Source organism: Bos indicus, chromosome 2, assembly GCF_029378745.1.
Source record: "Bos indicus isolate NIAB-ARS_2022 breed Sahiwal x Tharparkar chromosome 2, NIAB-ARS_B.indTharparkar_mat_pri_1.0, whole genome shotgun sequence".
NCBI classification, from domain to species: domain Eukaryota; kingdom Metazoa; phylum Chordata; class Mammalia; order Artiodactyla; family Bovidae; genus Bos; species Bos indicus.
In genome coordinates, this window is record NC_091761.1 from 98,101,636 (window position 1) to 98,245,814 (window position 144,179).

The 144,179-nt window shown below is 40.0% G+C and overlaps 1 protein-coding gene across 2 annotated transcripts; it reads right to left on the reverse strand.

Moving 5' to 3' along the window:
* Nucleotides 1-44,244: 44,244 nt before the first annotated feature.
* LANCL1 (LanC like glutathione S-transferase 1) lies at nucleotides 44,245-93,656 on the reverse strand. 2 transcript variants are annotated; one of them, XM_019976297.2, is made up of 10 exons: nucleotides 93,598-93,656; nucleotides 93,189-93,285; nucleotides 89,693-89,810; nucleotides 71,700-71,907; nucleotides 59,410-59,545; nucleotides 58,852-58,998; nucleotides 55,581-55,763; nucleotides 48,410-48,586; nucleotides 47,884-47,956; nucleotides 44,245-47,290 (listed from the first exon to the last, which is right to left on the reverse strand). In XM_019976297.2, the coding sequence occupies exons 2-10, from the start codon at nucleotides 93,267-93,269 to the stop codon at nucleotides 47,214-47,216; spliced, it is 1,200 nt and encodes a 399-aa protein (XP_019831856.1). In that variant the 5' UTR covers nucleotides 93,270-93,285; nucleotides 93,598-93,656; the 3' UTR covers nucleotides 44,245-47,213. The 2 variants fall into 2 exon arrangements, with proteins under 2 accessions (XP_019831856.1, XP_019831846.1); XM_019976287.2 differs by having other exon boundaries at nucleotides 93,494-93,613.
* Nucleotides 93,657-144,179: the final 50,523 nt, after the last annotated feature.

Genomic DNA, 144,179 nt, shown 5'->3' on the forward strand with positions numbered 1-144,179 from the left:
ATGACATCTCAACATGGGCTGAAATTTCTAGCATTCTAGCTGTCAACAATATGGTAAACAAACAGACAAAACAAAAACCAAACCCTGCAAATGAAAAAAAGGAAAAATAAATCCCAGATGCAAAGATATAGTTGTCCCAAGTTTCATTAAACCATTGGTTCTCAACCTTGACTGCACATTGGAATTACTTGGGGAGTTGTAAAAATACACTGATGCTTGGTCTCATTCCCAGAGATTCTGATTACAGCCTGGGTATCAGAATTTTTTTAAATTATTTATTTTTAATCAAAGGATAATTGCTTTACAATGTTGTGTTGGTTTCTGCCATGTATAAACATGAATCAGCCATAGGTATACATATGTTCCCTCCCTCTTGAACCTTCCTCCCACTTGTTCCCACCCCTCTAGATGGTTACAGAGTCCCAATTCATTTCTCTGAGTCATACAGCAAATTATCATTGGCTATCTATTTTACGTATGGCAGTTGTATATGTTTCCATGCTACCCACTACTCTCTCCATACCCTCCACCCCCATGTCCATAAATTTGTTCTCTCTGTCTGCTTTCCATTGCTTCTGGACATCAGAATTTTAAAGAATCATTCCAGGTGATTCTAATGTAAAGTTTATGAACTATTTACTGCATTAAATTAAAAAATTTTTTTTCTGTGTGAGAGAGCCTGAAAGTGCAATTGAAAACTTTCTGACTCTCAGCTCACGTATATTCCTACTCACCATTGAATCAGTTTATACAGATTAAAGGTAACTAATTAAATCAGTGCTATTGCTAGCCAGACCCATGCACACAGAAATGAGAGCTGGCAGCCAGGATGCAAGGGAGAAGAGTCAGACATGACTTAGTGACTAAATAGTAACAAATGAGTAAAAGCAAAAACTTATAATTGGTGTCAGTGGGTTAAAAGCATCTGTGAAATGGTATCATGAGTACTTAGCAGTGCTTTGGACATAGTGAGCACTGAATATATATTCACTGAATAAAGGGATGAATACATGAATAAATGAAGGGAGCTTTGAATACAAGGAATACTCAATGAAAGTATCATGTTGGTGAGAACTAAAATCATCTAGCGATTCTATAACACTTCTGAAAAAAAGTTGAAAGTCCCACATCTCTATTCTATCTATTCCTTTGGCATTTGTTGAAAGGAACTATATTTTTGTAATGTTGATTCTTCCTAATCTTAAGTGGGATGGAGATTGCTGAGCATCTCAGTTCCAGTTGGAATTCACCTGTCATTCAGCTCCCTCACAGGACACTGGAAGAGGGAAAGTCTTTCTTCACCGCTGTCCAAGATCAAAAGTAAAGTGTTTGTCGTTCAGTTGTTTCTGACTCTTTGTGACCCTATGGACTAAGCCCACCAGGCTCCTCTGTCTATGGGGTTCTCCAGGCACGAATACTGGAGTGGGTTACTATTTCCTTCTCCAGGGAATCTTCCCAACCCAGGAATCGAACTGGTGTCTCTTTCATTGCAGACAGATTCCTTACTGTCTGAGCCATCAGGGAAGCCTGTCCCAAAATCAAGAGGTTCCCCAAATTAAATTAAACACTGAACATTCAAGGACATTTCAAGATGAGATATGCTTCTTTTTTTACTTTCTTAGCAATACCTTAAGTATTGAAAAGAGCATTTGATAAGTGATAGTTCTGGGATGATTTTTAATCTCCTTATCAGCTCAGGAAGCTGTTCTGCTTTTCACTCCCCTACATTGGCGCCCCTGCCCTCTGTGCCAAACTCGTGTAAACTGGTTCACAGAAGATGTAGTTTTGCTTTGAGACCGCGGTTAGCTTGCTTCCATCAATTCAGTTAAAGGGGCTTCATCTCAGGATGGTTCACCACTTCAGGTTGAAATTAAGTTCTCCTTAACCTGCCCAGGGGAGGTAGGGAGATATTGAAGTGCTTCCCTCATCCTTCTGCTAAATTAATTCTGCACTTGACTCATTATGTGAGTATTAGAGAAAAATTTCTTTCAACTAATGTTAGGGAGGATTGGACCAAAATACAAATACCTAAGTTTGTCAGACTAATAAGCACAGGAGAAAAAAACCCCAAGAAGTAAATTTTAGTTGACAATTTTTGTGTTTTGTATGAGTCCTAATGTCCTGATACCAGGTGGTCATTTCCTTGGGGACTCCAACAGGGAAGAGAAGAAAGGAAGAGGAAGTGTTTGGGTTTTTTTAACAGTAAAATTATTGCCACTCATTTACCTTCAGAATAGTGTTATTTTTAATGTTAGACAAAAGTAAAAATTTTAACATGAAAATAATAGTGGACCTGTGGCTGATTCTTTTTGATGTATGGCAGAGGCCAACACAACATTGTAAGGCAATTATCTTCCAATTTAAAAAAAAAAGAAAAAAAGCAATAGTGGGCATAAGACTCCATGACGTGAGTCTTTGGGTTAATGTATTTTATAAAAATTTTTATTGTTTTTCTTTTGTATAACTAACACCTGTACATTTAAATACTATAGAAGTCTATAATTTAGAAAAAAATAAATTTCCCATAATTCCATTACCAGTAATAATATTTTAGCATATATTTTTCACATTTTTCTATATATAGCCTAATATTAGTAATAATAATAATAATGGTATTATATTTTACATACTATGTGATATTTTTTGGTTTTGTTTCACAATATATACTAGTTATCTTTCCATCTATATGGGGATATATTATATTGTCAGTTTTAAATTACTTCATATAAAAATGTATGTCAAATTTTCATGTTTCAACTGGATTAAAGAACTTTATCCATAGGCACCTGAGAAGGGATTTTTCTCATCATGATTGTTTATTTGCATTCACAGAAATAATAGCCTAGATCCATCTGGAAAGGCAGCACAAGCATTCACTGAACACACACATCTGCTGTGTGTAGGGTGGTACAAAGATGAGTAAATTGTGTGCCTGCTCACGGTCTAGTGCGGGTAACAGAGAGGGTTAAATATTGTTTAAAGCCATTGAGTTTTAAGTTTCCCAACAGTGGTCTAAGTGAACTTTCTGAGTAGAATAGGGGAGGGAGAGACTAATTCTGACTGAAGGGAATGGGTGAAATTTTTGGAAGGAAATGTGTTTTGCATTAGACCTCAAAGGTTGTGTTGGATTTTGATAAGAGGGTAAAGAAAAAGTCTGGCGCAAACAGTATGACCTAAAGCATGTGACCCTAAAGGACATGATATGTTCAAGGAAATATGAGAGTTGAAGAACGTGTACAGAGCAAGAGGTAGAATATAAAGCTGCAGAGATACCTCCAGGCTAGATCATGAGGCCCTTAAATGGAAGGCTTAGGCATCTGACGTAAAAGAAGTTGAAAGTCTGTTGATGATCTCTGATCAGGTGGTTGACTACATATTTCACACACAACTCTGTTACAGAATGTTGCAGGCTGTACTGTGATTGTTTACTTATGTGATTTGTAAATATCTTCCACACACAAAAAGTGAGCTCTTTTGGAACAAGAAATCATTTTTAAAAATTCATCTTTATAGCCCCAATACTCAAGCGGCTGTCATATTGAGTATTCATGAATGTTAAATTGGTTTTTAAAAGCTATTCAATGAGTAACTGCTGCGAGTCAGGTTCTTAACACATTCTGTCTCAGTCACTCTTATAAGTAGACAAGCTCTGTTTTTCCTGTCTACTTTATATTTTTCTTTTCTACTCCACATTGGAAGGAAAGTTATGACCAACCTACATAGCATATTCAAAAGCAGAGACATTACTTTGTCAACAAAGGTCCGTCTAGTCAAGGCTATGGTTTTTCCAGTGGTCATGTATGGATGTGAGAGTTGGACTATAAAGAAAGCTGAGAGATGAAGAACTGATGCTTTTGAACTGTGGTGTTGGATAAGACTCTTGAGAGTTCCTTGGACTGCAAGGAGATCCAACCAGTCCATCCTAAAGGAGATGAGTCCTGGGTGTTCATTGGAAGGACTGATGTTGAAGCTGAACTCCAATACTTTGCCCACCTGATGCAAAGGGCTAACTCATTTGAAAAGACCCTGATGCTGGGAAAGATTGAGGGCAAGAGGAGAAGGGGACGACAGAGGATGAGATGGCTGGATGGCATCACTGACTCAATGCACATGGGTTTGGGTGGACTCTGGGAGTTGATGATGGACAGGGAGGCCTGGCTGCGGTTCATGGGGTTGCAAACAGTCAGACATGACTGAGCGACTGAACTGAACTGAACTCCACATTACTTCCTAGCAGAACTTCCCATGTTTAGAGTGAATTTCTGAGTTATGAGGGAGCCTTTATATTAGGATATACTTATACTAGAGAATTATTTGTTTTTTATCTGCAATTCAATCTTAACTAAGCACCCAGTACTTTTATTTGCTAAATCTTGCAACCCTACTTACATATAGTTAGCCTTCCCTAGTTAGTCCAGTTGATATCTTTTTTCCCTTTCTTTTGATTTTTCTTTAACACTTTCAGATGCAGCCTCTAACAGATGTGTCACAAAACACTGTGATTCACTGTGCAACTTTAAAAGGCTATTCTTGAGGCCTCTGCATTACTTGCTTGCTTTTAATGTTGTCAGACTCTACCTCTTTGGGAAAGGAGATTGTTTGCGTGTGGTTTAAAATGGATAACCATATGCAAATATAAATTCTCTCTCAAGAAATTTTGGTTAACATAAAACCCATTCTTTGAGTTAACTCTGTGCCTATTATCAGTGTCATGGGGCACAGTGAAAAATAATACTGGTTGTTTACTTTCTATATTCATAATAAAAGTCTTTATTCTGTTTCCTGGGCTGGATGAAGCACAAGCTGGAAGCAAGATTGCTGGGAGAAATATCAACAACCAGAGATATGCAAATGACACCACCCTATGGCAGAAAGCGAAGAAGAACTAAAGAGCCTCTTGGTGAAAGTGAAAGAGGAGAGTGAAAAAGTTGGCTTTAAAGCTCAACATTCAGAAAACTAAGATCATGGCATTCAGTCCCATCACTTCATGGCAAATAGATGGGGAAACAGTGGAAACAGTGAGAGACTTTATTTTTTTTGGGGGGGGGTCCAAAATCACTGCAGTGATTGCAGCCAAGAAAAGTTATGACCAACCTAGACAGCATATTAAAAAGCAGAGACATTACTTTGTCAACAAAAGTCCGTCTAGTCAAGGCTATGATTTTTCCAGGAGTCATGTATGGATGTGAGAGTTGGACTATAAAGAGAGCTGAGAGATGAAGAACTGATGCTTTTGAACTGTGGTGTTGGAGAAGACTCTTGAGAGTTCCTTGGACTGCAAAGAGATCCAACCAGTCTATCCTAAAGGAGATGAGTCCTGGGTGTTCGTTGGAAGGACTGATGTTGAAGCTGAAACTCCAATACTTTGGCCATCTGATGCGAAGCGCTGACTCATTTGAAAAGACCCTGATGCTGGGAAAGATTGAGGGCAGGAGGAGAAGGGGATGACAGAGGATGAGATGGCTGGATGGCATCACCGACTCAATGGACATGGGTTTGGGTGGACTCCGGGAGTTGGTGATGGACAGGGTGTGCTACAGTCCATGGGGTTGCAAAGAGTCAGACACAACTGACCGACTGAACTGAACTGAATGCATATAAAAATATAGGGACCTATAATAAATTATGCATACACTTCTGTATCTTGCTTCATACATTTAGCATTGTTTGAGATTTATCCATACTGATACATGTTGTTCAAATCAGTCATTTTCATGACTATATAATATTTCACTGGTCAAATACCACATAATTTATTTATCTGTTCTCCTGTTGAAGCTGTTTGAGCATACTTGTATATATGTCTTTGTATAGCTGCAAGAATTTCTTTAAGGAATATAGAATGGACTTGCTAGTTCATAGGATACAGGTATTAACTTTGCTACATTTTGTTGGATTGATCTCCTAAGACAGACTTTATTGTCCTATCATATTTGAGAGTTCCAAGTTCTCACTAAAACTCGGGAAATAATTAGATTTGAAAAATATATTTCAGTCCGAATGGGATAAATTAATATTCTTACTTTACTTAGCATTTTAATTATTAATGAGGTTGAACATTACTATTGATATGCTTTTTTGCCATTTAGAGTTATCTTTTGTGAATTGCTTGTATATAACCTTTGCCCATTTTATGGTTAGGTTTTTTTGCCTTTTTCTTATCCATTTGAATGAGCTCTTTATTCTGAATACAAATAATTATTATATGGCTTGTAAATATGCTATCTTTGTGATATACCTTTTTATTCATATGTTGCTGTATACAGGTTTCTAATTTCAAAGTTGTCAATTTTACTAACCATTTCTTTTAAAGGGTGTGGTTTTTGGTTAAGAAATCATTCTAAAGAAATTATTTCCTAGTCCAAATTCTTTAAGGTATTAATATTTCCTATATCGTCTTCTATATTTCTGTGTTTTTGAGTATGGTGTAAAATAGTGTTTTTTTTTTTTTACATAGAAATAATAAAATGTCTTGAGGCTACATATTGAACAGTCTGTTTTCTCCCCTATAAACAACAAGTTTCCATATACCTTGTAATGTTTCTGGAGTTTTTACTGTTCTCTTTTGATCTATTTCTCTATGCCTATGCTAAAATCTCAAGGGACAGCCACTGTAGTTGTACAGTAACCATGCTATACAGAAGGATGTTTTTTCCAATGATTCCATTTTGGAGAAGTATCTTTTCAAATGTGTTGATGGTTATGTTTAAATTAAAATACATTTACTGCTAATTGTATGATAAAAAGAAGAAGCCAGGTACCTCCTTATTCCTTCCAGTTTCTTCATTTTTATATTGTAAAGAAAAAATTAAATTCTCAGCTATAAGATCTCTTTCTCTAAATTCAAGCTTTGCAAAGGGTACTTAGCATGCTTGAAGGTCACTGCTGATGAACAGCTTGGAATCAGGCTATTAATATTCACAGAACATGCCTATGCTAAGTGACATGATTGTAAAATATTCTGGAAGCCAATGTTGTAGTGCTTTCTGGTAGTATTAAGTGTTTCCAATAAAGTCACATTAAAGAAGGGAGATTAGTGTCACTAGTATCAACTCTATATATTTCATCTTTTCACTATAATTTTATTAAAAATGAATCTAGTGTACATAAACCTTTCTGTCATTGAAAGTTGATCATTAAAAAAAAATTTTTTTTGTCTTTTTTTGCTAGTTAGGAGTTTTACACTCATCATTGGATAACTTTACATTAAAGATACTTACAAATATATTTCATTGTGAACTTTAACAATTAAGTGATTTTACTGGCTTCCCCCTGATTTCTCAACATTTAAGTACACATTTACCTTCTTCTCATTTCCTAGAATTTGTTTATGCAATCTGGAATTGAAGATTCAGAGTATTATCTTTTATTATGAATCTTCTTCAAAAAAATTTTTATATTAATAATTATTCACATAACTCTAAAATCCATTGAAAATTTTATCTTCTTCCTCAAATTACTTTTTCATGTTATTAATCTGCATCAAATTACTTTTTAAAGCCTCTTTAATAGGCCTAATTGGTAAACAATAGACTGAATGTGTTTAAAGTGTACAGATCAGATCAGTCGCTCAGTCGTGTCGGACTCTTTGCGACCCCATGAATCACAGCACACCAGGCCTCCCTGTCCCTCACCAACTCCCGGAGTTCACTCAGACTCACGTCCATCGAGTCAGTAATGCCATCCAGCCATCTCATCCTCTGTCGTCCCCTTCTCCTCCTGCCCCCAATCCCTCCCAGCATCAGAGTCTTTTCCAATGAATCAACTCTTTGCATGAGGTGGCCAAAGTACTGGAGTTTCAGCTTTAGCATCATTCCTTCCAAAGAAATCCCAGGGCTGATCTCCTTCAGAATGGACTGGTTGGATCTCCTTGCAGTCCAAGGGACTCTCAAGAGTCTTCTCCAACACCACAGTTCAAAAGCATCAATTCTTTGGCGCTCAGCCTTCTTAACAGTCCAACTCTCACGTCCATACATGACCACAGGAAAAACCATAGCCTTGACTAGACGAACTTTTGTTGGCAAAGTAATGTCTTTGCTTTTGAATATGCTATCTAGGTTGGTCATAACTTTCCTTCCAAGGAGTAAGCGTCTTTTAATTTCATGGCTGCAGTCACCATCTGCAGTGATTTTGGAGCCCAGAAAAATAAAGTCTGCCACTGTTTCCACTGTTTCCCCATCTATTTCCCATGAAGTGGTGGGACTGGATGCCATGATCTTTGTTTTCTGAATGTTGAGCTTTAAGCCAACTTTTTCACTCTCCACTTTTACTTCCATCAAGAGGCTTTTTAGTTCCTCTTCACTTTCTGCCATAAGGGTGGTGTCATCTGCATATCTGAGGTTATTGATATTTCTCCCGGCAATCTTGATTCCAGTTTGTGTTTCTTCCAGTCCAGCGTTTCTCATGATGTACTCTGCATATAAGTTAAATAAACAGGGTGACAATATACAGCCTTGACGAACTCCTTTTCCTATTTGGAACCAGTCTGTTGTTCCATGTCCAGTTCTAACTGTTGCTTCCTGACCTGCATACAAATTTCTCAAGAGGCAGATCAGGTGGTCTGGTATTCCCATCTCTTTCAAAATTTTCCACAGTTTATTGTGATCCACACAGTCAAAGGCTTTGGCATAGTCAATAAAGCAGAAATAGATGCTTTTCTGGAACTCTCTTGCTTTTTCTATGATCCAGCAGATGTTGGCAATTTGATCTATGGTTTCTCTGCCTTTTCTAAAACCAGCTTGAACATCAGGAAGTTCATGGTTCACATATTGCTGAAGCCTAGCTTGGAGAATTTTGAGCAATACTTTACTAGCGTGTGAGATGAGTGCAATTGTGCGGTAGTTTGAGCATTCTTTGGCATTGCCTTTCTTTGGGATTGGAATGAAAACTGACCTTTTCCAGTCCTGTGGCCACTGCTGAGTTTTCCAAATTTGCTGGCATATTGAGTGCAGCACTTTCACAGCATCATCTTTCAGGATTTGGAATAGCTCAACTGGAATTCCATCACCTCCACTAGCTTTGTTTGTAGTGATGCTTTCTAAGGCCCACTTGACTTCACATTCCAGGATGTCTGGCTCTAGGTCAGTGATCACACCATCATGATTATCTGGGTCATGAAGATCTTTTTTGTACAGTTCTTCTGTGTATTCTTGCCACCTCTTCTTAATATCTTCTGCTTCTGTTAGGTCCATATGATTTCTGTCCTTTATCGAGCTCATCTTTGTATGAAATGTTCCCTTGGTATCTCTGATTTTCTTGAAGAGATCCCTAGCCTTTCCCATTCTGTTGTTTTTGTCTATTTCTTTGCATTGATTGCTGAAGAAGGCTTTCTTATCTCTTCTTGCTTAAAGTGTACAATGGGTTATAAATGTATATATCTATCTACATATGTATCTGAAACTACCTCAGTCAATGTAATAAATATATCCATTACACCTAAGGTTTCTTATGCCCCTTTAAATCTTTATTTGGATTTGTATGGTTCATGTCCTTGAATGAAAATTTCAAAACAAGATTTCTAGCAATTTTACCTAACCATGCAGCCTTTACATGTGGGTTGTAGAAAGTTCATGGATCCCCATTCAATGTAGACTCCTGTACAAACCTGGAGATTCAGGCAAGATTGGGATTATTCCCACAGTTATAATTCCCACTGCTCCTTCTCCATTCTTTTGTCATTTCCATCTTATCTTCTGATTGAGGGGATTTTAGTGAATGGGTCAGGGACAGGAAAAAAATTTTTTTTTCCTTCTGTTTGGCTTCCTCCATGATTGTGATAAATAGTGACTAGTGTCGCTTCCCCATAGTTCCTATATTACCCATGGAATTTACTCCAAATGTTCTGTTCTTGGTGGGATTCTAATTTCCTTCAAAGGTAGTAAGGGTCATTCATATAGTAAGGAAATGCCTCAGATGTTTCCAGTTATTGGTAAAGCTCTTGTCACACTGGACTGTGGGTGTCAGAACTTGGATAGACCTGGCAGAAGTGTTTAGTAAACATTTATTGCATAAATAGTAGATGAGTTCCAATTAGAGTAGGGGTAGAGGACTAAGCCACATTCTAGTGTTTCCTACACTGAGGAAACACCAGCTCATGAGAAATGCCTCCACTCAGTTTTGCTACTTTCCTTATTGATGGGTTTCTGATTTTAATCTTAATTTCATAATGATTTTATATCCAACAGTTGCAGGGTTTTTCTTTAGTTAAAGTGTAAATATCAATTTATTTAGTAAATGCTGCAAATCAAATAAGTAACTCGTAATAAGAATTAACATGCACCCAGAATGGTTTAAATATTTTAAATATTTGGTGCTTTTAATAACTAAATTTAATGACAAATGTTTGTAAAGATCTGAGGGTCTCTTTGAAATCATTAAGACCTAACATTTCGCATGGACCTCTCCGGACAAGCACATTTTGTTTCCAACTGGAGCTTTTGAGTCAGTGCAAAGCTCTCTTTCAAATTCAATACCATTGCATTTAATTGAAGGCTATTGTAAAGTATAATGAGGCTTTTAGGCTGGTATTTGTGTAATTAGTCCTGAAACACATCTTGTTGATTGTGTGAAGGATTCAAAGGGAAAGGGACAAAGCTTCAACACTGGTATTAAGCTGAACACCAGCAGAATATTTCCAAACTCTCGTTTCTGAATCTGTTTGGTTCTCCATTCTTAGAGATTATGTGAACAATATTCTTTTCTCCTGAGCAGTTCAGAATAAAATGAATGAGGAAAAAATTCCAGGAAAACTGTGCTGGGAAATGTTCATAGCAATAAGACATCTGGAACCAGGAAGACTTTCCAACTAGAAATCTAGATTGCTCAAAAATATAGTGTTTTATTTGAAGCACACTTCAGTGTAGAGGCTTTTAAGTGCCTAATCTCAGTGAAATATCTTTTGGAACTGATGTCACCCATTTATTCATTGTTTCAACAAATGCAATGTTAATGTTATGGTAGAATTTGTAAAATTTTGTACTTGCCCTGCCAAGTTTGAGTATGAATTTTACTAGTGGATATACCAGTTTGGTTTTTCTCTCTTCTTTGTTATAATTCTTGTTCAGACAGAGGATAAGTGGCAAAAACTATAAATAGTTGATGGGATAAGTATCTAGGAGTGTGGGTGCAAACTTGGTCTTGATGACACTGCATAGCCACTCTTGCTAGAATCCTGAGAAATGCTCCAAGTTTGCATACAACTTCTTGGTCTTTAGGGATTTGATTTTGAATCCCTCTAAATTCTTGTGGCCTTTTATCTTACTTTGTTCAATCAATGTGAGTTTGATGACTTTTACCTTAGATTTGCTTTTACTTTTTTACCTTAAGATTTGATGCAGGTGAAAAGAACCTGCTTCTGTTTTCCTTTTGCTGAGGTCTTAATGAGGCTTTGCAGCTTACATTTGATAGGGAAGGAGGTAAGGAAACATACAGAAAATTGAGACTGTATTCTTAATTCCCCAATTAGAACTGGCTTGAACCTTAGTTGACCTTTATTTGGTTCTACTAGGTCTCAGGCTTCTCTGGTAGCTCAGCTGGTAAAGAATCTGCCTACAATGATTCCAAGTCACCGGTTTGACTCCTGGGTCAGAAAGATCTATTGGAGAAGGGATAGGCTATCCATTACAGTATTCTTGGGTTCCCTGGTGACTCAACTGATAAAGAATCTGCCTGTAATACAAAAGACCTGGGTTCAATCCCTGGGTTGGGATGATCCCCTGGAGAAGGAAACGGCCACACACTCCAGTAGTCTGACCTGGAGACTCCATGGACTGTAGAGTCCTTGGGGTTGCAAAGAGTCAGACAGGACTGAGTGACTTTCACTTTCAGGTCTTGTCTGACATCCAAAATGGGATGGGAGATGTTTCCAAGTCCCATTCACCATACCAGCCAGCTGCAGGGGAGAAAGAGGGGAGAGAAAGAGCACTTATAAAGGATAATTCTAGGAGGAACACAAAGTACTACTAGAAAGTGTTTGTTGTAGTGCTTTTTTACTAAATCTTTATAATTTATGGGTTCAGGTATACATGTCTTATGACTCCATTTTGCCCAAGGCTTAGGTCTAAACTTCTGTTTAGGGGAGAATGTGAGTCCATGTTGATCCTTGGAGACTCATTTTTATTGCTGTTTCAACAGTCCAAGGTGTGTACTTGAGTATGTAATGCAGACTTTATAGATATATAACACATACCAAATGTATTGTCCGTGTTTAATTTTAAATACTTAAATACTTCACAACAGGGACTATGATACACTTGCACATAGTTTCTTTTAATATATTTCTTAGGAGCAGGAATGCTAAGGAATGGTTCCTTAGCATTTGAAACTTCAATGAGTGTGGACTCCAGGGACAATAAAGCCTGCAAATGTGGCTCTTTGAATTCACATTGGAGAGTTCATTAACTTGTGTAAGGGAAGTTGTTGTTCGGTCACTCAGTTGTGTCTGACTCTTTGCGACCCCATGGACTGCAGCACATAAGGCTTCATTGTCCTTCACTATCTGCCAGAGTTTGTTCAAACTCATGTCCACTGAGTCAATGATACCATTCAGTGATCTCATCCTCTCCTGTCCCCTTCTCCTCCTGCCGCAAATCTTTTCCAGCATCAACGTCTTTTCCAATGAGTTGGCTCTTCTCATCAGGTGGCGATAGTATTGAAGCTTCACCTTCAGCATCAGTTCTTCCAATGAATATCAGGGTTGATTTCGTTTAGGATTGACTGGTTTGATCTCCTTGAAGTTCAAGGGACTCTCGGGAGTCTTCCCCAGCACCAGTTCAAAAGCATCAGTTCTTTGGTGCTCAGCCTTCTTTATAACCCAACTCTTATACCCTTACATAATTACTGGGAAAACCATTGCTTTGAATAGATGGACCTTTGTCAGCAAAGTGATGTCTCTGCTTTTTAATACACTGTCTGTGTTTGTTATAGCTTTTCTTCCAAGGAGGAAGCATCTTTTAATTTCATGGCTGCAGTCACTGTCTGCAGTGATTTTGGAGTCCAGGAAAATAAAGTCTGTGACCATTTCCATTTTTTCCTCATCAATTTGCCATGAAGTGATGGGACCAGATGCCATGATCTTTCTTTTCTATATGTTGAGTTTTAAGCCATCTTTTTCACTTTCTTCTTTCACCTTCATCAAGAGGCTCTTTAGTTCCTTTTCACTTTCTGCCTTTAGGGTGGTATCATCTGCGTCTCTGAGGTTGTTGATATTTCTCCCTAGAGTCTTGATTCCAGCTTGTACTTCATCCAGCCGGCATTTCACATAATGTACTCTGCATATAAGTTAAAAGGACATCGATTAATCAGCAATCACAAAAGCATCTATACAATCATATAGCTGGTTCGGGGAAGCTCTGTGAAGTCCAATTCTCTGTCCTTTAGGCACACGAATGAGCACCTAGAGCAAACGGTGTCCCAAGACAGATACAATGATGCTCTAGAGACAGGATCAGCAACTTTCTGGTCAGGGCAGCCAACTGAATTCCAGGTTAATTTGTAGGGACTGGCAAAAAAATCGGTCCTTGAAACAGAGCACCTTCTAAATTGTTGATTTTTACCATATTTATAAACTCCTTTATAAACTTGTGATATGAAGGTAACAATATACAACCTTGATGTACTCCTTTCCCAATTTGGAACCAGTCCATTGTTCCATGTCTGGTTTTAACTATTGCTTCTTGACCTGCATACAGGTTTCTGGGGAGGCAGGTAAGGAGGTCTAGTATTCCCATCTCTTTAAGAATTTTCCAGTTTGTTGTGATCCACACATCAAAGGCTTTAGAGTAGTCAAGGAAGCAGGAGTAGATGTTTCTTACAGAATTCCCTTGCTTTTCTATGATCCAAAAGATGTTGGCAGTTTGATGTCTGGTTTATCTGACTTTTTAAAATCCAGTTTGAACATCTGGAAGTTCTGGGTTAACATACTGTTGAAGCCTAGCTTGAACAATTTTGGACGTTATCTTGCTAGCATGTGAAATGAGTGCAATTGTGTGGTAGTTTGAACATTCTTTGGCATTGCCTTTATTTGGGATTGTAATGAAAACTGACCTTTTCCAGTCCTGTGGCCACTGCTGAGTTTTCCAAATTTGCTGGCTCATTGAGTGCAGCACTTTAACAGCATCATCTTTTAGCAATTGAAATAGCTGAGTTGGAATTCCATCACACCCATTAGGTTTGTTTGTAGTAATACTTCCTAAGGCCCACTTGACTTCACACTCCAGGAGTCTGCCTCTAGGTGAGTGACCACACCATTGCAGTTATTCAGGTCATTAAGACCTTTTTTGTAAGGAGAGTTAGAGATAGTTTTTCGATGATAAATTGAGTGGTGTTAAAGATATGTGGGGATCTTCCTGACCCAGGGATCAAATCTGAGTCTCCTGCATTGCAAGCAGATTCTTTACCATCTGAGTCACCAGGGAAGCCCTAAACATATGTGGTTTAGCTGGAAATATAGAACAGGGGCTTCTGAAAAGGAGTTTATAAATATGGTAAAATCAATAATTCACACCCTTTGGAAGGTGCTCTATTTCAAGGACCGATTTTTTTGCCAGTCCCTACAAGTTAACCTGGAATTCAGTTGACTGCCCTGACCAGAAAGTTGCTGATCCTGCCTCTAGAGCATCATTATATCTGTCTTGGGACACCGTTTGCTCTAGGTGCTCATTCGTGTGCCTAAAGGACAGAGAATTAGACTTCACAGAGCTTCCCTGAACTGGCTGTATGACTGTATGGATGCTTTTGTGATTGCTGATTAATCGATGTCTATATGAATGACGGAATTCTGTCTGAGATTTGCTTCTTAGATAATATTCCAACCTAGTTAGCCAGGTTACCAGAAGATTTGGCTCTTACCTGTCTCTTTCACTTTCAGAGGCTACTGATATCTATCCAAAGAACCAACCAATTCTGAAGCTTAAATTGGCTTTTTGTCCCCTAATTTTCTTTTTTTTAAATCGAAGTATAATTTACTTAAAGTGCATAATGAATTTTTATTATCATTTAGATCAAGTTATAGAATACTCTTGACACCTCAGAGAGTCTTTTATGCTTCTCCCGAAAGCTGTTTTGAATGATTTTCAGATGAAGTTGATTATCAAGATTCACCGTCAAGTTTTCTATCTGGTTTCAAATCCTTTGAATTCAAAGGATCATGAAACCGCTATAGCAGCGGGGATCGATAATCTCTTTCCATAACTCCAAGGAAGGTAGCAAGAAGCAGAATGGGGAAAATACAAGCAGAGAGATAGTGGGGTACACATAGAAGAAGAAGCACCATCCAGCTTTCCTTTCTCCTCACTCCTCCCAGAAAGGGTAAACAGTCAGCTGTTTGTGTTTTACATACTACTCTATAAAAGAAACAAAGGAAAGAAAGAAGGAAGGCAGAAAGAAAGGGGAAAAGAGGAAGAAAGAAAGGTGGTGAAAGAAATATAATTCATGGAGTGCTCACCAGGAACCTGGGGCCAGACACCATGTTAGACTTCATGTGTATTATCTTGTCAAACCCTTACAACTGCCTTATAAAGTGGAGGACAGTCATTGTCTCCATTTTGCACCTGGGGAATCTGAAGTCCCAGAGATGTTAAGCAGTTTGTCCTAAAACACACGACTTATATGTATTGGAACAAGAATTGCAATCTTTTCTGCCACTGTAACCAATCTTCTGCTAGAAATGTAAGTGCTGTTCCAATGCCAATGTTTCATTTCTAAAATAAAAGGTGGATTTATCACTGATGAAATGACTTTATTGGCATAAGATTTTCTCTAGTCAGTATCACGGGTTCATGGTTTATAGCTAACTAGGCAGATAGGAAGAGAGAGAAAACAAAACTAATGGCAATTAGTATTGCTTTCTTTTATTCCATGTTTACCTGCTTGTATTTTCTTTATATATATTTGAGGGCAATATATGAATTTACAGAGGGAAGCTATTTCATGTCAGCACTGAATCAACTACAATGATAGAAGGAAGGTTCTTGGTAATCTAGTAACCCCAGAACAATGTCATTTCCAGTTTTTTGTGGTTTGGGGGATTTTTCCTGCAGTTAGGAATTCCAAGACATATCTACATAGGGAAGGAAAAAAAGAGAGCTGAACCAATTATCTGAAGACACAAATACATGTTTATGTGAACTATATAAAAATTATAGTTTTGTAGGTCAGAAACAGTAGAATATCATCACAGTAATGTGATTCAATTGAATGTTACTGCAATGGATGAAAAATTGTGATTTGAGTTGCAACTATCTTCAAAGATGAAATTAGATATTATTCTTAAACTCTAACCTTATACTCTCTCTACACACAGAGCCAGACTCTGTTTGCCCAGACTTGACTTCCCGTTCTTGAGAAATGTCCTTTCACTCTAAAAAGTCACCCAGCACTCTCTCTCTCTCTCCCAAGAAGACCTCGTTAGTTTATTTTTGAAGGGTGATGATTGTAAGCATGAGAAGACAAAGAGATGTCTTCCGTGATGTTACAGAACAGCTGCACAATTGGTTTGCGGGACCTTGGTGTCCTTCAGGACGGCTATGGTATGTGGTCCTTCTACTTGAGGAAGCTTCTCTCAGTGACAAGGCAGCGTGGGCTTCGCCAGTGAGAAAGTGCCAGGCCTTAAAATGGAAGCAAGGGGACTTGGGGACTAAAATAAAACTAAACCAAATGGTGGAAACATGCTCGACCCCTTAATTTCTCTGATTAGAGCCAACAGGCGCCACTGTGCAGAACATTTGCTCCCTTCCCAAACGCCATCAAGCAGCAGTGGAACTATTTCTAGGCTTGGCTCCAGACTGAGGGGGAGGAACTCACGGTGGATTTGGTTTCAGCCTGGAGTCACCGTGAGATGGTGACAGACTGCAGTCACTGCCAAAGCCTAGGGGCATCAAGTGTTCTCCAGAGCACATACCTGCCTGGAAGAGGTTGCACAGCCCCTAAGGAACGTTTCTCTAACTCTAATCTCGAGGCAACTCCAACTCCTACCCTACATTAGTCTGCTTCATTCTCTGAATACAGCTGTACTGATTGCTTAAACTTTAGAGTTTTGCAAAGACCTTGGTGGCTAGGCGGCTTGGTGGCTTGGTGTACTAGGCTAGCTTAATATTTGTTTCCCTCAAACTTGCGTTATATTGTGTAAACCATACAAAGAGGGACAGGGCTACCCTGTGCTATTCTGGGATAGTAGTTACCAGTAATAGGAATAAAAAATAGAAGACTTTGTTCCAGGGAGTGATTAGAAATTCTGACAACCCTCCTCTGACCTTCTCTGAAATCAGTACTTTGTACCCCTCCACCCCCAAGCAATCTGCCACTAGCTGTGTGTCCTTGAATTGCTTACCCTCCTTGGGACTGACTTCACACATTTGTAAAAGAAAGCGTTCAAAGATCTCTAAGGATCTTGAAAGTGCTAACATGCTATGAGTATAAATGTAAAAGTACCTTTCAAGATGAAAGGATTTGTGTGGCCAATTGTCATTGTATAAAAATCTTCCTCAAATTAATCCTTTCTAAGTCTGCTGTTAGTTGACTAATCAACTCCATTTTAGAAGTGGAGGTTATTTTTCTAATAATTTAATTGAAATGTTTATTGAGCACCTGTGCTAGGTACAAAAGCTTATTCAGGTTTGTTGGAACCGAATCTTCTATAATTTGGGGACTCAATTTATAAAAATGCAATTAGAAACACTAAGAAATTAGGAATTAGAAATTAACTTAGGTGCACAAGTGAATATTCAGAGTGAGAAAAGAAATCATAACAAGTTACTGAAGCGTAGAGATTTAACTTTCTTTCTTCTGAGCTCTCTTTAGGCAATTTACCAAAATTGCTTACATAGAAATGCTTGTGAATGAAACCTGGCTTTCTCCTCACTTAGATAGAACATTGTACAGTTCCCAGCAACTCCTAGTGCTCAGTGGGACCTGTTCAAGTGAGCAGCTCTGAAGTTTAAGCTTCTTGAAGCTTCAAAGTAAATTTGCCTCTAGGGTTTTAGGGAATCAAGAAACATTGGGTAGGGTTCCCAGCCTCGCGGGCTTCCTTTGTGGCTCAGATGGTAAGGAATCTGCCTACAATGCAGGAGACATTGGTTTGACCTATGGGTCAGGAAGATCCCCAGAAGAAGGGCATGGCAACCCACTCCAGTATTCTTACCTGGAGAATTCCATGGCCAGAGGAGTTGGTGGGCTACAGTCCACAGGGTCACAAATAGTCAGACATGACTAAGCAACTAACACTTCCCACTTCCACTTCCCACTTCCACTTCCCACTTCCACTTCCCAGCTTCAAAATAATTATAGTAGGCGGTAGCCGTTAGACCTCCCAAGAAAAGAACTACTGGTGTTATTCATCTAGCTGAATCAGTTCCACAGGTCTGCAAGAGGATTCAAATGATGAAAGTTATTTATTTCATTTAAAAATTTAATTTTGAAATAAATTTAGACTTGAAGATTGTAAAAATAGTAGGTAGAGCATCTGTGTAGTCTTTGTCCACCTTCCCTTAACACAAAACTTACAATGTACAATTATTGACACCAGGGAGTTAACACTCTTATAATACTATTTACTGAAGTACAGACTTTCTTAACATTTTACCTGTTTTTCACCAAATTTTCACCAGTAGTTTACTTCTACTTTAGGATGTAGTTCAGGATCCCACACATTTAGTTGGCATGCTGCTTTAGTCTCTTCCTATTTGTGATAGGCTCTCAGTCTCTTTTTTACTTTCATGACCTTGATACTTTTGAAAGTACTGCTCAGTATATAGTAGAAGGCTCTCAGTTTGTGTTGTACAATGTTTTCTCATAATTAGATTGAGGTTTTATGTATATATGTGTGTGTGTATATATATATATATATTATATATTTCTGGCAAGAATACAACAAAAGTGATGTTGTGCTCCTGGATCATCATCCAGCACAAGCATACCTCATTTTATTCAACTTTTGCTTTATTGTGATTTGCGGATATCACGTTTTCTTTTACAAATTGGAGGTTTGTGGCAACCCTGCATCAAGTACATCTATTGGTACCACTTTTCCCACAGCATTTGCTGACTTCTGTTGGTAAGTCTCACAATATTTCAAACTTTTAAATGTTTTATTGTTGTGGTGGTGATCTGTGGTCAGTGAACTTTGATGTTACTATTATGACTTATGGAAGGCTCAGATGCTGATTAGAATTTTTCAGCAATAAAATATTTTTTCTTTCTTAAAATTTATTTTTAATTGGAGGATAATTGCTTTGCAATGTCGTATTGGTTTCTGTCATATATCCACAAGAATCGGCCATAGGTATAATATGTCCCCTCCCTCTTGAACCTCCCTGCCATGTCCTACCCCATCCCACCCCTCTAGACTCTCACGGAGCACTGGGTTTGAGCTCCCTGTGTCACACAGCGAATTCCCATGGCGATCTGTTTTACAAATGGTAGGTGTATACGTTTCAATGCTACTCTCAGTTTCCCACCCTCTCCTTCCCTACTGTGTCCACAAGCCTGTTCTCTGTGTCTGCATCTCTACTGCTGCCCTGCAAGTAAGTTCGTCAGTCCCATCTTTCTAGATTCCGTATATATGCGTTAATATATGATATTTGTTTTCTGTTTCTGACTTACTTCAATCAGTATAACAGGCTCTATGTTCATCCATATCATTAGAACTGACTCAAATCCTCTCCTTTTTGTGGCTGAGTAATGTACCATTGTATATATGTGCCACAACTTCTAATAAAGTATTTTTTAATTAAGGTATGTACATTGTGTTTTAGACAAAATGTTATTGCACACTTAACAGAGTATGCACTTAAGAGTATGTACACTTAAGAGTACACACTTAATGGAGTATGGTGTAAACATCACTTTTGTATGCACTGGAAAACTGAAAAAGCGGTGTGATTTGCTTTGTGACACTCACCTTATTGCAGTGGCCTGGAACCAAGCCCAAATTATCTCTGAGTACTTGTACTATTATTTTCTTGCTAAATTGTTTCAGCATATGGCTCTTAGGAGTTGTGACTTCATGTCAGTGTTCCTGCAACCTTTTTTTAAGCATTTCTTTGCTTTGTGGCACCAAAGGATGTTCCAGGATCCTCTTGTATTTCTTTTCCCTAGCCCTGGAATTGATCACTTCCACAAGAAGCCCAATATCAGGTCTTTTTGATTAGTATGTTATTTTTGTTCTTACAGTCCTGGGTTTTGGATAGGCTGTTTCCTAAAGCAGCACAAATACATGCATTATTGATCACTAAGACTGGGCTTGTGTAATCCTTTTCTAAATTGTAATTGCAAAATAAAAGAAACTGTGAGTTCTGGCCACACTATCAAAAACTCAGTGTGCTAGCCTCCACACAAGATTCTCAAGGAAGTTAAAGAAAAAGATCCTCCTGGACATTTTCCTTGCTTCCTTTCCCATGTCTGACTGGCCACCACCCATTCTCATAAATTCATTTCCTTCACTCATCTTCCATGTGGATGCATAAGTCTTCCATTTGAAAATCTAGCCTTATCTTTCACTCTGCTGAAGGAAAAAAGAGGATGGTTTTTCTACATTTTGATGGTTTTTCTGAAAACTTATGATTGGTGTTATGGCCCCCTAATATAAATCATAATGGTTCTCAAATTAGTGTAAATTGGAATCAGCTGAGGGGCTTATTAAACCACAGATTGACAGGTTCCCCCCCACAACTCCCCATTAGATTTTGGAGTTAGTATGTCTGTGATGCGGGCTTCCTTGGTAGCTCAGCTGATAAAGAACCCACCTGCAATGCAGGAGACCCTGGTTCAACTCCTGGGTTGGGAAGATTCCCTGGAGAAAGGATAGGCTACCCACTCCAGTATTCTTGGGCTTCCCTGGTGGCTCAGACAGTAAATAATCTGCTTGCAATTCAGGAGACCTGGGTTGGAAAGGGAGAAGGCAATGGCACCCCACTCCAGTACTCTTGCCTGGAAAATCCCATGGACAGAGGAGCCTGGTAGGCTGCAGTCCATGGGGTCGCTAAGAGTCAGGCAGGACTGAGCGACTTCATTTTCACTTTTCGCTTTCATGCATTGGAGAAGGAAATGGCAACCTACTCCAGTGTTCTTGCCTGGAGAATCCCAGGGACGGGGGAGCCTAGTGGGCTTCCGTCTATGGGGTCGCACAGAGTCGGACACGACTGAAGCGACTTAGCAGCAGCAGCAGGGTTGGAAAGATACCCTGGAGGAGGACATGGCAACCCACTCCAGTATTCTTGCTTGGAGAATCCCCATGGACAGAGGAACCTGGGGGGCTATAGTCCATGGGGTCACAAAGAGTTGGATATGACTGAGTGACTAAGTACAGCACAGTACAGGTCTGTGATGGGGTCCTAGAACATGTACTTCCAGCAAATTCCCAGGTGATACTGATGATGCTGGTTCAGATAACCACTGGCAGACAAGGTAATATCCAGATTCCTTAAGAAGAAACCTAAGACCCTTTTACAATTACGTCCTTGGACTCACCTCCCACCCATCCCCTTTCCTCAAGCATGCCATCTTTTTTCACAACTTTTATTTATTTATTTATGGCTGTACTGGGTCTTCATTGCTGCACACAGGCTTTCCCCTGTTGCAGTGAACGGGGGCTACTCTTCGTGTAGTGCACAGGCTTCTCTTTTTTCAGAGTGAGCACGAGCTCTAAAGTGATGGCTGAGTAGTCATGACACACAGGCTTAGTTACCCCCTGGCACGTGAGATCCTAGTTCCCTGACCAGGGACTGAACCACTGTCCTCTACATTGTCAGGAAGATTCTTAACCCTTGGATCCCCAGGGAAATCCTTTTTTCACATCTTTGCATGGCCCCTAAATGTCTTAACCCCCTTGACTGGTCTGTCCATCCCTCCTGTCTTCCACATTTCTCTACATTTGTGATAACTATCCAGGCTTTCCTTTCTGCAGTCCTCCGTATTCCTCGAGCCTCAGAAGGACTGTCTCTCTTATACTTAATATTATTAGTACAATAGTAAAATAGTACAATAGTAAATTAGTACAATAGTAAAATAGTACGATCCAGGTTGTTAATTAGCTAAGAAATGTTTAATAATATTTACTATGAGAATTACAAATTAGTGCTGGATTTGTTTGTTTCTTTGAAGAACCCATTTGATTCTTCCAGTAATTTATGAGTTCTAGGGAGGCCTGGCATGCTGCAATTCATGGGGTCGCAAAGAGTTGGACATGACTGAGTGACTAAACTGAACTGAAAGGCAGGGTAGTACCGAAGTCAGCTGTCACTCCTTAGCACTCAGCCCTCACAGCATCAGCATAGAATAGGGACCGAATAAATGTTGTTGAATGAAATACCAACTTTTCTAGGATGGTATTATGCTGTTTACACTAAAGAAGGTAATAAAGAGTTTACAAGAACACTTCCAGATTTATTACTGCTTCATTACAGATGAAAAGGATGTTTTAAATAAGAGACTACCCTAAGATATAGAATTAGCTAAATGACTTAGGGATTCTGATCAGTTCTTTAAAACAGGTAATTAGCATCAGTCTGGGTTGGACTCCATGACACAAAGTGAAATAGAGATTTGGCAATTCTGTGATCAAGATGGGTAATTTAACCCTCATATCTGTCCAGGTTGTTAACTAGCTAACTAAGAAATTGCCAGTGCACATTTGCATCCTAATTTTGCTGTCAACAAGCACCAGCAAGGACCCCTTAGCCCTCTTAACTGCCTCATACCCATTTTATTATAGAATCAGAGTTCTTGACCAACCCTTAAAAGTGTTAGTTGCTCAGTCGTGTCTGACTCTTTGTGATCCCATGGACTGTAGCCTGCCAGGCTCCTCTGTCCATGAAATTCTGCAGGCAAGAATACTGGAGTGGGTAGCCACTCCCTTCTTCAAAGGATTTTCCCAACCCAGGGATCAAATCCAGGTCTCCTGCATTGCTGACGGATTCTTTTCCATCTGAGCCACAAATACAGGAAACAGGTTTGATCCCTGGGTTGTGAACCCCTGGAGAAGAAAATAGCAGCCTACTCCAGTTATCTTGCCTAGGAAATCCCATGGAGAGAGAAGCCTGGCGGGCTACAGTCCATGGGGTCACAGAGTCGGATACAACGGAGTGACTAACACTTTTACTGACCAGCCCTTGGTGGTCATTAAATAGATTTGTTGATCTGCAAACATGGATTGAAAACAGTCATGCATTAATTTTCACCAAGTTCTAACTGAAATTAAGCATTTCCTTCAGTTGTTAATGTAGACAACAGACAGAATTGTCTTCGTACTACCTGAGGTCTTATAATTGATTGAAATCACCCATATTTTTATAGCATATGATAGCAGTTATTTCTATTCATCAGTGCTTCAATATTACAATGGTTTTTAGATGTATCACTAGATTTTGTTATTAGATATCTTAATGTAGAAGCACATGTACTACATCACATTTAAAACTCTTTTGTTATCTATGTCCTTTGTAATCCTATATATTAAAATGTTATTTACATATGTTTAAAAAACCTATATATTTTATTTTATATATTTAAAATGTTATTCTGAGAAGGAATCCATCGCCTTCAACAGATTGTGAAGAGCATCCATGACATCAGAAAGGTCAAGGCCTCTGACGTAGGAGGTAAGGTTAGGATTGAATTCTGTCAATGTTTACTTTGCAGCATAAATCTGGTAGAAGAATTTTTTAAAAGCAGCAGAAAAAAAATTCGAGTTCACTGGATGCTCACATTTCCATTTAAGGACTTCATAAAAGAATAGAACATTTAATGCATTGTAGTGGAACGTTTTCATCTATTATTGTGTACAAGCTGCAAGTAAAACATTCTTTGATTCCTTGGGTTGCATGGTCACAGCACAGTAATAGATTAATTTCTAATATGTCTCATCTCATTATAGACCTATGCAATCGTCTCTTTCAATTTAAATTGAGCTTCAGGGAAGATTAAATACTTAGGTATTTATTTCAGTTTGTATAAAATTTCTGGACCCATACAAATTAAACTTCCTCTGTCTAAATGACCCTAATCATTCTAATCTAACTAGATAGAGCTTATTTCCTTTTGACAGAGCTTGTCATGTTGAATCTTATCCCTGGAGATGAACAGCATGCCAAATAGGTAATAAGTATTCCAGATGTCGCCTTGCCGCTTTTCAGCAAAGTTATTAATAAAAGTCAGTTGCTTCCTGCCTTTTAAAAAATCTTCTAATATTGCTGAGAGTACAAACTTCCTTTCTCCTTATTAAAATACGGTAATTTAAAAGTACAGGAACTGGGCTGCTGCAGAGGAAGGTGATTTTTATAAAGTTGCCTATCTATTGTGCATGGTACATCGGGGACTCTTAGAGCAATTTGAGGGACTGAGGGTAGGAGAGAGCGAAGGAGGGTATGAAGACAATTGTGAAAGAGCTCTGAGTTTGACACTGTGTGTGTATTGGAGGGCAGCATCAAGAAATCTGTTTCATTTACTTTTGGCTGGGAATAAGCCAGTAAAATAGGAATAGCTACCATAACAGCCATTGGGTTAGAATGGACCTACCCTAATTAAAGGGCTTCCCCTGTGGCTCAGTAATAAAGAACCCACTGGCAATTCAGGAGCCTCAGGAAACTTGGGTTCAATACCTGGGTCGGGAAGATTCTCTGGCAGAGGAAATGGCAACCCACTCCAGTATTCTTGCCTGGAAAGTAGTTCCCACGGAGAGAGGAGCCTGGCAGGCTACAGTCCCTGGGTCACGAAGAGTCGGACGTGACTGGGCAACTAAGCACAAGCATGCCCTAGTTAAAGTGAGGCAGGATGCCTGAAAGACATTGTTTTTTTAATTAAAAAAAAATCTGTGTATTTATTTTTGGCTGCACTGGGTCTTGGTTGCTACTCGTGGGTTTTCTCAAGTTGCACGAGTGAGGGCCGCTCTCTAGCTGTGGTGCGTGGGCTTCTTATTATGGTGGGCTCTCTTGTTGCAGAGTGGGTTCTAAGTGTGCAGGCTTTGGTAGTTGTGACAGGTGGGCTTGGTTGCTCCGCATCTGTGAAATCTTTCCTGAGCAAAGATCAAATCTATGTTCCCTGCAATGGCAGGCAGATTCTTAACCACTGGACTGCCAGAGAAGTTCCTGAAAGTCTCTTAATCCACCTTCTACCTACTGATGCTTCCTAAGGCCGACTTGACTTCACAGTCCAAAATGTCTGGCTGTAGGTGAGTGATCACACCTATTGTTGTTCAGTCGCTGAGTCTTGTCTGACTCTTTGTGACCCCATGGACTGCAGAATGCCAGGCGGCTCTGTCCTCTACTGTCTCTCAGAGTTTGCTCAAATTCATGTCCATTATGTTGGGATGCTACCTAACCATCTTCTGCTGCCCTCTTCTCCTTTGCCTTCAGTCTTTCCCAGCATGAGGGTCTTTTTCAGTGAGTTGTCTCTTCACATCAGGTGGCCAAAGAACTGAAGCTTCAGCTTCAGCATCAGTCCCTCCAGTGACTATTCGGGGTTGATTTCCTTTAGGATTGACTGTTTGGTCTCCTTGCCTTCTACCTGTACCTTTGCTATGTCCCTGAGGCAGTCCTAATAGATATCTATGTAATGACCACTGTGTTGATGAGATTTCATGTAGTATCTGTCCTCAAGGCACTTGAAAGAAAGGTGTGGTTGGAGTGGGGAGAGAACACTGGAGGATGGTAGGGTATAGGAGCTTGGAAGAGTCAGAGGCCAAAAGATAGAGGCCTGATTCAAGGACACAGCATTAGATAAAAGTAGGCTATTCATGCTCACTAGAAAGATCTAACTTTCTTAGGCATGAAAAAATTAGATATTCAGAACTAAAGAAAGTATAATAATACAAATGATAATTATAATAATTTTTCCTTGTGATGGCTTTTTCAGTCTCTTTTGGGTTTGATGAATTTTCCTTCAATTCAGTTCAGTTCAGTTGCTCAGTCGTGTCTGACTCTTTGCAACCCCATGAACCGCAGCACGCCAGGCCTCCTTGTCCATCACCAACTCCTGGAGTCCACCCAAACCCATGTTCATTGAGTCGGTGATGCCATCCAACCATCTCATCCTCTGTCGTCCCCTTCTCCTCCTGCCCTCAATCTTTCCCAGCTTCAGGGTCTTTTCAAATGAGTCAGCTCTTCCCATCAGGTGGCCAAAGTATTGGAGTTTCAGCTTCAACATCAGACCTACCAATGAACACCCAGGACTGATCTCTTTTAGGATGGACTGGGTTTGGGTGGACTCTGGGAGTTGGGAGTTGGTGATGGACAGGGAGGCCTGGTATGCTGCGGTTCATGGCGTTGCAAAGAGTCAGACATGACTGAGCGACTGAACTGAACTGAACTGAAGGAAAACACACCACAGTTCAAAAGCATCAATTCTTTGGAGCTCAGCTTTCTTCACAGTCCAACTCTCACATCCATACGTGACCACTGGAAAAACCATAGCCTTGACTAGATGGACCTTTGTTGACAAAGTAATGTCTCTGCTTTTTAATATGCTGTCTAGGTTGGTCATAACTTTCCTTCCAAGGAGTAAGCGTCTTTTAATTTCATGGCTGCAATCACCATCTGCAACAATTTTGGAGCCCAGGAAAATAAAGTCAGCCACTGTTTCCACTATTTCCCCATCTATTTGCCATGAAGTGATGGGACTGGATGCCATGATCTTAGTTAAAAAAATAATATTTCAGGCTCCCTTTTACCTTGCCCTCTCTCCTTTTAAGTAAGGTTATGGAAAAACTTTTGGATTTCTAAAAGTATAAGAGTATGGCTAATATTACTCTCAAGAAAGAAGAATGATTCAAATAAGTGAAAGTGAAAGTCAGTTGCTCAGGCATGTCCCACTCTTTGTGACCCCATGGACTATACAGTCCATGGAATTCTGGACTGGAGTGGGTAGCCACTTCTCCAGGGGATCTTCCCAACCCAGGGATCGAACCCAGGTCTTCCACATTACAGGTGGTTTTTTACCAGCTGAGCCATGAGGGAAGCCCAAGAATACTGGAGTGGGTAACCTATTCCTTCTCCAGCAGAAGTGAAACAAAGTCTGATCTATAGAGCCTTCAGTTCAGTTCAGTCGCTCAGTTGTGTCCGACTCTTTGTGACCCCATGAATCACAGCACACCAGGCCTCCCTGTCCATCACCATCTCCCAGACTTCACTCAACTCACGTCCATCCAGTTGGTGATGCCATCCAGCCTGGGGAGTTCCTCTTTCAGTATCCTATCATTTTGCCTTTTCATACTGTTCACAGGGTTCTCAAGGCAAGAATACTGAAGTGGTTTGCCATTCCCTTCTCCAGTGGACCACATTCTGTCAGACCTCTCCACCATGACCCGCCCGTCTTGGGTGGCCCCACGGGCATGGCTTAGTTTCATTGAGTTAGACAAGGCTGTGGTCCTAGTATGATTAGATTGGCTAGTTTTCTGTGATTATGGTTTCAGTGTGTCTGCCCTCTGATGCCCTCTTGCATCACCTACTGTCTTACTTGGGTTTCTCTTACCTTGGACATGTGGTATCTCTTCACGGCTGCTCCAGCAAAGCACAGCCGCTGCTCCTTACCTTGGACGAGGGGTATCTCCTCACTGCCGCCCCTCCTGACCTTGAACATGGAATAGCTCCTCTAGGCCTGTGCAGCCACCTCTCCTTGGATGTGGGGTTGCTCCTCTCGCCAGCCGCCCCTGACCTTGGGCGTGGGGTAGAGCCTTAACCAGCATCATAACTCACATTATATAATCTTCTATATACAGCCCTGCACTTCCCTCACCTCTCATGATTTTGGCTGTGGCTAACAATAAGTTAATGTCCAATTTAAACTGCTTTGAACTTTGATGTGGAAGAAACTCACCATTGAGGCAATATTTGTTTTAAAGTCAATACTTGCAGCATTTCCAAGATGCCTGAATGGTTGTATGGGTTTTTTGATGTAAAAGTCATCTCCTCAAATGTCAACAACAAAAAAATGCTACTCTGGCTGCAAGTATTTTCTCCCTCCCATAATCTTCATTAATTTTTCAAGTTCATTAACAAGTGAAATTATTAAACTAAGCTCTACTGACATCTGCTGGACAAAATCTGTTTTTCATTATATTATCAACTCATTAATGCTTACTATTTAATAGTTATTAATAGATGATTGCTTGTGCTTAATGGCTCACTTTTGTCTGACTTTCTTGCCACCCCATGGACTGTCGCCTGCCAGGCTCCTCTGTCCATGGGATTCTCTAGGCATGGAGTGGGTTGCAATGTCCTCCACCAGGGTATCTTCCCGACTCAAGGATCACACTCACGTCTCTTTTGTCTCCTGCATTGGTAGGTGGGTTCTTTACCACTGGGAAGCCCAACTAGATGGTTACTACCAAACAAAGCTGTATTAAACAAAATAGAAAATAGAACTAAGCTAAACATAAATCACTCATAAACAAGCAATAAATCTATGTAAAGTTTTCTAAGTCCATTTCTCCAGTCAGTTGAGCCATGTTGAGTTTGGTGGTTTAATACATACTTTCTGAGGGCCCTCTATGTATTGCCCTCTCTATATACACAGTAGGTTCAGTACTTGGACAGAGCCTTTTGCAATAAGTGGAGAGTCTGGTGGGGAAAAACATATCTAAACAGATGATTTCAGAATGTGTTCTATCCAGAGGGCTTCCTTTCTTAGCAGCAGGGCAATCACATGGTGCGCATTGTTTCAGGACCATCTTTGCAGAAAGAATAAAGCAGAGCAGTATCATTGTTCCAGGACCATCTTTGCAGAAAGAATAAAGCAAAGCAGTATCATTGTTCCCATTAGGCAATACATAGAGCCTTGGGCCTAGGGATTTTTCCTTTGGTTTTTGTTTGTGCCCCTTTATTCTGGGCCTTTTAAAATTTTATTTATTTATTTTAATTGGCAGCTAATTACTTTATAATATTGTGGTGGTTTTTGCCCACTTTGAAATGAATCAGCCACGGGTGTACATGTGTCTCCCCATCCCAAACCCCTCTCCCACCTGCCTCCCCATCCCATCTCTCTGGATTGTCCCAGTGCACAGGCTTTGAGTGCCTTTTCACGCACGGAACTTGAACTGGCCATCATTTCACATATGGTAATATACATGTTTCAATGCTATGCTCTCAAATCATCCCACCCTCGGCTTCTCCCACAGAGTCCAAACGTCTGTTCTTTACTCTGTATCTCTTTTGCTGTCTTGCACATAGGGTCATGGTTACCACCTTCCTAAATTCCATATATATATATATATGTTAATATACTGTATTTGGTGTTTTTCTTTCTGACTTACTTCACTGTGTATAATAGGCTCCAGTTTCATCCACCTTATTAGAATGGACTCAAATGCTTTCTTATTTATAGCTGAGTAATATTCCATTGTGTATATGTACCACTACTTTCTAATCCATTCATCTGCCAATGGACATCTAGGTTGCTTCCATGTCCTAGCTATTGTAAACATGCTGCAATGAACATTGGGTACACGTGTCTCTTTCAATTCTGGTTTCCTTGGTGTGTATGCCCAGCAGTGGGATTGCTGGGTCATATAGCAGTTCTATTTCCAGTTTTTTAAGGAATCTCCACACTGTTCTCTATAGTAGTTGTACTAGTTTTCATCCCCACCAACAGTGTAAGAGGGTTCCCTTTTCTCCACACCCTCTCCAGCATTTATTGTTTGTAGACTTTTTGATGGCAGTCATTCTAACTGGTGTGAGATGGTACCTCATTGTGGTTTTGATTTACATTTACCTGATAGTGATTGATGTTGAACATCTTTTCATGTGTTCATTAGCCATATGTATGTCTTCTTTGGATAAATGTCTGTTTAGGTCTTTGGCCCTTTTTTTGATTGGGTCATTTATTTTTCTGGTATTATGCTGCATGAGCTGCTTGTATATTTTGGAGATTAATTCTTTGTCAGTTGTTTTGTTTGCTATTATTTTCTCCCATAATGAAGACTGTCTTTTCACCTTGCTTATAGTTTTCTTTGTTGTGCAAAAGCTTTCAAGTTTAACTAAGTCCTAATTGTTTATTTTTGCTTTTACTTCCATTACTCTGGGAGGTGGGTTATAGGGTATCTTGCTGTAATTTATGTCAGTGAGTGTTCTGCCTATGTTTTCCTCTAGGAGTTTTATAGTTTCTGGTCTTACATTTAGATCTTTAATCTATTTTGAGTTTATTTTTGTGTATGGTGTTAGAAAGTGTTCTATCTAGTTTTATTCTTTTACAGGTGGTTGACCAGTTTTCCCAGCACCACTTGTTAAAGAGATTGTCTTTTCTCCATTGTATATTTTTGTCTCCTTTATCAAAGATAAGGTGTCTATATGTGTGTGGACTCATCTCTGGGCTTTCTATTTTGTTCCATTGATCTATATTTCTGTCTTTGTGCCAGTACTATACTGTCTTGATGACTGTAGCTTTGTAGTATAGTCGGAAGTCAGGCAGGTTGGTTCCTCCAAATCCATTCTTCTTTCTTAAGATTGCTTTGGCTATTCAAGTTTTTTTGTGTTTCCATACAAATTGTGAAATTATTTGTCCTAGTTCTGTGCAAAAATACCATTGGTAGCTTGATAGGGATTGCATTGAATCTATAGATTGCTTTGGATAGTATATTTGTTTTCACTATATTGATTCTCCCAATCCATGAACATGGTATATTTCTCCATCTATTTGTGTCATCTTTGATTTCTTTTTATTAGTGTTTTATAGTTTTCTATATATAGGTCTTTTGTTTCTTTAGGTAAGTTTATTCCTAAGTATTTTATTCTTTTCATTGCAATGGTGAATGGGATTGTTTCCTTAATTTCTATTTCTGTTTTCTCATTGTTAGTGTATAGGAATGCAAGGGATTTCTGTGTATTAATTTTATATCTTGCAACTTCACTATATTCATTGATTAACTAGTAATTTTCTGGTGGTGTCTTTAGGGTTTTCTCTGTAAAGGATCATGCCATTTGCAAACAGTGAGAGTTTTACTTCTTTTCCAATCTGGATTCCTTTTATTTCTTTTTCTTCTCTGATTGCTGTGGCTAAACTTCCAAAACTATGTTGAATAGTAGTGGTGAGAGTGAGCACCCTTGTCTTGTTCCTGACTTTAGGGGAAATGCTTTCAATTTTTCACCATTGAGGATAATGTTTGCTGTGGTTTTATTGTAGATGACTTTAATTATATTGAGGTATGTTCCTTCCATGTCTGCTTTCTGGAGAGTTTATTTTTTTTTTTTTAATGATAAATGGGTATTGAATTTTGTCAAAGGCTTTCTCTGCATCTACTGAGATAAGCCTATGGTTTTTATCTTTCAATTTGTTGATATGGTGTATCACATTGATTGCTTTGTGAATACTGAAGAATCCTTGCATCCCTGGGATAAAGCCCACTTGGTTATCATGTATAATCTTTTTAACATATTGTTGGATTCTGTTTGCTAGAATTGTGTTTGATAGAATTGAGTATTTTTGCATCTATGTTCATCAGTGATATTAGCCTGTAGTTTCCTTTTCTTGTGGCATCTTTCTTTGGTTTTTGTATTAGGGTGATTGTTGCCTCGTAGAATGAATTTGGGAGTTTACCTTCCTCTGCAATTTTCTGGAAGAGTTTGAGTAGGATAGGTGTTGCTGCTGCTGCTGCTAAGTCACTTCAGTCGTGTCCAACTCTGTGTGACCCCATAGACGGCTGCCCACCAGGCTCCACCGTCCCTGGGATTCTCCAGGCAAGAACCTGGAGTGGGTTGCCATTTCCTTCTCCAATGCATGAAAGTGAAAAACGAAAGGGAAGTCGCTCAGTCATGTCCGACTCCCAGCGATCCCATGGACTGCAGCCTACCAGGCTCCTCCGTCCATAGGATTTTCCAGGCAAGAATACTGGAGTGGGGTGCCATTGCCTTCTCCGAGGATAGGTGTTAGCTCTTCTCTAAAGTTTTGGTAGAATTCAGCTGTGAAGCCATCTGGTCCTGGGCTTTTGTTTGTTGGACGATTTTTGATTACAGTTTCAATTTCTGTGCTTGTGATGGGTCTGTTAAGATTTTGTATTTCTTCCTGGTTCAGTTTTGGAAGGTTATGCTTTTCAAAGAATTCATCCATTTCTTCCAAATTGTCCATTTTATTGGCATATATTTGCTGATGGTAGTCTCTTATGATTCCTGGTATTTCTGTGTTGTTTCTCCATTTTCATTTCTAATTTTATTGATTTGATTCTTCTCCCCCTTTTTTTTTCTTGATGAGTCTGGGTAATTGTTTGTCTATTTCATTTATCTTCTCAAAGAACCAGCTTTTAGTTTTGTTGATTTTTGCTATAGTCTCCTTCATTTCTTTTTATTTATTTCTGCTCTGATTTTTACAATTTCTTCCCTCTATTAACTTTGGGGTTCTTCATTTCTTCTTTTTCTAGTTGCTTTAGGTGTAAGGTTAGTTTATTTATTTGATGCTTCTCTTGTTACTTGAGGTAAACTTGTATTGCTGTGAACCTTCTCTTAGCACTGCTTTGACTGAATCATATAGGTTTTGGGTTGTTGTGTTTTCATTTTCATTTGCTTCTGTGCATATTTTTATTTCCTTTTTGATTTCTTCAGTGAGATGTTGGTTATTCAGAAGCATGCTGTTTAGCCTCCATATGTTTGTATTTTTGATAGTTTTTTTTTTTTTTTCCTGTAGTTGACATCTAATCTTACTGCATTGTGATCAGAAAAGATGCTTGAAATGATTTCAGTTTTTTTGAACTTATCAAGGCTAGATTTATGGCCCAGGATGTGATCTATCCTGGAGAATGTTCTGTGTGGACTTGAGAAAAAGGTGAAATTCAATGTTCTGGGGTGAAATGTCCTATAGATATCAGTTAGGTCTAACTGGTCCATTGTATCATTTAAAGTTTGTATATACTTGCTAACTTTCTGTTTGATTGATCTAGCCATTTGTGTGAGTGCGGTATTAAAGTCTCCCACTATTATTTTGTTACTGTTAATTTCTCATTTTGTACTTGTTAGCATTTGCCTATGTACTGAAATGCTCCTATGTTGACTGCATATATATTTATAATTGTTACATCTTCTTCTTGGATTGATCCTTTGATTTTTGATTATGTCATGTTCCTTGTCTCTTTTCACAGTCTTTATTTCAAAGTCTATTTTGTCTGATATGAGTATTGCTACTCCTGCTTTCTTTTGGTCTCTATTTGCATGAAATATCTTTTTCCAGCCCTTCACTTTGAGTCTGTATATGTCCCTTGGTTTGAGGTGGGTCTCTTGTAGACAGCATATATAGGGGTCTTGTTTTCATATCCATTCAGGCAGTCTTTGTCTTTTGGTTGGGGCATTCAACCCATTTACATTTAAGGTAATTATTGATAAGTATGAACTTCTAGATGTTCAAGCTGGTTTTAGAAAAGGCAGAGGAACCAGAGACGAAATTGCCAACATCTGCTGGATCATCAAAAAAGCAAGAGAGTTCCAGGAAAACATCAATTTCTGCTTTATTGACTATGTCAAAGCCTTTGACTGTGTGGATCACAATAAACTGCGGAAAATTCTGAAAGAGATGGGAATACCAGACCATCTGACCTGCCTCTTGAGAAATTTGTATGCAGGTCAGGAAGCAACAGTTAGAACTGGACATGGAACGACTGACTGGCTCCAAATAGGAAAAGGAGTATGTCAAGGTTATATATTGTCACCCTGCTTATTTAACTTATCTGCAGAGTACATCATGAGAAACGATGAGCTGGAAGAAGCACAAGCTGGAATCAAGATTGCAGGGAGAAATATCAATAACCTCAGATATGCAGATGACACCACCCTTATGGCAGAAAGTGAAGAGGAACTAAAAAGCCTCTTGATGAAAGTGAAGGAGGAGAGTGAAAAAGTTGGCTTAAAACTCAATTTCAGAAAACAAAGATCATGGCATCTGGTCCCATCACTTCATGGCAAATAGATGGGGAAACAGTGGAAACAGTGTCAGACTTAATTTTTGGGGGCTCCAAAATCACTGCAGATGGTGACTGCAGCCATGAAATTAAAAGACGCTTACTCCTTGGAAGGAAAGTTATGACCAACCTAGATAGCATATTGAAAAGCAGAGACATTACTTTGCCAACAAAGGTTCGTCTAGTCAAGGCTATGGTTTTTCCAGTGGTCATGTATGGATGTGAGAGTTGGACTGTGAAGAAAGCTGAGCACTGAAGAATTGATGCTTTTGAACTGTGGTGTTGGAGAAGACTCTTGAGAGTCCCTTGGACTGCAAGGAGATCCAACCAGTCCATTCTGAAGGAGATCAGCCCTGGGATTTCTTTGGAAGGAATGATGCTAAAGCTGAAACTCCAGTACTTTGGCCACCTCATGGGAAGAGTTGACTCATTGGAAAAGACTCTGATGCTGGGAGGGATTGGGGCAGGAGGAGAAGGGGACGACATAGGATGAGATGGCTGGATGGCATCACTGACTCAATGGACGTGAGTCTGAGTGAACTCTGGGGGTTGGTGATGGACAGGGAGGCCTGGCATGCTGTGATTCATGGGGTTGCAAAGAGTTGGACACGACTGAGTGACTGAACTGAACTGAACTGATGATCCCATTGCCATTTACTTTGTTGTTTTGGGTTCAATTTTATGAATGTTTTCTGTGTTTCCCATCTAGAGAAATCCTTTAGCATTTGTTGAAGAGCTGGTTTGGTGGTGCTGAATTCTCTCAGCTTTTGCTTGTCTGTAAAGCTTTTGATTTCTCCTTCGTATCTGAATGAGATCCTTGCTGGGTACAGTACTCTTGGTTGTAGGTTTTTCTCTTTCATTACTTTCAGTATGTCCAGCCATTCTCTTCTGGTCTGAAGAGCTGCTATTGAAAGATCAGCTGTTATTCTTACGGGATCCCCTTGTGTGTTATTTGCTGCCTCTCCCTTACTGCTTTTAATATTTGCTCTTTGTGTTTGATCTTTGTTAGTTTGATTAATATGTGTCTTGGGTGTTTTGACACCCAATGATGACAGAGGATTAGATGGTTGGATGGCATTACTGACTCAATGACATGAGTTTGAGTTGGTGATGGACAGGGAAGCCTGGTGTGCTGCAGTCCATGGGGTCGCAAAGAATTGGACATGACTGAGCAACTAAACTGAACTGAACTGCGGTGTTTTGCCTTGGTTTTATCCTTTTTGGGACTCTCTGGGTTTCTTGGACTTGGGTGGCTATTTCCTTCCCCATTTTAGGGAAGTTTTCAACTGGTATCTCCTCAAGTATTTTCTAATGCATTTTCTTTTAGTCTTCTTCTTCTGGGAACCCTATAATTTGAATGTAGGGGTGTTAAACATTGTCTCAGAAGTCTTTGAGATGGTCTTCACTTTTTAAAATTCTTCTTCTCTTTTTTTTTTTTTTTGCCTCTCTGCTTCATTTATTTCCACCATTCTATCTTCCACCTCATTTATCCTCTCTTCTGCCTGAGTTATTCTACTGTTGGCTCCCTCCAGAGTGCTTTTGATCTCAATTATTCTATTATTAATTATTGATTGACTCTTCTTTATTTGTTCTAGGTCCTTGTTAAACATTACTTGCGTCTCCTCAGTCCTTGTCTCTATTTATCTGTAACTCCATTTTGTTTTCAAGATTTTGGATCATCTTTACTACAATTATTCTGAATTCTTTTTCATGTAGACCCCTTATCTTCTCCTCTTTTGTTTGGTTTGGTGGATATTTAAAATGTTCCTTTACCTACTGAATACTTATCTGCTTTTTCATTTTGTTTAGATTGCTGTGTTTGGGATACACTTTCTGTAGACTGGATGTTCGTGGTTCCTCTTTATTGTGGAGTCTTCTCCCAGTGGGTGGGGTTGGATTGGTGGCTTGTCAAGATTTCCTGGTTGGGGGAGCTTGTGTCTCTGTTCTGGTGGATGGAGCTGGATCTCTTCTTTCTAGAGTGCAATGAAGTGTCCAGTAATGAGTTTTGGGGTGTCTATGGGTTTGGCATGGCTTTGGGAAGCCTGTCTTTTAATGCTCAGGGTTGTGTTCCTGCTTTGCTGGAGAATTAGCATGGTATGTCTTGCACTGCAACTTGTTGGCTCTTGGGTGGGGCTTTATTTCAGTGTAGATATAGAGATTTTTAGGTGAACTCTTGTCTATTGATGTTCCCTGGAGTTCTCTGATGTTCTCAAATTTTGGAGTTAAGCCTCCTGCTTCTGGCTTTCAGTCCTTCTCTTACAGTAGCCTCAAGACTTCTCCCATCCATATAGCACAGATGATAAAACATCTAGGTTAATGGTGAAACAATTTCCCACAGCGAGGGACACCCAGAGAGGTTCACGGAGTTACATAGAGAACAGAAGAGGGAGGAGGTAGATAGAGTTGACCAGGAGGAGAAGAGGGGGAGTCAAAAAGGAGAGAGCAATCTAGCCAGTAATCAATTCCCTAAGTGCTCTCCACAGCCCAGAAGACCCAGAGAGATTCAAGAGTTACACAGAGAAGAGACGAGGGAGAAAGGAGATAGATGTGACCTGGGGGAAAGATCAGTTGAGTCGCTCAGTCGTGTCCTGACTCTTTGCAACCCCATGGACTGCAGCACAGCAAGCCTCCCTGTTGGTCCAACACCAACTCCTGGAGTTTACTCAAACTCATGTCCACTGAGTTGGTGACGCCATCCAATGATCTCATCTTCTATCATCCCCTTCTCCTCCCACTTTCAATCTTTCCCATCATCAAGGTCTTTTCAAATGAGTCAGTTCTTCACATCAGGTAGCCAAAGTATTGGAGTTTCAGCTTCAGCATCAGTCCTTCCAATGAATATTCAGGACTGATTCCCTTTAGAATTGACTGGTTGGATCTCCTTGCAGTCCAAGGGACTCTCAAGAGTCTTCTCCAACACCACAGTTCAAAAGTATCAGTTCTTTGGCACTCAGCTTTCTTTATAGTCCAACTCACACATCCATATATGACTACTGGAAAAACCATAGCTTTGATTAGACGGACCTTTGTTGGCAAAGTAATGTCTCTGCTTTTGAGTATGCTATCTAGGTTGGTCATAACTTTCCTTCCAAGCAGTAGGCATCTTTTAATTTCATGGCTGCAGTCACCAGCTGCAGTGATTTTGGAGCCCTTAATAATAAATTCTGTCACTGTTTCCATTGTTTCCCCATCTATTTGCCATGAAGTGATGGGACCAGATGCCATGATCTTTGTTTTCTGAATGTTGAACTTTAAGCCAACATTTTCACTCTCCTCCTTCACTTTCATCAAGAGGCTTTTTAGTTCCTCTTCACTTTCTGCCATAAGGGTGGTGTCATCTGCATATCTGAGGTTATTGATATTTCTCCTGGGAATCTTGATTCCAGCTTGTGCTTCTTCCAGCCCAGCTTTTCTCATGATGTATTCTGCATATAAGTTAAATAAGCAGGGTGACAATATACAGCCTTGACATACTCCTCTCCCAGTCTGTTGTTCCTTGTCCAGTTCTAACTGTTGCTTCCTAATCTGCATATAGATTTCTCAAGAGGCAGGTCAGGTGACCTGGTATTCCCATCTCTTTAAGAATTTTCCACAGTTTGTTGTGATCCACACAACCAAGGGCTTTGACTAGTCAATAAAGCAGAAGTAGAAGGTTTTTTTGGAACTCTCTTGTTTTTTTGATGATCCAACTGATGTTGGGGGAGAAAAGAGAGAATGAAAAGGGGAGACAGCAATCAAGCCAGTAATCAAATCCCTAAGTGAAAAATGGATACTTGAAGATTAGATTCTTAAAAATTCAAAATTGATAACAAATATCAAAAAGCAAAGATTAAAAATCTAGAATAGAGTTCAGACTCTCAAAAATACAATATGAAAAAACAAAACAAAGTCAGTCACAAAATTAATATATATATTTATAAAATTTGCTTTAAAAATAGAGTCTTTTTTGGCAAGGTAATAGTAGGGTATAAAAATGAAAATTGAAGGAGTAATAAAGAACTTAAATTAAAAAAAATTTTTTTAAGTGACAATAGTAAAAACATATCTAGGAATTTCTCTGGAGCTGTTGTGGGCAGTGTGGGGTCAGTTCAGTTTCAGATAGTTCCTTGTTCCAGCTTGTACTTGTTCTCAAGGTCTATAGGCCCCTCCAATGCTCAGTCAATATCAACTGATATTGATATTGTGCTTCCAGAGTAGTTCCCTCTTCTTTGTTTATTTTGGCTTCCTCTGTCTGCCAGTCTCTTCAGTGTCAAATTTCTGCCCTGACACAAGGAGGCTAGGTGGTCACTTATTTAGGTTCAGTTGTGTTGTGGGGAGGGAGGGACACTGCAAACAAATGTTGCTGGCATGTGTGGGGAGTGCTTGCAGTGTAGGGACCACACTGGGTTTGTTTGCCACATGCCAAGGTGGCGTGTGCTTCCCATGTCTCCACTGCTTAGGCTTCAGGGTGCTCTGCAAGGGCACTGTCCCAAGTGGGCCCCACATTTTGTGCCCTCCCCAGGTCAAAGCCGCTCAGGTCCTTGGGTACTCTGCAAGGGCTCAGACCCTGTTGGGGTGTGCATTTTGTGCCCTTCCCAGGTCTGAGCAGCTCAGGTGACTGGATGCTTGGCAAGCGCCCTGTCCCAGGTAGGCCACGTGTCTCAATCACCTCCCTGGTCCAGCCGCGTGGTTTCCCGAGTGCCCCATGAGAGCACTGTCTCAGGTGTGCCATGTGTCTCCTCTGGGGAGCTGGTCTCAGGCTGTGACACTCCTGGCACATGTCAACCGTCCAGGATCCCAGGAAGACATCGTTAGCAACTGGGAGCCTGCTCACAGTTTGGTGGAAGATGCTGTCTCTGGGGCCGAGATTGCAGCAGCCCTCATCTTCTGGCTCTGGCTTTCACAAGCCTCCCTCTCTGCCTCCAGCTGGGGAGGGGCCTATATGCAGCCAGCTAGCTCTCTTTTGGTATTCGCTCAATCCTTTGTTCTGTGAGCATGCCAGGGTGTGCGTTAGAGCATTTGTGGCAAAGTTTTTTTTTTTTTTTTCTTCTCTCTGGCGATCCCATGATTTGGGTTGCTATCTCACGTTAGCGCCCTTGGATCATCCTTGGGGAATTCAGGCCCAGTTCTTACCCTAAGGTCCAATGATGCAACTCCTGCCTCCCTGGTGGGGGACTTGAGCCTCTGGGCTACTTCTCCGCTGGCAGTTGCGGTTAGGCATGTATTCTGTGGGGTTTTTTTTTTTTTTTTTTCCTCCTGGTTATGTTGCCCTCTGAGATTCCAAAACTCCCCACAGACCCATCGAAGGGTTTCCTATTGTGGAAACTTCTCCTCCTTCACAACTTCCTCCCCAGGTTGCTGACTTTTGTTTCTGTTTTTTTTTTTTTTTTTTTTTCTATTTTGTCCTACCTCCTTTTGAAGAGAATGGGTTGCCTTTCTGGGTGCCTGGTGTCCTCTGCCAGCATTGTTTTGTGGAAGTTGTTCAACATCCAAATGAGCTTTTGATGAATTTGTGGGAGAGAAAGTGGTCTCCTGTCCTATTCCTTCGCCATCTTGGGACCGCCCCGCGGTATTTTTCATGGGCCAACAGATTTGTGTGTGTGTTGTAAAATACAACAAGAAAACAGAAAATTGAAAACACTGAAGTTTAAGTTACATGGCTACAGAATATGTAATGTTAACCTCATTATTTTAAAATTTTTCTCAAGCTTGATCAGAATCATCTGGGGTTGTTAAAGCAGATTGCTTTCTATGTCAGCATATCTGACTTAGTTTGTCTTGGTTGGGTCCTAAAGTTTGCATTTCTAACAAGTTCCAGGTTATGCTAATTAACCTTATTGGGCCAGAGATTGCACTTTGAGAACCAACAATCTGAGAATGTTAATTCACGTTTATTGGCTTGAGCACCTGTAAGTGAATTAGGAAATCATTAAGTGAATTAGGAAACTCAGCAAAAAGGGCAATTTGAAGTGACTGGTAGAAAGATGATGAATTTGGCTTTTTCAAGTAAACAGAAGAAAACACCATCAAAATCAGATAGTCATTAATATATTTCAGTAATATGCAAATGAAGCTAATTCTTAACGGGACAGGTGAGAACTGGTGAAAGGTAAATTACGACATGCTGTTCTTTCACTATAGTAAGTGGTAAACAATACATTGGTGATGTGAGTCATCTAATCTTACATCAATTTCTAGTACAGAACATCCCCTGCAGGAGCAAACTGGCAACCCACTCCAGTATTCTTGCCTGGAAATAATCCCATGGACAGAGGAGTTTGGCAGGCTACAGTTAATGGGGTTACAACAAGTTGGACACGACTGAGTGACTAATCATCATCACAAGCCTGAGTACAGAACATGCAGGGAACACACTAATGTGAATAAGAGTGTCTGCCTAGGCTTACTTGTATCAGTTTCAATTTAGAAGTTAAAAATGAATGAGATTTTCCTATTTCTAGTGACATTTCCAAGCTTCCTGGTTCAGCCCTGTTCTTATGCACTGAAGTGTCCTTGGAAAAATGACCTCTGTGACACTACACATCACTTTATGAAATTCTCATTTAGGAAACATGGCAAATGACAGATGGTGGCAAATAAAGTGTAAATGACACCTCTGGTGTACATTTATTACTCAGAACATGCTAAGGAAAAAAAAAAACTGGAGAAAGGGATGTGATTTTTTTTTTTTTAAATACCTTTAACACCACCCTTATTGGCAGAAAGTGGAGAGGAACTAAAAAGCCTCTTGATGAAAGCGAAAAGTGGAGAGTGAAAAAGTTGGTTTAAAGCTCAACATTCAGAAAACAAAGATCATGGCATCTGGTCCCATCACTTCATGGCAAATAGATGGGGAAACAGTGGAAACAGTGTCAGACTTTATTTTGGGGGGCTCCAAAATCACTGCAGATGGTGACTGCAGCCATGAAATTAAAAGACACTCCTTGGAAGGAAAGTTATGACCAACCTAGATAGCATATTCAAAAGCAGAGACATTACTTTGCCAATAAAGGTCCGTCTAACCAAGGCTATGGTTTTTCCAGTGGTCATGTATGGATGTGAGAGCTGGACTGTGAAGAAAGCTGAGCGCCGAAGAATTGATGCTTTTGAACTGAGGTTTTGGAGAAGACTCTTGAGAGTCCCTTGGACTGCATGGAGATCCAACCAGTCCATTCTGAAGGAAATCAGCCCTGGGATTTCTTTGGAGGGAATGATGCTGAAGCTGAAACTCCAGTACTTTGGCCACCTTATGCAACGAGTTGACTCATTGGAAAAGACTCTGATGCTGGGAGGGATTGGGGGCAGGAGGAGAAGGGGATGACAGGATGAGATGGCTGGATGGCATCACTGACTTGATGGACGTTGAGTCTGAGTGAACTCCGGGAGTTGGTGATGGACAGGGAGGCCTGGTGTGCTGCAATTCATGGGGTCGCAAAGAGTCGGACACGACTGAGCAACTGAACTGAACTGAACAATTAGTTGACTAGTCGTGGCTCCTTATAAACTCTAAACAATGGCAAGGGTCTAATTTTCCTCATACAAATCTTGATTCCAGATGATTCAAATTATTTAGTATAGATTATCTTCCACATGATTCTCATATTACCAGAAGCTTAGGACTCTGAATTGAAAGATTCCAAACCCTTGGCAACTTTTCTATTAGAACTGTAAACACATATTTGTTCCAAGTTCATTCCTTTCCCTTGCTACAATCTATATCACAGACAATTGATCTCTTCAAGGCTGTACCCTTTGCTCTGACATGGTTTGGAATTGTGTCACATCAGTAATCAGACTCCAATCATCCCAGCTCTTCGATGCTCTTGCTATTAGTGCATGTGCTCTTTGATCAAAACATTAATCAGTTCTCTCAATTCATCAGCCAACTCCTGACCTTCCTTCCTTCTTCTCTAGAGTCAGGATTCTGTGATGCATTATCTAGTCCCGTGGTACTCAAATGCTCTGTGGCCAGCAGCATGGGCATTGTCTGGGAGCTTGTTAGACATGCAGACTCTGAGGGCTCACCAGACTGGCATTTTAGAATCATCTTAACAAGATTCCTAATGATTCGTATGCAGATAAGGTGGGATTCCCTGGTGATTTAGACGGTAAAGAATCTGCCTGCAATGTAGGAGACCCAGGTTGGATCCCTGGATCTGGAAGGTCCCCTGGAGAAGAAAATGGCTACCTACTCCAGTATGCTTCCCTGGAGAATCCCATAGAGGAGCCTGGCAGGCTGCAGTCCATGGGGTCACAAAGATTTAGTGACTAAAAATAACAACTCTCTGAATTCAGTACTCCTAGTACTGAACTCAGTTATCTACAAATACAGATAGAAACCATAGGTCATAGGAGAAACTTGGACACGCTTGAAATTTGTGGAATAAGGGAAAGACTAGTTGGAAGGTGAACAGGAATATTTAAAAATATTTCCTTGTAATCAGTTGTCTCTTCCCCCATCTTCTTCACCAGACTGAGTTGTCAGGGTGGGGACGTGTCTCATGCACACAGAATCCTCCGCCAGACATCTTGCTTATAACATATATGCTTAATGAACTTGGGGAATAGAATGGTTTTAAAGCATTTCTCAGGTATGATTAAATAAAACGGCAGTCTGAAGCATATGAATTTTGCCAGCAGTTCAGATTATACCAGCAAGGGGGTGATGTTAATACCTGAATGCCAGATACTCAATCAAAATTAACCATCAACTTTCACTGTGAGCCGTTATCAGTCTTTCTCTGGTTACAGATACCTTTCTTAATACCCCAGCTCCATTAGAGAAGAGAAATTATGCAACTACTTTATAAACTATTTATCAAGAGTCCCGCTTTTCTCTGCATAATGACTAAGTGCCTTACAAATACTTTCTCTGCCGCTTACTTGTAGAGTGATAGAACATTTGCTGCAGATTTAATGTCACCATGGTTGTGATTTGCATGTGGATGAAAAGTTAACATAATGTAGAAATGTGAAATTAAACTGGTCGACTATGAGCAGCAGTCCTGCTAAGATCCATTCATCTATCCTCATTATTTCACCTCGTGGCTTACTGTGTTTGCTGCTTTCTTCCATTACTCACAAAATTGTCAAATAAGTCCCAGAAGATTCACTGGCACATGGCTTCTTCTGGAAAACAGTGTTTGCAAAGCTTACATAATGGGACCAATGAAGCCAACATGTGAAAAAGCCCAGTGTTCTCTTGCCTTGTTAACTGACCCTCGGCTTCAGAAGGAAGAGGGTGAATCTGGATAGGAAACAGAATGAGAAAGCAAATTATCAGGGGACTGACTTGTACTTTTTCTTACTTTAAATGATGCCTGTAAGAGTCGAAAATACATGAGACTTTATGACACAGTCCACAGTGGGAACTATCTTGGGGAAAAAGAAATGACACAAAACTGGTTATTCTATTCAGAGAGTATGGGAAGCAGGGGGTCAAAGGCTTTTTCGAATGCAAAGTGTAGGAAAAAATAAACCACTGTGGGTAAGTTGCAGGAGATGAATTACTTCTTCAAGTTTTGTTTGCTCATGAGATTACAACTGTGGTGCAACTGAAAGTGCTTATCATTGTTTTTCTTCTGGTAGGAAGATGAGCCAGGAAATGGTAAACCAGAGAACAAAGCTAGCTGCCTTACCAATTGAAATGTAATCTTGTGAAGAGGCAGGCGGAATGCTCCACACATAACTCTGGAGTCTCTGGGTGGCCTCTGCAAAGCACCATCCTCTCCACAGCCCTGTACCCACATCTCAAGATGGGTGCCCTCATCTCTACCTTCATTTGATCAAAGGAGCAAAATAAAAATAACTAAATTTAGCCTTAGTAATATAAGTCATTCAAATGATAGACAAGGGGAATGAAGGGCATTTTAATCAGAGGTACAGGGAACAAAATGTAACTTGGGGTTGGAAAAAAGTATTTTATAATTTGGCAAATTCTGGTGTGCTAAGTGACACTAAATGGCTGAGTCATGAAAGGAAGTAGTACAGTCATGCCAGGTGACTGACCAGAACTCCTTTCCAACCTCTGTACACACATTTTATAATTATGCCTCATTTAATCTCCCCCTCCATTCAAAGTGCCCTTCAGAACTGGTCAGCAGGGAAATCAATTTCTAGAATGAGACTTTTATTAACCACAGGGTGGATTCTCATACGTATGGGATCATTAATATACTGCCCTGCTTGAAGCCTAGTAGATTCTTCTTAATTCTATTAATGATCAGATTTTAAAATGTTTTCCTCTTTATATTCATAAAGTACTTCAAATCTTGTTTGACTCAACAATGAAGAAAAAGTCAGCAGCAAGTCCTAGGGAATGAGTATAAAGAAAAAGCCATCATTTACCACTGAAAGAAAATATTTCTTAAGTTTAAACCAAAGTAAACAAGAAGCAGATGACAATGTATGGTCGTAAAAAGATTTTATTGAGAAGCAGTACGATAAATCCTTTATAGAACATAGAAATACATACAATTCCAGCCCTTTCCAATAAATGGCAATGTAACATTGGCGTAGGATTCCTGAATATCCCAAATGCTTTGTTTTGTACCTGTTGGAGAGAAGCAGTTCTTCTACAGCTTAACAACACAGAAGTGGGGTGCTCTGACCTATTTAGGGTGGGCAGCACTGGAGACAGAACTCGGCATGAATAAAGGAGGACTACAGATGAGTTCAAGTGGCTGAAAGAGTAGATGAATAAATGTTCACTCTTCTCATCGTGTACTTCAAACTCAGTCAAGAGAAGGCAAGGCATTATAAAATCAGACACAAATTAACTCGAGGACATAAGAGCAAAGCATCTCTCTCAATTAAGTTATACAGGGACGCTGTAATAAAAGAGAGAAAATAGCCACTTTTACCTAAAACTCTACCTACCGTGAAGGCTTTTGATGCCAAGTAATTGGAACTGACATCAAAGATGAAAAGGGAGTCAAATGACTCTAAGGATTAAAGACTGACTTCTTGATGGGACCACAGATCAATAGGATTGATGTAAATAATTGATGTGACACTCACAGAAACACACGAGAGGATAAATGAATACTGCCTGACACAGTTTTAAGGTTTTACTACCTAGTTTTTACATAGAGATAAAAGATACTACTGAGTTTTCTGGAAAGCAATTTTGAGAAGTTTTTCATTTTGTTTTGCTTTTTTAACAAGGAGAAAAATATCTGAGGGAAAAATGATATAACAGAAACAGAACTGAAATGATGCCTCTTCCTTTCAAAACTAAGAAAACTAGTATAAAATTTCAGTTTCTTCCATGCTGTTAGGTTATTAGTCTGAGTTTTATACCCTTTGCCTGAGTTTAAAATCCTATCAAACTTTCTGCGCTCATAAACATAAATAAAACAAACAATGGCACAAGTATAAAATCTTGCCTGTTTAATAACTGAAACTTAATCATGTCAATATTGATAAATTTGCTAATGGATGACAGTAGCTAAACTGCAATCGAAATACACATAAGAATCTTACTCAAAACGTTCTACTCCCTGCCTTGATGTCTTCCTGGAGTTAAACTAATTAAGATGTTTGGTGAAGCACTGTGATCACTGTCCTCTGGTTAGTAGAGAGTGTTTTTTGTTCTTTCTCCCTTGGTTAGTAAATACAGAAGTTGAAAGTGCAGGTAGCGTATAGTAAGACATGTAACTAAACCATACGGGCTCTGTTCTTTCAAGTTGGACACCCAGCCAAAGGCAAATTAGCTTTACGGTGAATACTGACCCCTTTGATCTGAAATGCTCACGCTCAAGAGAAAGGCAAAGCTGGCACATAGCTTAGCAGCAGCACTTCAAAATCTGAGAAGCACAAGGTTGTCCTGACTAACACAAGTCACAGAGTAAGCTAATCCTGGGAACTGAGCCAGTGGACTGTGTCTTAGATCCCACTGTCATTAGCCTTTAAAGGGTCAGGCAGTTTCCAACAATATTAGCTATTTTGGTGCTACATGGAAAATAATAGGGGATTTCTACTCACAGGAATCAACATACACTCAGTGGGAATTTGGTTCAAAGTTCCAGTTAAAAATAGCATATTTTTGTGACCCAGAGAGCTGTGAAATAGGCACATTTAAAATTCTTAGACCCTGTTTTTTAAAGTGGCGAAATGTTTCAAAATCAGTGGATATACACAGAAAAGACGAAACAAGCCTGGGAAAATCAGCAATGGAAGGAGGAGGAATGGGAGCTGATAAGTCAAAACATTGGTATGGAATTTAAAGCACCAGGAATTCTTCACCTACCATATAAATAACCGATCCTGAGGGCTCAGAAACTGATGAGTGTTAAAGCCTAGAGTATGCAGAGACAAAAGCTATTTGTTCTAAGAACGATCACTGGGTAATACTGTCTCAATAAACAGCATTTCTATCAAAAGCTTAGCGATTCTGCCATATAGCATCCTGTCCTCCCTCTTTAAACAAGTAGAATGCTCTACTATCTAGTGAAAAGACCAACATCTAGATAGATAGGAAGGAAAATATCTGATGGCTTGTACCAAGCAGGCAACACTTTACAAAGCATAGTCTTTGCAAGATAAGTAGAACACAAGTTAAAGTTTAGAAGGTCAGTCAGAAAGGGTGGACTCAAATCCTGGGTCATAATATATTCACACATAGAAATCTCATTTCCTGATCTTACTAATTCCAAAGAAGGAACACATTTATATTAAGTAATTCCAAAACGTATTAGCTTATCTGGAAAAAACAAACTTTTTGTTAGTTTATCTTGAAATAACCATCAAATCATAATTTTCATATAACGACCATCCCATTTTAGAAGTTTTTGATAAAGGCGTTGGATTATAGAGCCTGAATGCTCCCTAAAAGGGGCAAATTTGAAAGTATGTTTAGGTAAAGATTGTGAATTTGAAAAATGGTGCTTAGGTCCCTAGCCCAGTTGACAACTTTTCCAAATTTTGTCCCCTTTCATAATCAACCACTTAGAGAAAAGCAAAGTCATAAAACTGTTATTAAAATACTAAAGAGAAGAGGTGGAGGGCAATATCAAACAAGAAGCATGTCTTTATCTACATTTAGTTTCTTTTAAATATTTTTAGAACAGTAACAGATGATTATATTCATAAGCTTAAGTAAGAATACAATTGCCCCTAAGTTCTGAAATATATACAAATATGCCCTCAAAATACTATACATATCACCTACCTTCCCTTTAGAAGAAACTGAAGTTACTTAAGATTTCCTTGGATACTTTAAAATAAAAGTCAATAACAAAAAGGAACTGAACTAAAGACATATTCTGAAAAAACAGTCAACTAAATTACATACAGAGCCTGACTCTATTGTTGCTTTAGCCAAGGTTTGATAAGAGAGGTTCATGCAGTGAGGCGCAGAGGGGGAGCTTTCCTTTTACAGTTCAAATGCGGGGAACCTGGCTTTTGTGGGCACTAGGAGGTCAGCCAAGAAATATATTGTTCCAGCCATTCCTGAAGGAAAAGAAAGAGTCAGAAGTTATTACACCAAAAGATGGTATTTTTTATAGAGTGGCTTCATTTTGCATCATAAACAACATGACAATATAATTTATACGATTTGAATGAAGTAGGTGTCTGTTTTTATATGTTGCAGCTCATTAGAGGGGAACACTAGTAAGGTGCCCAGCCTCTCTATGCAGGTAGGAGACAGGAGGGGGAGTGGGGCCAGACTGGTTTAAGGCACGGCCCTACCATCTACCATATGTGAGCTCCTTCTTCATGGCCTGACTTCCCTGTTTGAGCCTCAGAGATCTCATCTATGACATGAGGATAATTATACATATTTCTGATGAGATGATTTATGATGACATCTACAAAATGCCTAGCATGTGCCTGGCTCCATAAACAGCAGTCATCATAATTACTACTATTGGATCCACAGTGGTCTGGGTGCTAATGGATTTTTAATACTGAGCTATCATATTAGGAAATAAAGAAGTAGTTTAAAAATAACTATAAAATTAACTTGATAAAATGCAACATATTACTAAGGAGAGAAGTGGATGCTGATATTATAAGTCAAATAAGTAACGTGTGGAAAATACCTTCAAAGAGGGAGAAGGGGGTGTCTGGTGTCCGGCATCCGTGTTCTCCATAATCTAAGCACCATTCAGCAAACTAAAAACGAGACCAAGTTAAATTATTGAAATGACTTCTTCTAGAGACTCCTAAAAGTTGACAGAGGTTGTCTCTAAGATTTACTCTGAAAAGTCAAAAACTATTCTCAAGGCAGGGAAAGGGTTTAATCCAGAGAAATGGATGGTCTAAAAAGAAACTACAAAGCATGGGAGGAATTTAATGAGCTTCTGAGTCACGTCTCCAGGGCTATCAAAGAAGAAAGGAACAAAACCACCTTACAGCTTCCAGCAAAACAACATCCCCCACCAATGCTGTTGAGTAGAATTATATCCTTTAAAAAAAACAAAAACAAACACCTAATTCAATTGAATGGTTTTTCTTAAACTGTGTCTGTTCTATAGACTTATGGTTTAAAAAAATAAATGAATTAAATCAGATTAACCAGAGCCATTTCTGCAAAGGTGTGCTGTGTTTGGCGGTCCTGAATCCTACCTTACAGGCCCTGTACAGGTACTTCGCATCCTGCGTGAGGCTGTACAGCGACAGGAAGGCGTAGGCATTCCCTGCAGTGCCGTGGCACAGCCCATACCCCTTCTTCAGCAAGCCGTACTGCCAGATCACGTCCGCACACTGATAGGCATCATTGAGATACCGTTCTTCTTTGAACACCTGCAGAGTCAAGGGACAGAGTTTAGTATAAGGGATATAAAAGACACTTCTATTGACCTTCCTTCCTGATAGGAGACAAAAGGAAATGGGAAAAGGGAGGAAGAGAAAGGGAGGTGGCTTAGTAAGAAAGGGTAAAGAATTCAGAGACACAGAGATATGTTATATTGGTGGGGAAAAATTACAATAATTTATTAGCAATTTTTGTTTTTAAATACATAACTGGACATGATCTCGTCTATATGATCTAAGTTTTATATGCATGTGTGTTTGTGTTGTTAATGTTTTTTAGTTGCTAAGTCTTTTCAGACTTTCTGTGACCCCATGGACTGCAGCCCACCAGGATCCTCTGTCCATGGGATTTCCCACATAAGAATGCTGGAGTGGGTTGCCATTTCCTTTTGCAGGGGATCTTCCCAACCCAGGGATCAAACCCATGTCTCCTGCATTGGCAGGTGGATTCTTTATCATGGAGCCATGGTGCTTGTATAACTGAATGTTACTGGCGAAGTAGCCTTATTTACTTGCAACTTGCTATTATCCTTAGTCACTTTGCAAAGGATAAACACTATTTTCTCTGTAACAATGATGCTCTTCACTATTAGAAAGTTTCTTTATACCCTGAAGAAGAAACTGTTTATAAAATTGATTATAAACACTATACTTTGTCAGAAAAATAGAGATACATCTTTACAATCTTTGTGACCTCCTAACTCTTGATTAAAGATGTGAAAAATACATGTGTGTGTGTTTGTGTGTGTATTTTTTTCCCATGCCATGTAGCTTGTGGGATCTTAGTTTCCCAACCAGGGACTGAACCCATATCCTCTGCAATAGGACACAGTCCCAACCACTGGACTGCCAGGGAATTCCTGAGAAATATTTTCTGAGTAGATATTTTTAATATCTCATTACAGTATAAAAGTAGAGCTAGACAGTTTAAAAAAATTTTTGTATTATATTTGACTTTCTGAAGGCAAAATCTGAGGGCTTATTCAGACCGTAAGATGCCAGAGACTATTTAGAGTCTATAAAACTGTCATTTGTAGAACACGTACCAATGAACATCAATATCTTGGTGTACTTCCATTTCTCCCCCCTCAAATAAAAACCTTTGCTTCTTTGATTATGGCTCTGTCATAAAATACTTTTTCAGAAGTGATACTTGCATTTTAAAAATTATGGTGAAATATATGTATGAAAGTTACCATTTTATAAAGTGGACAGTTCAATGGCATTAATTACATCCCCTGTGTTGTTTCAAGATGGTTTAAGAATAGGACGGGCAGACCACTTTCTCCCCCACAAATTCATCAAAAGATTGTGTGAATGCTGAGCAACTTCCACAAAACAACTTCTGAACACTGGCGGAGGACAACAGGCAGAAAGGCAGCCCATTCTCTTGGAAAGGAGGTAGGACAAAATATAAAAGACAAAAGGAGAGACAAAAGAGCTAGGGATGGAGACCTGTCCTGGGGAGGGAGTCGTGAGGGAGAAGTTTCCATACAGTAGGAAATGCTCTCACAGGTGGGTCCATGGGGAGTTTTGGAATCTCAGAAAGCAACATAACCGGGAGAAAAGAAAAAAACAAACAAATCACAGAAAACATGACTAACTGCAACTGCGGAAAAGAACTAGCCCATGAAAGGCTCCAAGTGGAAGTGAAAGTGAAGTCGCTCAGCTGTGTCGGACTGTTTGCGACCTCGTGGACTGCAGCCCACCAGGATCCTCGTGGACTGTAGCCCACCAGGCTCCTCCGTCCATGGGATTCTCCAGGCCAGAATACTGGAGTGGGTTGCCATTTCCTTCTCCAGGGGATCTTCCCGACCCAGGGTTGAACCCAGGTCTCTCACATTGCAGGCAGACGCTTTAACATCTGAGCCACCAGGGAAGCCCAACCTAACCCCTAATGCACAGTCTGGCCGGCTCACAGAACAAAGGATTGAGGGAATACCAAAGTACAGCTAGCCCCCTGCACACTGGTCCCTCCCCGCCCAGAGGCAGAGAGGCAGGCTTGAGCCAGAGGCAAGGGCCTGCTGCAACCTCAGCCACAGAGATGGCATCTTCCACCAAACTGTGAGCAGGCTCCCAGCTGCTAACCAAATCTTCCTGAGATTCTGGATGGCTGACACCTGCCAGGAGGGTCACAGCCTGAGATCAGGTCTACAGAGGAGACATACAGCACATCTGAGATGGAGTTCTTGTGGCACACCTGGGAAACCAAGAGGCCGGGACCGGGGAGGTGATTAAGACGCATGGCCCACCTTGGACAGCGCACTCACCAAGAACCTGGTCATCTGAGCTGCCCAGATCTGGGAAAGGGCACAAAACGCAGGCCCACCCCACAGAGACTGAGCCAGAACTGTGTCTGAGTGTCTCCTGAGGAGGTATGTGGCCTGCTGCAGGGACAGGGGCTCTGGGTGCAGCAGACCTGGATACGGCAGAACTCTGGGAGGAGGTTGCCAGTAACCCCACCAAAGAACTACCAGAACTTACACAGGATTGCGGAAAGAGATTCTTGGACGGCACAAATAAAATCTTGTGCACACCAGGACCCAGGAGAAAGGAGCAGTGACCCCATAAGAAACTGACCCAGATATGCCCATGAGTGTCCAGGAGTCTCTGGCAGAGGTGTGGGTCGGTGGTGGCCTGTGGCAAGGTTGGGGGCACTGAGTGCAGCAGTGACTGCATCGGACCTTTTGAAGGAGGTCACCATTATCTTCAAAACCTCCACCATAGTTTGGCTTCAGGTCAAGCAACAGAGAGGGAACACAGCCCAGCCCACCAACAAAAGCCGGATTAAAGATTTACTAAACATGGCCCCACACATCAGGACAAGACCCAGTTTCCCCCACAGCCAGTCTCTCCCATCAGGAAGCTTCCATAAGCCTCTTATCCTTATCCATCAGAGGACAGACAGAATGAAAAGCACAATCACAGTAAACTAACCAATCTGATCACATGGACCACAGCCTGGTCTAGCTCAATGAAACTATGAGCCAGCCTGTAGGGCCACCCAAGATGGACAGGTCATGGTGGAGAGTTCTGACAAAGTGTGGTCCACTGAAGAAGGGAATGCAAACCACTTCAGTATTCTTGCCCTGAGAACCCCATGAATAGTATGAAAAGGCAAAAAGACAGGACAGTGATAGATGAACTCCCCAGGGTGGTAGATGCCCGATATGCTACTAGAGAAGAATGGAGAAATAACTCCAAAAACAATGAAGAAATGGAGCCAAAACAAACACAACACCCAGTTGTGGATGTGAAGGGTGATGGAAGCAAGGTCCAATGCTGTAAAGAGCAATATTGCATAGGAACCTTGAATGTTACGTCTATGAATCCAGGCAAATTGGAAGTGGTCAAACAGGAGATGGCAAGAGTGAACATTGACATTTTAGGAATCAATGAACTAAAATGAACTGGAATGGGTGATTTAACTCAGATGACCATTATATCTACTACGGCGGGCAAGAATCCCTTAGAAGAAATGGAGTAGCCATCACAGTCAACAAAAAGAGTCCAGAATGCAGTACTTGTTTGTAATCTCAAAAACGAGAGAATGATCTCTGTTCGTTTCCAAGGCAAACCATGCAATATAACAGTAATCCAAGTCTAGGCCCTGACCAATAATGCTGAAGAAGCTGAAGCTGAATGGTTCTATGAATACCTATTAGACCTTCTAGAACTAACACCAAAAAAAATGTCCTCTTTGTTATAGGGTCTGGAATGCAAAAGTTGGAAGTCAAGAACTACCTGGAATAACAGGCAAATTTGGCTGTGGAATACAAATAAACAGGTCGAAGGCTAACAGAGTTTTGGCAAGGGAACACACTGGTCATAGCAAACACCCTCTTCCAACAATACAAGAGAAGACTCTACACATGGACATCACCAGATGGTCCACACTGAAATCAGATTGATTGTATTCTTTGTAGCCAAAGATGGAGAAGCTCTATACAGTCAGCAAAAACAAGACTGGGAGCTGACTGTGGCTCAGATCATGAACACCTATTTGCCAAATTCAGACTGAAATTGAACAAAGTAGGGAAAACCACTAGACCATTCAGGTATGACCTAAATCAAATCCCTTACGATTATACAGTGAAAGTGACAAATAGATTCAAGGGATTAGAACTGATAGACAGAGTGCCTGAAGAACTATGGACAGAGGTTTGTGACATTGTACCAGAGGCAGTGATCAAGACCATCCCTAAGAAAAAGAAATGCAAAAAGGCAAAATGGCTGTCTGAGGAGGCATTACAAATAGCTGAGAAAAGAAGAGAAGCTAAAGGCAAAGGAGAAAAGGAAAGATATACCCATTTGAATGCAGAGTTCTAAAGAATAGCAAGGAGAGATAAGAAAGCCTTCCTCGGTGATCAATGCAAAGAAACAGAGGAAAACAATAGCATGGGAAAGACTAGAGATCTCTTCAAGAAAATTAGAGATACCAAGGGAACATTTCATGCAAAGTTGAGCACAATAAAGGACAGAAATGGTACGGACCTAACAGAAGCAGAAGATATTAAGAAGAGGTGGCAAGAATACACAGAAGAACTATACAAAAAAGATCTTCATGACCCAGATAATCACGATGGTGTGATCACTCACCTAGAGCCAGACATCCTGGAATGCGAAGTCAAGTGGGCCTTAGGAAGCATCACTATGAACAAAGCTAGTGGAAATGACAGCATTCCAGCTGAGCGATTTCAAATCCTAAAAGATGATGCTGTGAAAGTGCTGCACTCAGTATGCCAGCAAATTTTGCATATTGAGTCTCCCGATCCCAAAGAAAGGCAATGCCAAAGAATGTTCAAACTACCGCACAAATGCACTCATCTCACATGCTAGCAAAGTAATGCTCAAAATTCTCCAAGCCAGGCTTCAACAGTAATGTGAACAGTGAACTTCCAGATGTTCATGCTGGTATTAGAAAAGGCATAGGAACCAGAGATTAAATTGCCAACATCTGTTGGATCATCGAAAAAGCAAGAGAGTTCCAGAAAAACATCTACTTTTGTTTTACTGACTATGCCAAAGTCTTTGACTGTGTGGATCACAACAAGCTGGAAAATTCTTAAAGAGATGGGAATACTAGACTACCAGACCTGCTTCCTGAGAAATCTGTATGCAAGTCAAGAAGCAACAGTTAGAACTGGACATGGAGCAACAGACTGGGAACAACAGACTGGTTCCATATCGGGAAAGGAGTACATCAAGGCTGTATACTGGTACTCTGCTTATTTAACTTCTATGCAGAGTACATCATGTGAAATGCTGGGCTGGATGAAGCCCAAGCTGGAATCAAGATTGCTGGGAGAAATATCAATAACCTCAGATATGCAGATGACACCACCCTTATGGCAGAAAGTGAAGAACTAAAGAGCGTCTTGATTAAAGTCAAAGAGGAGAGTGAAAACGTTGGTTTAAAACTCAACATTCAGAAAACTAAGATCATGGCATCTTAGTTCACGAAGTGATGGTCCCATTACTTCATGGCAAATAGATGGGGAAGCAATGGAAACACCAAGAGACTTTATTTTGGGGGGCTCCAAAATCACTGCAGGTGATGACTGCAGCCATGAAATTAAAAGATGCCTGCTCCTTGGAAGAAAAGTTATGACCAACCTAGACAGCATATTAGAAAGCAGAGACATTACTTTACCAACAAAGGTCCGTCTAGTCAAAGCTACGGTTTTTCCATTAGTCATGCATGGATGTGAGAGTTGGACTATAAAGAAAGCTGAGCGCGGAAGAATTGATGCTTTTGAAGTGTGGTGTTGGAGAAGACTCTTGAGAGTCCCTTGGACTGCAAGGAGATCCAACCAGTCCATCCTAAAGGAAATCAGTCCTGAATATTCATTGGAAGGACTGATGCTGAAGCAGAAACTCTAATACTTTGGCCCCATGATGTCAAGAACCAACTCACTGGAAAAGACCCTGATGCTAGGAAAGACTGAAGGCAGGAGGAGAAGGGGATGACAGAGGATGAGATGGTTGGATGGCATCACTGACACGATGGACATGAGTCTGAGTAGGCTCCAGGAGTTGTTTATGGGCGTGCTGCAATCCATGGGTTTGCAGTTGGACATGACTAACCGACTGAACTGAACTGATGTTGTATTAATACAACCATCACCATTATCTATTTCTAAAACCTTTTCAACATCCCAAACAGAAACTCTGTACCCATGAAGTAATCATTCTCAGCCTCCTAGCCTTTGGTAACTTTTACGCTACTCTCTCACTATGAATATGTCTATTTTATATATCTCACATTACCCATCACAGCAAGTAAGTGGAGTTATACTGGATCTGCCCTTTTGTTTCTGGCGTGTTTCACTTGGCATCATGTTTTCAACGTTCATGCATGTTGTAGTATGGATCAGAAGTTAATTCTTTTTTAGGGATAAATCATATTCTGTTGCATGTAGACACTGTATCTTGCCCAACCATTTATCTGCTGATGGACACTTGGATTGTTTCCACTTTTTGGCTACTGTGAACAATGCTGCTAGGGAACGCTGGTGTACACATACCTGTTTGAAACCTCATTTTCACTTCTTTTAGGTATATACCAAGGAGTGGAATTGCTTGAGCATATGTTTAATCCTGTGTTTAATTTTTTGATGAACTGTCAAACTGCTTTTTATTGTAGCTGTACCATTTTATATTGCCACCATCAATGTCCAGGGAGAATCCTTTCTATTTTTCATTGAGCTCCTGGGATATTTATCTTGTCTTTGCCACTAACACTATAGATCTTGGCTACTCTACCCGTCAAGTGAAGTGGTTCCCTGTTCTGTGAAATAATGTGTGCTATGGTATTAAAGGATACTGTGAGAATGAATTATAACTCATATAGCCAAATGAGGTTAGGTCCAACAAATGGTTTGTCTATGTATCCTTGAAGAATTATACAGGAAACTAATTAAGGTGATAGAATTTTATACTCTGTTTGCTAACTTATCTCTAAACATGAGAAAGCTCGTATTACCTTGTAGGCCTGAGTGAGCATGTAGATTACCCCGGGAGCACCGTGGCACCAGTGGATCAGCAGATCACGACTGTCGTCCACGCAAGGAGGGTAATTGCCTGAAGGGAATTTCAGTTGGCAGACGTAGTCTACACTGGGCTTGACCAAATTATGTAGCTTCGCATGGCTCACTTGAAGGCTGGGCTAGAAACAAAAATGAGAATTATTAGTTTTGCTGAAACAAGCAGTCCTTTTTAACGCTCCAAGTCAAAGAGTTAGTCACTCAGTCCTGTCAGGGATGGGTTTAAAAAGAGAGGAAAAGATGACCAAAATGAATTGAAAGTCATTAAATGGTTTTGGATTCCAGCCAATTTTTTCACCTACTGGCACAAACCAAAATTAGGCTATCAGTTTACATCTGGAACCTTATATACATATTATTTTCAATATTTATTTTTATCTAGATACATATAAAAATGTCCAAAGCCAATGCTTAAGAATGTGAGCTAAGAGAAGTTTCCTAAGGTCTTAGTACCTTAAGCACACTTTAAGGACCACAAAGAGATGCATTAGATAAATCAGGTACAGCTTTCATCTAAAGTAGTAGCAGTGTTTAGTTGCTAAATCATGTCCAACTCTTCGAGACCCCATGGACTGTAGCCCATCAGGCCCCTCTGTCCATGGGATTTCCCAGGCAAGAATACTGGAGTGGGCTGTCATTTCTTTCTGCAGGGAATATTCCCGACCCAGGTACTGAACCTGGGTCTCCTGCATTACAGGCAGATTCTTCACTGACTGAGCCACCAGTGAAGCCCATTTAGAGTAATGGTGGGTGATATTTCCAACAGAAGATGCTAACAAGTTGGGAGACCTAGGATCTAAATCCCCAATTGGTGTGACTCTAGATTAAGTCCTTCTGCAAAAGATTTGGAACTGATACTTATGAAGGCTTATTTAGATACAATAATGAACAGAATTACAGGATTTGGTGTCATATGGCATATGAGCCTATACTTTTGATATAATTTTTAGTTTTGGTCCTGGTCCTAATTCAGTGTACCTCATACTTCTTCTTTTAAACAACAAATGCAGTGCTGTCTTTGCCAGGCAGGGGCCGGGCATTTGGGGTGGGAGGGAGGCAGTGCTGTGAAGTCAGGCAGGAGGCAGTGGTGGCAGGGCATGAGACGATACCGACCATAGGCTTTCATGGACACTGAACATGCACTAAGTTCTGCAGACACACTCAGATTCCACTTTACGCAAAGAACATTGTTCAAGCGCAGTTTAAAATGTGAGAGCTGAATGGCTGGATTCTCCTCAAACTTGCAGAAGTTCTCAAAATGGCCTAAAAACTACATTTCATGTTGATACTTATGCACCTATCAGAATGGACTTTGAGGATTAAAAATTAAATCATTTCAAATAGATAATGATGTACAAATGGAAAATGCAATACTTGGGTTTCCAGATTTCTTATTATAACCAAATGCATGGAAGCAGAGGGTAAGACACCTCCTGATGATCTGCTTCGAAGAAAGGTCATGAAGCCATCGTCACTGACACGTATGACTCTAATTCACCTTGGCACATCGAAGTTGTTCTTCTTTCCTGAAAACTTTGAAGAATCTGTATTTACTTCCGGAAATAGAGAGTCAGTGAGGGAAGTGTGCCAGAAAAAAGAATTTAAGCTTAAAATGTCAAAACCCCTAATTATATAACTCTGATTTGAGAAGTGCAGAATAAACTGGTCTCTTACTGCCAGTAACACTCCAAGTATGGTTATGCATTCAAAAGCAATAATAAGGTTTTATTTTTCAGCTCTGCTGTTCTTGTTTAGTTACAGGGAAATGACAGGTGTGAGGTTGATTTGGCATTATTATAGCTGCTCAACCAGCTATGAGCATTTATATCCAAGCTCTCTTGTTGAATGTATTAATGAAACATTTTTCGTTATGTTACACTGTAGTTTGGGAAATTGAGGGTGGGCACCTTTACCATCATTAAAAATCAGTATTCTTTTGCCATGAATTCTTATTCTTAAGCACAAGTGCCGATATCTCCTTCAGCAGAGCTAGACGAGCCCCTGGAAATGATGCTCTCATGAGGAGCCCTCTTCTGACCTCCCCTTCCAGGTTATGCTTGCTGTAATACTCTATTTGCCCTCGGTCTATCTGGCTTTGGCTGATGTCTGCCAACAGTATTAGCGCCAAAGAACTGTTGAACATGGCATGTGCTGTGCTTAGTTGCTCAGTCACGAACAATTCTTTACAACCCCTTGGACTACTGCCTGCCAGGCTCCTCTGTCCATGGGGATTCTCCAGGCAAGAATATTGGAGTGGGTTGCCATGCCCTCCTCCAGCGGATCTTCCCAAACCAGGGATCCAACCCAGGTCTCCCACATTGCAGGCAGATTCTTTACCATCTGAGCCACCAGGGAAGCCCCAAAATACTAGAGCGGGTAGCCTATCCCTTCTCCAGGGGATCTTCCCAACCCAGGAATTGAACTGGGATCTCCTGCATTGCAGGAAGATTCTTTAGCAGTTGAGCTACCAGGGAAATCCCGGAACATGGCATATTCAGCTATTTTTCAGGTAAATTACACAAAATCCACTGAAAAGGCTCCTCAGTTTTGCTCTCTAACTGCGCTTTAGGCAGCAGATCCTTCCTTGTTTTCTACTGATTTTGTTCTTACTCCTGCAACTTCTTTCAATGGGTTGTACGTTATAATGAGGAGCAGTATTAATTCAAGGCATCTGCTGAAAGAGCAGAGCAGAGCAGAGGGCACTTCATATAGAAGAATAGGTCAAAACACTTACTCTGCACAAGTGGCATGAGGTGGGCAAGTATGGTCACCTACAAATCAAACATCATCTCAAAGCACAGCGCCTTTTACGCTAATACACTTCAAATACACTTTGGCAAGTGCTGTTGTTATTAAGTCATTGCATTGTGTCTGACTCTTTGCAACCCCATGGACTGTAGCCTGCCAGGCTCCTCTGTCCATGGGATTTCCCAGGCAAGAAACTACAGTGGGTTGTGATTTCCTTCTCCAGGGGATCTTCCTGACCCAGGGATCGAACCTGTATCTCCTGCATTGGCAGGCAGGTTCTTTACCACTGAGTCACCAGGGAAGCCCTTGGCAGGCACTACTCTTGTTTATCTAGGCCAGGTAATTACCAGAAGAGTGATGAAGCAGTTGACAGAATGAAAAAACTGAGCTGGAGCACCTGTCTTCTCACCCTAGACAGTACCATAGGAACCACATTCTAGTTTCATCGTTACCACCTCTTACCTGCATCAGGTAGTAATAAATTCCTGCCAGGCCATGAGCAGCCCCCACGTAATATTCTTGGTACCATTCATACATCAGTGGAGTCTTTCCTGTGAACCTTCTCTTTCTAGCTAGATCTTCTCCAGAAGTTAAGACAGTTTCACAAATCTACAGAGAGAAACCCAACCAGAATAAGGAAAGAATTAGAATGGAGACAAGGGATTTTTGCTAACAGGTACTGGGGAACATGACAAGTTAGACATCACCTTATGGCCATGAATGGGCACAGTTTGACTCTGTACTCAGAGAAGCACATGGGATTATTCTGGCCCTTATCTTCCTCTGAATGGCCCCTGAACTCTCAAATGGAGCAGCTGGACTTCTTACTCTGAGTCACTCCCTTCAGTGTCCCACAGCACCCCATGTGAAGCTGGTGGTGCTGGGATCATGCCTGACCTTCAGAGGTCAAGATACACCTTCCCGGCCAGCTACCTGGGATGTGCCAACAGGGAAACCAACAGTTTAGGCAGACAGGAAGTGGGGTCGTAAAAAGACGCCAGAAAGCACAAAACGTGGTACCTGCTGAATATGGCTCTGAGGAATCTTTTCCTCTCCAAAGTTCTTATTAACAAACAGGAGAGCACTGATATAGCCCATTCGTCCATAGAGCATCTCACTTGGAGCATGGGGATCAATCTTATTTAAGTGAATTAGCCTGGGAATAAAAATACATGCCTAAGACAATGTGAAAGGGATTGAATAGAGATAGTTACTTAAAAATGGTACAATTAAAACACACACATACAAATATATACAGAGAGTTATATATATACACACATATGTGGGATTATTATAATATATAAAATATAATATTTAAATATATTTACATAAAATATAATACTTAAATATATTTACATATAACTTACAATAGTATACTCTAAATATTAAGTAAGCTGGGCCAGACCATAAAGGGGTAATCAGGGGTCAGTGATTAACCATCAACTACATTTCTTTTCTTCAGTTCACTGACAAACAAGAAATTCAAAGAATGAAGGACACATGATTATCGCTGGGACCACCTACAGTTTCCCTAGCCCCTCATGGCAGTATACCTGGAGACCAGCAATTGATATCCGAGAAGCCAAGAACTACTGGCTATTATAACATTCAGTCTGAGGAAATGACAAAAGTCAACACTCAAAGGGCCATCGTTTCCATAAAATGCAATGCCTGCTGCACTTTCCTGGTTTACTTCTGAAATGTGTCATGTGGCCTGGCTGAAGTGTTTGTACAGCAGCCTGACCCACCACTACCAGTTACACATACAAACAGCACAAGGGGATCAGTCAGGCTCCCTGCTTCCTCGGTCTCCCAGCATCTGGTCCTTCCTTTCAGAAATAACCCTGGTTACCAATTTCTTGTATATTCCAAGAATTATTTTATGCACAGATAAGAATACATAAACTTATTTATAAACATATTTCCCCAAATGTTTCATGACTCTACTTAACAATTCATCTTGACAATCATTCCTGATCAGCACACACAGAGTAATCTTCTTTATCATAGGTGCATAGTATTCCATTGAATGATTATAACTTATTAGTTCCCTATTGATAGACTCAGTTCAGCTTCCCCCCCAAAAAAGTTATTTTTGGTTCTGGTCCTAGGCGAGATGGACTAAGCCTATACCATCCTGCCTCTCACAGCACATGTAGGTCCAGAACCTACAGAGAATGAGTGAAGCTCTTTGAAAACCCTGAAAAATAAAGAGTAGCTGGCAGAATGTGGATGACCAGAGCTTGAAGTACTGCCAAATGTGGTGAGTTTACCACATTTTCCCCTCTGATATTTCCCTGGCCTGAACTCAGTGCTGCTTGAAGCCTGGAAGTGTGCATCAGTGGGCTGAAAGAGTCCTGGAAGAAGTCCTTCAGTTCTGTCTCAGAAAAGAAGAGGAAAGGGAACTCTTAATAGCAGAGAGTGGTAAAACACTTCATTTTTCTGTTCACTCCCCAGGCCACAAGCAGGCTCATGCTGGCAGCAGAAGTGAAGGCAACTGGAGCCCACAGGGGCCACAACTCTGAGAGAGGGACCTGTCCACACATCCTGGAGAGGCTGTAGTCCCAGGAGTGTTGAGGGCGCAGGAGGCCCTTTGCCTCACTTCTCTTTCCAGCCTCCCATCACTTGAACCTCCAGATACAGGCACAATCGTGGGAAGTGTGTGGCTGAGTAGGGTAACCAAAGCCTCATTTCTTTCTGGAGAATCAAAAAAGGAAGCTCCAGGGAACCAGAAAGCAGGTGGAGTTCACAGAGGGATAAGAGCTAAGAGAAGTAGCTATACTTGTCGTCTGAACTCTGACAATGAACTTTTTTTTTCTTTTTCTCTTTTGGTGAGGGGCAGGAAATATGACAGTGAGGGAAAATGTCCATGCTATTTTACATTTTTCATCACATGAAATTTTGACAGCACATCTCAATTATCCCTAAATTATCCTACAAATTCAATGTGAGATCATTTTAATTATTAAAATGATTTAGGTTTTGATGAAACTTGACAAAATGATTTTAGTATACCAAAAAAGCATGGAGGGAGAGAGTCAGGGGACTTCTGGAAAAGAGGAGTAATGAGAGGACATCAGTCTTACCAAAAAAAAAATGCATCTTGTCATCAGGTAGCTTATGATACTAAAGATGCTATTTAATCTCTATACTTTAAATTTCTCAACTATAAAATGAATGATGCCTTCCAATTTAAACATTTATTTTTAAAGCAGTGAAGTATAAATAATGCCTGCATATATATTATCTAACTTTAGTCTACATACTAAAAATGTTTAATAAGCATTTGAAGTAACAAAAAAATCATACCCCTAGAGTGATTGGTTATATCTCAAGTATTTTATAAAGAAAGCTGAGTGCCAAAAAATTTGATGTGTTTGAACTGTGGTGTGGGAGAAGACTTGAGAGTCCCTTGGACTGCAAGGAGATCAAACCAGTCCATCCTAAAGGAAATCAGTCCTGAATATTCATCGGAAGGACTGATGCTGAAGCTGAAGCTCCAATATTTTGGCCACCTGATGCAAAGAGCTGACTCACTGGAAAAGACGCTGATGGGAGGAGACGGGGATGACAGAGCATGAGATGGTTGGATGGCATCACTGACTCAATGGACATGAGTCTGAGTAAGCTCTGGGAGTTGGTGAGGGACAGGAAAGCCTGGAGTGCTGCAGTCCATGGGGTCACAAAGAGTTGGACACGAGTGAGTGAACTGAAGTATTCTAGTAAGGAATCAACATTCAGAGATACCTGGCACTTCAAATAACTTTATCAAAATTTACACCAGAGGATTTGATAACATGGGCAGAAAAGAACGTTAGGAAATATTGGTGGAGTGAGTGGTGAAGATGGGTGGGATGTTTGGGAGATGGTACAGGCTCCAGCCACTGTTTGATGAGTAAGATCCAAGAAGGATCAGAGGAGGATGTGGCTTTATCTGAGCCACAGAACAGGGCAGAGGACTAACTGTGTGTGAGTCTTCTTCCTAATAAATGTTTGTACATTTGGTAGAGTTTGCTTAACTGCTTGTGCCTTCATTTACTCAGTGGTAAAATGAAGGTCATAGCTGAGAGGGTGCACAGCCCCCTACCTCTGATTTCTGGAGGCCACCAGTATCTACAAACAACAAAGACAAACAGTAAAACAAGAATCTAACAATTGCTACCACCAGGCTATACATCAGTAGATAGAGTCCTAGCTCTGAAAGGAAGGTACTTGTGAAGAGAAAACAACTCTCCTCTCCTGAACCCTCCCCAACCACCTCCACAAGACCGTGGTGGGAGGGGAACTCTTAGGATTAAAAATGAAGAAAACACACTTTAATAAGCAGAATGAATTGGTTTTTTTGTTGCTGTTTACAGCAGTTTTATTCACAATTACCAAAACTCAGAATCAACCAAGCTGTCCATCAGTAGGTGAGGTGGAAAAGCGAACTGTGGCGCATCCAGAGGAATGAGATGACTTTAGTGAGTAAGAAGGGCTGACAGTTATGAAACAATAACTGAGAAAAAGTTAGGCAAGCATCCTTAAGGTGACCTACTCCCCTATAGGAAAGAGAGGTTTGCAAGAGCTTGGCTGGTTGCAGTTACTGACAAAGTTAGATGTTTCCATATTTATACCTCAACAAATGGAGTCATCTCAATCAAATTGGTTAAACATGCAAATGCTGGCTCATGCATTTCTTTTCTATTACAAACACAGGCATTAAACTCTCAGTGGAATAATGGCTATCAGTAATAGGGACACAGTGGTCAGAGGTTGCTTTCAATTTTCTCGTAATACCTTGCTTGATTTTTTCCCTCTCCAATGCCAACAGGGTTATCTGATCTATAACCACAGGGTGGTTGTTTTCTACTTTAATACTCCCCCTCATCCCCACAAATCGCTAATAATTTTAAATAATTTAAAAACATTTATTAAGAAAAATTTTATTTTTTTTCTCACTCCAGAACTGGAAGCTCAGTAATGTTGAGAACTTAATAAATAAAATCTGTTAACTAGATACAAACTCAACTGTTGCAGTAAACAGAATAAACATCCCAGAGTTTTCATAAGAATTTATTATAAAGTATTAATATAAATGCATCAAACTATAAGAATTTAGAGATAGAAAAGCACTTTTGATTTTTGTAAAGGGTATTATTGAAAGAACTATTCAAAGAGTGAAATCACTAGCAATTTTTTAAATAAACACTGCTCTATGGAAGTTACTAAAAACAATTACTACATATTGCATTAACTCCAATGATGTTCTCATCTAAATAAAATGTGTTTGAACCACTGAATTAGAAAATACCATTCTTTTACTTGCCATTGTCATGACCTGTATCACACTAGGTATGTGCTTGGTCTCTCAGTCGTGTCCGACTCTTTGTGACCCCATGGACTGTAGCCCACCAGGCTCCTCTGTCCATGGGGATTCTCCAGGCAAGAATACTGGAGTGGCTTGCCATGCCCTTCTCCAGGGGACCTTCGCAACCCAGGGATCCAACCCAAATCTCCCACATTGCCAGCAGATTCTTTATTGTTTGAGCCACCAGGAAAGCCCGGTAGCTTCCACAAGGAACCACTAGGTGGCGATATATAATTAGCACACCAATTATTTTGCAACCAAACATTTGGTTGTTCAAAGGAGACGGCAAGTACTTATTTTCAAATACTTGATAATCAAAGTACTGTTCAGTGCATCTCATTATAATGAGTACTTAAGAAGGAAGTACTTAAGAAGGAGGTACCTCATTTTATGGATTTGAATTCATTAAAACTCACTGCTGCTGCTGCTGCTGCTGCTGCTGCTGAGTCACTTCAGTCGTGTCTGACTCTGTGCGACCCCATAGACGGCAGCCCACTAGGCTCCCCCGTCCCTGGATTCTCTAGGCAGGAACACTGGAGTGGGTTGCCATTTCCTTCTCCATAAAACTCACTAGTTGCATTTATTTAACTGTGAAGAAAGCTGAGCGCCGAAGAATTGATGCTTTTGAACTGTGGTGTTGGAGAAGACTCTTGAGAGTCCCTTGAACTGCAAGGAGATCCAACCAGTCCATTCTAAAGGAGATCAGTCCTGGGTGTTCTTTGGAAGGAATGATGCTAAAGCTGAAACTCCAGTACTTTGGCCACCTCATGCGAAGAGTTGACTCAATGGAAAAGACTCTGATGCTGGGAGGGGTTGGAGGCAGGAGGAGAAGGGGACGACAGAGGATGAGATGGCTGGATGGCATCACCGACTCAATGGACCTGAGTCTGAGTGAATTCCGGGAGTTGGTGATGGACAGGGAGGCCTGGTGTGCTGTGATTCATGGGGTCGCAAAGAGTTGGACACGACTGAGCGACTGAACTGAGCTGAACTGAACACAGTGTTCATAGAGCACTATTTACAATAACCAAGACATGGAAGCCACCTCAGAGTCCAGGCATAGATGAATGGATAAAGAAGATGTAGTACATATATACAATGGAATATCACTCAGTCATAAAAAGGATGAAATGATGCCATCTGCAGCAACATGGGCGGACCTAGAGATTACCATACTAAATGAAGTTGGGCAGAGAAAGACAAACATTATATGGTATCCCTTATGTGTGGAATCTAAAAAATGATATCAACGAATTTATTTACAAAACAGAAACAGTCTCACAAACACAGTTAACAAACACATGGTTACCAAAGGGGAAAGGGTCAGGGAGGAATTAATTAGGAGTTTGGGGTTAAAATATAAACACTACTATAGATAAAATAGACAATCAACAAGGATATACTATGTAGCACAGGGAACTCATATACATACATACATATATATATGTATGTGTGTGTGTGTGTGTGTGTGTGTATATATATATATATATTTAATCATTAAGTCGTGTCTGACTCTTTCGTAACCCCACAGACTGAAGCCCACCAGGTTCCTCTGTCCATGGGATTTCCCAGGTAAGAATACTGGAGTGGGTTGCCATTTCCTTCTCTAGGGGATCTTTCTCATCCAGAGACTGAACCTGTGTCTCCTGCTTAGCAGGCAGATTCTTTACCACTGAGCCACCTGGGAAGCCCATGTGTATATAAAATCAAGTATACGTCAATAAGTGCTTCCCTGGAGGCTCAGACAGTAAGAATCTGCCTGCAATGCTGGAGACCCAGGATTGATCCCTGGGTCAGGAAGATCCTCTGGAGAAGGGAATGGCTACCCACGCCAATATCCTCGTCTGGAAAATTCCATGGACAGAGGAGCCTGGTGGGCTGCAGTCCATGGGGTCGCAAAGAGTCGGACACAATTGAGTGACTAACACACGCTATACTTCAATAACAATTAAAAACAAAGTCAGAAAGAGACTAAAACAATTACTAAAATTAGGACTTTTAACATCATGCTTTAGATGCTATATTATTAGGACAAAATGAAGAAATGATAGCATTTATCGATCGTAATGGTTATTTTATGTGTTTTCAGAAACTCTCAAACCCAGAAGCACATCATTGCAGCTCCCTGTATTTGTTTTGCTATGTGGATATTAATAGCAACTGATCTTTAGAAGAGACAAATCATTGAAATGTCACTGAAGCAAGAATAAAGACATAAAAACAGGATAATTCTGTTCCACTACTAGCAGTATTTCCCCAGAGTGTTACTGGGAAGAGTTTTTGCCTTTTATCATCAAAAGGTTTGTAACTTTTAAAAAAGAAGTCCTTTTCTTATTCATCACTACAAAAGAGAAAGGGTATACATCTTCTGACCAGAAATCCAAAGTTCTTTGTCACTCTAAGTACTAGCTTGAAAGCATGCTGTGTGTGAGGGTAAGTCACTTAACTGGGCACAAAACAGGCAACGCTCTTTATTCGTGTAGTAGCACCAACTATCTCTGTGTAGAAGGGAGGGAGAAGACAGTATAAATCAAGCAGTGGAAGAACCAGCACTATTTGCTATCTTCCTCTCCACCTGCCTCAGCCAACTGCCGGGCAGTTTTGAACAAGCACACACACGTGTACACACATTCCTTTTGGGGAGTCACAGACCCCTCCAAGAAAAGTACAGTATATAATTTAGGAGTTTTCTATATATCCCCGGAAGCCCTAAGTTTCTCAAGATCCCAAAGCTAAGAAGCTCTACCTTAAGGAAACACTGATTTCTTTAGATTTCAATTCGTCTAAGGATTAATCCCAAAGTCCCTTTGGTTTCTAAAACTCAAACCATGGTTCTGGAAGACTGCTATATTAAGAAAATATAGGAATGGTAAGCTGAAATACATGCTGGCAGTGGAGTACATGGATGGCACATGGAGAATATGAATGTCTCTGGACACAAAAGGACTGTGTGATGAGAGGAAGAAGGTTAGGCACAAAGTAAAACAAGTAAGTGGTGGTGGTTTAGTCACCAGGTTGTGTCCAACTCTTGAGACCCCATGGACTGGAGCCCACCAGGCTCCTCTGTCCATAGGATTTACCAGGCAAGAATGCTGGAGTGGGTGCCATTTCCACCTCCAGGGGATCTTCCTGATCAGGAGTCGAACGCAGGTGTCCTGCACTGCAGGCAGATTCTTTACCGACTGAGCTACCAAGGAAGCCTCCAAGTTTAATAAACAAGTGAGCAGGTTTATTATATAACTGATGTCATGTCATCAAGTAATTTTGGATTTCCTGAAGTTAAACTGAAAAGACTTTGAAACTTTTCTCTTAAAAGGGAGGAGATGTGAAAGTAATTTATAAATAATTCTGTTTCTTTTTGGTCTGCGATGAACTTCAGGAATCTAAAAATAATCAAACCTGAGGCCCAAAAGAGGTAATTTCCTATCATACGCCTGCATTCTATATTTTTAACCTTAAGTCTATAAATAAAATATTGCTGAAATGTCATAAAACAAAAAATGATATAAATAACACTTTTAATACCAAAGTATCAAGAAAAAAGAAATTTTATTCTAAGTGTTTTATAATAAGCCAATATTAATAAATGGTATTATTCCCCAAAGAGTGTTTCTTAGAACAATAGACCCTAAGATGTCCTAAGGTGGCCTAAGAGACAACTGTGGCAAATTCTGCTCCCTACAGTCACCTGAGTTTCCCCTGTGTTTAAAAGCTACTAAAGACTCTCAGCAGCCAGTAAATGCATGTAACTTTAATTAGTATTTCCACACTGCATCTGAATACACAAATCTTGTTTTCATTTAATGCCTCATAACATTCGTCACTTATGAAACTATTACTGTTTGGCTGTACATATTTTGAGATAGGTTGACATTATATGTAGAATTTCAGTTCAGTTGCTTAGTCGTTTCCGACTCTTTGTGACCCCATGGACTGCAGCATACCAGGCCTCCCTGTCCATCACCAACTCCTGGAGGTTACTCAAACTCATGTCCATTGAGTCGGTGATGCCATCCAACCATCTCAACCTCTGTTGTCCCTTTTTCCTCCTGCCTTCAATCTTTGCCAGCATCAGGGTCTTTTCTAATGAGTCAGTTCTTCGCATCAGGTGGCCGAAGTATTGGGGCTTCAGCTTCAGCATCAGTCCTTCCAATGAGTATTCAGGACTGACTTCCTTTAGGATGGACTGGTTAGATCTCCTTGCAGTCCAACGGACTCTCAAGAGTCTTTTCCAACACCACAGTTCAAAAGCATTAATTCTTCAGTGCTCAGCTTTCTTTATAGTCCAACTCTCACATCCATACATGACCACAGGAAAAACCATAGCTTTGACTAGATGTACCTTTGTTGGCAAAGTAATGTCTCTGCTTTTGAATATGCTCTCTAGGTTGGTCATAACTTTTCTTCCAAGGAGCAGGCGTCTTTTAATTTCATGGCTGCAGTCACTGTTTTCAGTGATTTTGGAGCCCCCCAAAATAAAGTCTGTCACTGTTTCCATTGTTTCCCCATCTACTTCCCATGAAGTGATGGGACCAGATGCCATGATCTTAGTTTTCTGAATGTTGAGCTTTAAGCCAACTTTTTCACTCTCCTCTTTCACTTTCATCAAGAGGCTCTTTAGCTCTTCTTTGCTGTCTGCCATAAGGGTGGTGTCATCTGCATATCTGAGGTTATTGATATTTCTCCTGGCAATCTGATTCCAGCTTGTGCTTCATCTAGCCCAGCATTTCTCATGATGTACTCTGCATATAAGTTATATAAGCAGGCTGACAATATACAGCCTTGACGTACTCCTTTCCTGATTTGGAACCAGTCTGTTGTTCTATGTCCAGTTCTAACTGCTGCTTCTTGACCTGCGTACAGATTTCTCAGGAGGCAGGTCGGGTGCTCTGGTATTTCCATCTGTTTAAGAATTTTCCACAGTTTGTTGTGATCCACACAGTCAAAGGCTTTGGCATAGTCAATAAAGCAGAAGTAGATGTTCTTCCGCAACTCTCTTGCTTTTTCGATGATCCAACAGACATTGGCAAATTTGATCTCTCGTTCCTCTGCCTTTTCTAAATCCAGCTTGAACATCTGGAAGTTCATGGTTCACATAGTGTTGAAGCCTGGGTTGGAGAATTTTGAGCATTACTTTGCTAGCATGTGAGATGAGTGCAATCGTGTGGTAGTTTGAGCATTATTTGGCATTGCTTTTTTTTGGGATTGGAATGAAAACTGACCTTTTCCAGTCCTATAGCCACTGCTGAGTTTTCAAGGCTACTACAATTTATTTTTATGAAACTTAAGAATGATTTATTGAATGAGACTTTCTTGCAAACCTCTAAAGCAGAGGGATCCTCAGCAAATAAAACCAGAAATACTAATGCTATTCTAACAATAATTTATAGGAATGAAGAGTGGGAATCAAAACCCATGGTCAATTTGGAGATGATCACTCATTAAAATCTTGGATCCACTTGAAAAATGGGCTAAACCTTTACCAAAGAAGATATACAAATGGTGCACTGGGATGACCCTGAGGGATGAGATGGGGAGGGACGTGGGAAGGGGCTTCAGGATGGGGGACACATATATACCCATGGCTGATTCATGTCAGTGTTTGGCAAAAACCACTTCAATACTGTAAAGTAATTAGCCTCCAATTTAAAATTATTAAAAAAAATGGCATGTAAGTATATGAAAAGATGCCCCTCAACATATGTCATCACAGAAATGCAAATTAAGACAATGAGATACCAATACACATCTATTTAAATGGCCAAAATTTGGAACACTGACAACACCAAATGCTGACAAAGATGGTGGGAATGCAAAATGGTACAGCCCTCTGGAAGACAGTTTTTTCCAAAACGAAACATAGTCTTATCATCAGTTCAGTTCAGTCACTCCGACTCTTTGCGACCCCATGAATTGCAGCACGCCAGGCCTCCCTGTCCATCACCAACTCCCAGAGTTCACCCAGACTCATGTCCATCGAGTCAGTGATGCCATCCAGCCATCTCATCCTATGTCGTCCCCTTCTCCTCCTGCCCCCAATCCCTCCCAGCATCAGAGTCTTTTCCAATGAGTCAACTCTTCGCATGAGGTGGCCAAAGTACTGGAGTTTCAGCATTAGCATCATGCCTTCCAAAGAAATCCCAGGGTTGATCTCCTTCAGAATGGGCTGGTTGGATCTCCTTGCAGTCCAAGGGACTCTCAAGAGTCTTCTCCAACACCACAGTTCAAAACCATCAATTCTTCGGTGCTCAGCCTTCTTCACAGTCCAACTCTCACATCCATACATGACCACTGGAAGAACCATAGCCTTGACTAGATGGACCTTTGCTGCACAATCCAGCAATTATGATCCTTGGTATTTCACCGCAAAGAGCTGGAAATATACGTCCACACAAAAACTTGAATATGGATGTTTTTCACAGCTTTGTTTATAGCTGGTAAAACTTGAAAGAAACCAAAGTGTTCTTCAATAGGTGAATGAATACATAAACTATGGTACCTTTAGACAGTGGAATATTATTCAGTGCTACAAATAAGAGCTATCAAGCCATGAACAGACATGGAGAAGTCTAAATGCATACTAATGAAAGGAGCCAATCTGAAAACGCTATATACTATACGATTCCAACTCTAACACTCTGGAAAAGGCAAAACCATGGAGATGGTAAAAAGAACAATAGGAAGAAGGGAGGAGAGGTTAATAGGCACAGCACAGAGGATTTCAAGGGCAGTGAAACTACTCTGTATGATACTGTACGATGTATACATGTCATTATACACTTACCCAATCCCATAAAACGTACAAAGCCAAGAGTAAACTACACTTTGGGTGATATGGTGTGTCAACACAGGTTCATCACCTGTGGCTAGTGTGCTCTGCGGAGGATGTCAATAATGGTGGGGGGTGCGGTGGTGCTATGCATGTACAGAGCAGAGGATGTATGGGAAGTTTCTGTACCTTCCTCTCAGTTTTGCTGTGAACAGAAAACTGCTCTGAAAAGTCAGGTCTGTTAAACAACAAAACAAAACAAAAACCTTTGCTGGAATTGCAACTCTCTCTGTGTTAGAATATTTAGGGGGAGCCTTGGGCTTCCCTGGTAGCTCAGCTGGTAAAGAATCCGCCTGCAACGCAGGAGATCCTGGTTCGATTCCTGGGTTGGGAAGACCCCTGGAGAAGGGATAGGCTACCCACGCCAGTATTCTTGGGCTTCCCTGGTGGCTCAGCTGGTAAAGAATCCGCCTGCAATGTGAGAGACCTGGGTTCAATCCCTGGGTTGGGAAGATCCCCTGGAGAAGGGAGAGGCTACCCACTCCAGTACTCTGGCCTGGAGAATTCCATGGACTACAGTCCATGGGGTCTCAAAGAGTCACACATGACTGAGCGACTTTCACTTTAACGGTATGGCATGCAGAGTTGCACGGCAGACAGACTTCTTAGTAGAATTCTGAAAGTGTTCAATAAACTTTACTAAAGCAAAAACTGTAGTTTGTTGGTATAAAAGTTTCATAATTTTTCATTATTCACAAGCTTCTCCGGGCTGCCCTGATTTATACTAAAATGAAACTGGATTTGCAAGTTGTTATTTCTGTAAGAAGAGCCATTTTGGCTGTGATCCGTTGGGAGGCCTCTCCCAGCCCACTACAGCACATGCACCACATTTCTTCCAATTACTGATCCTGGATAGGACCCTGGACTAGTAATCACATGACTAGGCTTTTGATCTCATTTATGTTAAGGAACTGATGTTTGATCTGGAACATGTCGGTGTCGTTACATTTGGCTTATTACAAAGATTGTTTCTTAACTACAATTCAGGAATAATGTGGGAATTGATCAAATGACAGCAGTTAAGATTTACTGCTGAGAGAAAAGTACATTCAATAAAATGTTTTTCTGCTCACACACACAGAGTTACGGCAAAATGTCTAGACAGTAGTTCTCAAAAAGAAACCTGATTACCGGGTGATGCACTCTTCCGCCTGCTTCTCATTGTTCATCTTGTGATGCACCACAGCAGCCACTGCCAGGGGGCCCCCGTCCCCGCAGAGGAAGGTTATGGAATGCTTGCTCAAAGAGTTCAGACTTTGCTTTACGTAGCCATGTGCCATCTGTAGGTAGTTAGGGTCCCCGAACACGTCGTAGAGGTGTAAGTAAAGCACAGCAATACCTGAAAAGCAAAAAGAAGATCATGTACAGATAAGGAAAGAGCAGCTGACTGTATTATTCTGGGGTACCGTCTACTCAGCAGTGTTGATTTTTGATAAGCTAACAGCAAATATATATTATCTGGAAATTCAGATGACCTTAGTTCTAGACTCAACTTTATTACTCAGCAGCTCTAAGAACAGTAGGAAAATACTCACTTTTTCTCAGTTTCCTCATCAATTCAAAATTAAAATAGGAACTCTAAACCCAAGTTTACTATGAATCCTGGTTACACTCCAGCTATTGTGTTCGTTTTCTGAGAGTCCTCCTATTCTATTTATTTATTTTTGGCCGTCGTGGGTCTTCACTGCCGCAGGGGCTTTTCTGTAGTCGCGTTGAGCGGGGGCTGCTCTCTGGTTGCAGTGCTCTGGCTTCTCACGGTGGTGGCTCTTGTGCTGTGGAGCATGGACTTCAGGGCACTTGAGTTCCAGTAGTTGCGGCACATGGGCTCAGTAGCTGTGGCTCCGGGGCTATGGAGCGCAGGCTCAAGAGTTGTGGTGCATGGGCTTAGTTGCCCCATGGCACGTGGGATCTTCCCAGATCAGGGTTGAAACCTGCGTCTCCTGCAATGGCAGGTGGATTCTTTAACACTGAGTCACCAGGGAAGCCCCTGATGTATTGTTTTTGATAGCAAAATTATACGTCACCAATTTTTGGTATAATAAATCATCACCTATCTATTTTACAAATAATAATTTCCTTAATAATAAACAAGAAACGTTTGTTCTTATGAGCTGAAAAAATTCAAAGACTGGGGAATGAAAAACTCAATTTTTCTTTGTATAGAAGATCATTTTTTGCATGAGAAGGTAGGTAGAGTAATAACCAAATCCTCCAACCCAGTACCGTTCCAGGCAGGGATTATATGAAAACTATTAAGTTATTTGAGATCTAAGAAAATAAATTCAGTTTCTCAATTTTTTTTTTAACCCTGTTGAAGACCCAGACACTTTAGGAACTATACTAGAAAAGCTGCCAATAACTTTTGCTTTGGGCTTTGATTTGCTTCTTATCCTGCTCTTGAAGGCTGTTATATGTAACTGAGGCCTTGTGTGCATGTCCTCATTCCAAATGCCTGTCACAGTAGATAGAGCCTTTTCTCGGAAGCCGACTGGTTTCAGGGCAGACTCAGAGAGGTGGGGTAGAGAGCCTGCCTGCCTGCAGCATTTCCAGAAACTCATTTCTTCCCTTAAAGTACATTTTCCATCTCATTTACCATTTTTAGACGATACAGAGCCTCTGTTTAAATCTAAATTAATAGAGCCAATCTCTTCATGGATTTTGGGGCTGTAAAAACGCAGTCTGCAAAATTACTTTTCACTGTACTGAGGATAATTTTAAATTTAGATAGTTTTCTCATTTTGCATGGGTAACCTCCAAAGCTTTGTGCTGCAGACAATTCAATTTCGCATGTATATTAAGGCCAAATTTTCATTTCCTGCCAAAGTTAATAACCTTGTCTGCTCTTTCAAAGTGGCCTGGTGTTAGTAATTCCACAAGCTGCTGATCAGACATACCAATACTTAAGGTTTGTAGACGTAAGTGTACAAAACCATGCATGTGGGTTAGAAAACAAAAATTCTCCTTTTCACAAATGATCAACGTCAAGAGCTTCTTCTAGAATTAGGTTCTTAATAGGCTTCATCTCCATCCATACCAGGCGTCTGCAGACAATCTGTTTAAACTGTTACTCTTTGATTTTGCCCTCCTGTTCCCATCACTGCCTGAACTCCCTTAATTAAGTTATGCAGGCACCAAAGCCAGATAATGACATGACTGAGATCTGAGAAAATAAAAAGTGATTAAATACAAGCCCAATGACTGTTTTCCTTTTCAGACCTTTGTCTCTCATCAACAATTCCTTTTGGACTGAACATTTAACAAACAAAACTCATTAAAGGTATGTTCAATTTTAAAATCTAATGCATTTCTCGTGAAAAAACGTAATCATTTACAAGTCTCATGATACTTCACTTAGATGGAAATTTTTTTTATTTCTTTTTGATCAGCAGAAAATTACCTTTCCACAGCTTCAGCTTCTGTTTCTGTGTTTTCATTCTGGGTCTCTGTGTCCACATATTTTGATTAACCAATCTTCTGCAGGTTTATCGTTTACACTAACTACCTTCTTCCCTGCTATGAGACACTCAAGGTGAAAAGGGTTTCGAGTAAGGAGTGCTACTGCCAATTAGAAAAATCTACCTGGCCAAGCTTATTATAAATCAGTCTGTGTGTGTGTGGTAGTCATCAGTCGTGTCAGACTCTTTGAGACCCCGTGGACTGTAGCTCACCAGGCTCCTCTGTCCATGGGGACTCTCCAGGAAAGAATACTGGAGTGGACTGCTATTTCCTTCTTCAGGGGATCTTCCCTGACCCAGGGATTGAACCCAGGTCTCCTACATTGCAGGCAGATTTCTTTACCATCTGCGTTACCAGGGAAGCATAAATCAGTCTAGGTCAGGAAAATAAGGCAAGATGCATTAAATCAAAGACATTTAATGTCCCATCAATATTTTACACCCCAGGGAGCCTAATAATAGAAAAAATGAGGGAACTGTCTGTGACCAAACATCTTGAACTTGATTATGATCTTGTAAACCTTTGACAACAGTCATGTATACATCATCATCTTTGCATAATACTGAAAGCTGACTGATAACTGACAAGGTGGGAAATAAAAGATATAACCTCAATGCTCTCAGAGTAAACTCGAGTACTTACATTTCCTCACAACCCTGGCCTCAATCCAGGCTTCTAAACTCTCTTTTCAAATGGAATTCTTAAATCAAAATGTGTTCTTCCTGGAAAAAGTAAAACAGTACTGCAACGCTTAATATACATTTGCAGTCTCTTGCCCTACTTCTATTCCTGCCTCCCAGAAGCAACCACTTTCAGTAATTTTAGTTATTTCCTGTAGTATCTGCCTCCAAATTTCCGATAATATGCTATGTGCTTTCTCTTGATTTTTCTTCATCAAATACTTCTGATTCACATTTCACTCCAGAAAATAAGGATTTAACTCTTGCAATAGAGACAGCTAAGTGGAACCCCGAAATTTATCTCCCTTTTCTGTAAACAATAATGCCTTGGATTTTAGCTAGGCACACGGTTACCAGGAACAATCTGGGTAAGAACGTGTGCATGGGTAAGTTCTGACCAATGAGACAGAGTGCAAATAATAGGGGTAACTTCAGAAAATGTTCTTGAAGGGAGCAGACCGGCTGTTTCTTTTTTCCTGGTTGGAATGTAGAGGTGATGGTGTACCTAGAGTAGCCATTTCAGACCATGAAGTGGTAGTTCTGTGATGAGGATGGTAAAACATCAAGATCAAAGAAGTTTAGAACCCAGAGGGCTGTGAAGGTGCCACACCATGACTATCTTACACAAGACAGAAATTCTGTTGTGTTAAAGCCACTGTTATTTTAGGTGTATTCCCTTTACGCGAGCAAGCCTAATCCTAAAGAACATAGCTCTCTTCAAAGCTCAGGAGGTAGGCAGAAGGTAGACCACACAGGGTCTTGTAAACCAGTTAAGGATTTGGGGTTTTATTTGAAAAGCAACATTTAAGAGCACAACTAAATTTGCGTTTTTTATATTTCACTGCAGAGGGAGGTGGGAAGGATGTTCAAGTGGGAGGGACATGGGTAAACCTATGGCTGATGCATGTTGATGTTTGGTAGAAACCAATGTAATACTATAAAGCAATTATCCTTCAGTTAAAAATAAATAAATATTTTATACAAAAAAAAATTCACTGCAATTGCACTGTAAGATTTGGAAAAGAATATATGGAACAGTGGATGCAGGAGGAGCAGTTAGGAGGATCGCTGAGGAGTACAAGTGAGAGGCAGAGTGGCTGTAGTGGAGATGAAGTAAGACTGAATGGGAAAGATACCTGTCCGGAAGGTACAAGTCAACAGAACCTGTTGGGGAATGACTGAGAGGGAAATATCAAGATGACTCCCAGATGCCTAACTTCAGTGGCTGGATGGGCGATGGTGCAAGGGGAGGGCCACTTAGGAGGGAAGACTACAGCTATATCCATTCATAAACTCACCCCCAAATATAATTCCAATTCCTATCGGACATTTAATGTAATGAGAAAAAATGTTTTTTAGTGGTTTCTAGAATAACACCCATCAGAACTGGTCATGAGGCTCAATGCAGGATGATATATGGAGTTTAAACTTTTTAATGTTTTCATCAATCACAGAATATGTTACATAATCAAGACTATCCTTGGGTTCAAATTTAAGCAGCAGATAAAATGTCCTTCTCTACTGTTTGGTAAGCAAATGGCAGAATAATCAAGATTTCCTTCCTTTTTCTACCCTTTCACCGAAAAGGTAGAATTTTCTAGAAGAAAATTCTGGACCAGAAAAGACTGAAATGAGATTTAAAATCTGTTTGCAGTTAATTGTAAAAATATGCTCCAGATTGCTTTAGACTTTAGAATTATGTTTTTAAGAAAAAGGAAAGACTGCCCCACCTTTTATGAATCTGGATGAAGTTTTCATTGATATAAAATTTAAGTTAAAATATTCTTCTATTATTTTAGTTGGTCCACTCCATGATAACCACTGTCACTAAACTATGAAAACTAATGCTTTTTGGTCTTAATTTGACTATCTGGTTAGGAAACATACTGACCTATTTTAAAAGAGAAAATAATCCACATGAAACTATACACTGAGATTATTAGTAAAGCAAAATCGAATCCATTATTTTCCCATTAATCTTCAAGTCATTAAAGGTGACTTTATAAGAAGTATTGGGGATAATATTCTAATTCTGTTAAGTAATGAGTACTTTTCTTCAGGAACAAGAGACCATTCCTACTCTGGATGGTGTCTTTATTTCCCAAAGAGTACAGGAAAGTTGTTATTGGGCTGCCAACTCTAGTTTACATGTAAAATCAGACACATTTAAGTAATATCAGTAAAAATGAATCAATAAAGTGTCCTTTAGAAGCAAGCATGGTAAGTCAGTAATTGTTTTAGAAATCGCATGTTAATTCTGTAGTTATCCATAGCCTCGGATGCTGACTTGGTGGAGAAGGAACAGACAGGTGGACACAGTACCCTCTTCTACCGCAGAGATAAAAAATCATCATCAGGAAGTAGGTATGGGAAGAGTGTGGACTGAAAGGGAAGCTTCATTTGTGGGAAGCCTGAAACAGAGCAAATGCAGAGAGTGCTCCCAGCACGTGGAATCATCTAAGCAAATCCACGTGGACAAGAAGACTAGGGGATGACCTGGCTAGTAAGACTGGACTCCTTGGGGGTTCAAATTGTTAAAAACTAGACACAGAAATTTAGATTTAATGCTAATCTAACAGAGTCAGACACGACTGAAGTGACTTAGCAGCAATTGTCAATTTATGTGAAGAAGAAGTATTCAAAAACAGTATTTTTCAAAGATAAATTTAGCTATATGTGTTAGTCTAGGTCCTGCAAGATGGGACTGAACATGTAGGACTTCACTAGGGACATACATAACATGAAGGGGACTGCAGGGCATCATGCCAGCAACTGCATGCTGCTTCCACGTGTGGCCCCTGGACCACAAGAGGTGGCCTCACCTAACCAGAAAGAAGTTGAGAGGTCTAACCCTCCTGGAAACCAAGAAGGAGAGGGACAACCACATATGAATGAGCACTGGAAGTGTCTGACACAGGGCGTGGCAGGAAAGTGGCAGAAAGAGGAAGCCGAATCTTGGACAGGTCAGTTCTGAGATGCTCATTAGACATCTCAGTGGAGATATCAAGTAGGCAGCAGGATGCATGGGTCTGAGTTTAGGGAAGAGAGGTTGGACAAATGTCCTCCAGAAAATAAAAAAAAGAACCTACATATCTCCTGTGATCTCAGAGGCCAGTAGAAACCCAGATACCTATTACTTTGATCTAATAACTTGTGGAATCTGTCTGGTTGCTCAAAACTACAGTGTTCACTATGACAGACTGCAACCATAAGTATCTACAGAAACCTAAGGTAGTTAAAATTAACAAATTTAAAATTCAGTTTCCCAGTCACACTGGCCACATTTCCAACACTTGGAAATGTAATTAACATATGGCTAGTGTAATTAACACATGGCTAGTGGCTGCTGAATGGACAGCAAAGAAAGAGATTCATCACTGCAGAAAGGTTCAAGGACATTACTGCATTAGGGACAGATGTCCTTCTTTATATAAAAAGTTCAGATATCTGGCACTGCTCACAGATCATCCCAGGAATCTCTTGGCTTTAAACTGTTGAAAACTAATTTACTTGAAAGACAAAAAACAAATAAAACTTTGTTGTAACAGAATCCATCCTGGCTTTCAGTATAGATGCTCTGAACCAGATTTTTTTCTATTCTGTTTCCTTCTGTAGCTACAACTCTGGCAAGGGAGGGTGAATTGTTTAGGGACACTTCTAAATCTGCAATTTCCTTACTCAGCTACTTATCCCCAGCAGCACTATAAATATAGCCAGCTGTTGAGAGGTAATTAATAGGAAGCCTTTGAATTTCTGAGGGATCATTAGTCCTATTCATCTTGACCAATCAAGACCTTGATGCATCTCAAATGTCTATGGAGATGATAAAAATCTCCACAGATGTATGAAGCTCTCAAAGCACTTCTCTGTAATTCTGCATTTGAGATTATTCCCTAACATTATTTATTTATTTTACAACCAGCCTACACTGATATAAAAACCTCTGCCATGGTACTTCAGTTCTGCAAGTTATTTCCTCATAGGTTAGGTGCTTTTGAAGACTCTTCTTCATGTATGCTCTGGTGGGAAAAATCACGTTCAGATTATGGATACTGCTGCAACCACTGGAGATGTTCTGTCAACGGCCAAGAACGGGTCTTAGTAGTTTCGAGTGATACAGAGACAAGGACTTCCTAAAGGAGGGGGGATGGGTTGCTTTACCCTAAGTTTCAAACAAACTGTTCCCTAGGTGAAATTTTTAAAGCTCATCAATTTTTTTTCATTCAGATTAATAGAAATATGAGAAATGCAAGTTTTCTCTAAATAACCCCATATAGTATGTTCACCTGCTTTCTAAGCAGGCTGGTATTTTCTAATGCAGTATTTTTAATAATTATCTTAACCTTGTGTGTGTTTTGCGTGTGTGTGTTTCCATTTCCTCAACAAAATGACAATGTCTTTAGTTCAGGGTTCCCAGTCCCTGAAGTTATTCTCCACAAAGCCTGGATGTGAACACTGCACTGACTAGTACATCCAGCCTGTCTTCAGATTAAAGCTGGGCATAGTGCTGGCTTTCCAAATACTCCAGTACTTTTAATACAGGTAATCTGAGGAGGAAACTAGCTGTGACTTTAAATCCTTAATTTAAAAATATTGACCCAAATGAAGAGGTGGAATTGTAAATTAAAAAAGGCAAATGAGCTGAAGAGGTGTCTTCTTTTCTCCATTATCTATTTCCAGAGCTAAACAGGAAAAGGGATTAAAATTTTTAAAAAGGGGGATATTATACTTTCCTCCTTCCTTCCCTTAGTGCCTTGCAGTGTACTGCTTCCTAACTGTCAAATTAGGAAGTGCTCCTATTCTGTTATTCAGACTACCATGAAAAGTGAAAGTGTTAGTCACTCAGTTGTATCCGACTCTTTGTGACCCCATGCACTGCAGCCTGCTAGGCTCCTCTATCCACGGGATTCTCCAGGCAAGAATACTGGGGTGGGTTGCCATTCCCTTCTCCAGGGGGTCTTCCTGACCCAGGGATAGAACGGGGTCTCCCACATTGCAGGAAGATTCTTTACCGTTTGAGCCACCCAGTAGGCCTTAGACTACCGTGTGTGTGTGTGTGTTAGTTGCTCAGTCGTGTCCGACTCCTTGCAACCCCATAGACGGCAGCCCACCAGGCCCCTCTGCCCATGGGATTCTCCAGGTAAGAACACTGGAGTGGGTTGCCGTTTCCTTCTCCAAAAGGAACTATAGAAAGAAAGAAAGTGAAGTCACTCAGTTGTGTCCGACTCTTTGCAACCCCATGGACTGTATGTAGCCTACCAGGCTCCTCCATCTATGGAATTTTCCAGGCAATAGGTAATAAATCCTTTAACACAATAGTTATTAAGAGTAACTTAATTCAGGTTCATGAATCACTGCTTGAGATCGAAGCCTATCTATGCTACTTCCTAGCTGTGTGATCTTACCCCACTTACTAAACCTCTCTGTGCCTGAGCATCTTTATGTATTAAATAACAGTAGCTACTCCATATATGTGTGTGTGCGTGCTAAGTTGATTCAGTCATGTCCGACTCTTTGTGACTCCATGGACTATAGCCTGCTAGGCTCCTCTGTCCATGGGATTCTCCATGCAAGAATACTAGAGTGGGTTGCTATGCCTCCTCCAGGGGATCTTCCAGACCCAGGGATTGAACCTGTGTCTCTTACATCTCCTGCACTGGCAGGCAGGTTCTTTAACACTAGCATTATCTGGGAAGCCCAGCTACTCCATAGTTACTGTAAATCATTCTGATAAGTACAATAGTCTCCAGCACCCAGTAACTACTCAATAAATGCCCAACCCCCCAATAGTCTGTGATTCTGAGTGCTGAATGAGTTGCTTTGTCTCATCACTGATGCCTGATCTAAAGGGACATAAATACAGACGGAACCATATTCTTCTTCCTCCTCCTATCTCCTGCCTCTCTCCTCTCTCACTGGCTCCTCTGAGGAGGGTTAGCAAAGTGTTCCCTGCACATGTTCTGAAAATCTTCCCCGCATCAGGCCATCTCTCTTCTCCTCAATCCTGTTTTCATGTTGTCATCCACTCTTTGGCTGTCCAGAGGCTCTTTAGGGAGTTCTCAGCTGGCATGGTGGTAAAGAATCCACCTGACAACGCAGGAGATGCAGGTGACTTGGGTTTTGATCCCTGGGTCAGGAAGATCCTCTGGAGCAGGAAATGGCAACACACTCCAGTATTCTTGCCTGGAGAACCCCTTGGTCAGAGGAGCTAGGTGGGCTATAGTCCACTGGGTCGCAAGACCTGGACACAACTGAGCACGCATGCACACGAGAGCAGGTAAGTGTAAACTGGGGGCGAGAAGGAGGAAGCCCGCCTCATGGCCAGGTCTAAGCGATATGCTCTGTATCCAACTCTGACACGTATAGAGTGAGTATTATGTATGAGCCCTGTCTCATTGCTGAGTTCACTTCTCAACTGCATCAGAGGTTGAAGGGAATGGGATGTGATTAACTCTTCACATCCTTGAGACATGAAATGAGTTGGATTCTCACACTTTCCCCATTCTGCCTAGTTCTGTTATTGTTTTTAGTTTACACAGATGGTAGCTAGAGTAGTAAAAGAGGTTATTTCCCTTTCATTCATCCATTCATTCATTCAACAAATATTTATTAAGCACCAACTATGGACCTGGCATTGTGTTAACTGCTAAAGTTAATGGAATGAAATTGACAAGACATGCCACCTGGTATTGTGGGTAAAAATCAAATGCTTAGATATATGTCTTCTTTCTTTACCTGCTGTCAGTTCTTCTGACCTACCTACAAACACTTACATCCTGCTCTGTGCTTCACCCAAGCACACTGGTGATATCTAAACCCTACAGCTGTTTCAAGCCTGTGTGTCAGCCATTTATTAATAAGATCACTGACAGCACAATGACATCAGCACCTTATAAATTGTAGGCAAAAAGAAAGCAGGCAACATTCATGGTGCATTCATCTATCTAGTGATCATTGTGAAGGGCCCTCACAGACCCAGTGGAGATCCACGCCACTGATTCCTTCCATTTGTCCTCACAGTGCTGGGTGGGAGGCACAGATGCCTCTCATGATGGCGAAGGACACTTGGTCAAGGCTCAAATTAGACACTGAAATGCTGGCTCTGATGAAGAGCTAGTTAGAAGAATATCAAATTGCAAAGAAAAGACACCTGGCCAGAGCAATTCCTTTCAAATATCTGGCATCAGCAGAAACTAAGACCCACATGCTAAAACTGTAGCTCAGAGGCTATACATTTGGCAGCTCAGAGGAACAGCATCTTGAAACACTTTAATAACTTGCATTTAGAGCGTGAGTTAATATTACTTTAGGGATTATGCTGCACATCCTCTTATTTAAAATGTTATCTAACACTTGAAAAGAGGAAATATATGCCAATCTTAGCCTCATTAACTTTGCGAGTTGGTACAGAAGATTGGGTCATGTCTTTTAGAACTAAAGCTGCTAGAGTCCTGTGTGTATTTTTTAAGTGTGAGTCGATCATTATTTTCCTTGGGAATTATCATAGTTGAGAGTGGGAAAAAATGAAACTAAATGAGGGCTAGCACTTCTCCTCATTCCCTCTTAAGACACTAGAGATCAGCCGTCCCCTGGGCTTACTTTTCTTACTTTGTTATCTGCAAGGGAAGCAATCTTTCCTACTAAACGCTAATTTCTAACGTGAGAGAACTTTATCTGCTCACTTAATCCTTTGTAATAACAGTACCTCAGCAGTGCTTCATGTTTTCCACTTTATAAAGCACTTTACAATCTTCTCCCTCCTAGAACAAATCTACTTGGAGCAAAACCCAGATGGCAGGGGGAGTCATGTCCTCTGGTGAGTCCCCATAGATTCCTGGACATCACCCATGTGCGTACTTGCTCAGTCCTGTATGACTCTTTGGGACCCTAGACTGTAGCCCACCAGGTTCCCCTGTCCATGGGATTTCCCAGGCAAGAATACTGGAGTGGGTTGCCATTTCCTTCTTCCTGACCCAGGGACTGAACCCGTGTCTCCTGCACCTCTTGCAGTGGCAGGCAGATTCTTCCCTACTGAGACACATGGGAAGCCCACTGTCAAGGAAGTCCCTATTCATTTTAAAAATGCGAGCAAGTTATTAGATGAATTTTTTTTAAGTTAACTCATTTACCCATAATTTACTTAAAAGTTATTGATACCTTGTCTTCTGTTAGTGCTTCAGGATAGTTCAAAAAACAAGCTACTGGACAGAAATAGATTAACCCTTGCTGGGTCTTTGATCTGGAGTTATCTCTGAAAAATAACCTTTGAAAACAATCACAATTTGTGATTAAGTATATTTACTAGTATAGGAATTTCCTGGCGGTCCAGTGGTTAGGATCCCATGATTCCACTGCAGGGGGCATGGGTTCAGTCCCTGGCAGGGGCATCACCTACCATCACTTAATAGCTGGACTTCAGATTTGATCTTAAGGGGTTTCCATGCCTGCTATTTTTCTACACTATCTGCTGTGTGCATGGGCACATTGAAAGGTTCTTGACAGGGCACCTAAAGATCTAAATGGCTTCCCTTGCCTCCCAAGCTGGGAGTGTATAGCAAAGAACTCTTAAAACTCTATTGGGTAAGGAATAAAGCTAAAAATGAACAACTCAGTGCTTACTGCTGGTGTTTGTCATACATCAATATCATGATGCAGTATACTTCAGTGTATTCGATTTTACAGAGGAGGATTTCAGTGAAAAGAACTGAGGCTGTTCATTTCAAATATCGCTTATTAACAGTTCCAAGAGCTACTGATTGCTTTCAGACTATGGGTAATGTTTTACACAAGAGGATCCTCAACAAGCCTTTTCAAATACAAGCAATTATAAGGAAAAGCTTCTGTTTTGGCCCAGTTAATTTTCTATCCTGAAGCCATGCTCTGAATATATTAATTTAGGATTAGAAAGGGGAAGAACGCTCTAAGGAACAAAGCCGAAGATTACACTTTTCTAGCTGCAAATGCCCATAAATCTTTCTAGGGTTTTTACTCTATGTCCAGTCTCAAATAACTTTTTCCTATACACATTTTAATAGTAGTTATTCTTGCCTTTCTAACAAGCCATGATTCCCTCAATCTTTCCAAATTCCTGTCATGTTTTTGCAGGGCTTATTCTGATTTTTTCTAAAACACTTATAACTGACTAGTCATTAGACATTTCTAAAAAGTTGGTATGGTTCACATTACTTCATTTCCTAGCTTACGTGTTGGTCTTCTTCACTTTTTTACCTATCAAATGTATGGAGTAAACCCAAATGTAGGAGTGGAGAGTAAACTCCAACCTTCGCCCTGCCTCCCACCACCACACACACACACACACATACACACACACACACACTCTCAGGGACTAAAGAGCAGGGCTCTATCTTTGTCACTAACTAGCTGTGTAACCTTGAACAAGGTACTCAGCCTCCCTTTGATTCAGTTTTCTCATCTGCAAAATCAGGGTATGAATAGTATGCATGCCATGGAGTTGTTTTGAGATGTAGACGCGTTATTTAATGCAAAGCACTAGTGTGGAGACTGGCATATAACATCAGTGACTGGCATACGTGCACACACACACCAGCTCCTGTCATTCAAATGTAAATCCTATTAGCATTTTATTAACAAGAATCAAATTTTAATTTTTCCTCTTATCTTTCCACAGTCAAATAATCATGAAATTACATACTGATGATCCTCATTCCTTTAGAAGCCAAAATTCATTCAATCAATGTATTTTATTATTAAAGTATTGAATTGTTTTTTGAACATTAATGTATAGTAATAATGTGTTAACTCTCAATTACTGACTGAAAAAATTGATTATTCATAACACTTCATTCCTGAATAAGCAAAAAAGAGACCAGAGGGATTTGTGGTAAAAATTGCTTCATTTGCCAATAAGAGATAGTTATGGGATTTTAAAATTATTCTTTCTTTTCTACTTAAGGATCAAAGCATATTATCTCTCTGCGGTGTATAAAAAAAGATAAACGCCAAAGAATACAGCTTGTAAAACTGCACTATGACAACCCACAGGGATAAATAAAAGCTTCAGAGATGATATCTGAATCCTATTAAAAGTTTATGTTAATCACTCGCATCACCATATTATATCCTCTGCTTTTATTTAAAAATAAAAGCCAAGGTAATTTTAGCTGTAAAAGAGTTTGTAAAGTGTATGTTAAGTACTTTCTAAAGCGATGATCTGCTTCTTTTGAGTGTCAATTTAAACTTGTATTTTCCCCCTTACCAGTAAAGCAGTATCGTGTTTTCTAAAGCACATACAACACACAGAGGTACTCTAGCAGAAAAGTAATCGATCACTATTAGTCTCAATTTTTGTTGGAAAATTAAAAAATGATGCGAATCCCGTTTTTCAGTTTTAAGTTCATATGTAACATTAAAAACATATGGGTGCTTTTTCTCTTCAGTGAAACTCTTTCAAGATCAAGCTGAACAACTGAGACAAATCTAGGCACAGCATGAATCAAGTACCGTGAAGTTGGGCAGCCTAGCCCTGTGGTTTTCTTTGGAGTCAAGAACCAGAAACACAGATACATGACTACAGGGTGTACTGTGGATTGATAAATGTTACAAACAAATTAAGGACTTCATAACCCTGTGACAAGCCAGTGAGACTTTGAGAGGAAGTGGAAAGGAGAGGCAGAGAGCTATTTACTCAGGCTGAGAAACCACTAATGTTTCACAGTGTTTAGAGCCTGCTGGAGCCCCATTTCTAAGTTTAAGCTACACTTGGCTCTAGAAAAATAATTTATGATTTGGCATTTCTAGAATACTTCCTTTCTATTGCAGGCTTTATGAAAAGACTATTACTTACAGAAATTAAGGAACTTAATTTGTGAGTAAGTGAGTAAGAAATTTGTAAGAAATTTTCAATCAAAATCCAAATATTAATCTCCCTAGAAATACAGAGTAGGCAAAATATTGCTTAGTATATTTCAAACATTTATCAGTTCAGTTCAGAAGTTCAGTCTGAGAAACAGTCGGACTCTTCGTGACTCCATGGACTGCAGCATGCCAGGCTTCCCCGTCCATTGCCAACCCTCGGAGCTTACTCAAACTCATGTTAATGATAAATTTATCCTTATAAAAATTCTCCCAAATTAGACAGCCAGGTTAGAGAGCCTTTTGCAGATAGAAAAATTGTGGCTTACTGTCTACATGCCTTGTGCAAACATAGGAACAAAAAAGGATCCTTTTTCATGTTGTACAGAACTTATAGGAGAGAGTGCTAGGTCTTACCCCAAATCCACGCTCCTCTTTCCTTCAGTAACAGACCCCAGCTTAAACTACATTCACCATCCTTCCTTGTTAAGGGTATGACCATGTGACTAAGTTCTACCCAATGGAAAGAACGTAGAATTGAAATGCTGAGTAGGACTTCCTGGAAGTCTTTATTTTAAAGGAAAGAAATGCATTTTTTCTTTGCCTTTTTCCTCCCTGCAGCCTTGAAAAGCCGATATAATGGCTGGATATTCAGTTGCTATTTGGTCAAAGGAGAGAAGCTAGTGCTGAGGGATGTTGTAGCTATTGCTGAGTCGCTAAGTGGTGTCTGACTCTCTGAAATCCAAAAAAGGGCCATGCCAGAGGATTGGCTGAGGGATGATGGAGAGAAAGAAATGAGCCTGGGTTCCTTCTGACATCCTGAGGCCAGCACCATAGCTCTGGACCACCTCCCTCTGGCTTTCTTTTACATCTTTTTTGTTTTGTTCAGTTGCTAAGTCATGTCTGACTCTTTGCTACCCCATAGACTGTAGCATGCCAGGCTTCCCTGTCCTTCACTATTTTCCTGAGTTTGCTCAAACTCATGTCCATTGAGTTGGTGATGCTATCTAACCATCTCAACCTTTACTTCCCTCTTCTCCTCTTGCCCTCCATCTTTCCCAGAATCAGGGTCTTTTCCAATGAGTTGGCTCTTCGCATCAGGTGGCCAAAGTATTAGAGCTTCAGCATCAGTCCTTTCAATGAATATTCAGGGTTGATTTCCTTTAGGATTGATTGGTTTGATCTACTTGCTGTCCAAGGGACTCTCAAGAGTCTTCTCCAGCACTACAGCTCAAAAGCATCAATTCTTTGGCACTCAGCTTTCTTTATGATGCAACTCTCACATCTGCACTTGACTACTGGAAAAGCCATAGCTTTGACTACACAGACCTTTCTCAGCAAAGCGATGACTCTTCTTTTACATCAGAGGAAAAAAAATGTTATGATGCTTGAGCCACTGTAATTTTGATTATTTTGGGTATATGAAACTGAACCCAATCCTATTCCAAAAACAATCCTATCCAAATCAGCACAGAAAGCAGACCGTATTTCTACTGGGGAATGAAACTTAACAAAATAAGATAGAAATTTAAGGTTCTAATTGTAACAATCATAGTTTCTCAAATAAACTACATATTATATGAAAAGAGTTTCACTGTATGTGATAATAAATATTTAATAGATGTGAATGCTGAAGAAGGAAATAAAGTTTTAAAAAATTTCTATAATTAGTGTTTCCCAAAGGAATGTTATTTTGGAAAAATTAACAAGAGCAAATAATAATGTTTATAGAAATATGACCCTAAATTTGGTGAACAAGGTTAAAAATACATAATCCTCTTTTCCTCAAAAGAGTTACTTTTTGAAAGATAATGAGGCACAAAAGTAGCATACAAAGCCACCCATTATTATGTAAACACTGCTTTGAGACAGAACACAAAGTGTTTTTATTGTGTTAAGATGGTCATGAATGTATTTTTGCTAATAAAATTGCAACTATGAATAGATGATACTTGATAAGATATAATATGATATGATATTCTGTGGTTGAATCAGCTTTAGTTTCTCTCCCAACAAATTTTATGTTATTCAGATGGAACATTTGCATAGGAAAACATTTTACTTAGGAAAACACTGGAGGAGACAATGCATTCTATGTGGGAACAATGGCTTTAAAACAGTGCTTTATCAGGAGGCATTAGGAACCTTGCCTTGAAAGCCATTATCAAATTTATCTAGAAAACCCTATGCTGTATCATAAAATAACCAGCGACTGAAGCAATCCTTACCTGCTTACTATGCCGATTTACCCCTGCTTTCAGGAGACAGCAATGAATATCAGATACTGAAGGATAAGAGAGTTGAAAGACACAGGCAATTCAAAGAAAATGATGCCAAAAACTCCATATTGCCAGAAAAATTTTAAACAAACCTGCATTCTACTTTGGAGTAACTTTTTCTTTTTTCTATTTTCAAGGAAATTTTAATTTCCTTTGATTCTCAACCAGCTCTGCCAATAGTGAAGATTTTCCTTATGTTGTCAAACGATCAATTCAAACTTGAAATCAATCACCACTTCTTTTGCTCCTAAAGCAAGGTACCTTATGATATATAATAATATAAGCTCACCTGAAGGAGGTGAGTTACAGATTTATGTCATTCTTTTAACGATCAGTTATGGAATGAAATCCAACCATCTGTCTCAGTTGTCCTGTTCTGTTCAAATCTTCATAATTTTAAATAAAGAAGAGTAATACTAATCAATAAGATTCATTTACCAATGACTATACTCCTGGAACACAGTATAGCTACTCGATAAATGGCAGCTGTTGCTATAATGTCTCTCTTGAAACAAAATACTTTCATTTTATTCTCATCTTAACATTTGTGTTAAGCTTCTAAATCCACAAAAATTATAACACTATACTATAAAAGGGAGGGTCCAAAATGTAGCTCAGATAGTAAAGAATTTGCCTGCAATGCAGGAGACCCAGGTTCGACCTCTGGTTTGGGAAGATCCTCTGGAGAAGGGAATGGCAATCCCTCCAGTATTCTTGCCTGGAAAATCCTATGGACAGAGGAGCCTGGCAGGCCATAGTCTATGGGGTCTCAAAGAGTCAGACATAACTGAGCAACTAATAATAACACTATCTAGACCACTCCTTTTATTTTATAAAATACTGACTTTAAATGTCCCCGAGATATTAAAATTTTACTGATTTTCTCTGCCTTCCCATACTCAGGAGAAGGAACAGAATCACTTGCCATAACAGAGGATTACTAAGAGACTGCTATTATTAACAGTAAATTCCTCTCCTAGAAAAGCTCTCAAAGTATGCTCTGAGAAAGACCATCACCATCTGCATCAGGACCATGGAGGCTTGTAAACTGCAGATTCCTGGGTCCTGCTCAAGACTACTGAAGCAGAATCTTGCCGTGAGGCCTAAGAACCTGCATTTTTATGATAAGCACCATTGCCTTAAAATCAAATCCAAACTCCTTAAGCTAAAAACCTATTCCTCCTTATCTGCTTTTCAGAATAACTGGGAAACACTAAGTCTCCAAGCTGTGTTTCCTTTAAGATTAGAAAGCTGTCTTCCTGCTCTCGGCATTTGTAAGCTAGCTGCAGTTCAACTTTCCTTCTTTGGTTTCCCTCTTTCTCACTTTTTTGACATCTATGTACAGTTTCCTCCCAAACTTTCTCAACCTCTCAATGACCAGCAAAACAGTGAATGTACATCAATGAGCAATGACTATATTGGAGGATTAGTTCATGGAATCTATACTCTATCCTGAGTTCCTGTATGGACACCTATTCCATGGTAACTTAAAAAAAAAAATGACAATTTTGGACATGTTTTAGTTTCCATGGGTAAATTCTCCTGTTTCATGCACTGCATTTTGGGAATCTTCCCAACTCTTCTAAGTGAAATTCTGTTTCTGAATTAACTATGTAACACTGAACATCAATTTTTCACCCAAGTACGAAAGCCATCCAAATTTGTGTCAGGCATGAATTCTACAAATATGCTTACTCTGCTCTAAATTCTGGACACCGTTAAAGATCCAGAAGATACCAGGTTAGGCTGAGAGCATAGCATTCTCGCCAGAAGCAATTACGCCTATGCAGATGCAGGAAGCACTTAAGGGTGTACCATTCAGCCAGGCAGCTCTCCTCTCCTATGCTTGTGCCAGCGCCCAGTCAGCACTTCATACCTGCCCAGCCAGTGTAAACAGTGCTATCCCGAGGGTCTGCTGACTTCAGGCCTCTCTCCATTTGCTGAAGAAGCTCTCGAATCTTATTGTTCAAGCGTTGTGAAAACTCAGGAGTCAGCTGTAGATAGTAAAGGGAAAACAAGTATCAAACAATATATGCCACTTGGTGTCCTAGACTATAGGCTGTTAGAAATAGGAGGGTGCTTCATTTCCTTTCAAGCTGCAGTTTTTTTGCCTGAGAGAATGGGACAATTACTTTATTTTTAAACAACAAGGATGAATTAACAAAATGTAAAAGTACTACTGTATTTTCTTACTCAAGTGAGGAAATATTTTTGATGTAACTTAAATGTTTTACATAAAAATTTTAATCAAATATTAGACTGCCAGTGATAAACAGGATCACAGTAATTTCCATTTACTAGGAATCATCTATTATCTAAATCAATATTTCTTTTTATAGTAAAAACGATTTTATTAAACTAAGCATAAAACAGAAGATATTTGCTGTTTTCAAGCAACTGGATTTTCAGTATTCAGATGCAATGTTAATTCCCTAAAGAAATACTAATTGCTTCTGTTGTTTAAAAAATGATGATAATTATTTATAAAAAAATCCATTTAGAAAAAAATGTATAAACATTTAAAAAAAAACTGTAGAAGTAGCATAAAAAAAGCTAAATAAATTCACAGATATTAGGAGCCTTCAGCAGAGTGGAAAGAACATTGGATCAAGACACAAAAACCCATGCCCAGCACAGTGCCTGGCAGGCTACGGGCCTCACAAATATCGCTCAGTGAATGAGCCAGGCCACATCCTTGTCTGCTATTAGCTGAGTGCCTGTGCTCAACCTGTAACTTCTTTATGCTTCAGCTGCCTTGTAAAGTCAGGATAATAACACCTGACTACCAATGTCAAAGGTGCACTGAGGACCAAATGAGACCGTGGGTCTCATACCCTTTGCCTTCAGGGATTCAAATGCTGACATTTTTACCATTTTAAGCAATCCAATGGTCTATAAAAATATTTTGGCTATAGACTGAAAACACACTAAGACTGGGATGTGGAGTTGGTGATATCCATATAAAGGACCATAGGTGAAGGGCAAATGGTGAGGGTTACCAAAAAGTTATGTTATTTGTTCTAATAACTGGAAAACATTTAGAAAGTTCTGGATACATTGAATCATGAAGTGTCTTAAAAGGTCAGTTTAATATATACCTCTATTTGTAGTAATCTGCTCTGATTCTCAGATTTGGATTTCACCAAGCAGTAAAATAGTGAAATAATGTTGGGGAACATTACAAAGGTACAAACATTTCATCAAATAAGGACGGTAAAAACATATGTAACAATGACCTGCAGGCATCATAACCTCATTTTTTTTAAAAAGGGCATTTTTAAAAAATGTAGGAAGGCAGTAGGAAAAAAATGTAGGAAAGGCAGTATCAGAATTATTACTGGTAATAAAAGACATTAAATTTTACTGATAACTTAAGGCAAATCATCTAATAAGGCAAATCAGATGATCAACCATATCTGGGTTATTTATTATAAAGCATCACTATGATCCCTTATTTCACACTCTGAAGAAGAAACCACATTGTTCGACGGATACACTCCCATCATTTAACAATGTCTGCCAAGACGTTAAGATTTCAACAAGCCTTAAAAATACATTTAGTAAGATAAAATATACTTCAGTATTAATATAAAAGGCCTATAAATCTTGACTAGATAGAAGAGTGCATCTACATAAGAACATGTCATATTCTGTTCGTAGATCATGGATAATTTATCATCTCGCCTGACCTTACTGTAAGCGACAAAGAATAATGAGAATGCCTCAGCCTCAAGAAGGGACATTACCTTCTATTTGGCACATAATTGCATTTAATAAAAGCGACCTGCCTAAGAATATTGATTGCTTGTGGCAGACCAAAAAATTATTCAAATCTAGCAATAATATGAAGAGTTTCTAAAAGCCCATTTTCAATAGATGCCAGAAAACAGAGCAGTTTCTTATTGAAATATTCGCATTAACAAGTTAAGGAGGACAGATCTCCAGGGTCTGTTCCTTAGTGTTCAACATTAAACAATTTTAGAAGTGGGAGGAGGATTGTCCAAAAACCATGTGACAGGCAATAAATTACACTATTATTTTGGGGCCAGAGTTCAAATTTATGAGTATTGTTTTTTTTCTCCCTTAGATACAGACTTAAATTTGTAATTAGCATTTACTTTATAAACATCCTAAACAGCGAGCTACGTTCCATTGAAGGGTTCTGTCATTAGGATCTATATTCAACTGTTCTCTTTGCCAAGAAACATGAAGCTTCAATCTTCCTCCAAAAAGACAAGACAAGACAAGACAAATGGTTCAGCTTCAAGATCTGCAGAGCTAGTCAGAACACAGGTCCAAAAAGCCAAACGGAAGCCATCTGGCTTCAAGGTAATGATTAGAAGCTTTGTTTCAGCAGTTAATTCTGGTCTTAAAAGAATATTGATTCCAGCTCCATATACACTTAGGCAGCCCTCTATCTTACAACTCTCTGCCATCTCTTTCATTCCTCCTACTTGCACTATTCAAGTTAAACTACAATGCTAAGTTTTTTAAGGAAAGAATCAACAGAATTACTGAAAGTTCACTTGGCAGATATGGAATCTCTAAGGCCCTTCAATCACAAGCAAAATGCTTTTTGTATGGCTGATGAGCCTAGAAGAAATTAGCTGGTAAAATCTGAAAATGTGTGCACATTTAAAGAGATCACTCTTCCCACTTAACACTTAAGATTTCTCGAGTAGGTGTATATTCTCTTAACAATTATGTTCACAGGCATGAGAAAACACAGGCCTCTGGAATCTCAAACCCAGGTTCTCTTTGTAACCTTACAGTGACTTGTGAGGTGCCCATCAGTTTAGCTGACCACTTTCATGTATTCATTTATTTATTTATTTTCCAGTTGTGGGGTTGAGTGGAAATGGGACAAAGATTTCAGGCCTCTGTCCCAAACCTCTCTTAGCAGCTGCAGTTTAAAGATGTCTTCATTGCATTCTGGTTTACTCTCGTCCTCATCCTGCCGGTACTCCAGTTCAATCATAAAACAGTAACACTGCGCATGTGAAAAGCCAGCAGGATTTCTCACCTCTCTTAAAAAACAAACCAAAATGATAAAAAAAAAAAAAAAAGGCAAGATCACACAGTAAATTGCAGAGCTGCCAATTTTTATAATTTAAATATCAATGACTGAAGTTATTTCAATGATCAATTTCTATTACAAATATTATCAACAACTTCTTATATAAGTTCAACATGTTAGAGCTCAAACTATTTTCATAAGTACTTTATATATTTAAAGTATTTTATATGTTTATACTGAAATTATGTATTTTTAAAAAAGGGATGGTCATCCCTTTCTTTCAGGCAAAATCGAACTTCTTTCCAAACACTGGGGTTTGGAGGTAGGGATGGAGGCAGATATTTCCCAAACTCACCCTCCCAGCAGAATCAAAGTAGCCTTCGGCCAGGGATTTGTTATAATCAGCATAAGGATTCGGGAAGGCCCTTTGCGCCATGATGCCAGAAACGAGCCTGCAGAACAGGGGAAAAAGAGAATCTACGTTGAGATACGGGCCAAGGCCGCGTTGCGAAGGCGGAGGCCAGCGCCCGGGGAACACCTTCCTTCCAGTCCCTCGGCCACTGCGCAGTCCTGGCGGTTCGAGTGGACCCCTGGCCCCCGGCGGCCCAGCCGTCAGGGTGTGGCACCTCCGCAAAAGGGCTGCCAGGGCTCCCAACCCACCGCGACGAAGGGGTTCCGTTTTGCACCCCACGTTCGCACTCTTGGGATTTCAAGCAACTGCTCGTGCACGGTCCCAAAGCCCTGTACGGCCTCTGGCCACTCACCCCGCCGCCTCCGGACAAAAACTGAAGCGACGCTTTCACTGCCCACTTCCTGCCAGCTGGACCAATCAGAGCCTTCGCCAATCCGGAGGCCCGCCCCTGTCTCATTTTCAGTTTGTTAAAGAGACAGAAGTGTTGTTTGTAAAGGGTGGGGCAGGTGATTTAATTCCCGGAGAGCTGGAGAGGGAACATATCTTAGAATAATGTGCAACTGTGGGCAATGTTTCCTACCCTTATTCTCCTTTAAATTAAAAAAAAAATCAAGTAAGCTAATTCAAGTCCAGATGATTCGTAAGAATTCATTTTTGTTTTTTTTTTTAATTTAGAGAAGAAAACTGAGTTCTGAACACATTCATAGTCCTACTGCTAGGACTGAAGGACTGAATAAAATTGAGGAGGATTATGTCTCTCCAGAGATTTGCCAAGCTTTTTTTTTTTTTTCTTAAACAAACAAAAAATGTAATAAAACACCGTCATCACTCTTAGTGACAAAGATCTTTGGAGATAATTTATGATAATTTAACCTCAAAGGCACTCAGTCAATGTGAGTGGCCAATGGCCAGGGATCACATGGCAGCTGCTGAAACTTAAAGGAAAATAACATGAAAGCACAAATCACAACTCTTAAGAACTTTAATCTGCTCCTTTAGTTTAAATTAGACCATAATACTGTATATCCAAGCCCTTTAAAAAGATAACAGTGTCCGATAGAGCAAGACGTAACATTCAATTCATAACATTCAATTTCAATGTTTAACAGTCTCTAGTATTTGAAAAATTTTGCTTTCATTTAAATCACACCTGGTACACATTAGGTCCATTCTGTTGCTCAGAGAATTTTGAATTTCAGTTCAATGATCAAAAATAGTCATTTTCTCTTCTCTTTCCTTCCTTATGTTTCAGTGAAGGTCCCTAGCCCCAAACCTCTTGTGGAAGCTCAATCCCCAGCCCACCCCCACCTTGGCCTAAGCTTGTTCCTCTGTGGCTGTCATCCCGAAGTCTCCTCCTGCCCTTGCTCTGGCTCAGTTTGTTCTTTTGAACCACTGCCCTACTAGGATACTTGTTAGCTCCTTCATCAAATTCATGAAAATTTAGTAGAAGCCCTCAGTGAATCTTAAATTGGAACTCCTCTTATTATAATAGATGAGTATGTGGAGGAGCAACTTGTAAGAGGAAAGAAATGGAATGAGAGCCATTTTCAGTTGTTTTTCTTTAATTATTTAAGGCTCACTACCAGTTTATCCTATTCACAGTCTTTGAGAGATTAAAATCGGAGTGATATTTATGTGTACTCATGACTACTAGAGGAGTCGGGCTTCCCAGGTGGCTCAGCGGTAAAGAATCCACCTGCCAATGCAGAAGACTAGGAATCTATCTCTGGGTCGGGAAGAGTCCCCTGGAAAAGGAAATGGCAACCCACCAGTATTCTTGCCTGGGAAATCCCATGGACAGAGGAGCCTCGTGAGCCCCAGTGCATGGGGTTGCAAAAGAGTCAGACACAACTTAGCTATCCTGGAAGCTATCCTGTTCACTGTAGTGTACTTAGCAGCATCCCTGTCCCCTGCCCATTAGACAACAGTAGTACCTTGTCACTGAGTAGTGATACTAACAATGTTTTCAGACTTTGCCAAATGCCAAGTATCCCTGGGGAAAGAGAAGTACAAAATTGACCCTGGTTGTAAACCACTGAAACTCATGAAAGATGATATTCTATTTCAATTTTTCCCTTAATTTCCTTTTCTCACTCATTTTTCTCCTTCAGGAGGCAATCACAACATTATATTTACTTTAGATAATATTTGGAAAGTATGTCAGGGGTTGTGTACGTATGCATTTTTAATAAGTGGGGTAGTGCTATAAATAACAACTTGTGTTTTATATCTATTCATGTTGCTCTATGTATACTTGGTTGTTTTAGATACCTGTATCAGTTCAGTTCAGTCATTTAATCCTGTCCGACTCTTTGCGAACCCATGAACTGCAGCACGCCAGGCCTCCCTGTCCATCACCAACTCCTAGAGTTCACTCAGACTCACGTCCATTGAGTCGGTGATGCCATCCAGCCATCTCATCCTATGTCGTCCCCTTCTCCTCCTGCCCCCAATCCCTCCCAGCATCAGAGTCTTTACCAATGACTCAACTCTTCGCATGAAGTGGCCAAAGTATTGGAGTTTCAGCTTTAGCATCAGTCCTTCAAAGAACACCCAGGACTGATCTCCTTCAGAATGGGACTGGTTGGATCTCCTTGCAGTCCAAGGGACTCTCAAGAGTCTTCTCCAACACCACAGTTCAAAAGCATCAATTCTTCAGTGCTCAGCTTTCTTCACAGTCCAACTCTCACATCCATACGTGACCAGTGGAAAAACCATAGCCTTGACTAGACGGACCTTTGTTGGCAAAGTAATGTCTCTGCTTCTGAATATGCTGTCTAGGTTGGTCATAACTTTCCTTCCAAGGAGTAAGCGTCTTTTAATTTCATGACTGCAATCGCCATCTGCAGTGATTTTGGAGCCCCCCAAAATAAAGTCAACCACTGTTTCCACTGTTTCCCCATCTATTTGCCATGAAGTGATGAGACCGGATGCCATGATCTTTGTTTTCTGAATGTTGAGCTTTAAAGCCAACTTTTTCACTCTCCTCTTTCACTTTCATCAAGAGGCTTTTTAGTTCCTCTTCACTTTCTGCCATAAGGGTGGTGTCATCTGCATATCTGAGGTTATTGATATTTCTCCTGGGAATCTTGATTCCAGCTTGTGTTTCTTCCAGCCCAGCGTTTCTCATGATGTTCTCTGCATATAAGTTAAACAAGCAGGGTGACAATATACAGCCTTGACGTACTCCTTTCCCTATTTGAAACCAGTCTGTTGTTCCATGCCCAGTTCTAACTGTTGCTTCCTGACCTGCATACAGGTTTTTTATGACATGTCTCCAACTCATCTTACTTATCCTTTCCCTCAAGGATAAGCATTGATTCTAACTTCCGTATCACAAATAATACAGCCAGGAATATCCAAGCACTTGTGCTTAAAAGGATCTGGTTGTGATTTTTTTCTGAGATATGTACCGTAAATGGATTTCTAGATCATAGGATGTCTTCATACTTAATTTTCCCAGTACTGTTAGATTGCTCTCCAGAACTAATGGACAAGTTTATATTCCCTCCAACAGTATCTAATAGCTTCTGACATTCCCATGTCCTCTCCAAGACTTGATATTATCTAGTATTCTGTTTTTTGCAATTCCAATGGGCAATGTGGAATCTCATTGATTGTTAAACTTTCAGGATTTTTATTGCTAATAGTGTTGAGTTCTTTGTATACTTGTTAGACAATCTGACCTTTCCCTAAGATTTACCTACCTACATATTTTACCCATTTTTCTTTGGGCATTGTATTATTTTCTTGTTGATTTACAGCAGCTGTTTTTTGTTTTTGTTTTGTTTTTTTGGATGGAGGGAGAGTTTATTCCAGTTATTAATCTCCTTTGGCTTTAGATGTTACAGATATCTTCTCATCTGTTAACTTTTTCTAAGATTTTCTCCATTGAATCAAAATTCTTCATTTGAATGAAGGCAAACCAATTCAACTTTAACACTGTAATTTCAGGATTAACTTCATGCTCAAAAAGTCTTTATCCATTCTTAAGTTTCAAAGGTGACTTACATTTTATTTTATTAGCTTTTTACTTTTTTTTTTTTTTTTTAGTTTTTTACTTTTATGTTTAGGTCTTTAATCTCTCTGGAGTTAAGTTATGAATATAGTGTAAAGCCTGGATCCAAAATTATTTTGGAAGGGTATAGAATTGTTTTGAAAGTTCAGATATAGTCAAAGCAGGACAAGTCCTCTCTTTGTTAATCAGAAAAAAACCAAAGATTGGAATGACTAGAAATCAAATAGAACTCATGTGTCTTGTTTTAGAAGCAACCCAAAGAATTTCTCCTTGATTCTGACTCAGAAGAAAAGTGATTGACACTGACATACTGTATAACCTTCTGGGGTGGCCATAACAGAGTACAATCAGACAGGTTGGTTTAAACAACAGGAATTATCATCTCAGAGTTCTGAGATTGGAAATCCAAGACAGTGTTCCAGCAGGCTTGATCTCTCCTGAATCCTCTCTCCTTCCGTGCACATGGTTGTTTTCTCCTGTGTCTTAACGTGGTCTTCTCTCTGTAAGTGTCTGCGAACAAATCTTCTCGTTATAAGAACACCAGTCATACTGGATTAGGACCCACCCCATGACCTCATTTCACTTTAATTATCTCCTTGAAAAGCCTACATCTCCAAATTTAGCCATGTGCTTAGGTACTGGGATTCAGGAATTCAACAAATGAATTTGGGGAAACACAATTCAACCCATAATGGTGCTTACGTTTTCATATATGGCAATGGTGTCTGCTCACACAGACCACAGCCTTGTCTAACTCAGTGAAACTAAGCCATGCTGTGTGGCGCCACCCAAGACAGGCGGGTCATGGTGGAGAGGTCTGACAGAATGTGGTCCACTGGAGAAGGGAATGGTAAACCGCTTCAGTATTCTTGCCTTGAGAACCACATGAACAGTATGAAAAGGCAAAATGATAGGATACTGAAAGAGGAACTCCCCAGTTCGGTAGGTGCCCAATATGCTACTGGAGATCAGTGGAGGAATAACTTCAGAAAGAATGAAGGGATGGAGCCAAAGCAAAAACAATACCCAGCTGTGCATGTGACTGGTGATAGAAGCAAGGTCTGATGCTGTAAAGAGCAATATTGCATAGGAACCTGGAGTATTAGGTCCATTAATCAAGGCAAATTGGAAGTAGTCAAAAGGAGATGGCAAGAGTGAACATTGACATTCTAGGAATCAGTGGACTAAAATGGACTGGAAGGGGTGAATTTAACTCAGATGATCATTATATATACTACTGTGGGCAGGAATCCCTTAGAAGAAATGGAATAGCCATCAAACAAAAGAGTTTGAAATGCAGTACTTGGATGCAATCTCAAAAATGACAGGATGATTTCTGTTCCAAGGCGGACCATTCAATATCACAGCAATCCAAGTCTATGCCCCAACCAGTAATGCCGAAGAAGCTGAAGTTGAACAGTTCTATGAAGACCTACAAGACCTTTTAGAACTAACACCCAAAAAAGATGTCCTTTTCATTATAGGGGACTGAAATGCAAAAGTAGGAAGTCAAGAAACACCTGAGGTAACAGGCAAATTTGGCCTTGGAATACGGAATGAAGCAGGGCAAAGGCTAATCGAGTTTTGACAAGAGAACGCACTGGTCATAGCAACACCCTCTTCCAACAACACAAGAGAAGACTCTACATGGACATCACCAGACGGTCAACACCGAAATCAGATTGATTATATTCTTTGCAGCCAAAGAAGGAGAAGCTCTATATAGTCAGCAAAAACAAGACTGGGAGCTGACTGTGGCTCAGATCATGAACTCCTTATTGCCAAATTCAGACTTAAATTGAAGAAAGTAGGGAAAACCATTAGACCATTCAGGTATGAGCTAAATCAAATTCCTTATGATTATACAGTGGCAGTGAGAAATAGATTTAAAGGACTAGATCTGATAGATAGAGTGCCTGATGAACTATGGATGGAGGTTCGTGACATTGTACAGGAGACAAGGATCAAGACCATCCCCATGGAAAAGAAATGCAAAAAAGCAAAATGCCTGTCTGGGGAGGCCTTACAAATAGCTGTGAAAAGAAGAGAAGCGAAAAGCAAAGGAGAAAAGGAAAGATATAAGCATCTGAATGCAGAGTTCCAAAGAACAGCAAGAAGAGATAAGAAAGCCTTCCTCAGTGATCAGTGCAAAGAAATAGAGGAAAACAACAGAATGAGAAAGACTAGAGATGTCTTCAAGAAAATTAGAGATACCAAGGGAACATTTCATGCAAAGATGGGCTTGATAAAGGACAGAAATGGTATGGACCTAACAGAAGCAGAAGATGTTAAGAAGAACTGGCAAGAATACACGGAAGAACTGTGCAAAAAAGATCTTCACGACCCAGATAATCACAATGGTGTGATCACTCACCTAGAGCCAGACATCCTGGAATGTGAAGTCAAGTGGGCCTTAGGAAGCATCACTAGGAACAAAGCTAGTAGGGGTGATGGAATTCCATTTGAGCTATTTCAAACCCTGAAAGATGATGCTGTGAAAGTGCTGCACTCAATATGTCAGCAAATTTGGAAAACTCTGCAGTGGCCACAGGACTGGAAAAGGTCAGTTTTCATTCCAATCCCAAAGAAAGGCAATGCCAAAGAGTGCTCAAACTACTGCACAATTGCACTCATCTCACATGCTAGTAAAGTAATGCTTACAATTCTCCAAGCCAGGTGTCAGCAATACGTGAACCGTGAACTTCCAGATGTTCAAGCTGGTTTTAGAAAAGGCAGAGGAACCAGAGATCAAATTGCCAACATCTGGCTGGATCACTGAAAAATCAAGAGAGTTCCAGAAAAACATCTATTTCTGCTTTATTGACTATGCCAAAGCCTTTGACTGTGTGGATCACAATAAACTGTGGAAAATTCTGAAGGAAATGGGAATACCAGACCACCTGACCTGCCTCTTGAGAAACCTATATGCAGGTCAGGAAGCAACAGTTAGAACTGGACATGGAACAACAGACTGGTTCCAATTGGAAAAGGTGTACGTCAAGGCTGTATATTGTCACCCTGCTTTTTAAACTTATATGTAGAGAACATCATGAGAAATGCTGGGCTGGAAGAAACACAAGCTGGAATCAAGATTGCCGGGAGAAATATCAATAACCTCAGATATGCAGATGATACCACCCTTATGGCAGAAAGTGAAGAGGAACTAAAAAGCCTCTTGATGAAAGTGAAAGAGGAGAGTGAAAAAGTTGGCTTTAAAGCTCAACATTCAGAAAACAAAGATCATGGCATCCGGTTCCATCACTTCATAGGAAATAGATGGGAAACAGTGGAAACAGTGTCAGACTTTATTTTTTGGAGCTCCAAAATCACTGCAGATGGTGATTGCAGTCATGAAATTAAAAGATGCTTACTCCTTGGAAGGAAAGTTATGACCAACCTAGATGGCATATTCAAAAGCAGAGATATTACTTTGCCAACAAAGGTCCGTCTAGTCAAGGCTATGGTTTTTCCTGTGGTCATGTATGGATGTGAGAGTTGGACTGTGAAGAAAGCTGAGCGCCGAAGAATTGATGCTTTTGAACTGTGGTGTTGGAGAAGACTCTTGAGAGTCCCTTGGACTGCAAGGAGATCCAATTAGTCAAAGGAGATCAGTCCTGGGTATTCTTTGGAAGGACTGATGCTGAAGCTGAAGCTCCAATACTTTGGCCACCTCACGTTAAGAGCTGACATTGAAAAAGACCTTGATGGTAGGAGGGATTGGGGGCAGGAGGAAAAGGGGACGACAGAGGATGAAATGGCTGGATGGCATCACCAACTCGATGGACATGAGTTTAGGTGAACTCCGGGAGTTGGTGATGGACAGGGAGGCCTGGTGTGCTGCAATTCATGGGTTTGCAAAGAGTCGGACATGACTGAGTGACTGGACTGAACTGACTGGTGTCTGCATACATCTGTGGTTAATACCGGAATGATTCAAGGACCATACACTTTTGATAAATTTAGATTTTTAAAAAAATCATTATAGTGTTCTTTCTCTTAATTTGTGAATCTGTTTTGTGTGGACCCTTAGGGAACAGTTATTGTATTATTTCCTTTAAAAAAGAATACCTCTAGAAATCTGGGAAGTTATATTATTGAGAAAACATGTATCATCAGTCAGCTCCTTAGTTGTCTTCTAAGATCTTAATTTCAAAATGCTATGATGTGTATTAGGGTGAACACTAAGTTACAGTTATAAAGAGGCTTAAAAACACAATCACTGACATAACTAGAAATTTATTTTTCTCTTACCTGAGAGTAGCTTAGCTCATTGTAGCCATTTATCATCTTAGGTTCCTTCTTGTTTTTTCCACCATTAATGAGCTATCCTCACCTGCAGGATCCATGCTGGCCATAGGCATGTCTCTTCCAGGTTGTGGGAAGGTCAGGAAAACAGAGAAGTACCCATCCGATGCCTTGACCCTCAGCAGGAAGTGGAACCAATCACTTCCCACAGTATTCCATCTGTGAGAATCCAGGCACATGGCTACCTCCAGCTGCCTGGGTGGTTGTGGGATGAAGTCCTTTGCTGAGCTGCTAAATGCCCACCTAGAATAAAAGAAAGGGAAGACTCGCTGTGGTGGACAGTTGATCTTCAATGCAGAATGGAAATTCTAGTTATTGATACTCTGTGTCTCCCATCAAAGGGGCAACATGCTTAAATTTCTGTGGTGTTCCCTTTTCCTCTGACCTCCTAGCAACCACATCATCTGTGTTTCCTGTTGCATATTCCCTTGAACTTTCTGGGTCATTGACTGGGTCACTGACTTATGATAGAAGACAAATTGTAAGACTCCATATCTTTTTTTTTCTAGAAGATTCTCCCCTCTCAAAACAAAACAGGTTGAAACATATGCACAAAATCAGGCAAATGGCTATGAATTTTTTTTTTTACTTTTCTCCTAAGTATCATCTCTTCTGTGGAGAGTACCCTATTTTCATTTCAGCTTAAAGAAGTATAAAGCAAGCATTATCTAAGTTGGAGTTTAATATCACTATGCTATTGGTTTAACATCCATCTGGGACTGTGTAATATTAAAACAATTTTCTATTTTATTTACAGTACAGAATCCATGGATTGACAGGAACTATATTGCCAGAGGAGGAAACAAGAACATAAACAGTCATACACCACATTCGCTACTTTTAATTTCCCAGAGATAGTATTTCCTAAGGTAGCATTTCCTCCCTCCCTTGTCAGGAGTGTTGTTAGTGTGCTGTCAGATTCTTTTCTCTAAATGTACCTGCTGGCTGAGAACTGCTATTATGTGAGACAGATGTGCTAGGGTTTCCTTGTGAGATTAAAGACTATGTATAGAAAGTTGATAAAAAAGTACAAACATTTAAACTGTCTTTTCCTCTCTACACTTCACATTTGAGAAGGGATCTTGATCAACAGTGTTAGTTCATGTCTTTACAAGCAAAATAAAAAAGAGGTTTTCTCTGTTATTGTTGAACCCCTACTGGTTGTTAAAATTATGCAGATCTCCATTTTTCTATATGCTTAATATGCATAAGGAAGGTAGAAATGAGCAGCCTTCTGATGACAATGAATCATTAATCAGGCGGTTTATATTTGCTTCCATCCCCACTCAAGCATGTAAAACTCACCTATGGAATAAAATGATTTATTACCAAAGCCTTGGAAAATGTTGTCCCATTTCAAGGTGTTCTTTTGGCATCTCTGGCAGTCCTGCTTCCCAACAGAGAGACACTCTGGTTCATACAGTCCTTCATTTTAAGCTCCAGAATTGCCTCACAGCAGGTACTTTTCAATCATCTAAAAGAGAAACTTCACAATTTCCCGACTTGCCTGGTAGCCACGTTACTTGTACTTCATCTTTCCTTTGTATTTGCCATAAGAGGTGACAGTTCAGATGGATCGGGGAGTAACTATGTGAGTAGATTAGTTTATAAAAAGAGATGGGAGAAACTGCTACTTCAGGATATATGAACTTTGCTGTACAACTTACAGATTTAGAAGGAAACTTCCAGAATTCAGCGGGGTGCACCTGGAACGATCACAACATTGTTAATCAGCTATAATCCAATATAAAATAAAAAGTAAACAACAATTCAGCTGATTTGCCCTGCCACTGCCACGTGGGGTTATCTGGAACTGACCACATTGCTGGTCAACCAGTGGCTTTGGTCCAGAGAAGAGTGCAGTCCGGGGATGGGCTGGCTCCTTCACCACTGTCACAACATCTGGGTTGAACCTTGAAGCCTAGATCCAAAGCTGCTCTTTGTAAGTGGCTGAGAAAGCCAGGGGCAAATTCTCAGGCAGGTTTCCTGACCCCTGAGGGACAGGACTTGGAGCCTAAGGAGTTACTTTTCCCCCAGGTAATTGCAAATTCTAGAGCAATTGATACAATTATGTCACCTTGCTGCTGCTGCTGCTGCTGCTAAGTCACTTCAGTTGTGTCTGACTCTGGAACTTATTAAAAATGCAGCTTTTCTCACTTTACTGCCAGACTGATTCCTGATTCAGGACGTTTGGGGTTGAATCTGCATTTAAAAAAATGAGTTCTTGATAGATTCTCTTGCAGACTAAATTTTGAAAAATGCTGGAAAGAAAGAGGGAGGAAGAATAGAAAAACTATGGTTCTAAATGGTAACAATTAGACTGAAATTTTTGAGTTATCGTATTCTCCAATTTATATTCGATATATCATAACACTAAAGTATTTCCTGAGGCTATTGTTAAAAAATAGAAAAACAACACCCACTAACTCCCTTAAAAAATAAAACAGAAAGGAAAAAGAAATGTCTGTTCATTTTAACCTAATACAAACTGCACTTAGAGGGAGCTATTTCACGCTAGAACCTTCCAGATCATAACTTCTTTTAACAGCCAATTAGGATTTTAAACATCTTTGATGGTGTTAGTGGTAAAGAATCTTCCTGCTAATGCAGTAGACACAGGTTTGATCCCTGGGTCAAGATGATTTCCTGGAGGAGGAAATGGCAACCCACTCCAGTATTCTTGCCTGGAGGATCCCATGGATAGAGGAGCCTGGTGGGCTACAGTCCATGGGGTCACAAAGAGTCAGATATAACTGAGCAACTGAGTACACACACGTATTGCCAGAAGTTCTTTCTTAGATCTAACCTACATATTTCTCAACCAGAAGTTTAAGCATGTCTTGAGCAAGATGGAGAACAACTTGTCAGGACAAGTCTTTTTGAAACTTTAGCTTGTTTTTCTTCAGGCAGCATTTTACATAATTGCGTTTTACACCTTTTCATATTGGGGCTAACTAAGAGCTCTTTAATAAAGCCCTGACTCATCAAGCTGGGAACCAGGCAGGTAGTGCTGAAGGGAGCAGGAGGTTGCTGCCACTCATAAACCTGCTGGAGCATTTGGTGTTGCTGATAGGGCTATAAAAAGGCCAAGGAAGAGAGACTGGTCCACAGTCCCATTCTAATAATAATATCTACTGTATACAAAACCTTTATACTGTGTGCTGGGAACTTTACTGGGCTTCCCTGGCAGCTCAGAAGGTAAAGTATCTGCCTGCAATGCAGGAGACCTGGCTTTGATCCCTGGATCAGGAAGATACCCTGGAGAAAGGAATGGCGACCCGGTATTTTTGGGGCTTCCCTTGAGTTTCCTTTGATACTTGGAACAGTCTTGTGAGTTGTCACTACTATTAATGTCCCGCTTTTGCAGATGAGGGAGATGAAACTTACAAAGTGAAGACACTTTCCCAAGGCCATCATGGAGCAAGGGTGTGGTCCTAGACCTTTCAAATGGAGAACCACTATGCTCCCACATGATCCCTGTCCTTGGACTTGGGCAGCTCTAGCCCTCAGCGCTTCCACCCTTGCCCTCTGCTGACATTAGGGCTCCAGTGCTGCCCCTCAGCTACTCATTATCCCTGCCATTCCTTAAAAATTCCTATTTATTCTTCCTGCTCCAAATCTGTTTTTCTCTTGCTTTGAATTTGTTGTTCAGTTGCTCAGTCATCTCTGACTCTTTGTGACCTCATGGATTGTAGCATGCCAGGCTTCCCTCTCCTTTACCATCTCCTGGAGCTTGCTCAAATTCATGTCCATTGAGTTCATGATGCCATCCAACCATCTCATCCTCTGTCATCCCCTTCTCCTCCTGCCTTTTATCTTTCCCAGCATCAGGGTCTTTTCTAATGAGCTGGCTTTTCATATCAGGTGGCCACAGTATTGGCGCTTCAGCTTTAGCATCAGTCCTTCCAATGAATATTCAGGGTTGATTTCCTTTAGGATTGACTGGTTGGATCTCCTTGCTGTCCAAGGGATTCGAGTCTTCTCCAATACCACAGTTAGAAAGCATCAATTCTTTGGTACTCAGCCTTTTTTATGTTTCAACTCTCATATCCATACATGGCTATTGGAAAAACCTACTGCTTTTTAATATGCTGTCTAGGTTTGTCACAGCTTTACTTCCAAGGAGCAAATGTCTTAATTTCATGGCTGCAGTCACCATCTGCAGTGGTTTTGGAGCCCAAGAAACTAAAGTCTGTCACTGTTTCCATTGTTCCCCCATCCATTTGCCATGAAGTGATGGGACCGGATGCCATGATCTTCGTTTTTTGAATGTTGAGTTTCAAACCAGTTTTTTCACTCCCTTCTTTCACCTTCTTTAGGAGGCTCTTTATTTCCTCTTTGCTTTATGCCATAAGGGTGGTGTTATCTGCATATCTGAGGTTATTGATATTTCTCCTGGCAATCTTGATTCCAGCTTGTGCTACATCAAGCCTGGCATTTCACATGATGTACTCTGCATATAAGTTAAATAAGCAGGGTGACAATATACAACCTTGATGTACTTCTTTCCCAATTTTGAACCAGTCTGCTGTTCCATGTCCTGTTCTAACTGTTGCTTCTTGACCTGCATACAGGTTTCTTAGAAGGAAGGTAAGGTGCTTTGAATATTTGAGTTCAAATAAACTGATGCAGATGTACGTGGTGGGAGGTAAAATTTTACACTTGCCTGCAAAAATCACATTTTATCTGTTTCCATGTAGTTGATTTGTACTCAGCCTGCCTGGGGGTAGGGGGTGGGGACTGGTAAAGGGCTGGACCTCTATAATGCTTCCAAATTATATTCTCTGATACATTTGGGTTGGCTCTTTTGTTTATTCATTCACCTCTTTACTTTTCAAATAGGTGTTTCAAGTAGATGTTTTTGGAACATCTATTGTTTCCTAGGTTTTGGGAATAGAAAACTAACCGGTGTGGTGTTTTACCTAAAGTATCAGTCTAGTAAGAAGATGAACAAGTAAAGAGATGAGTGCAATCTGCATATAGGTTATCCTGTAAGATGTGCAGGCACCTATGGGAACTCATAGGAGAGGCACCTAACCCCACCTGGGGCAGCCTGGGAGGTTTCCTGGCAGGTGATACCTGAACTGAGTCTGGAAGGAAGTGTAACAATGAGCTAAATAAAAATCAGCGGGGGTGATCATTTCAGTCTAGAATGGTTGCATTTCCTATACTATATACATATGGAATTGTATCATATGTACTCTGCCTTTTTTTTTCACCCAAAATAATTGTTTTAAGATTTATCCACATTGAAAATATCAATATCTTTTTTTTTATGTTCAGTTTTATTCTAGTCTGTGGATATACCACAATTTGCTTCTTCATTCATCTCCTCATTTCAGTTCAGTTGCTCAGTTGTGTCTGACTCTTTGTGACCCCATGAACCCCAGCACACCAGGCCTCTCTGTCCATCAGCAACTCCTGGAGCCCGTCCAAATCCATGTCCATCCAGTCGGTGATGCCATCCAACCATCTCATCCTCTGTCATCCCCTTCTCCTCCTGCCCTCGATCTTTCCCAGCATCAGGGTCTTTTCCAATGAGTCAGGTGGCCAAAGTATTGAAGTTTCAGCTTCAACATCAGTCCTTCCAATGAACATCCAAGACTGGTCTCCTTTGGGATGGACTGGTTGGATCTCCTTGCAGTCCAAGGGACTCTCAAGAGTCTTCTCCAACACCACAGTTCAAAAGCATCAATTCTTTGGCACTCAGCTTTCTTTATAGTCCAACTCTCACATCCATACATGACTACTGGAAAAACCATAGCCTTGACTAGATGGACCTTTGTTGGCAAAGTAATGTCTCTGCTTTTGAATATGCTATCTAGGTTGGTCATAACTTTCCTTCCAAGGAGTAAGCATCTTTTAATTTCATGCTGCAATCACCATCTGCAGTGATTTTGGAGCCCAGAAAAATAAAGTCTGTCACTGTTTCCATTGTTTCCCCATCTATTTCCCATGAAGTGATGGGACCAGATGCCATGATCTTCATTTTCTGTATGTTGAGCTTTAAGCCAACTTTTTAACTCTCCTCTTAAACTTTCATCAAGAGGCTCTTTAGTTCTTCTTCACTTTATGCCATAAGGGTGGTGTCATCTGCATATCTGAGGTTATCAATATTTCTCCCAGCAATCTTCATTCCAGCTTGTGCTTCTTCCAGCCCAGCATTTCTCATGATGTACTCTGCATATAAGCCTTGATGTACTCCTTTTCCAATTGGAACCAATCAGTTGTTCCATGTCCAATTCTAACTGTTGTTTCCTGACCTGCATACAGGTTTCTCAAGAGGCAGGTCAGGTGGTTTGGTATTCCCATCTCTTTAAGAATCTTCCACAGTTTATTGTGATCCACACAGTCAAAGGCTTTGGTATAGTCAATAAAGCAGAAGTAGACGTTTTTCTGCAACTCTCTTGCCTTTTCGATGATCCAACAGACATTGGCAAATTTGATCCCTGGTTCCTCTGCCTTTTCTAAAACCAGCTTGAACATCTGGAAGTTCACTGTTCATGTATTGCTGAAGCCTGGCTTGGAGAATTTTAAGCATTACTTTACTAGCATGTGAGATGAGTGTAATTCTTCATGAACATTTATTTGGGCTATTTCCAGTTATTTGCTATTTACAAATGAAGGTGCTAGGGGCATGTACAAGTCTTTATAAGAGTACACTCTTTTTGTTTCTCTTGGCTTAAAACTTAAGAATGGAATGACTGTGTAGAATGTAAGTGAAAGTGAAAGTTGCTCAGTCTTTGTGACCCCATGGACTATATAGTCCATGGAATTTTCCAGGCCAGAATACTGGAGTGGTAGCCTTCCCCTGGAGAAGGGAATCTTCCAAACCCAGGGATTGAACTCAGGTCTTCCACATTGCAGGTGGATTTAGCAGCTGAGCCACAAGGGAAGCTGAAGAATCCTGGAGTGGGTAGCTTATCCCTTCTCCAGCAGATCTGCCTGACTAAGAATTGAACCAAGGTCTCCTGCATTGCAGGCAGATTCTTTTCCAAATGAGCTATCAGGGAAGCCCAGTATGTGTTTGATGTTTAGAAATGAATTAACTGTGTACTAAAATGACTGTACCATTTCACATTGCCACCATCTGTGTATGAGCGTTCCTGTTCCTCCACATATTCACTGACACATAGTGTGTTCAGTCCCTTTAGTTTTAGCCATCCTAGTGGGTTTGTAGTAGTTTCTCATTATTGTTTTAATTTTCATTCCTCTAGTTACTAACACTATTGAACGTCTTTTCATATGCTTTTCTGCAAACCATGTACCTTTTTTTTGATGATGTGTCTATTCAAATCCTTTGCCCCTCTTTTTATTAGGGTGTTTATTTTCTTAGTAGTTTTGAGACTTCTTTATATATTCTGGACACATGTCGTTTATCAGATATGTGATTTGCAAATGTTTTCTCCAAAGCTGTGACTTGTCTTTTCTTTTTCTTAACAGTGTCTTTGAAGAACATCTAATGACTGGTTATTTGCATGCATGCTAAATTGATTCAGTCATGTCCTATTCTTTGCGATTCTGTGGCTTTTAGCTGGCCAGGCTCCTCTGTTCATGGAATTCTCCAGGCAAGAATACTGGAGTGGGTTGGCTTACCCTTCTCCATGTGATCTTCCCAACCCAGGGATTGAACCTGTGTATCTTCCATCTCCTGCATTGGCAGGCAGGTTCTTTACCGCTTGTGATACCTGAAAAATTGACTGGTTATTTGGGGGAGCACAAATGCCCAGAACCCTTGCTTTAATCTGGGATGACCCTGAAGTGACCTCTTAGATCCAGAGCTACCAATGGGATGAGTGGGGGCTTCTATTGTGACTACGTTATGGGTCAGCTTCTCCATCTGCTCAATCTGCCTTCTCTCTTCTTCACAGCCCTTATTCCAAAGGATACCTTACAATAACCTCCTACATGCAAGTTTTTCTCTGAGTCAGTTTCCAGGAACCACGCCTAAAGCAGGACCTGTGTCTGCTTTTGCTTGCTATAAATCTTTACTCTGTAATGGAATCCTACCCTTTTGTTGTTGCTTAGTCACTAAGTCACGTCTGACTCTTCGTGTCCCCCTGGACTGCAGCACACACGCACAAATGTACATTGAAGAACATTTTGGTCCCTAGTTACAATTTCTGGAAATCAAGTCTTACACAAGAATATTCATAACCTTCTCCTACATTCTTATTTCCTTAAAGAATCTATACATTACTTTAACAGAAGGATCTACTGAACCATGTGCCACTCTACTTGCCTCTCATGTGGCTCTAGCTGTAGTGCCCCTTCCTCCAAACCTCCTTCCTGCCAGACTATTGTCACTTTTCTGACCACAGCCATTTAGGTCTTCAGTAGTGGGATTTATGTTCTGGTGTCCTACAACTAGCCATGTTGCAAATCATGCATGGATTTTATGATACAACAGATTCAATCTGAGTCATCAGAATCTTGTGGCAGCTCCATAATTCATACATGGGAGTGGCTCAGGAAGCTGTGTGATGTGGTGAAGCACAGAATGAGGTTGTCTGAACCTGCATTTGCAAAACCCTTTACCGAGGAAAGAAAAAGCATCAATTGTTTGTAAGAAGAAATGAGAGATGAGGGAGGTGGTGGAAATTATACTAATGTTCCTCCAAGCCACGTCTTGACACTGGCATTCTTTGAATGACTTGCTCTCTTTATGTTTCTTTTGTGTGTGTGTGTTCAGATGTATCCAACTGTTTGTGACCCCATGGGCTGTAGCCTGCCAGGCTTCACTGTCCATGGGATTTTTCAAGCAAGAATACCAGACTGGGCTGCCATTACCTGCTCCAGGGGATCTTTCCAATCCAGGGATCAAACCTGCGTCTCCTGCATTGCAGGGAGATTATTTACCACTGATACCATCAGGGAAGTCAAGTTTATCTTGGATTTTGTTTATTACATTTTGATGCACCGCCCCCACCCTCCCACTCCTTTTATAAAAGCTAAGTTTGGTTTCTGTTTTTTTAGTTTTCTTTCCCCCACAATTTGTATTTCCTCGTTCAAGTGTTTGGATAGTAAATTTACCTTTACACATGTCTTTGCTCCCAGCCATATGTATCAATTTGCAAAAAGCCAAATAGAGAATAGTTTAGCATCAGTGAAATGTCAAGAATATGCCCCGAAGGCACCAATGCAATACTGGAGTTTCAAGTTTTAAGAATGGAATTAGGCCAGTAAATCAGTTTTCTTGCCTGTGTCAGGGGCCGTAGGGATATGTCCTAGTTCTTTAAAAAAAAAAAAAAAAAGAAAGAAAAAGCAACTGAAACTTACTCAGTATAACTCATGGGTCTGTACTGGGGACCTGTGGGAACCTTTGGACTTGAAACTAATTGAATCTACATTGAAATAGCCTTTTTCTTTCTTTATTAAATATCTGATTTGCTCGACAACTTTTTACTTTGGCTTGCTTGCATTATTCTTTTTTTGCTGCACAAATTGGCTGTTCTCCAAGGTTGAAAGAGAAGAGAGAAACAGAAAAGAGAAAATCGGGACGGAATCTTACTGTTGGTTAGATCGTAGGCAGAACCTTTCCTTTCATGTTGGAGTAAAAGATACACCTCCTCTGGTTTAAATGGGAGATCAACTAGTTGTCAATAGATAGTGGTATTATAATGTCTCTACTGCCATAGTGGAAGCAAGAACATTCTTTCTGTTTGAAAAGTGAAGAAGGATGACAAAATATGTCTGGGCCCATCATTCTCATTCAGACCCTTACCATAAAATCCCTGCTTCTCATTGCAGACTGAATTGCTCATGACATTTTTTTTTTCCAGGGCTTGACAGATTGTGGTTTTTCTAGCAGTCTCATTATTAGCCTGCTGTCTGTTTTGTCTGTACACTTCTCCTGCCCTGATGTGGTCCTGATTGGTTTGTGCCCATTGGTACCATTGCCTTAAATATTAAGGGCACACTGTGAGCAGAGATAAACCAGTTAGTGACTGCACAAATTCTACCCACCTTTCAGACAATAACTGAAAGATCTCTTTCGGGAAATTAATGTTTCCTTTGGGAACTGGGGGTTAAAAGCTCATGTTTACATCTGTTCCTACATCCTCTTTCTGACTCAAACCAGTCAATCCTTAAGGAAATCAAGCTTGAATATTCATAGGAAGGGCTGATGCTGAAGCTGAAGCTCCAATACTTTGGCCACCTGATGCAAAGAACTGACTCATTAGAAAAGACCCTGATGCTGGGAAAGATTGAAGCCAGGAGGAGAAGGTTATGACAGAGGATGAGATGGTTGTGCTAGCAGATAAGTATGGACATGAGTTTGGACATAAGTTTGAGCAAACTCCAAGAGATGGTGAAAAACAGGAAGCCTGGTGTGCTGCAGTTCGTGGGGTAGCAGAGTCTGACATGACTTAGTGACTGAACAACAACAATAGCAACAACATAGTGATTAATTTTTTATTTATAATTGCAATTAATAGCTAGAAAAATAACAGAAAGTTTAATTTTCTATGTTCTATAGGGGAAAAAAGTGAATAAATTTGCCCAAGTAGATTTACTGAGATTTTCCTAGCAGACCTGAAAGAAATCTTTGTGGACTACAGATTCATATTTTCATGAATATCCCTCTAATCTTTACTTTCATACAAATCTTTGAAATTCAAGATATAATAGATTATTAATAAATATTAATATTTGTTCATTAGACAGCTTAGCAAGAAAATTATTATTTTAGCATTTGAATGTGAGCTAGACTTCAAATGTATAGATGATGAGTAAATTTGGGGGAGGCCTGGATCACTGCAAACAGCCCCAGAAGGAACTCTTTAGTTTGATTTACCTTTTAGGACTGAAGAATATTTAGCCCAGGATTTAAAGGGGAAGTGGTCCTCCCTTCACTCTTTGTACCTAGGATTGGTTTGACTTGAGGGGTAAGGTATTCAACCGTGGCTGAATTTGCTTTAAATTTCTGGCTAGAGAACTTTCAGAGGACAGAGTGCATCTCCTGTTGGGTGCAGTATGGATGGGTGTGTTGGCACTGCATCACCCCTGACACATGTCAGGAATGAACACTTTTCCCTGCACACTGACTCTACATGAGTGGATCAACCCAGAAAGAAGGCTGCTCCACTTTTCATGTGAAAAGAAGCGTGAAAGGAAGAGAAACTTCCCTTCCCTAGCCTACTTATCTGCTAGCACTTTGACATTTTCCAATGTGGAGGTCATGGGAGCAAGTGAATAAACATTAGATAAGGAGCCATCAAAGATATGGAAATCTAGTTTAAGCCAAATATCATAAAATGGGGAGACAGAGCCATAAACCAGTTATAGGACCTTGATCATACTAGCTTTTCCTTTTTCTGTCCTAATAGTGAAAGACAGGAAGGAAGGAAAGAGGGAAGGGAGGAAGGAAGACAGGAAAAGAAGAGGAAGAAAGAGAAAGAGAGGAAGAAAATTTAACTTTATATATAGTCTTGCTTCAGTTAAAGAGTGATCCAACTGTGATCAGCATTCTCTGGGTTGTGTTATTAGCACATAACAATGTTATCAGCATTGTGCTGCTCTGAACAACGTTTAGGAAACTTCTTAGAACTGGAGCCTTATTGCTAGTAGTAATATTCTCAAAGATTGTGGGAGCGTATGTATGTATACAGACTTACCTCTGACCCGCAATATAGATTCAGTTCAGTTGCTCAGTTGTGTCCGACTCTTTGCAACCCCATGTACTGCAGCAACACCAGGCTTCCCTGTCTATCACCAACTCCCGAACTTGCTCAAACTCATGTCCATTGAGCTGGTGACACCATCCAACCATCTCATCCTCTGTCATCCCCTTCTCCTCCACCTTAATCTTTCCCAGCATTGGGTCTTTTCCAATGAGTCAGCTCTTCACATCAGGTGGCCAAAGTATTGGAGTTTCAGCTTCAACATCAGTCCTTCCAATGAACACCCAGGACTGATCTCCTTTAGGATGGACTGGTCGGATCTCCTTGAGGTCCAAGGGACTCTCAAGAGTCTTCTCCAACACCACAGTTCAAAAGCATCAATTCTTTGGCGCTCACCTTTCTTTACAGTCCAACTCTCACATTTGTGCATGACTACTAGAAAAACCATAGCCTTGACTAGATGGACCTTTGTTGGCAAAGTAATGTCTCTGCTTTTGAATATGCTGTCCATGTTGGTCATAACTTTCCTTCCAAGGAGTAAATGTCTTTTAATTTCATGGCTGTGGTCACCATCTGCAGTGATTTTGGAGGCCCCCAAAATAAAGTCTGACACTGTTTCCACTGCTTCCCCATCTATTTGCCATGAAGTGATGGGACCAGATGCCATGATCTTCATTTTCTGAATGTTGAGTTTTAAGTCAAATTTTCACTCTCCTTGTTCACTTTCATCAAGAGGCTCTTTAGTTCTTCTTCACTTTCTGCCATAAGGGTGGTGTCATCTGCATATCTGAGGTTATTGATATTTCTCCGAGCAATCTTGATTCCAGCTTGTGCTTCTTCCAGCCCAGTGTTTTTTAATGATGAACACTGTATATAAGTTAAATAAGCAGGGTGACAATATACAGCCTTGACGTACTCCTTTTCCTATTTGGAACCAGTCTGTTGTTCCATGTCCAGTTAGAACTCTTGCTTCGTGACCTGCATATAGGTTTCTTAAGAGAGAGGTCAGGTGGTCTGGTATTCCCATCTCCTTCAGAATTTTCCACAGTTTATTGTGATCCACACAGTCAAAGGTTTTGGCATAGTCAATAAAGCAGAAATAGATGTTTTCCTGGAACTCTCTTGCTTTTTCCATGATCCAGCGGATGTTGGCAATTTGATCTCTGGTTCCTCTGCCTTTTCTAAAACCAGCTTGAACATCTGGAAGTTCACGGTTCATGTATTGCTGAAGCCTGGCTTGGAGAATTCTGAGCATTACTTTGCTAGCGTGTGAGATGAGTGCAATTGTGCAGTAGTTTGAGAGTTCTTTGGCATTGCCTTTCTTAGGGATTGGAATGAAAACCGACTTTTTCCAGTCCTGTGGCCGCTGTTGAGTTTTCCAAATTTGCTGACAAATTGGGTGCAGCACTTCACAGCATCATCTTTTAGGATTTGTAATAGCTCAACTAGAATTACATCACCTCCACTAGCTTTGTTTGTGGTGATGCTTCCTAAGGCCCACTTGACTTCACATTCCAGGATGTCTGGCTCTAGGTGAGTGATCACACTGTCGTGATTATCTGAGTTGTGAACATCTTTTTGGTATAGTTCTTCCATGTATTCTTGTCTCCTCTTCTTAATATCTTCTGCTTCTGTTAGGTCCATACCATTTCTGTCCTTTATTGAGCCCATATTTGCATGAAATGTTCCCTTGGTATCTCTAATTTTCTTGAAGAGATCTCTAGTCTTCCCCATTCTATTGTTTTCCTCTATTTCTTTGCATTGATCACTGAGGAAGGCTTTCTTATCTCTTCTTGCTATTCTTTGGAACTCTGCATTCAGATGTTTATATCTTTCCTTTTCTCCTTTGCTTTTCACTTCTCTTCTTTTCACAGCTATTTCTAAGGCCTCCTCAGACAGCCATTTTGCTTTTTTGCATTTTCTTTTTTTTTTTATCTTGGGGATGGTCTTGCTCCCTGTCTCCTGTACAGTGTCACAAACCTCCGTCCATAGTTCATCAGGCACTCTGAATATCAGATCTAGCTCCTTAAATCTATATCTCACTTCTACTGTATAATTATAAAAGATTTGATTTAGGTCATACCTGAATGGTCTAGTGGTGTGCCCTACTTTCTTCAATTTAAGTCTGAATTTGGCAATAAGGAGTTCATGATCTGAGCCACAGTCAGCTCCTGGTCTTGCTTTTCTTGACTGTATACAGCTTCTCGATCTTTGGCTGCAAAGAATATAATCGATCTGATTTCAGTGTTGACCATCTGGTGATGTCCATGTGTAGAGTCATCTCTTGTGTTGTTGGAAGAAGGTGTTTGCTATGACCAGTGCATTCTCCTGGCCAAACTCTATTAGCCTTTGCCCTGCTTCATTGTGTACTCCAAGGCCAAATTTACCTGTTACTCCAGGTGTTTCTTGACTTCCTACTTTTGCATTCCAGTCCCCTACAATGAAAAGGATATTGTTTTTGAGTATTAGTTCTAAAAGGTCTTGTAGGTCTTCATAGAACCGTTCAACTTCAGCTTCTTCAGCATTTCTGGTCAGGGCATAGACTTGGATTACTGTGATATTGAATGGTTTGCCTTGGAAATGAACAGAGATCATTCTGTCGTTTTTCAGATTGCATTCAAGTACTGCATTTCAGACTCTTTTGTTCACTATGATGGCTACTCCATTTCTTCTAAGGGATTCTTGACCACAGTTGTAGATATAATGGTCATCTGAGTTAAATTCACCCATTCCAGTCCATTTTACTTCGCTGATTCCTAGAATGTCAATGTTCACTCTTGCCATCTCCTGTTTGACCACTTCCAATTTGCTTGATTCCTGGACCTGACATTCCAGGTATTGGACCTTGCTTCTATCACCAGTCACATCCACAGCGGGGTATTGTTTTTGCTTTGGCTCCATTCCTTCATTCTTTCTGGAGTTATTTCTCCGCCGATCTCCAGTAGCATATTGGGCATCTACTGACCTGGGGAGTTCATCTTTCAGTGTCCTATCTCTTTGCCTTTTCATACTGTTCATGGGGTTCTTAAGGCAGGAATACTGAAGTGGTTCCTTCTCTAGTGGACCTGATTTTGTCAGAACTCTCTACCATGACACATCCTTCTTGGGTGGCCATACACAGCATGGCTTAGTTTCATTGAGTTAGACAAGCTGTGGTCCATGTGATCAGATTGGCTAATTTTCTGTGATTATAGTTTCAGTCTCTCTGCCCTCTGATGCCCTCTTTCAGTGCCTACCATCTTAGTGGGGTTTCTCTTACCTTGGACTTGGAGTATCTCTTCATGGCTACTCCAGCAAAGCGCAGCCACTGCTCCTGACCTTGGATGTGGGGTATCTCCTCTCAGCCTCTCTGGCGCTGTGCAGCCAGAACCTTTAGATCTAGTTATATAGTTTAATGACCTACAGCTTTTTCCTTTTTGTTTGTTTGCCTTTTGCTTTTTACATATAGAGGAAGTAGAGGTTCCAAGATGTTATTGCTATAGTCCTCTAGCAAATCACTAGAGATCTCAGAAATAGGATGACTACAATGAATGACAGTTTTTTCCTTTTTTTAAGAAATGCAAGCACAAGCATTTAATATCACTGACATTTGATCATATGCAGAAAATAACTTTAATGTGTTATTTGAATAAAGCATAAAGGCTATCTGCCTTCTTTATTCTACCTCAAAGCCCAGAGGGTAGAAGAGAATCTATTTTGTTACTTGCCTGCCTTGCTAATATGAATTTTAGGATGATATACTTGGAATATGTGGTAACAGTACACAAAGTTCTGATTACAATGAAAGGATAGGTTTATTTCAGGGGTTCTTAAGTTTTTTGTGTGTGTGCTATGACTGCTTTGGCAGTCTGGTGAGGCTTGTCATTCCTCCTCAGCATAATGTTTTAAAATGCACAATATAAAATACAAAGGATTTTTACCACACTGAAATACAGTTATCAAAATAATTAAAAATTCTGATATAGTAATACATGTTTCTTATTTATGCATTAAATAGCACAATCTAATTGCTGGCCCAATAATCATCATAAACTTAGTCAAGTCGCTCAGTCGTGTCTGATTCTTTGCGACCCCATGGACTGTAGCCTACCAGGTTCCTCCGTTCATGGGATTTTCCAGGCAAGAATACTGGAGTGGATTGCCATTTCCTTCTCCAGGAGATCTTCCTGGCCCAGGGATTGAACCTGGGTCTCCCACATTGTAGGCAGACACTTTTATCGTCTGAGCCACCAGGGAAGTCACAATCATAAACTTAAAGTAGTAACATATACAGTATTTCAACATATCTGGAAAAATTGCAAGGAGAAATAGAAACATCAGTCATTTCTATCTATAACAAGGTTACAAATGCTGCTGATACTATGGTGATTTGGGACCTGCATTTATATTTGAATTAAATACTAAATTTCAATCAAGTGTTAGTTAAAATAAATTATGTAGTTTAATTAAAAACTCAAGTTCATGAATCCTTTGAATTCTGTCCCTGGGCCCCTTTCTGTGGGTTCACGATGAAGAAACTTTGGGTTTCTAAGTCAGCTTTCATCACCTGCTTCTCTGAATGATATTCAAATAGGTGTCCCCAATAGATTTTCAAATAGGGAGCAAACTGGAAGCTTCACTGGAGGAGAACTGATTGCAGTTAGCAGAGGACTGCAGTCAGAGCACAGACTGAGTGAACCCTAGATCAAATTAGAAACTGATGAGATTTTCTTTTTAGTTTTTTCTGCCCATTCACTGTTCTTTCTACTAATCTTCCTCTAAGTCAGGTGCTCACTGCTTCTGAGTGATATGATCCATTCAGTTAGCTGTAATTGTAAGTGCTTTAGTTTTAATGGACATATTAACCATGAAGTTAAAAGACGCTTGTCCCTTGGAAGAAAAGCTATGACCAATCTAGACAGCATATTAAAAAAGCAGAGACATTACTTTGCCAACAAAGGTCTGTCTAGTCAAAGCTATGGTTTTTCCAGTGGTCATGTATGGATGTGAAAGTTGGACTATAAAGAAAGCTGAGCACTGAAGAATTGATGCTTTTGAACTGTGGTGTTGGAGAAGACTCTTGAGAGTCCCTTGGACTGCAAGGAGATCCAATCAGTCCATCCTAAAGGAGATTAGTCCTGGGTGTTCATTGGAAGGACTGATGTTGAAGCTGAAACTCCAATACTTTGGCCACCTGATGAGAACAGACTCATTGGAAAAGACCCTGTTGCTAGGAAAGATTGAAGGCAGAAGGAGAAGGGGAAGACAGAGGATGAGATGGTTGGATGGCATCACCAACTTGATGGACATTAGACTGAGTAGGCTCTTGGTTCTACTTATCCTGGCAGTAACATTTCCCTAGGGGCAGGCAAATACTCCCTCAAGTTGAACATCTTATTTGCAGTGGTGTCATTTGAGGTAATAGTCATTTGTACATTGTAGAGGAATGATTTTATTCATATGAGTGAACAGATGGGTTAACAAAGCTGTCTGAGGTTGTAACAGGGTTCAAAAGCTATTTTCAGGACATCCATCATGGCCGTGATGTGGAATGCTGAACCACTAACAGTCTATTAGGTTATAAGTACCTTGAAAACCAGGGCTAAAACCATGTGTATGTATAATATAGATAACGATGAGAACGTAACGAGAGCCTGCAGTACAGCACAGGGAACGACTTGGGCTCTATGGTGACCTAAACGGGATGGAATCCCCAAAAGAAGGGATGTATGTACATGTATGGCTGATTCACTTTGCTGTACAGCAGAAACTGACACAGTGGTATACAGCAACTGTGGTCCAATTTAAAAAAATAAAGGCAAATTGATGGAGAACACAAAGCATTTATATTATTTTTCAAAAATAATGATTTTGTCACTAAAATGCCCTCTTATACCAAATACCATGTATTTATTTGAGTAGGTCTTATATAGGTTCTTCACCCAAACACATGTATACCTGTGGCGGATTCATTTTGATATTTGGCAAAACCAATACAATATTGTAAAGTTTAAAAACAAAAACAAACAAAAAAACTTGTGTAAACCAGGCCCATTTCAACACAGAGTCGAGAAGTACATTTCACCTCTAAGTTTTAAAGGTGATGCGGTGTTTGTTACTGTTACGTAGCACAGAGAAAATATTTAAGCAATCACAATAAATGAATTTCATAAAAAAGAACTAAAGTGAGTTTTGTGCTATTTTATTCTAAATGTGTTTTCTTTATTACCTAACTTGTCTAACTATAAAATGGCTTTGACATCTTGGAAGAAATGATCACGTAAGTGCAAACACACTTTTTAAAGAGTTGACATCTTATGAGCTTTAGGTGAAGGCATTCTTTTAAATTTGTTGTTTTAATTATGTTCTCAAGCTCTCCTACTCTTGTAGTGAGCTTGGTTTTGTTTTATGGTTTTATACTGCAGTATGCACTGAATTTGTTTTGGAGCCACAGGAGAGAGGAAGATACGGAAGACAGTGGAAGTTGCTGTCTTGCTGGACCTCTGCTTGGCTCACTGTCTAGAGTGTACATCACAGGCCCCAGTGATGCTTAATAGCATAAAGCAGTGGTTTTCAGCCCTGGCTGCATGTTAAAATAATTTGAAAATCTTTTAAAACATACCGATTGAGTCAGAACCTCTGGTAGTGGGACTTTGTCTTTAGTATGCACTAGAAGATGCTAGGTGATTCTAATGCACAGGCAGTTGCTGAGAATTATTGGCAAAACAGATGTAAATATCAGTCCTTGAATTCAAGTGGTCAAGAAACTGAACTCAAATTATTTTTTGTTGCTAATTTCAAGTTTGCTATTAACCTCAGTCTTTCTTACGGTTTACTTATCCTCTCCTCCACACAGTTCAATGTTGTTAAATAGCACAAAATTGGAAGATCAGAGGAGCCTCTTTATTTGTCGGTCATCTGTCCTGTGAGGTTACCATTGGGTGTCCACTCTCCGCATGACGCTTGGGGTCAAGTGGTGTCGGAGCACTGGTGTCAGAGCTCGGAGCACCGGTGTGTGTCTTTCCGTGTTTTGCTTTGTCCAGGCACCAGGACTAGGGCTGAGGGAGTGGTACCAAATTCACTTATCACATACATCACATTTTAATGAAACATTTACAAAACATAAATTAATGCAAAAAATCCATGATGAACAATATATCAAAATTTTAAAGAAAGATAGGAGCTATATACCCTCCATCATCAGGCATTCTCCTTGTGGGAAATATAGCCTCTCTAGCAACACTGCATTTTTTTCCTGCCTTCTAGTTGAGGAACTCTCATTTAATCCAAGAAAAGTCCTTTTGCCATCATGCTGGCATATTTGGCTTGCATATTTGATCTTTTCGAAAATATTTCCTCTTATCCCTGTCCCCAAAATGGATTTAGACGTTTGGAAGCAAAGTATATAAAGAAAGGTATTAGTGGGAGACTTTGAATTTTTTTCAATTTGCTACACCTCTCTTTGTCGCTGAACATTTAATACATTACCCAAGGTATGTGTGTGTGTAGTTTGTGGTGTGTGTGTGTGGGGTGGGGGGGGAAAAGTATCATAAGTTCTTTTCTTTCTTTCTCTCTTTCTCCTTTTTTCCTTCCTTCCTTTCTTCTTTCTTCCTTTCTCTTGCTCTTTCTTTCCTCTCATTCAATAAAAACAAATTGCAGAGACGTGAATGGATCCAGACACTATCACACAGAGTGAAATAAGTCAGAAAGAGAAAGACAAAAATTGCATATTAATGCATGTATGTGGAATCTAGAAAAATGGTAAAGGGGGTCTAATTTGCAAGGCAGAAATAGAGAAACAGATGTGGAAAACAAACCTATGGATAGCAAGCGGGGAGGGAGGAGTAGGATGAATTGGAAGGTTGGGATTGACATATGTTCACTGCTATGTATACTATAGATAACAATGAGAACATAACGAGAGCCTGCAGTTCAGCACAGGGAATGACTTGGGCTCTATGGTGACCTAAATGGGACGGAATCCCAAAAAGAAGGGTTGTATGTACACGTATGGCCGATTCACTTTGCTGTACAGCAGAAACTGACACAGTGGTATAGAGCAACTGTGGTCCAATTAAAAAAAATAAAGGCAAATTGATAGGGAACACAAAGCATTTATATTATTTTTCAAAAATAATGATTTTGTCACTAAAATGCCCTGTCTCTTATACCAAATACCAAGTATTTCTTTGAGTAGGTCTTATATAGGTTCTTCACCCAAAATTTCAACCCAGCAGGGCGCTTCCAATGCACTAGAAGCATCCTTGGCATGTGCTTCCATCTTAGATGTACACAAGAGGATGCTCAAATTTCCCACTCCACATTTTACTATTTGAAAAATTAAAAAAACCCATGTGTGTCTCCCTGGTGGCTCAGATGGCAAAGAATCTACTTGCAGTGCAGGAGACCCAGATCCAATCCCTGAGTTGGGAAGATCCCCTGGAGAAGGGAATGACTACCCACTTCAATATCCTTGCCTGGAGAATTCCATGGACAGAGGATCCTGGCGAGCTACAGTCCATGGTGTCAACTGAGTGACTAACTGAGCGACTAACACAAGGTTAGGTGTATGTTTCTGTCTCTAGAGCCCTTTGGGGAAAGAAATCCTCCATCCATCTCTCAGAACTTTGTGGTCGAGGAAGATCCATCATCTTGTTGTCAATATTTCCTGTCTCTGTTCCCTGGTCTTTGTGAATAAAATATTCTTCCTCCTCTGGCCACATGGGTATTAAGAGCCACACATGAGTTAACTCAGGCAAACAGCCTTCTCAAGGAGCCCGTGGAACATCCAAGCATCAACAGCTCATCTGTCTTGGCTTTAAGTTTGACCCTGCTCTTTCTCCCACGTGCTCCACATCCATCTCTTCAGTAAAACTTATCAACTCTAACTCAGGATATACCCAGAATTCTTTTAGTTTTCACCAGTTCAACTGTCATGGTCCTGGTCCCAATCGGCATGATCTTCCCTCTGGATAACTGCAGTAGCTTCCTACCTGGTTGTGGGCAGGAGCTGCTAGTGCTTAAATAGGTGTATGTTCTTCCCTCCTTGGTTGGCACAGCATTGTCTACACGGCACCCAGGAGGAGCTGTAAGACTGGTCCTCATCACTGGTATGAGAGTGGATGTTGCCTGCCTCCTCAGGTGGAGGAGTGTGTGTCCTCCCCCACTCTTTCTCTTTCTACATTTCCCAGCTAAATGGAGAGAGGAACATTGCAGATCCGGGGGAGAACTGGGCCACAACGTGGGAAGCATTACCATGTGCCCGGAAGGAGGATCAAAATCATCACGTGAGCAAAAGATAAACCCATTGTGCTGACCAATGCTTGGCTCTGTGCCTTGTTTTCTCCGCAATACCTGTTCTGTCCACCTTGTTTAATTTTAATACTTAACGCCTATCCTTCTCTGCTCTATTTTTTCTTCCTAGCACTTATCACTATCTAATACTATATGTTATTGATTTACTTTATTTTCTGTCAAGGAATACCAAACAACTGATCTGTTTTTATCAAATTGGGAATGGGAATCTTTTTAACTGATCGTATTTCCTTCCCTCTCTTTTAAAAATTAGCTCTAATAAGCTCAGCAGAATTTGTGCAAGATCTAATTAAAGAACTGTGTACTAACCCTTCCTGACTTCGTCTTACTATTTGATTTTCATTCCCCTTCATTCTAATTTAAAATTATATCTACTTTTGTTCCAGATCTTTTTTGAAGTGGGGCAAGTTGTAGATAAGGAATTTATCTTTATACTTGTTCATACCAGCAAAGTTTGTGTACATATAGGTTTTTAAAAAGAAGTTTAACAAATATAATTAAATTGTTTTTTAAAATTCCCACATTCTATTTTTGGAGAAGTTTACACTTTTTTTTTTTTTAAATTGTAAAGAGGGTCTTTTCAAATGAATACAATCTTAATTTATATCAGCATACATTGATTTACTTTGAACATTTTCGGGGCATATTTTAGGACAGGGGAGAGAAAAAATAAAAGAGCAAAACCAAGTCCCTCTAAGAGGAAGTCATGATTTCCGTATGGATGGTGCTCTTGCCTCCCCTTTAGCCCAACCCTTTGATCCTTCATAATGTCATGATTTTCACCTTCATCTAATAAGATCTCAAAATTTGAAAAGGGCCTTGATTTCCAACTCAGCTCCTTCAGAAACTGAATGAGGAAGGGTAATTCTTACTTCCTTGCCACACTTTAAAAGGAGGGGTTGGATTAGCTCAGCCATTCTCAAGGCTGGATTCAGCTTAAGTGACATGAAGAGCTTTTAAAAAATCCAGTTCCTCCTTGGAAATTCTGACTCATTTTATTTGAATGAATTGCTTTTTTTAAAGTTATTTTTTATTGCAGTAAGCATTTGGGCATGAGATCCAAACACTAGAATATATTTTAAAGCCTCTCCATACCATTCTTTTGTGCAGCCAGAGTCTAGACCGTTGGTCTCACTCATGTCTCTCCCAGCATTGACAGCTTGTGACTGGGTGAATAACTAGATCTTTCTTGTTCAGTTGCTTAGTCGTGTCCGACTTTTTGTGACCCCATAGACTGCAGCATGCCAGCCTTCCCTGTCTTTTACTGTTTCCCGGAGTTTGCTCAAACTCATGTCCATGATGCCATCCAACAATATCTGCCCTCAACCTTTCCCAGTATCAAGGTCTTTCCCAGTGAGTTAGCTCTTCGCATCAGGTGGCCAGAGTATTGGAGCTTCAGCTTCAGCATCAGTCCTTCCAACGAATATTCAGGGCTGATTTCTAACTCTCTGAAAAGTCAAATCAGAATCCCTAGGGATTTCTGTTGTCGCTTGGACGCCACTAGATGGCGTTAGCAACTCTAGGGACGGAGAAGATTCTGCTTATTTTGGATTTTTGTTTTCCTTGTGTAGTATACTTGAGACACTGAGCTTAGGGAGCTTCATGGGGACATAACATGTTAGTTCCTTTCCCTGAGCTAGAGGCCCAGAGGTGCAGCTGTTTTCTTAGACAAGTTGATAGAGACTCATTAAATAAGCGTTCTGTCATCTGAAGAAAGTGAACCCCTGCATAAATATTAGCTCACATTTTTCTTATTATTTCCAGTGTGTGTGTGTGCTCCTTCTCTGTTCTCTGTATTTTTCTCTCTCTTTTTCTGTCGATGGCCTCACTTTTCCTTTTCTTCTTTTTTCTTGATTTCTGCCTCTAGCTTCTATGTATAATTTGGTTATAATAACTAATGAGGGAATACAATTTCTTTTGCTGCCTTTGTGGTTGATAAAAATTTCAGGAACCTAAAAATGATTCAGATCTAGCATTTTTAGAAGGAGGAACATATTCAGGTTACAATGGAAAAATTCTTATTCAGGGGGCTTCTCTAACATCTGTGGCAGCATCAGCCAAATCCAGGAAGAAAGGAAGAATTTTATGTGCCCTATCAGAGAAAAACAGTCAAAATCTTCTCCTTTTTACAGCAGAATTCGGGTGAGGACCAAACCTCTGGGTGCACATATAAGTAGGGGTTTTGCACAATAATAGGGAGTGCTTCTCCACTGCTTTGCATCCCAAGATCTCAAAGCGTGCATTTGCTGCTTTATTCTGTAGAGCTGCCTGTTTTCCCTGGGCTGTCAAAATAGGAAGATGTGCTGTGATTTTTTTTTCCCTCAAAGAGATTGTGTTCCTTCCATGGCTTTGTTCCAGCCCAGCTGCTTGTCGTTCAGGGAGACGCTTTGCTGTTGGTGCCAGGATATACCATTGTGCTTTCTTCTTTCCTGAGTGACACATACCAGTGGGTCACTGCCCGGAACAGTGGAGCAAAGCATCGTGTGTGTCCACCCGTGAAGAACTCTTGTTGTTTACTATTCTCTGATCTCCATCTGGCAGCATCCCATATCAATCTACATTAAAAAAAACAAAACAATCAACCAACCAAAAAAAAAATGTTAAAACCCCAAAAATACTAGAAAAAGCCTTTCTTTAAATTAATAGTTAATGTTTATTTTTGCTTTTATTTCCAACATTCTGGGAGGTGGGTCATAGAGGATCCTGCTGTGATTTATGTTGGAGAGTGTTTTGCCTGTTTTCCTCTAGTTTTATAGTTTCTGGTCTTATGTTTAGATCTTTAATCCATTTTGAGTTTATTTTTGTGTATGGTGTTAGAAAGTGTTCTAGTTTCATAGCCAGGACGTGGAAGCAACTTAGATGTCCATCAGCAGATGAATGGATAAGAAAGCTATGGTATATATATACACAATGGAATATTACTCAGCCACTAAAAAGAATACATTTGAATCAGTTCTAATGAGGTGGATGAGACTGGAGCCTATTATACAGAGTGAAGTAAGCCAGAAAGAAAAACACCAATACAGTATACTAATGCATATATATGGAATTTAGAAAGATGGTAATGATAACCCTGTATGTGAGACAGCAAAAGAGACACAGATGTACAGAACAGTCTTTTGGACTCTGTGGGAGAGGGCAAGGGTGAGATGATATGGAAGAATGGCATTGAAACATGTAAATTATGTGTGAAACAAATCGCCAGTCCAGGTTCGATGCATGATACAGGGTGCTCGGGGCTGGTGCATTGGTATGACTCAGAGGGATGGGATGGGGAGGGAGGTGGGAGGGGGGTTCAGGATGGGGAACACATGTACACCCGTGGTGGATTCATGTCAATGTATGGCAAAACCCATATAATATTGTAGAGTAAATAAATAAATAAATAAAACTGAAAAAGAGAAAAGTTAATGTTTATTGAGTGCAGTATGCCAGGTATTGTTTTAAAACAATTGACATATATCCTATTATTGAATCTTAACATTAATGTCATGATCTATGGTCTGGGCTTCCCTGGTGGCTCAGAGGTTAAGGCATCTGCTTCCAATGTGGGCTACCCGGGTTCGATCCCAGGGTCGGAAAGATCCCCTGGAGAAGGAAATGGTAACCCACTCCAGTATTCTTGCCTGGGGAATCCCATGGATGGAGAAACCTGGTAGGCTACCGTCCACGGGGTCGCAAAGAGTCGACACGACTGAGCGACTTCACTCACTTCACTTATGGTCTATTAATATCCCCATTTTACAGATGAGGAAACTGAATAAAAGCAGGGGTAAGGAAATTGCTCAATACTACACAGCTTAAAGTAGATGAGCCAAACTCTGAGCATAAGCAACCTGACGTCAGAGACTATGATCAATTAACTCTACACCTAGGTTCTAAGGAGTCAGGTATTAGAGTCCCACAGAAATAAAGGATAGGTTTTCAATTGGATGGTCATTGGGAAAGGGTGTATTTCCTGTTATAGTAACTATATTTCCTTTGGTGTAAGATTAAATAGATGCTTCGAACACAGTTTTGGAGGACCTAAGTGCATCCTGATGTTCCCACTTATTGATTAGGCAATCAAAAGGAGGGAACCTTCCCCCTTAATTGTGATTGACATCATGAAGTGTGTATATACCATCTTAAATAAGTTTGAGAAACAAGCAACTGGGAACATGTCCCTGTTTGTCTTTTGCTGGCTTACTTCTACATTACCTGAGAGGGGGCATAGACAGAGAGAAATATATATAAAACTCTGGACTTCCCTTGTGGCTCAGATGGTAAAGAATATGCCCGCTATGTTGGAGACCTGGGTTTTTGATCCCTGGGTTGAGAAGACTCCCTGGAGAAGGGAATGGCAACCCGCTGCAGTATTCTTGCCTGTAAAATCCCATGGACAGAGGAGCCTGGTGGGCTACAGTCCATGGCATTGCAAAGAGTTTAGCACTTTTTGTAAGCGACTAGCACTTTCACTTTTTTTTTTTTTCTTATATAAAACTAACAGATGTCAATTTGGATGGAAGCTTTTCCTGCTAGCCACACACGAACTTCTTTCGGTCAACAGAAGTCTAGAAGAAACACAACTGCAAACTAGGAGACAGCATTCGCAGTGTAATTCATGTGATTTAGGGCCTCCAGAGAGCAGACAGTAGTAGCTCTCTGAATGAGGTATTTTGGGGGCACATAATAGTATTATGAATGGAAAATCTAGAAGGAAGAAACTATAACCTTTGTGGCTTTGAAATCCCTTCAACCAGCATAACATGAAGAAACTAGCTACTAAAAAGAGAAAAGGGGCAGAGTTCCAGCTGCAGAAGAATAAGAGTCTCAATAGAAGAATCCAGGAGTCAGCACTGCTGTGCAGACATCCAAAGGAGCTGATGAAGAGAAACTCATTGTTCAAAGACCTTCATGACTCTGTAAGCAAAGACTGAGGCTTAGAAATAAGCTCCCATCACACAGCTGATTTAGCCACATGGACAAGGACAATATGGTGCAAGCCTAGAACAACATGGAAAGGCTTTTAGAGAGGCTCTTACCTGAACCACGCTAACTGAGGGTCAATACCAGTTCCCTGGGCTTTCCAGGTGGTGCTAGTGGTAAAGAACCCTGCCATGCAGGAGATATAAGAGAGGCAGATTAAGTCCCTGGGTTGGGAAGATCCTCTGGAGGAAGGCATGGCAACCCACTCCAGTATTCTTGCCTGGAGAATCCCCATGGACAGTAGAGCCTGTCAGGCTACAGTCCATAGAGTTGCAAAGAGTCGGACACAACTGAAGCGACTTAGCACAGCACACAGAACGGCACACCAATTCCTTAGTGAGAAAGGACTAGATAAAACTCCAAACTGACTGATACCTTTTACATTTGGGCATATTTTTTTTCATTTATACATTATCCATTTATACACTGAAGCTCTGGTGATTCTCAACAAACTTATTAATGTCAGTACAATTCTCTAGTTAAAAAAATTTCTCTCAGTTTTGTTCTTTGTGAGTTACTGCACCATGAATCGTACTGTTTCAGATTCACAAATGCCCCCTGACATTACCTTATGACCCACAGGTAGTTCAGATTGAATGCTAACCATAATCAAAATGAAACTCACCATCTTTCCTCTGGACCTCTTAATTTTCCTGGAAGCCATATTTCAGAGAATAGACCAGCTACTTCATCGCTCAAACCTGAAATGTGGTTGGTAGCATCTTACACTACTCTCTCACACCTTCATCCTATCAATCTACAAATCCTGCAATTTCCACCTCTTAATACCGCTGAATCTATCTTCTTTTCCTATTTAAGTGCCTTTCAGTTCAAGATTTTGTCCCTTCTCTCTTATATTATTGCCTTTCATTCTCCTCTTTGACAACATACCCATGTATCCTTCTCTTTGGTTTAGTGACTTTTTAAAAAGTGCATATCTGATCATGTTACTTCTCTGCTTAAACTCCTTCAGCAGTTCCATAGAACTTTCAGGATAAAGTGAGCTCTGCCTAAGTGCACAGAGCCCTTGTAGCTTTGAACCCTGGCCCCCTCTCTACCTGCACACCCCCACCTCACCCTTGCATGCTGTTTGCTATGGCATGTCTGTCTTCACACATGATATCCCTCTACAAATTCCTACTTGTCCCTCAAAACTCAGCTCATGCCTCCCCCTCCAGAAAACCTTTAAATGATAGACCTCATCTGTACAATTAAGACTTCAACTTTTCTTTGTCTCTCCAATATTTTTCATTCTTTCCTTTATCATTTCCTTGGTGTCAGGTTTTTCTTCCTCTTTGTCAGTTACTTATTAAAATATTATTTTCCTTTTTTGCTACTATTCTTTTAAAATTATTTTATTATTTTTATCATTTCTTTATTTTTTGACTGTGCTGCATGACATGTGGGATTGTGGTTCCCCAACCAGGGATCAAACAGACACCCTCTGCATTGAAAGCACAGTCTTAACTACGGGATCACCAGGGAAGCCCCTCTACTATCCTTTTATTAATCTCTCTCTTCCTTATCTTTGTGCATAGATTAATATTTACTAAGTTTTAGTCTACTCTTTTCTATATCTTTTCTTTATTTCTATACATATTTGCCCTATACTCTTTTGTGGAAAAGTAATTATTTTATAAAGAAATTTTAAGTCCTGCTTGATCATTGATAATAACCTAAAGAAAATCCAGGAATAGACACATTGAACTTTTCTACCTAATTCCTTTAAATTAGTCTTCTTACTGTAAAAATACTGTTTCAGCAGTTAAAGGTTTGTCTGTATCAAAGGTTCATACAGTTTATTGGTGCATAATCTTCAAAGAGAGTCTTAAGGTCTACAAATCAGAAAACTAGCATGGGGATGGGTCAGAAGTTCAGGGTGCAGTCATATGTGTGACTTATGGCAAGGTAAGGTTTCTATTTGTCAGTGATAAGATGGGTAGGCCAAGAGCAGCCCCATTCATAAATTTGGCCTGGGTCAAATCCAATTCATAGATATTCAACCAACCGAAGTGTGAGTTGCAATTGTTCATGGCCTTGAACTGCTCCACGTTGGATCCTGGGAAATCAATGAGGCTTTGTTCAGCAGACTGCCTGAAAGGACCATAAATCAGGAGCTTCCATACACACCTTTTATTGTCAAGGTAATGGCAAAGAAAAATGATAGCAGTTATTACTCTTACACAGTTTAGCCTTTTTCCTTTCTCATTGATGTTTCTTCCACTTTTCTTTCCTTTCTTTTTATAATCTGACTGATACGAGCATATAGCTCTTGAATTTTTTCTAGAGGACTATGTTATACAAAACAGTGCATGGTTCTTAGAGGGATCTTAAATAATTTTATTTGTTGAAACACATTCTGGGTATGCCACATTTTGAACTAGTCCACCAAGTGATTATTCAAAATGGGAGTTTTTCATTTTTGATAGCTGCAAGCCATCTTCTATAATTTCATATCATAATTATATATCAGACTCAGAACATTATACATTCTATTCATGTGATTGGGATTTGTTCATTTCCCCCTATACAGCATGTTAGTAACCTCTTATGGTTGTGCTGTGATAGTTTAACCACCACCATCGATGAGGTTTTGTGTATTCATGATACCCTGACAAGTTGATATGTTGTGATCTGTTGTGTCTTACAAGTAATTCGTCACTAACAATTAAGACACCCAAGACTGTGAAAGATTTTGTTTTACAGTTAGATTGGGCTCACAGTAATTCTTTTGATGATGCTGTTGCTGCCAGTTTATTTAGGGGAAGAAATAGTAGTGCTGAAGTCATATGTCCTAGGTTTTTATGCTAAGTGCTAATTATTACCCAATATCTGGTCACTTCCTTTTAGTTAAAAAAACATGATTTTTAGCTGAGTACATGCATGGTTAGAATAAAGACCATATAAAAAATTAAAAGAAAAAAAGAATAAAGACCATATTTCCCAGCTCTTCTTGTAGATAGGTGTAGCCATTGACTAAATTCTGGCCAATAGGATGAAAGTGGAAGTGGTATGTGCAATTTATAGGAAATGTTTTTAAAGGGGGAGAGCATGCTCCTTTGTCATCTTTCCCTTTTTCTGTTGATTGGAGTATGGATATGATGGCTGCATCTCCAGCAATCTCCTTGGGCCATGAGATAACTTTGGTAAAAGAAGTCACTTAAGAAATGGAACTAGCTCCCTGATTCTGTGGAGCCTTCCACCAGCCCAACTTCTTAATGAATGTGAAAGAGAACCATGTTTCTAATTTGTTAAACTTCCACTACTATTTTTCTGGACCTAATTCTCATTATAATGAAATCCAAGCAAAAGAAAGGTTGAGAATGGAAAGTAATGAGTCCAAGATTCCTAGAATTCAGACTAAAACTTCTGATTTCTGAACCTTCCCGTGTAGATGACCCAAATTTAACTCATTAGCTTCTTGTCCAAATTTGCTCCTATTATGTTCTTATTCATCTCTGTTAATTCTAAACTAAACCTTGAAAGCATCTTTAGTTCTTTTCCTTCTCATGCCATTATGAGAGTATTTACTATAGTCAAGAAGATTTTCTCCCTGAATTGGTCTTGAAAAAATCAGAATACATTCTTGATTTAGTTTCTTGATCAGTTTCTGTAGAAAAATAAATGTACTTACCAAGTCGTGTCAAGTAGTTACTTGTAATTTGTATACCTACTCCAATTTTTCTGGCATCATAAATTAATTCTACCTAACGAGGCAGAGTTGCTACTTAATACTCTAATTCAGTGTTTCGAGACCTGATTGCATTTTGCCCAAGGTGTGACCATTGCTTTCTGAAATTACAAATAAGTTATATGAAAATTCCCTGAGATGTAAAGAACATATGCATCTATATTTCTCTAATACACTTCATATTTTTGATGCAATTCTGAAAGTAAAACTGTTTAATACATCTCTTTGGCATCACTTCTAAGCATTAAATGAAGAAAAATATTATATCTAAACTTTGGAGTATGGGAATTTACAAAATTTTCTTTTCTAGAAAGTTATGTTTAAGGAAATGTTAGTAGTTAGGCTTGGGTCTAATCTGCATAACAATTGTAGTGGACATCTATCATTATTTATAGCTGCCGATTAGTTTCTAAACTACTTTTCTGTCTATGGAAAAGCTAATTTATCAAAAGTATGTCTTATTTTAGTTGGATTTTGAGCTCATATTCTCAGCTTTTGCATGTAGCTGAGTACCAGACATATGACCCAAGGCTTACCATCAGGTGAACCTGAAAAAGACTTCAGTTCAGAAGTGGGCATTACAAAGCATCAGTGGAGTTGGCACTTTTCTGATTTAAGTATTGGCAAAGATATTTAGCTTTAGGAAAGGGCAGTGAGTTTTGGAAAAGTTCCTTATGAAAAAGTGTCATTGGTTTTGATGGTGATAGTGGTATTGTCAGAGATGAGTTTCAGTGTACAATGTTCAGAGACAGCAATGACACCTGTGGTTTCCTCACTGGCTCAAGTTTCTACCATGTTCCTGGAAGCACATCCTTATGTTTATTTTTTCATATGCTTATATATATTTTTTTCTTATGCTTATTTTTATATCCTTCAAACCAGTTCTGAGAACTACAAATTATTATTTATTATGGATATTTTATCAGTTGTTGAATTTATTCTTGTATCCTAGTTCATGCTACGATGGTGATATATGCTTTTGTATTGATTTTGGCTAAATTTATATGATTTTCAAATATATACATATAAAACAGATGCATTTATTTATTTAACAGGTTTATTGAGTTATAATTGACATCCAATTCTGTCACTACAATCAAGATAATGAATATATCCATCACCCCCAAAGTTTCCTTATGCCCTTTTGTAACTTCTCCTTTTATGTAGCTTTTTGGATCCGTGGATCTTATCATATTTTTAGGTAATTAGAAAGAAAGAGCATATCATTTGATGAGACCTCAAATGGAAATATAGCATGCCAAATTAAAACCTCTTATAATCTATGGCTCTTATGAGAAGCTTGTGCTCCATTTCACTGGGTAAAATTTGGATTGAGAAAAGCAGTTCTGAGAGATTGAGGGGAATAACTAAATCAAATGAAAAAATACTATTTAATAAACAATCAAAGTAGTTAATCTCTTACTTTTTATTGTAAACAACTTAAGCCATCATGACATCTCAATATTTGAGTGAGCTTCAGTGAAGTAAGATGAGAATTTCTTTAGGAGATGGGAGACCCAAGTTCAAGACCTCATCCCAAGACTAACTAACGTTGAGATATTGAACAGCTCACTTTTCTTATCTGAGTTTCTGATTTGTTGTCTTCAGCATGGTCTAGATATTGCAGAGTTTCTTAGGCTTGAATCTGTCTATAGATAATTATCTGCAGACATTTTCTTTTTTAACCTCAAACCAGCAGTCTTTATTTTAAGACAGAGTAATTTGAAGTTTTTCCACTTTGGATCCTAGAGTACAAGAAAGCTCCTGAAAAGGTGAGCTGACTGAATTCTGCATACATTTAAGGAAAGAATGCTCGTGTAGACAAGTATATAAAGTGCTTGGTGTTATTTCCTACAGTGGGTATGCTTGAGAGTGGGGGCAGGGTAGGGCTGAAAAATTGTTTTTTTTTCTGACCTGTGATGTTTATCCTTTGCTGTTTATCAGAGCCAAGGGGCCCATTGTGCAAAACAAACATGTGCTTAGTGGAGGCCAAAATCCAGCCGTACGCACAAATGTGAAGTAAATGAAGTTGCATTCTGCAGTGGTTGTTACTATTTGTATGTTCCCTGAAGTTTTGATATAAGAAATTTAGTGATACTCATAGGTAAACATTTCTGCCCCAACAACTGTCAGAAAGTAGGCAGTCAATGAATATTACTTTCTTACCTTCATTGTTTTCTATGTCTTGCCCCACAACACGTACTATGCTATTTATCTTTCTAAATGTTGTTCTCTCTTCATCCATATTTCTCAGTTAAAATCTACCTCTGGCTCTGATTCTTTTTTAAACTTTTTCTTTTAACCAAAATTTACCTGCTGTATATATTTTTCCTTCTTAGACACATTAGGTAACTAGCTAATAGAACCAAAGGGCAATTTATTTAGAGACAAGGTATTAATTTAGCACATACTTATTGAGTGCTTACTATGCTAGGTAATATTCTAGTGAGGAGGATGCCTTTGGGAACAATGGAAATAACAGTTTCTGTCTACATCAAGCTTATATTCTGAATGGTGAAAGGTAGGGATATGAATCAGTAATAGATATTTCACTTTTGCTGTCCCCAAGTCCATTTATCTATCTTCTTAGTTCATGGTAACTGTACCCCCAATATTTCTATGGCAAACTTGTCATCTTCCTTTGATTAAAGTCTTAGTGGAACTGACCCCCAAGCTACTCAAATCCCCTCAGCCATTTGGGACACATGGCCATGCTGGACCAATCAAGTGCTCCATCAAATTGCGTAATGAACTGAAAATTATTGGAATGAATTCAACTCAGAGATGACATTCTGATAAAGGCCACTGACTCCTGTAACCTAGAACCTCAGAGCTTGACTAATTTCCTATTAATTCCAAAGGCTTTATTCTTTGACTGCTCCTTCTGTGCAGTTTTCCTTCAATATTTCTTGTTTAAGTTATTGAGTTTTGTGTTGCCTGGAAACCAGTAATCCTAACTATACTACATTGGTTAAGTAAGAAGTATCACATTTCTTTACCTCTTGTTATTAACTTAAATTCAACTCAATCTTACCCACTGTATTGAGTGAGTTAGTGAGTGAGTGAAAGTCCTCAGCCGGGTCCGACTCTTTGCGACCACATGGACTATACAGTCCATGGAAGTCTCCAGACCTTTCCCTTTTCCAGGGGATCTTCCCAACCCAGGAATCTAACCAGGGTCTCATGTATTACAGGCGGATTCTTTACCAACTGAGCTATAAGGGAAGCCCACCCACTGTTTTGGCAGGAAATTAATTTTTATTAGCAAGTCCTCCTTCCTTTTAGGATAAAAAGTCAGAAGGTTCCCATCGTCTTCGGCCACTTGTGTGCATGGGTCATTGTTGAAATATCCACTACCCCAGCATCTGTGCCATTCCAGGGATAAGGAAATCTTTGGTGTGGCTGGACGTGCTGAGTCAGGGTTCAGCTTCTACAGCTACACCATGTAAAACTTAGTATATATAAATATAAATATATATAATTTCTCTGAAACTTTGTACTCTCCAGGTAATTATTCTGATGCAAAACCTCTCTCAGACAGTTAACTTATCTGAGAGCCTGTGCAATCTTCTAAGAACAAAGGGCAAACTACATTCTGTCTTGTCCTCTCACCTGTCTTCTCTAAATGATCCTGGGTTTGTGTAGTGAACTGGGAACAATTCAATTATTTATTCACTTAGCATGCATTTATTAAGTTTTTGTTCTGTTGCAGGCCCTGGATGAGGCTCTGGAATTACAAAGAATGATTTATCACAGTTTCTGCTTGACTGTGACTCATAGTCAGGGGGAGGGAAGTTGGGTAGCAGCAGCATGGTGGCTAAATAATCAAATAACTATGGCAGTGATAAGTGCCACAATAGGCATATGAAAGTAAGCAAGATGAGAACAAGAAGGAAGCTCTTGAATCTGTTTGGAGATGTCTGAGGATGCAGAAAGAGAGGATAGCTGGGCTGAGTCATAGGGAACAAATAGAAGTTTGATTAATATACAGGTAGAGTAAGAGTAGGTCTTCTCTGGTGGCTCAGCTGTGAAGAATCTGTCTGCCAGTGCAGGAGACACGGGTTCAATCACTAGATCAGGAAGATCCCCTGGAGGAGGAAATGGCAGCCCACTCCAGTATTCTTGCCTGGAAAATTCCACGGACTGAGGAACCAGACAGGCTACAGTCCACAGGGTCTCAAAAGAATTAGACATGACTTAGTGATTGAGAATGCTCAGAGTAAGAGTAGTATACATTCCAAGCAAAGTAAAAGACAGAGACAAAGACACGCATACAAGGGAGAGAGAGAGAGCTGAGAGGGCGATGGCGGAAGAGGAGGAGGAGCGGACTGGGAAGGGGAGATGAGAGGGTAGCAGAAGTGGCCTGTGCTAGAAAATGCAGATAGTCCAGGATGAAGAACTGGGGAGAGAAAAATTGGGGAGAAGAATTCATGGGGCGGGGGAGGGGTGGGGCTTGTGGGAAATGAGCCTGGAAAGGTAGGCAGAGGACAGTGGGTAAAGGATGACTTTTCTAATTAAGTTGTCTTATGTGAAAATTCAAGTTCTGCCCCTTTGATGCTGTCAAATCAATAAAGACACTTAACCCAATGTCCTTATCTATAAAGGGAAAAAGGTAGCTGTACCTCCTTTTTAACATTATTGCAAGGATTACATGGATTCATGAATGTAAAGGACTTAGATTGGTGCCTGCCACACAGCAGAATCCAAGAAATGCTTCTCTTCCCCTACCCCCCACACACCCTGGAATTTATCACAAAAGCCATAAAAGCTGAAGGTTGCTGATAAAAAGTGCTTGGTGGATGCATTTGGGAAGCAGTGAAAAATTGATTGAAGAGAGAGGATGAAGCTGGCTTAAAGAGAGCCTTTGAAGCTGGGTAGAAGTCTTTGTGAGTTAAAGTCACAAGCTTAAACATTATTTAATTAAAAGCATAGTATTAAAAATGAAACCAGGAATCGATGATACAAATTGCAACAATCTTGTTAGCTACCCAATCAATACTGTCATCTATCCCTGATGTTTCTATTAGGTAAAGACCAAAATATCTACTATTTTCAACTTTTACAGTTTTGCAGGATTAGTATAGATAGGATATTTATATTTGAAGTTTCACTTAAAATTAAGCCATGATATTTTTTTCAGTTACTTGACAACCATTTTTTCTGTATTTTTTCCTACTTACTTTCTTCCCCTTAGGAAATCATTATTAACAACTTGATGTGTTTCCTTCCCATATATTTCTCTACATTCATAAAACTCTATACAAACAAAACCACAAAATTATACGAAATTACTGTTGTTCATTTTCCCAGAAATAGAATAACCATATATGTTTCTTTGTAACTTACTTCTGTTATACAAAAATCCATCAAGGACATGCAGCTAATCATAGGACTCCCATAATATGGAATGCTATGCACATATTGAAAAATAATTATAGAATCTTTAGATCTATAACAGACCTTAGAGATTACCTAGCTTAGCAACTCCCAAAGATATGTCTCCCCAGTTTAATTATTTTCCTAGTGGACAGAGGTTTTTAACATAAGAGAAATGTTGAAAGCTCTATTAGAGATTCCTCTGGCAATGGTGGGGAATTCCAAACCATCTTTCAAAACTCAACTCTAATCTTGTTTCCCTTGGGGATGCATTCCCTGATACTCCTGACTGGGATAAGTTACCCTCTTATGTGTCCAAATACACTTTCTATTTGTTATTTGTTATAAGCTATTAGTTATTAATAAACTGCTTATTGTCCATCTTTTCTGCCTATTATATATTCAATACCTAATACAATGCTTGACAGATTAAAAAGGACTCAAAAATGAATGAATGAGCAGGGGAATTTTTGCAGGGGGTTGATTATACAGATGCTGAAATTTAATGCAGCTGAGTAGAAGTGAAGGATGAGTCAGTAACAAGGAGGTTGCATCAGGGACTCAGAGACCGACATTTTCTTTGTGAGTTCATAGCGGTTAAAGTTACATTCCCTAATATTTTAGGGACGTATCCTAGTCTTTTCAGGGCTTCCCAGGTGGCACTAGTGGTAAAGAACCCCGCTGCCAATGCAGATGATGGAAGAGGTGTGGGTTCGATCCCCTAGAGGAGGACACAGCAACCCACTCCAGTATTCTTGCCTGGAGAATGCCATGGACAAAGGAGCCTGGCGGACTACAGTCCATGAGATTGCAAAGAGTCAGATACGACTGAGAGACTGAGCACACACACACACAATGGCTAACTGAATATGAGTTAGGAAAGAAAAGAATGAATTTTTAAAAAGTGCTAGCTTTTATAGTCTGGGGTGATTGGAAAAACAGTTGTGCCAGGAGAGAAGTTAAAATGTAGAGGGCTATTTATGGGAAAAGGAGAGAGGAAATTATTTTATGTTTGGCTTTCTGTATATTTAAATTTATCATGATGATGAGATGTCCAAGTTTAGGTTTTTCAAACGAGTTAATGTGCAAACAGGACTGGAAACATAAAGTCAGCTGTTCATGTAGCCATGAGAACAGAACACTCCACTTCCTGGAATAAAGTCTGTGCATCTCTGACTCTTGTTGTTTCCTTGTACATAGGAACCATGCCTTATCCACCTTTCAGATTCCTAAGGCTTAGCTCTTTGAAAGTGCAAGAGAAGTCATTCTGACAATAAACGGAATTGAAGTTTAGCGAGAAAAGAGTAGAGTGCTAAGGAAGTCCCACTTTTCCCTGGAACTGGTTCAAAATTTCATCTTCATTTTTTAAGGCTCTGCCAGCATAAACCTATTTTAGAGGCTACCTCTTTATGTAACCAGAGATCCCAGCATTTATTTCCTTCTGTCAGGTTTATATGACTAGGGAAGTGTTGTTTTCATTTGCCCTCCCTTGGCTGTTGGATTTATTGCATTACTTAAGTCCTAAATATTGGCATCTTGAAAGAAAACAATGAGAAACATCTAAGTCTGCATTTCCCTTTGATTCTGAAAAATAAAAGAAAAAAGAAAAACTCTGGAAAGATAGTATTCCAGAATATTTTTGCTTACTTTTCACTGCTTAATCAATACATTCACCAGCAGCCAGAGATAGAATGTTTTCCTTCACAGTGAGAGTAGAAACTAGGTTAGACATCCTGATAATAAGTGACAGTATTGTGGAGATGGATGGGGAGGGGTAGACTACAGATTTTATTTGGTTTCATCTGAACTGCATTTATTCTGTCCCCATTTTATTGCTCATTCATTGCTCCATGTCAGTTCAATTCTATTCTATTTCAACTTGAGATATACACACAATATAATGCTAGGCATTTTCACTCAAAAGCATTTTCAGATCTTGTCACCAGCTAAATTCTCTTCTTATGGATTTCAAGTTTCCTGTAATGAATTTCAAGGATTTTAAGCTCCTACTTTTTTAAACTTGTAGACTTTAAACATTTTATTAAAAATGCATTACTGTGATATCTGGGTAAGGATTGTCTGTCTGTCTGTGTGCTCAGTTGCCCAGAAGTGTCTTGCTCTTTGTGGCCCCGTGGACTGTAGCCCACCAGATCCCTCTGTCCAGGGATTTCCCAGGCGAAAACACTGGAGCAGGTTGTTTCCTTCTTTAAGGGATCTTCCCGACCCAGGGATCGAACCAGTCTCCTACACCTCCTGCACTGGCAAGCGGATTCTTTGCCACTAGCACCAACTGGGTTACCACTTTATAATCATTCCATGATAGTTGATAGTAAAGGCAATTTAGGGACTTTCATAAAAGATGAGGTCACTTATCTAAAAGTTGTGCAAAATTAGCAAACTCCTATACAGAATAGCTTGTTTATACTATTAAGTGCATACAATTTTTGATGGGTGGAGTTACTAAACTCTACATGAGTTTGAATCATGTCTGTGGAAAATGACAAATTGCTTTCCTAAATGCCACTAATTCTTAATAAGGTATTTTGACTCATCTTTTCTTCTATCTTCACCTATAAATTTATTCCCTCTTCTCCACCAAATTCCCTCTCATATGTCACAATAATAGCAAAATGATTGAGCATTGACTAGAACCCTGCTAATCATTTTCCATAAGGTAGGTACTCATTCGGAGAAGGCAATGGCAACCCACTCCGGTACTCTTGCCTGGAAAATCCCATGGATGGAGGAGCCTGGTAGGCTGCAGTCAATGGGATCGCTAGGAGTCGGACACGACTGAGCGACTTCACTTTCACTTTTCACTTTCATGCATTGGAGAAGGAAATGGCAAACTTCTCCAGTATTCTTGCGTGCAGAATCCCAGGGATGGGGGAGCCTGGTGGGCTGCCGTTTATGGGGTCGCATAGAATTGGACATGACCGAAGCAACTTAGCAGCAGCAGCAGGTACTCATTATGCTGATTTTACAGAGGAAGAAACCAAGGCACATAAACACTCATTGATTTGCTCAAATAAATAGTGGCATTAATATTCAAATTATTCAACTCCAGAATCAGCATTCTGACCACTATTGCCTCCCATTTCCCAGATAGTTGTCTTTGGTATACACATGAAAGACATGATGAGTGTCACAGTTACCGCAGCAAAGATTTTGTTGTTGTAGTTCTGGGCTGCTGTGAAGGGTGTTTAATTTGATTGAGAGTAGCTATCTTTTATTGAATGTTTTCAATACTGTAAAGCCAACTTTACAATAGTGCTGTGGGGTAGGTAAGAGTGTTTTTAATTTCTCAAATGAGGAAACCGAGCTTGAGTTTACATAGCTTAACCTCAAGAAGTAGTTGTGACTGGTGATGGTAAAGTCTGTAGGTAAGCCAAGTTCCAAAATCTCCCCCAAATGTGCTTAGTTGCTCAGTCTGACTCTTTGTGTCTGACTGTTTGTGATCCTGTGGACTGTAGCCCACCAGGCTCCCCTGTTCATGGGATTTTTTAGGCAAGAGTACTGGAATGGGTTTCATTCTCCAGGTGTCTTCCTGACCCAGGGATTGAACCTGCGTCTCCTGCTTTGCAATTGGATTCTTTACCCACTGAACCATTAGGGAAGCTAGCATCGCAAATAGTGGCTCTATTTGTTTTAACCTCAACTTCCATTCACACTCTAGTTCTGAACTGTGCGTAGCTGATGACCACCTACTTCAGAATCAACTGCTGTGCTCAGTCGCTTAGTCGTGTCTAACTCTTTGCAGCCCCATGGACTGTAGCCTGCCAGGCTCCTCTGCCCATGGAATTTTTCAGGCAAGAGTACTGGAGTGGTTGCCATTTTCTACTCCAGGGGATCTTCCCAACTCAGGGGTCGAAGGTACATCTCTTGAGTCTCTTGCATTAGTAGGCGGATTCAACTGGAATGCTGGTTAAAAATGCAGCTCCCAGTTCCAACTGTAGCCATTCAAATTCAGTAGGTCCTGGGAGTGGCTCAAGACGTTGTATTTTAAACTATTATTTCAAGACATTGTATTTTTTTTTTTTTTTTTTTTTTGATTCTGATTGTTTTGTTTTTGCTGTTTGCTCCCTGCATCTGTAATTGTATAACTGGGTTTGTTTCTAGCCGCATGAAAGCTTTTAAGTTACAAATGGTTGCTCAAACTCCTGCTACTGCTGTAGCTTCCTCCAGCTACTATTTGGGGCCCCTGGATCAGATATCCTCAATATGAGGATTAGGAGAATATGTTGCCTCACCAATTTAGGGACAACGCCCCTTGTCAGCTCGGAAGCAGTTATGGAACGAGAACGATGCCCCTTTTCCCTAGGCAACATAATTCTCCTAAAAGAAAAGGGGGGAATGAGAGAGTCATTTCCTAGGCAGGTTGATAGGAAATCTAGGGGTCCCCAAGGAGAGAGGGGTCTGGAATTCTCAAGGAGGAAGAAAGGACAAACTTTTTTTCTTTCTCCACATTCCTTAGGATTATATAACAATAATGTATCCTGCCTGAGGACAGTCTCTGGATTAAGGACAGTCTTTGGATTAAACCTTCTGGCTAATTCTGTTATCTTAAAATGTAAATTATGGGAGTAGGTCTGATGAGGTCTTTACAACCTCCAGACATTCTTTGGATTCATTAGAGAGTATATAACTTCATTGTCAACACTAGCAAGCGGGTACTCTTTCTACCCCCTTCTGATGCCTATGTCAGAAGCTTTCTCTATCTCCTTTATACTTTAGTAAAACTTTATTACAAAAAAAAAAAAAAAAAAAAAAAAAAAAAAAAGACATTGTATTTTAAACTATTATTCCTTGCCTTTTTTATGCACAATAAGCTTGGAAAACAGCTGTCTTATTTAATATCAGGAAAATGTTCATGAGAAAGGTAATGGCTTTTTACTCTTGATTCTTACTTAAGTATTACATAAGCATTTTGAAAAATAAATGGTAATATTGTACTAAAAATTCTACCATGTCACCAGTTGAATAAAACTACAAGATTTGAAAGGTCTTTAAGACCTGACTTAAAATTTCTGGTTTCTGATATAGGAAAAATGATGACAGGAAGAGCAACTTGTATGCCTGTTGAAAGATCATGGCCTTGGGGCTGAAAGCCATAGGGAATTAATTTTAGCCAGAGTGGGCAAAGACAGGGGAAAAAAAGTGTGAACTCTGCAGAACAGATAATTCTATGTTCAGTTTGAATTTTGAACAGAACTCGTCTGCCAATCCTTAGTTCCTGTGGTTTCTATTTAGCATTGTGTAATGGTCTCTCAATTGTCCAGTGATTTACCAGTTATTTTAGGATTTCTATTTCTTTGGTACATATCATTCCTGCCTACTGAAAAAGTGAACAATAAAAGTAATCAATTGGGAACATTTTAATGAGACAATCCAACCCGAAGCTTTGCATTCAAATATTTATACAAATTTGAGGAGGTTATGCCTCCAGCTCTGTTTCACTTGGCCTAATGAATGAGAAAATATTATAAAAAAAAAAAGATTAGAGAATTTTTGGTAACTTGAGCAGCAAAAAACATCATTTAAGAGAAGTAGTTTATAGTAGAATATTCTTTGAACAGATGGTTTGTTTAAATTGTTTACAATACACTACCAAAGAGGATGTGGGAACAAGATTATAATTTGGTCTTGATTTGAAGTGAGACTAGCCATGTTGTTGGATGACCTGAAGGTTAAGATTTAAGCACAAATGGATGGTTATAACCCTATTTTTCTGATCCTCTATGTGGTACTCTAGACTGCATTCTTGTGAGGTGGAGACTCTGAATATAATTTTTCCTATTTAATTGTTGGAAAAATCTACTTTTGTGCATTAGGTTATCAGCTTCTGGTCCCTAAGGCAGTGAAAAGAGAAAGGTTTACTGATTGGCTCACATGATGCTCTCTTCCTAGGGCACAGAGTTTTGTTAATTCTGAACACAGTTCTCTGGGAATCTTATTTAGTTAGGAGATCAAACCAGTCAATCCTAAAGGAAATCAACCCTGATTTTTTACTGGAAGGACTGTTGCTGAAGCTGAAGCTCCAATACTTTGGAAACCTGATGCAATGAGCTGAGTCATTGGAAAAGACCCTTAATGCTGAGAAAGATTGAAGTCAAAAGGAGAAGGGAGCTGGCAGAGGGTGAGATGATTAGGTAGCATCACCGACTCAATGGACATGAATTTGAGCAAACTCCGGGCAACAGTGAAGGACATAGGAGCCTGGTATATTGCAGTCCATGGGGTCGCAGAGAGTCTCAACAACAATTGGTTAACTCTAGATTTTTATGTCATGGTGTTTGTTTAGGGCCCTTGTGTTGGAAGCTTAAGCATGTCATTTGTGTCAACTAGATCACAAAGAACTAGGAGAATTTTAAAGAATGTGTAACTAATTTTGGAGCACTTTACTGGTGGCGCAGATCGTAAAGAATCTGCTTGCAATTCAGGAGACCTGGGTTTAATCCCTGGGTTGGGAAGATCCCCTGGAGGAGGGCATGGCAACCCGCTCTAGTATTCTTGCCTGGAGAATCCCCATGGACAGAGGTGCCTGGTGGGCTACAGTCCATGGAGTCGCAAAGAGTCAGACACTGCTGAGTGACTAAGCAGCAGCAGCAAACCTATAATATATATAACACCTTGATGAACTCTAATATAAACCATGGAATTGGGCTTCCCTGGTGGCTCAGATGGTAAAGATCCGATTGCAATGCAGGAGACCTAGTTTCGATCCCTGGGTCAGGAAGATACCCTGGAGAAGGGAATGGCAATCCTCTCCAGTATTTTTGCCTGGAGAATCCCATGGACAGAGGAGCTTGGCAGGCTACAGTCCATGGGGTCACAAAGAGTCAGACACAACTGAGCCACAAACACCTGTAATTAATTTTGGAAGGTTATACAACTCCAAACTTCAGAACAAATCATCAAAGTCTGTAACATTGCCAAATTTAAAGAGAAAATGTTCATTAGTCTAAGACCTTAGGGTCTTTTGGAAGGGGCCATGTCACTTGGAAAGTAGAATATTAAAAATTATTCTGAAGAATGGAGAGAGAACCTGAGAAAATATTCAATGAATGGCTTTCAATGTAGCAGTCCTAAATAACTCTCTTGTTTTGAAATAGTGTTACATGAAACTGAAGTAGATGTATATTTTTCTTCCTTTCCAACTTCCTGTTATTATTATTATTTTTGATTGCCCTGAGTGGCTTGTGGGATCTTAGTTCCTTGACCAGAGTTTGAACCTGTACTTCCTGCATTGGAAGTCTGAAATCTTAACCACTGATTGCCAGAGAAGTCCCCTCCCTCCCATCTTTATGTTAAAACTAGGGTGGTGACTAGAAATGGATACTTGTGCACGAGCAATAGCTAATAATTATGTCTTGCCTTTTAATTTGGAGTTTCTTAGATCAAGAAAGATAGATATTTAGATTTTCTTGTAGTGGTATGTATTCTGATGCTCATCATTCTGAGTTGTTCTATTCAATTAAATAGTTTGTGGTTACTTTGAAGTTATTTATTTAAAACTTTTGTTTAAGAGATAACTATTTCTAAATAAAAATATATGTTAAACAGCAAGTTTAGTACTAAAAATCATTCCTGTACATGGTACCTTATTCCAGCTCTATGAATTTGACAACAAGTTTGACTCACAGTTCAATTGGGAAGAT

Coding starts and splice junctions, on each gene's coding strand:
- LANCL1 (XM_019976297.2), bottom strand. CDS start 93,269: ATGGCGCAAAGGGCCTTCCCGAATCCTTATGCTGATTATAACAAATCC. Junction 55,764..58,851: donor TTTATTACTACCTGATGCAG/GTAAGAGGTGGT, acceptor TTTTGTTTCTAG/CCCAGCCTTCAAGTGAGCCA. Junction 47,291..47,883: donor CCCCTTCTCCCTCTTTGAAG/GTATTTTCCACA, acceptor CTTTTCCTTCAG/GAATGGCTGGAACAATATAT.